This window comes from Citrus sinensis, chromosome 9 (genome assembly GCF_022201045.2).
Source record: "Citrus sinensis cultivar Valencia sweet orange chromosome 9, DVS_A1.0, whole genome shotgun sequence".
Classification (NCBI taxonomy): Eukaryota; Viridiplantae; Streptophyta; class Magnoliopsida; order Sapindales; family Rutaceae; genus Citrus; species Citrus sinensis.
In genome coordinates, this window is record NC_068564.1 from 31,114,549 (window position 1) to 31,217,491 (window position 102,943).

General features: G+C 35.2%; 15 protein-coding genes across 26 annotated transcripts; 11 read left to right on the forward strand and 4 right to left on the reverse strand.

Moving 5' to 3' along the window:
* Positions 1-1,898: 1,898 nt before the first annotated feature.
* LOC102610160 (protein S-acyltransferase 24) lies at positions 1,899-8,481 on the forward strand. The gene is made up of 13 exons (XM_006474315.4): positions 1,899-2,554; positions 2,675-2,815; positions 3,479-3,591; positions 3,846-3,925; positions 4,059-4,222; positions 5,298-5,436; positions 5,531-5,630; positions 6,032-6,089; positions 6,196-6,273; positions 6,366-6,464; positions 7,167-7,245; positions 7,347-7,495; positions 7,925-8,481. The coding sequence occupies exons 1-13, from the start codon at positions 2,279-2,281 to the stop codon at positions 8,351-8,353; spliced, it is 1,905 nt and encodes a 634-aa protein (XP_006474378.1). The 5' UTR covers positions 1,899-2,278; the 3' UTR covers positions 8,354-8,481.
* Positions 8,482-8,635: 154 nt separating this feature from the next.
* On the forward strand, positions 8,636-11,519 carry LOC102609559 (uncharacterized). Of its 3 annotated transcripts, none has more exons than XM_025097483.2 (5): positions 8,636-9,193; positions 9,859-10,166; positions 10,349-10,371; positions 10,482-10,689; positions 11,111-11,519. In XM_025097483.2, the coding sequence occupies exons 2-5, from the start codon at positions 10,160-10,162 to the stop codon at positions 11,149-11,151; spliced, it is 279 nt and encodes a 92-aa protein (XP_024953251.1). In that variant the 5' UTR covers positions 8,636-9,193; positions 9,859-10,159; the 3' UTR covers positions 11,152-11,519. The 3 variants fall into 3 exon arrangements, with proteins under 3 accessions (XP_024953251.1, XP_024953249.1, XP_024953248.1); XM_025097481.2 differs by having other exon boundaries at positions 9,859-10,104; positions 10,239-10,371; XM_025097480.2 differs by having other exon boundaries at positions 9,859-10,371.
* A 1,132-nt stretch (positions 11,520-12,651) lies between these two features.
* LOC102608895 (protein PHOX1) lies at positions 12,652-17,495 on the reverse strand. 3 transcript variants are annotated; one of them, XM_025097503.2, is made up of 4 exons: positions 14,757-17,495; positions 14,419-14,663; positions 14,206-14,316; positions 12,652-13,067 (listed from the first exon to the last, which is right to left on the reverse strand). In XM_025097503.2, exons 1-2 carry the CDS (start codon positions 16,765-16,767, stop codon positions 14,515-14,517), a joined length of 2,160 nt encoding a protein of 719 aa, XP_024953271.1. In that variant the 5' UTR covers positions 16,768-17,495; the 3' UTR covers positions 12,652-13,067; positions 14,206-14,316; positions 14,419-14,514. The 3 variants fall into 3 exon arrangements, with proteins under 3 accessions (XP_024953271.1, XP_006474374.1, XP_006474373.1); XM_006474311.4 differs by lacking the exon at positions 14,206-14,316 and having other exon boundaries at positions 14,415-14,663; XM_006474310.4 differs by lacking the exon at positions 14,206-14,316 and having other exon boundaries at positions 14,757-17,494.
* A 4,010-nt stretch (positions 17,496-21,505) lies between these two features.
* LOC102608602 (vacuolar protein sorting-associated protein 51 homolog) lies at positions 21,506-28,405 on the forward strand. Of its 2 annotated transcripts, XM_015528991.3 has the most exons (20): positions 21,506-21,861; positions 22,461-22,600; positions 22,825-22,879; positions 22,984-23,091; positions 23,528-23,626; positions 23,759-23,836; positions 24,579-24,656; positions 24,965-25,120; positions 25,243-25,343; positions 25,435-25,502; positions 25,719-25,792; positions 25,875-25,941; positions 26,169-26,284; positions 26,537-26,803; positions 26,912-27,028; positions 27,161-27,232; positions 27,322-27,372; positions 27,493-27,723; positions 27,804-27,980; positions 28,065-28,405. In XM_015528991.3, exons 1-20 carry the CDS (start codon positions 21,691-21,693, stop codon positions 28,182-28,184), a joined length of 2,346 nt encoding a protein of 781 aa, XP_015384477.1. In that variant the 5' UTR covers positions 21,506-21,690; the 3' UTR covers positions 28,185-28,405. The 2 variants fall into 2 exon arrangements, with proteins under 2 accessions (XP_015384477.1, XP_052289068.1); XM_052433108.1 differs by lacking the exons at positions 23,528-23,626; positions 23,759-23,836.
* A 590-nt stretch (positions 28,406-28,995) lies between these two features.
* LOC102608312 (protein OS-9 homolog) lies at positions 28,996-32,690 on the forward strand. The gene is made up of 8 exons (XM_006474308.4): positions 28,996-29,271; positions 29,955-30,031; positions 30,226-30,429; positions 30,630-30,701; positions 31,152-31,267; positions 31,410-31,476; positions 31,578-31,684; positions 32,238-32,690. Exons 1-8 carry the CDS (start codon positions 29,163-29,165, stop codon positions 32,398-32,400), a joined length of 915 nt encoding a protein of 304 aa, XP_006474371.1. The 5' UTR covers positions 28,996-29,162; the 3' UTR covers positions 32,401-32,690.
* Positions 32,691-33,078: 388 nt separating this feature from the next.
* LOC102608022 (uncharacterized) lies at positions 33,079-38,241 on the reverse strand. Its single transcript, XM_006474307.4, has 11 exons — positions 37,782-38,241; positions 36,618-36,740; positions 36,398-36,494; positions 35,840-35,875; positions 34,929-35,116; positions 34,723-34,825; positions 34,442-34,623; positions 34,247-34,324; positions 33,963-34,065; positions 33,803-33,896; positions 33,079-33,674 (listed from the first exon to the last, which is right to left on the reverse strand). The coding sequence occupies exons 1-11, from the start codon at positions 38,078-38,080 to the stop codon at positions 33,292-33,294; spliced, it is 1,686 nt and encodes a 561-aa protein (XP_006474370.1). The 5' UTR covers positions 38,081-38,241; the 3' UTR covers positions 33,079-33,291.
* A 2,938-nt stretch (positions 38,242-41,179) lies between these two features.
* On the forward strand, positions 41,180-42,639 carry LOC102616776 (protein ALP1-like). Its single transcript, XM_006474594.4, has one exon. The coding sequence runs from the start codon at positions 41,329-41,331 to the stop codon at positions 42,535-42,537; it is 1,209 nt and encodes a 402-aa protein (XP_006474657.2). The 5' UTR covers positions 41,180-41,328; the 3' UTR covers positions 42,538-42,639.
* Positions 42,640-44,675: 2,036 nt separating this feature from the next.
* LOC102607721 (protein REPRESSOR OF SILENCING 3) lies at positions 44,676-47,905 on the forward strand. The gene is made up of 5 exons (XM_006474306.4): positions 44,676-45,089; positions 45,177-45,404; positions 45,512-45,979; positions 46,086-46,580; positions 46,699-47,905. The coding sequence occupies exons 1-5, from the start codon at positions 44,691-44,693 to the stop codon at positions 47,692-47,694; spliced, it is 2,586 nt and encodes an 861-aa protein (XP_006474369.2). The 5' UTR covers positions 44,676-44,690; the 3' UTR covers positions 47,695-47,905.
* Positions 47,906-48,072: 167 nt separating this feature from the next.
* Positions 48,073-50,881, reverse strand: LOC102607229 (uncharacterized). Its single transcript, XM_006474305.3, has 6 exons — positions 50,475-50,881; positions 49,705-49,758; positions 49,420-49,500; positions 49,216-49,285; positions 49,039-49,127; positions 48,073-48,533 (listed from the first exon to the last, which is right to left on the reverse strand). Exons 1-6 carry the CDS (start codon positions 50,667-50,669, stop codon positions 48,399-48,401), a joined length of 624 nt encoding a protein of 207 aa, XP_006474368.1. The 5' UTR covers positions 50,670-50,881; the 3' UTR covers positions 48,073-48,398.
* Positions 50,882-53,282: 2,401 nt separating this feature from the next.
* LOC102606755 (organic cation/carnitine transporter 7-like) lies at positions 53,283-66,676 on the forward strand. Of its 3 annotated transcripts, none has more exons than XM_006474301.4 (6): positions 53,283-53,755; positions 54,576-54,844; positions 55,911-56,148; positions 56,847-57,360; positions 57,490-57,692; positions 57,830-58,228. In XM_006474301.4, the coding sequence occupies exons 2-6, from the start codon at positions 54,576-54,578 to the stop codon at positions 58,061-58,063; spliced, it is 1,458 nt and encodes a 485-aa protein (XP_006474364.1). In that variant the 5' UTR covers positions 53,283-53,755; the 3' UTR covers positions 58,064-58,228. The 3 variants fall into 3 exon arrangements, with proteins under 3 accessions (XP_006474364.1, XP_052289483.1, XP_006474365.1); XM_052433523.1 differs by lacking the exons at positions 54,576-54,844; positions 55,911-56,148; positions 56,847-57,360; positions 57,490-57,692; positions 57,830-58,228 and adding exons at positions 63,099-63,367; positions 64,411-64,648; positions 65,285-65,798; positions 65,930-66,132; positions 66,271-66,676 and having other exon boundaries at positions 53,308-53,755; XM_006474302.4 differs by lacking the exons at positions 53,283-53,755; positions 54,576-54,844; positions 55,911-56,148; ... (1 more) ...; positions 57,490-57,692; positions 57,830-58,228 and adding exons at positions 61,774-62,265; positions 63,099-63,367; positions 64,411-64,648; ... (1 more) ...; positions 65,930-66,132; positions 66,271-66,676.
* A 3,321-nt stretch (positions 66,677-69,997) lies between these two features.
* LOC102631043 (organic cation/carnitine transporter 7-like) lies at positions 69,998-74,055 on the forward strand. 3 transcript variants are annotated; one of them, XM_006474300.4, is made up of 6 exons: positions 69,998-70,150; positions 70,421-70,689; positions 71,383-71,620; positions 72,379-72,895; positions 73,002-73,204; positions 73,338-74,055. In XM_006474300.4, the coding sequence occupies exons 2-6, from the start codon at positions 70,421-70,423 to the stop codon at positions 73,569-73,571; spliced, it is 1,461 nt and encodes a 486-aa protein (XP_006474363.1). In that variant the 5' UTR covers positions 69,998-70,150; the 3' UTR covers positions 73,572-74,055. The 3 variants fall into 3 exon arrangements, with proteins under 3 accessions (XP_006474363.1, XP_024953442.1, XP_024953444.1); XM_025097674.2 differs by lacking the exon at positions 69,998-70,150 and having other exon boundaries at positions 70,224-70,689; XM_025097676.2 differs by lacking the exons at positions 69,998-70,150; positions 70,421-70,689 and adding an exon at positions 70,721-71,152.
* Positions 74,056-75,303: 1,248 nt separating this feature from the next.
* LOC102630228 (organic cation/carnitine transporter 7-like) lies at positions 75,304-79,617 on the forward strand. Of its 2 annotated transcripts, XM_015529041.3 has the most exons (8): positions 75,304-75,560; positions 75,677-75,979; positions 76,763-76,831; positions 76,945-77,182; positions 77,437-77,935; positions 78,021-78,223; positions 78,340-78,687; positions 79,520-79,617. In XM_015529041.3, exons 2-7 carry the CDS (start codon positions 75,708-75,710, stop codon positions 78,547-78,549), a joined length of 1,491 nt encoding a protein of 496 aa, XP_015384527.1. In that variant the 5' UTR covers positions 75,304-75,560; positions 75,677-75,707; the 3' UTR covers positions 78,550-78,687; positions 79,520-79,617. The 2 variants fall into 2 exon arrangements, with proteins under 2 accessions (XP_015384527.1, XP_015384528.1); XM_015529042.3 differs by lacking the exon at positions 76,763-76,831 and having other exon boundaries at positions 75,306-75,560.
* A 409-nt stretch (positions 79,618-80,026) lies between these two features.
* LOC102630531 (organic cation/carnitine transporter 7-like) lies at positions 80,027-82,288 on the forward strand. Of its 2 annotated transcripts, XM_006474299.4 has the most exons (5): positions 80,027-80,176; positions 80,255-80,492; positions 81,028-81,541; positions 81,644-81,846; positions 81,986-82,288. In XM_006474299.4, exons 1-5 carry the CDS (start codon positions 80,163-80,165, stop codon positions 82,241-82,243), a joined length of 1,227 nt encoding a protein of 408 aa, XP_006474362.1. In that variant the 5' UTR covers positions 80,027-80,162; the 3' UTR covers positions 82,244-82,288. The 2 variants fall into 2 exon arrangements, with proteins under 2 accessions (XP_006474362.1, XP_052289485.1); XM_052433525.1 differs by having other exon boundaries at positions 80,027-80,492.
* A 346-nt stretch (positions 82,289-82,634) lies between these two features.
* On the forward strand, positions 82,635-85,809 carry LOC102629938 (organic cation/carnitine transporter 7-like). The gene is made up of 6 exons (XM_015528990.3): positions 82,635-83,477; positions 83,690-83,958; positions 84,213-84,450; positions 84,547-85,060; positions 85,162-85,364; positions 85,505-85,809. Exons 2-6 carry the CDS (start codon positions 83,690-83,692, stop codon positions 85,727-85,729), a joined length of 1,449 nt encoding a protein of 482 aa, XP_015384476.1. The 5' UTR covers positions 82,635-83,477; the 3' UTR covers positions 85,730-85,809.
* A 594-nt stretch (positions 85,810-86,403) lies between these two features.
* Positions 86,404-99,830, reverse strand: LOC102629662 (uncharacterized). Its single transcript, XM_052433538.1, has 25 exons — positions 99,620-99,830; positions 98,628-98,745; positions 98,469-98,531; positions 97,350-97,451; positions 97,101-97,269; positions 96,911-97,009; positions 96,248-96,394; positions 95,235-95,274; positions 94,952-95,009; positions 94,745-94,827; positions 94,083-94,181; positions 93,869-93,984; positions 93,656-93,774; positions 93,122-93,192; positions 92,607-92,712; positions 91,865-92,004; positions 91,605-91,763; positions 91,419-91,522; positions 90,980-91,155; positions 90,177-90,366; positions 89,348-89,447; positions 88,284-88,452; positions 87,337-87,419; positions 87,139-87,215; positions 86,404-86,883 (listed from the first exon to the last, which is right to left on the reverse strand). Exons 1-25 carry the CDS (start codon positions 99,680-99,682, stop codon positions 86,712-86,714), a joined length of 2,823 nt encoding a protein of 940 aa, XP_052289498.1. The 5' UTR covers positions 99,683-99,830; the 3' UTR covers positions 86,404-86,711.
* Positions 99,831-102,943: the final 3,113 nt, after the last annotated feature.

Below are 102,943 nucleotides of genomic sequence, written 5' to 3' on the forward strand. Positions count from 1 at the left end.
ACCTGAAAATCCTTTGGAGCCACCGTCACCATCTCAAGCTCCTCAAGCCAATTTAGAACCTGAAAATCCTTTTGAGCCACCGTCACCATCTCAAGCTCCTCAAGCTCATTTAGAACCCGGACATCTTTTTGAGCCACCATCACCGTCTCAGGCTCCATCTCAGGCTCCTCAAGCTCATTTAGAACCCGGATATCTTTTTGAGCCACAGCCATCATCACCCTCACCGGCTCCTCAAATTCCTCAATACCCTAAAAACAAGCCCCCACCACCATCACCTTCTCATGACCACCATCATCACCGTGGTCATCACCATGGCCATCACCATCATCATAAAGATCAGCCTCCTCGTCAAATCCTACCACCAGGACTAGGGTCGACACCTATTTTACAGTGTTGGGCACCGACCCTGAATGTTACTGGCTGTGTTGATGATATTAAAATGGCATATCACGAAGTCAAATACGACATTGCACCAAAGTGCTGCCACGCCATTAACAAAACAAGCGACGAGTGCCTCTTCAATATGTTGTATTACCGAACCCGCAATCGCTTCTTTATTCTTTGGCTTAGAGAACATTGCTCTCATCTAGATTCAGTTTAGTGCCGTTAGGGTTTTATCTTATTTTGGTTGTTTTTGGTTAGGTTAGGTTGTCTCAAGTGGAGATTGACAATTATTATATATGAATTTTCTAATTTAGATTAGTTCTATTTTGTTTATGATATTGTGGCTACGTCGTCCCATCCTTCCAGAATTTCATCTACAAAAAGCTGCATGCAGCTCTGATACAAAAATGTAACATTTCCTTTTCAATAATAAAAGTTATCAATTACTGATCAAATTTGTTCGAGAAAATATAAAATTATATAATCGATGAAACAAGTTCATGATAATGTATGTTGATCACCGATCTAAGTTTAGTATCAGCATATAGTTCTTTGTTTAAAATATTTTCGGGCACTTGATCAATGTCATTTTTCCTATATGTTTTAATTAATCTACATATTTCATAATAGAATGAACTAAAATAACATAGAAATACAATTATAGCACACGTAAAAGAAGAGTTCTTTTTTAAATGCTTTAATGAATTTTAAAAGGGTTATCATCACCTATGGCATAAAGTTTTACGAATCATCGTATCCACCAAGTTTTGAAAACTATCTTGCACGAACCCCCTTTGCCTCATCTAAAATCTTAATTAAAAGACAAATGAAATGGTGTAATCACATTATTGAATGCAGAAACAGATATCACAAAGACAAATTAAATAAAGATTAGACATAATTTTGGGGTAATATTTTACCAATATTTAGGTTAGAGTTTTTACTTTATCAACACGTGTGTGTGTATTTTTAAAATGTTTGATTCAAAGGTAAAAAGATGTGTATTTAGACATACTAAAGTAATCGAAAATTAATGTAATCATTTACGTGGGGATTTATAAAATTGAGAGATGTAATAATGCGTAATCAATAAGCATCTCACACTTTATGAGACTTGATATAGCTAGATGATTTGACCTAAAATTTTCTCAATTTATTTTTTGTTTTAGCAATGATGTAATTATGCCCCGGTTGGCAAAACATTAGCAGCATTTTTGTTATTTTGTTGTTAAACCCACTAAATTATTGAAAATTTGTTTTGAAAAACAAACAACAATTCACAGAACAACATTATTGTTATTTCTAAACTAGACGGTGCATCGAAACTCATGTCCTCCCTAGCATAGCCCCCATTGCATGACTGGATCATTTCTAAAATACAAATTTCAAAAAATTCCAAAGGCATCCTAACGACAACTATAGAAAAAACAATCAAATTGCAATAATTTAATTTTTTTTGAAGATAGTAAATAAAGTATAAATAAAAACTTAATTACGGATATTCGTAGGCAAATTGATTGGCCCTCTCTGTCTCTCTGTCTCTCTCTCACAAAGTCTCATCTCTCTCTCACAGTCAACGCAAAACAACACAACGCGGACGGCCAAAGCCAAGCAAAACGACTCAACATCAACGACCCCCGTTACCATTTTGAATCCCCCGTCTCCTCCTCCTTCAAAAAACCCTAACTTTTTTTCAATTCTCAATAAAGTCAACCCATACCACAGCTTGAATTTAATAAAAAAAATCGAATCTTTACGATCTGGTTCTGTTATGTTGTATAATTAATAGACACCCAAATGCCGTAACAGCACTAGCGGCACGCACAGGGGGAGTTTTTGCATTGGGGATTTTGATTGATCTTTCTGATTTGAATAAATAAAGATAAAAGTCGAAATGTCTTCGGAGATCGAGGTGGTCGAAGAGGTTGGCCAGTCATCGCAGAATCATCATAACCACGATCAATCATCCCCGTCAAACGGTGTCGTTGTGGACGAGGAGAGCCTGAGGAACGACGTGTATACGGCGGCTGCGTATGGGGATTTGGAGAAGTTACAGAGGTTGGTCGAGTGCGAAGGATGCTCCGTTTCCGAGCCCGATGGGCTTGGCTACTACGCCCTGCAGTGGGCCGCGCTTAACAATCGGACCGCTGCTGCTCAATACATTATCGAGGTTCATTTTTATTTATTTATTTTAAATTGGTTGTGATGATGTGTTTTATTGCTTTGACTTGATATTATGGAATTTGCAAAGAGTTGATTTTTAAGTTAAGGGGTTGTGTTAAATGGCCAGCATGGTGGAGATGTAAATGCTGCAGATCATACAGGCCAGACTGCGTTGCATTGGAGTGCGGTACGTGGTGCAATCCAAGTTGCTGAGCTTTTACTTCGGGAGGGTGCACGGGTTAATGCTGCTGATATGTATGGCTATCAGGTTCGTCTCGATTTTTCCTTTCTACTTATATGGTCTTTCATATAGATTTTCACCAATAAGTGTTAGAACATTTTATGAATTGGGATTTACATTGTACATAGATGATGGATTTTCTTGGCTATAAAGTAGCTTGCTTACTTATAGTAGAGGAGTGAGAGAAAGACCTAAATCTATCTAAAACACGATATAGAAGTAACAAATAGTAATTAAGAATATAATTGAGGTATTTGTTTAAGTGTATATTGGGGCTGGAGGGGGCAGACTAGCCTAAACTCATCTCACAACCTCCAGGATTAAGGTTTGACCTTTAGTTCCAAAAGCTTAAGCTGACAATGAATGTGCTTACACTAATATTCCCATTATGTGCAAGGTTGGATTTAACTTGCCTTGTCATGTGGATAAAACTTAAAAAAATGAACTCTATTTTCAAACTAACTCGACTTCTCATACTTTAATAAATGTAGCGGGGGATTCTAACACAATACCTCTTGCCCAATTGTTTAACAATCTAACAATGTGAAACAAAGGTTCCATAAGTGTATCAGTTGGTCTTTCTAGTATTTGTAGCCACACAGACTTGTTGCCATGCATTTTTTTTTTGTCTTCTCACAGATACATCTGAAAATGGTTGCATGATTGTTAAAACTGGACACTTGATTGCAGACTACACATGTTGCGGCCCAATATGGTCAGACAGCTTTCCTCTATCACATAGTTTCAAAATGGAATGCTGATCCTGATGTTCCTGATAATGACGGAAGAAGCCCATTGCATTGGTATATGAGAACTTCCACTACACCTTTACTTAAATTGCTGAAAAAGATTGATCATGGTATAATACTGATTGTTCATGATACTTTGGTTGCTAATGGCATATTTAAATTTCTTTTGTCAATTTTGGTTTTATTCTTTTTTTTCCCGTTTTAAACTTTTGTTTGTTGATCTGAACATATTTTTTGAGCTTAAATTTTGTTAGCAATTCAAATGATAATATTTTGGTTTTATATATATTTCTTTTGGAGAATTTTAGGGCAGCTTACAAGGGTTTTGCTGATTGTATACGTCTACTTCTATTTCTCGATGCATATAGAGGACGGCAGGACAAAGAAGGTAAGTCGTCTGTTCAGATATAAAATATTACCTTCTTGAATTTCATCAGTTCAACTATGTAAAAGAATAAAATATCTTATGAAACATTAACTTTTACATCTCCTCATCAGATTTTGTTGTTCAAAAATTTCAGGTTGCACACCTCTTCATTGGGCTGCTATTAGGGGTAATTTAGAGGCATGCACAGTGTTAGTACAGGCTGGCAAGAAGGAGGACTTGATGGTTACTGATAATACTGGTCTTACACCGGCGCAACTTGCTTCTGATAAGAATCACAGACAAGTTGCTTTTTTCCTTGTAGGTGTTCCATAACACTTTAAATTGGTTAGTAATGTTACTTTGAGAAAAAGTATGTTGGTTTTCTCACTCAATGCCTAGATGCATGAATTGAAGTATGTACATTGTTGGCATTGACTGTGAATGCTGTCAAATGGACCAACTTCTTTTTAGGACAGGTGAAAAGAAACATAGAATCTGATTTAATACATGAACCAAAAGTAGAATTAAAGCACAATTCAACGATGTCCATGAATGCATCTCGTTCTCTGGAAAAATGCATGTAGCAAACAAAGTCAGAAGTAAAAATATGTGGAAAGAGTGCATGGTAACTTTCTATTTTGGCTTTGTTTACCTCTATGTTGATGATCATGTAGAAATGCAATCCATGGAGGTTGCTATTTTCAGATCCCTTTCATTCTCGTTGGACGCTCCCGCCGTTTCTTTCTTTTTTCATTATGTAGCATTCAAGGATGACTGCACATTTGCATAAACTACCTTCATTCTAGATTTATCAGCAATTTTTGTTAAAGTTTTTTATTTCTTTCTGTGATTTTGTTTTTCTTTTTAGTCCTTTTCTTCTATTTACCTGAACAATTTTCAATGTGTTGTTGTTGTTGGATTTCTTACACTTGCATTTGGCTTACATTACGTAGTACTGGAAGAGCTTTAAAGCTTCTTTGGTTTACGAAAAACTAATGTTGATAAAATTTTTAAGCATTCTATTAAATTGTTTACCTACTTTTACCATGGACTTGCATTTCTAAATGTGAAACCAAAAAAAAAAAAAAAAAAAAAATTGGTGAGAAAAACATTCAAAAAGTTAGGCTAAGTAAATATGTAAAAAAGAATTATAGGCTGCTTCATAGGCCATCAAAAAAGTCTTAGAAATTACCGAAAGCCACCGAAACAGTGGAAAAATAAAATGGGCAAAACTAGTTGCTTATTAGCTTGATGTAACCTGAAAATATGACTTTATGTTAGCATATTCCTAACTCCAATTAATGCCTAATTCAGGCAATATTTTTGATTTTTTCTTTTTTCTGAGCTGCTGTACGTATGTTAAAGTGTATCTCCTTGTAAATTTGATTTGCAGGGAAATGCTAGAAGGTTGCTTGACAAACGATGTGATGGGAATAGTCCCATTGGAAAAATTTCTAAACTAGGGCTTGCACCTGCACTTTGGTGTGTGATTTTGCTGATGCTTGTCACCTATGTGCATTCTGTAATCATGGGTATCTGCTCTGAGCTTTTTGGCAAAAGATTTACTCCACTCCCTTTTCTGGATGATACTAACTGTCTTCTTTTTATTGTTAAACTTGGCTGCAGCATCAAACCTGCCAAAGTTAACTGCTGGCTTTGGCCTTCTTGCATGGTCAGGTGTTTTCCTAGCAACTGGCGGACTAGTTTTGTTCTATAGGTGTAGCAGGTATGTTATATATAGAACTTTTTTTTTTGAGGTGAAAAAGTCTTGGCCGATTGAATTATTCATTTGTTTCCATTTTTCCTGGTTAGAGTTTATGAATAACTGGGTTGCAGCACCTTGTTTTATGAAATTGATGGGTGTACTCTTTAGTCTTTACTATTGGGATATGTATCTATTCTGATTTTTGTATGGCCCTAAGATAACAACATTTGCTCAAATCTCTGTTATGCATGTTTCAGAATTTAAAATGATGTGTCATTCCTTAACATTTATTTTGTTATTATCTTGTGGCCCCATGATATCAAGAATGCTTGAATCTCTTCTATGTATTTTTCGGAACTTAAAATTCTCTTTCCTTTCTTATATATTTTCTTATTTTATTTTATTTTATTTAATTTTTGCAGAAAGGATCCAGGTTATATCAGAATGAATGTGCATGATCCACAAAATATGAAAGATGATGTGGGTTTTATTCTTTTCAATCAAATTCAGTTTCTTCCATTTTATTGTGTTATTAATATTTCTTATGATTTCTGATTATTTGTAAATATGGTGTATATTTTAATAGGAGCCTTTGCTGAAGATTGAGATGAATAATCCTGCATTGCTGGCTGGCAATTGGTCTCAGCTCTGTGCGACATGCAAGGTGCTAATTTCTTTTAAGTTGGTTGCCAATGTGTGAAATGTCTAATATTAGGTTTTTGACTATTTCATTATCTGACTTTTTATTGTCATCAGATTGTCAGACCACTTCGTGCAAAGCACTGTTCCACTTGTGATCGTTGTGTTGAACAATTTGACCACCATTGTCCTTGGGTATCCAATTGCATTGGCAAGGTGATTTGACATTGAATCTTGGCTTAAACTGTTGCATGTTCGATGTCTCTTTTTACTTAAGAAGTTAATTAAAGATGAAATATTTGGAAAATGAGGGCCGCGTGAGAACTTTCATGAAAAATGGAATTCACTTGATCGTGCAAGCCATGTCTGTGTTAGGCTATGTTTAGGATTGTGGTGTCTTGGCATTGAAGCCAAAACTGCTGTGAAATGGAAGATACTGCTGTTAAGTAAGAGTTGATGGGTGTTTGGTAAATGTGGCATTAAACTTGATGAATTTTGTTATTTATAAAATAATTAGTATAATTTTAATATTTTATATTGCATAGTTGTAAGATCAGCGTAGCTTCCAAAACAAAGTTGGGAAGTATTTATCAAACAGAACAGCTTAGCTTTGGAAGCACATCTGCTAACAGCAATGCCAGAATGAGCCTTAGTATTCATGTTTCTGCAACACTTCCTTGTCTGTTTGGAAAATTTGTTGAATGGTTTAAGGATGATATAACTGGTGGATGGTTACAACTAGTTTTTTAGGTCGGCTTATTATGACTTGCGACTGACCACAGAGGTAGATTATTATTCTCTATTTGTTTGCATGATGTAACTTCAATTCTTGTGACCTTGTTGTAACTTCAATTGTGCTCATGCTGTTGTCTGCCTCTTATTTTGTTTAATTTGGTATATTGTTTATTTGTAATGCAGAAAAACAAGTGGGATTTCTTTCTGTTTCTTGTTTTAGAAGTTTCAGCAATGTTGGTAACTGGTGCAGTTACCGTCATAAGTACGCATCTATTAGTTTTGAGTTCAAGATAATTCTTGGAGTAGTTTTGGCCTTATTTTTTTGTCTTTATTTTCTTAGAAACTATGTTTTGCTGCATGCAGGAGTTTTTACTGATCCAGTGGCTCCTTCCTCTTTTGGAGCATGGATGAGTTATGCTAGTACTCATCATATTGGTGCTTTATCATTCCTAATTGCGGATTTTTCCCTCTTCTTTGGCGTGGCTGTTTTGACAGCTGTTCAAGCTTCTCAGGTATGCCTGTAGTATCTTCTATTTGTTGTAGCTTTAATAACATATATGTCTGTGTTTCCACATGGGCTACTGTGAGTGCTAGTTTTAGTTGGGACCTGGTATCACTGAAGTGGTGTTTGACTGTTACGAGTAGTTATCGTATGATTCACCTAATTGCTGAATTCCCTTTCAGTTCTTACTATTTCCCCAAATTTGGTTTCTCAAGAAAATGTTTGCATGTATGATTTTGGAAAAAATCATAACAAACCATGATTTTGAGGGGGATGCAGTTTCTGTGCCTTGAATTATTATTTTGAATTGTTGATCTTCAAATCAAATGATTTTTAATATTTAGGTTCATTTTTGTGGCTCAATATTTTTTTTTTCTTGGTCTTTGCAAATGTAGATGCCTACTTACCTAGTACTGAACCCCATTACTTCTTGCAACAGATATCTCGCAATATAACAACTAATGAAATGGCAAATGCACTACGATACAACTACCTAAGGGGTGCCGGTGGTCGCTTTAGAAATCCTTATGATCATGGGTGCAAGAGGAACTGCTCTGATTTCTTAATCAATGGCTTCAATGAAGATGTGGAGTGCGTTGAAGATTCAGCTGGTACTGAGGGGATTGGAATGATGCATATGTCAAGGAATTCAAATTTGCAAAATGGGGATGGTCATATACATCACGCCAATGGCAATGGCCATGTCGCTATCAATGTGAATTCAAACAACACAAACTCACATCATGGTCATCTCCATTCTTCTCATTGCAACCACAGTAACCATGGGAAATCCAAAACTGATAGCGTTCCACTAGGTTTGGGTCTTGGTCTTGGGCGCAGTTCTGCACGTTCTGTTGTGGCTTCATGATGTAAGCATCTGAATACATTAGAACCTGAGATTGCTGTGTATTGTATTATAATATCTGCGTTAGCTTCAATTTTTAATCGATTGTTGCTCCTTTTTGGTACCAAAGGGGAGCTCTTAATTCTTGTTCACGGTTGTTTTTGAGTGAATGATTTTAGTTGCAGGATTCAGCATAAAAGCCCTTTAGGCAACATCCATTGCAGACTGTAAATATTGAAGATCTTGATGGCTGTCCCAAACATTTTAGACACATCCACTTCATTGGTGTTACCAATTTTTTTTTTGTTCCCCCCGTTGTTAAAAGCTAATTATCAATTATATCCTCAGTTTTAATGAAATTTTCGATCAAGCTTAATGGTAGGCTCATGTATGAAAGTGGATCAGGTTCTTGATGTACGGTCACCAGTCACCACCACTTTAAAATGATGAGTCCCATCACTTTGGCACAAATGACCGGATATAATTGCTATCTCCAGGTCCATCACTGACATTAGTACGATGGCCATTCACGTTTGCATGTTTTTGTCATTTTTTTTTTTACAATTTAAATTTGAAGTACCGACATTAAATATCAAAACTCACAAGGGTACAAATGAAATTTGGAGGAGCCATAAACGCTTCATCTCCCGCCAAAAGCTAACGGCGAAAAAAGCGAAAAAATAGGACCCACAATCACGACCAAACGCAGAACCAACGCGCCACGTGGCCGCCATCAGATGGCTTTCGACTCATCCTAACCGCCCCCTGTTTTCTTGCACCTTTCCGTTTCAGTTCAGACACTCATTATCTTTCCGATCATTCTTCATTCGGTTTCAGTTGCTCATGCATACAGCATAATTTGAGGTATTTTCCCTTTAGTTCTTTTTTCCTTTTCTATTTTATTTTTGTGCATAATACTTGTTTCTTTCTATTAATTTTTTTTTTTTTATGTTGAATATTCAATTATTCTCAACCACATTGTAATGCAACAGTTAAACAAGAGTCGGCCTAGGGCGGCATCAGTGGTTTTAAGGAATTAGGAATCCATTTGTTGTGCACATCCTTAGTTTTCGTTTGAGGCTACTACTGAAAATATGTTTTTTTTTTTTTTTTGCTTTTATTTATTTATTTATTTTCCAAATTTAGTGGCTCAACATCAAGTGTATACTATGCAACTCACAGTAGATTCATTATCATGTTTGAAACGATAATAAATATATTAAATACGCTCTCGCTTGTGTGTTAGTAAGCGAATTGTTTGGTAACAAGGGAAGTTTTTGGTGGGTGCCGGTTAACATTACTGGTAAAACCTTTTGGGTGGTACAAGAGGTCTGGTGTTCTCACATAAGGAGGGATGGGATTTGGTTTCTTGTTATACTATGCTTTAAACAAAAAATTTTGAGAGTTCATGTGTTAGCAGTGCTATGTCATGTATAGATGACATGGTAGATAGTGCATTATCTGTGTTGGATTTTATGATAATTTAAGCAAGTTATTTGTTTAATCTTTGTTAGTTTACTTGCTTGCAGGGTGAATTAGAAGGGAAATTCTTGCTGTATTTTGGTTGTTCTGGAATTGGTTGCAGCATCATTTGTCTTTGGATTTTATGACGTAAATTGATGTTTTGTCCTATCACCAATCAATGGGGTGATTTTTTCAAAGAAGGGGCATCAACAGGTTGTTGAAGATAGTGTACAAAGAGGGATCTCTACAAGGTTTTTATAAAAATGGAGTTCAAGGTGGCTACACATCATTTTCTCGGTCCATGTGGGAATGTAAGCCAGGAGGAGGCAGTTGTCCTTCTCTCTTGAAGCTATGCATTGATAAAATATGTCAGGTACTTGCTTTCTCTGACATGTTTAGTTGGGATTTCTCTCATTTGTTTTTCTTCTCACATGCTGCTATCAAGGCGGGATGTTGACAAATATAAGTCCTTTTCAATGCCGTCAAGGGATATTACTCAACAGATCTTCAGTGAATTGCTTTTTTCTCATTGTCTAACTAAAGCTTCTTTGAAAGCTTTTCGAGACTGTGCTCTCCAGGTAATAGCATTGTTTGCAAATTGAATTTTTTTTATTACACTTAAACTTCTCAATCTTTTCTTATTCGACATACTGGTTGTGAGATAATGGGTTTCCATATCTGTTTGCAGGATGTTTTGTTGGGTGATTATCCTAGAGTGAAGGATAGTTGGATGGATGTCATTGCTTCACAAGGATCATCTTTACTTTCAGCTGATCTTTCTGGTTCTGCTGTCACGGATACTGGGTTAGGTTGCCTGAAAGATTGCACCAACCTCGAAGCCTTAACTTTCAACTATTGTGACCGCATTTCAGAATGTGGCCTGAAATACATTAGTGGTGATTTTTTTCTCTTTATTTCTTTGCTTCAGCTAGAATAGTGCTAAAAATCTGTTTCATTTGATTATTTTTTGATGGGCACATTGCCGCTAATACGATGTTGTTATTTATGTTGATTGTTTTATTTAGTCTGAACAAGTGTAAACTTTTTAACATGCTTTTGTTTTGTATATCATCAACATCCTTATACCCAAAATCAAGTATTCAGTTTTTGACTATACTTAGGGCTAAAGTTTGGAAAAAGTATGATATTGATGTTAAATTTTTTAAGATATCATTCTGGTTCGGTTCGGGTAAACCCAATCCGAATGCCCACCCCTACTTCTAACCATAGATCAATTTTTTTTTTCCATATACTTCTTTTCAGCTCTTACACATTATTTTCTTTCTTTACTTTTTTAACTCTTTAACTTTTTTGCAGGTTTAATGAAATTTGAGTCGCTTAATATCAGATGTTGTTAATGTGTCACGGATTTGGACATGAAGGCTGTCTCAGGCATCTGGTGACAGAGATGTCACCTTAACTTTATCCGGTGGGAATCTGTTCCTACTGTACATGACAAAGAGATTTTTACGTGGCCATTTTGTTAAGTTGTGACATGTTATTATGCTCCATGTTAAATGTTGCATAGAAGCAAACATGTGCCATTCCAGATTACCGTGGTCCTCTCTTTAAATTTGTACAGATATTTGTAGAGAAAGAAATACTCAGTGGCGTCCCCTACATGTCTAACCTGTGTTGTTGAGCGTTTGACAAATTTGATTATTGTTGAATGATGAGAACTTGGAGTCTTGATAATTTAGATAAAAAGATTCCGAATAAACGTTAAGTGTGCCATATTCATAATATCTATAAACTACTGCTTAAGCTGTATGATTGGTAAGACAACTTGTAATTGGAATGATTTTCTTAGCCAAAGGAAATGCATCTCGGGGAAAATTTCATTTGTTTCTGTCACACCCGTAATTGGCATTAGTTTGTTATCTCTTAGGTCGCTGACTGATTGTCTTAATAAACTGTTTGTTTATTTAAAACTGTGTCATTGCATACAAAATTTGGTGTGTATATTTTTTCTTCTGCTTATTCACGTTGGGCTAATTTTTTTATAGGCTATTTTCTGCTTATTTTAGGGCTAACTAGCCTTGAGGTTTATTTTCTGCATATTTCAGCGCTAACTAATCTCAAGGAGTTACAACTATCCAACTGTAGTATTACAGATTTTGGAGTTTCTTTTTTGAGATGTATTTTCCAGTTTTCTGTTTTGTCAGTTTACATATTTTGCTGCTTCTGGCCTCCATTATACTGTGTATGTGTGTAAGACACTCGTTTAGTTGTAACAATCAAATCTTATTCCACTTGATTCCACTCCACTCTAACTTACCAGTTTAAAACAGTTAATGAAGTTAATTAATCAGCAGTTCTATGTCATTTATGGAATGTCTCATGTCACATAGAGTCATTTACCTCCACTGAGGTGGCCACTTCATGTAATATAATTATGTGGGCGATCAGTATCTGCAGTAATCATGCTTTAATAACTTGTTAATTTTATTGAAGTGTTGATTTTCCTTCTCAAGAGTGTATTAACTGCACAAATGATAGCTGATAGACCAATTCGTATTAGGTACTTTAAGAATCTTGTTTTATAAAACAAAAAAAAAGAAAACAGTTATGTTTGAGCAATTTGAACAAGAGATTGTATGGATTTTGAGGACAGCCAAATAGTTTGATGGAAAGAGAGAAAAGGAACCATTTGATTGAAAATAACATCAGTTAAATATTTCAAACTTATAAATTCTGACTTATAATATGCGTATAATAATGGATTCAAGCTATTCACTTGACATTTTTGAAAGTTCTTTTTATTGATCCAACCATCTGGGTAACATGTGTTGGTAGATGTTTTTGAAAGTTCTATTTAGTGAATTAGGCAGTTAATCGAAAGGAAGAACCCATTCCTCTTTACACAAGACTTCACAGTACTTCAATAAATATGGTTCACAATTCAAAGTACAAATTTTCATAAATTTTTATTACAAAAACTCAAAAGAAACTCAAAAACTTGAGACTATAAGTTAAGAAAACTAAGAAAGCAACCAACGACGCATTATTGCAAGAACTTAACAATGAATAACAAATACAATATTCTGTGTCAGACTGAAAACAATGAAGGCAATGGTGGCGAAGACAGAAGCTAACTAAAAAAAGGGCAGCCTCTGCTACTTCGTCATGTCTCCCTCCACGTACAGAATAAAATTATCCTCTTTCTCCAGAACAGTTGCACAATACAAATCCAGAAGTGCACTTTTCCTCACTTGTGTCTAAAAGTACAATGCTGAAGCCTAAATCTGAACCTAAATTTAAGTACCAAAATGACCTGCAGACAGATAAGCAAAGGTTAAAACTGGGAAATAATGGAACAACATAATTGAATTTCAACATTTATCTGAAAATAGTGAGAGGACTGAGAAAAATAAAACAAGATAAATAAATGCAGACAGCAGAAGGCACCAACTATGGGAACTCTCCGAATAAATGCAAATATTTTGAATTGTGAAGTTGGGTCAGTAATATGAAGCTGGGAGCACAGCGAGAAAGCATGCATCTTCTGCTTTCAGCCAAATACTTTCCTCTCATAAATTTTGAGGTAAATGTGTGGACCATTACTCTCTTTACAAATGGAAATTTGCTCAAGGAAGTCTAATCTAATAATGACATGCAAATGGCCTTGCCACACCACCTTTGAACAAGCATTTTCTCCGATACCTAGACTTTCTTTTCGAAAGATCCATCAATCAAGCAATATGGATGTACCTTCACATATCGTATGTTAATGGCTCCATATACTCAGGCACTCTTATTCCCAAATACCCCATGTCCCCCCTTTTCCTTTTCCCCACCAAACAAGGTTAACATGAGTGGAAAAGAACAAACACACGAAACTGTCATCCAATTACTAGAATTTGCACATATATCGAAGCTTAAATCTCTATGATGATACAAGAGCTGACTACCAATCAAAAAGCCAACAAGCATTCATTTGTATCCACTCCCTCATCACTAATTACTTTAATAAGTCCATTTGACTGGTGCCATCATATTTGAAGTTCTTTTCTAGCTAGTTAACAACACCCAGATGTCTATACACACAGGCTTATTATTTGTCAATAGAAAGATATAAATCACCTTCCATATGGAGGGTTCTCAATCATCATAAATTTTTATCAGATTGCACGTGGTAATACAAAGCCATCACAGAACACTTCAGAAGGTCTCACTACTCTTAACAATCTCATATTTTCTATAAAATGGATAGTTTGAGTAGGACTTTCTCATGGACTTTCCTCCTAGGTTCTCCCATTCCTAACTTTTCCTGGAAAACTTTCTCAATTAATAAGTGAACTTAGTCTGTCATGTATAGAACAAATTAACCTTCATGGGAAATTTGAGCGAAAAGAATTGAAAAACCCCAACTCCAGAACATCCGCTGAACAAAGAGTATGTAGTACTTTAACCTGCTAATGTCAAAGTTTGTACAAAAAAGGAACTTCAGGTATCCTAATATAATCTACATGAACATGAGGTAGATTTTTATGACAATGCCTGATCCTCATCTTCATAATCATCTGTTGCAGACAAAAATCTACTTCAGCAGCATTTTTATTCAAATGTTTACTTTCACATAAAATAAAAATGTTAAATCAGCAAGAGCATTTAGCATTACCTACCTAAGAATGTCAAGAGTATATATTCCAGATGATAGAGTATGACAAGAGGGACTTTCCCCATTTCCCTCTTCAACAACTGTCTCAAAAACATCTGGTTTATGCATGCTCTAAAGCATGATAAAGCTTTGAAACCCGCCGTCTGAGTAATGGTTCAAGCCGCAATGATGAAACCCCACTTTCCCACTTTTTAGCCGCATACATATCATTCCATGCCAGCACTATCTCATCAATTTGAAACCCTAAACCTGCAATCATATATATAAAAACAAAAATACAGCTAAGCTTCATCTAGATAATTAGATTATAATAGAAACACTGAATTTTTAAATATGCATTACCTTCTCCGGCAGTATTGTTTGAACAGTGGTTCTTTATCATAACAGCTATGTCTGTTGGAGATGCTCCAGCAAGCTCAAACTTCTCGACTGCAACTTCTAAGCTTTCTCCCCAGACTGGTATCCCCATCTTGTATTCCATAATGGATCGCTCATAGAGTATGGTGCCCCATAAGAGGTTTATCTGGGACCTCATATTTCTAGCCTGCTCTTCAGCTTCAACTACTGATATATCTTTAAATAAACCATGCAACCCAGTTCTCTGTGGAAGATTATCGGCTTTCTTTTGTTTAGAAAGTTCACTAAGGCGTCGCCCTTCCATCTCTTCCCACATCTGCATGCCCTTCTCCATATTACTCTCAGCACTGTTATATAGTAGCGGAACATCTGTTTTAGGCCATGTATCTAAATCAACATTGCTGCTAACTGCATAATACCATGAAAGTTTTGCTTGCTCAAACTGCTGTTGACCCATAGCTAGAATCCCTTCATAGAAGTCAGGTTTAATTTTTAATGCTTCTTCATATCTCTGACCTGCTATTGTGAATTCCTTTTGTGCCCAATCATATGCACTTTTTATCTGTTCCAGTACAGATTCTGTAGAAGCCTCTTTGGTGAGGTAAACCCCCTTCCTTGCTCTGGACATGTGAATGTTTCCCCAGTTGAACAATGCTAATGCTGCCATTTCTTGAAATTTCTCTGCTGCTCTGTTAAATAGACCTTGGGCTTCTTCACTGGTAACAGCCTCCTCCATAGCCTCAGAATATACCTTCATGCCGAGTTCATGAAGATTCAAGTATGTATCGAAATCTAACCCAACATGGTTTTTGAACAGCTGAGCAAACTCAATTATCCAGTCATCTATACAACATGACCCCTTATCTGCTTCCTTACCGTTTCCCACATTCCCATTCTCAAAATATTTTTGTTCTATATCAAGTGAGTTCACCTTCTCATTCTTGAATCTCTCATACAATGGATCCTGCAGTGGATTAACTTCTACCACGAACAGCCTGACAGAACCCTGCATTTCTGCCGATGCTTCAGCCCATCTTAGTTCTTCATCAGTAGTAATTGTGACCAAATCACCTTCTTCATCCCTGTACTTAATAAGAACTGCTCTACAGCTTGGAAACCGATCACTTATAACCTCTCTAAGTTGTAGGAGGCTGGAATTAAGTGGCAATTGAGCAACTCTTATATCCTCCCCAAACACCAACTTTACAGTCTTCTTTGGCTCATTGTCCTCTGTAGAAGAAATTTTCTCCTCCACAACTACCTTATCCTCAGCCATCTTCTCCTCGATTCTGCCATCAACCCTTTTGTCTTCAATCTTTTCATCAACTTCCTTTTCCTCAACTTTGACCCCAGTCTTCTTCTGCTCAACTTTGTTGCTCTTCTTCTTCTTCTTTGTCTTCTCTTTCACTACTTTTGGAGCAATCGAAGCAACAGGAGGTTCAACATATTCTGGAGGCAGTTCGATGACAGTATCATTCACCCTTAACCCTCTCTTCTCAAGTTCTTTCTTCACTCTTTCTGCAATCTCCGCTGCCATAATATTTTTTGGCTCCTTGTTCAAAACAGTAGTGACATCTCTGAATGCCAAATCCAGCCTATTCAAAGCCTCGTAACACCTAGCCCTTTTTAAAAGTGCTTTACTGTACAAGGGTGTGACTTCTAGGGCTAAATTGCACTCATGTATTGCCCTGGGGTACTCACTCAGACCCATCTGCATATAACAGGCAGCCATGTTACTCCGAAGATATGAGACATCTATATAATTCCTTGGAAGTAATTTGAGGGCTTTCTCATATTTCAATAAAGCTCCTCCATGGTCCCTCTTTTGAAACAGCTTGTTCCCCTCCTCTTTCAATTCTTGAGACATGCCAATAAAGACCTCGGTGTCCTTATCATAAGATTTAGGACTATGTTCCCCAACTTTGATTTGCTTAGGACTACCACCTACTGATTGTCCACCTATCTGTTTCTTCGTCTTTCCACTATTCCTTCCCATTTCAACCCGAAAGAACTTTAACTATTTCAACACTACCGAAACCAAAACAGTAACTATCCAATCCAATCCAATCTAATCAAACACCACTAAAACTAAGCTGTATTTAAGCTCTCAGACAAGATAAACAATCCAATCCCAACAAACAATTTTTGGTGTAATATATCAAAAAATAAAAGCACCCAAATATAAAGCTCTTAAACCAAAGAACCCAGGAACAATATCCAGAAAAACCCTCAATCGCTTCCTAATTTCAACAAAACAACTTCAAGGCTCCAATTTTTTGCTTCCCTTCAAGCTTAAATGGCTTCTTCGATAAAAACCAAAACCCAATTTGAAAAAAGAAAAACACACACACACGCAACTAAAAAATTCCAACTTTTATCTCTCCAAATCAGGATTTGCTACTGTTTCTCCAAGAAAAAATAAAACAAACCCCAATTCAGAGAGAAACAAATAACACCTAATTCAGCTAACAAAACGACACACTTCCATTAACTTTATTTTTAGAAGAAAATAGCTGGGAAGGAAACTTATCTCAGAAATGAAACGAGCTGTGAATTTTCCGGGAAAATTTGAAGCGAGAAAGTGCAAGAAAGTTTTGTGAGAAAAATAGAATCGAACACTTTGTCTTCGTGTTTGTGTAATTTGTAAGAGTTTTCACAGCTTCACGCAAACGCCAAAAGAAGCTAAGAAAAGAAATCCAATTTAAAAAGAAAAAAATCAAGTCTGATGTAATAATATTTTCTGGGATTTTAGAAAATTAAGAAACGACGTGGGTCCGACCTAATGTCGTTGATTCCAAGTTTCTTGGGGACGTTCGATGAAAAGTGAAAGGCAAAGATCTGCCCCATCAAATTTTAGCTGCTTTTTGCCACTTGGCTTGTTAGCTTCAATATTTCGGCAATAAATTAATTAAATAAAAACAAAAAACCTAATGACCTATTTTGGTTGTTTATTTAATAAGTCCCATTTAATTTAACTATCCTAACTATCTGGACCCTTTAAATGAGTCTCATTTTCAACATGTTTTATGGTATTTGAAGATGACAATATATCTTTTTCAACACGTTTTATGTTATTTGAAAATGATGGTTTGTCTCTAATGCGTTTTCTAAGTGTTAATCCCTTCTGTGAAATTATCCCGATTTTCATTTATGTTTTTAAAAACATTCTTAATAAAAAAACTGTATAGAAAAATTTAATCAAAATATCCTTTTTATTTAAAAAAACCTAATTACTTAAAATAGTAACATTAATGAATCATCATAAATTACCTACATTGGTTACGATTTACGAGGAAGTGTAATCAATTTTTACCGAGCACATATTTTAGAAAACCACGATCATATGTAATTAATTGTAAAAAAGGAGAAAAAATTTAATGGCACAAATTCAAATGATAAAACTAATATTGATTTGGAGTTAGAATCTTATCGGATATATAAGAGCATCTCCAAAAGGCTCTATAAATTTTACTCTTTAAATATTCATTTGCTTACCTATGTGATAAATAGATGAGTGAAAAAAAATATTGTTCTCCAAAAAACTCTTCAAATAGAAATGAGTTAATATTATTTTAATTAAAAAATTATTTTTTTAAAGGAAAAGTCAATAGTAATTAAAGCACATTTCTCTTTTTCTTCAACAAAAAATAATAAAATATAAATTGAAGAGAAAGAAAATAACTCTTCAAATTTGAAGAGAGATGATCATTTCTTATTTGAAGAATCTTAATTGAAGTGTCTTTTGGAGTCTTAAATGTTGATGTAGCTCTTCAATTAAGTAATAAAATCTTATTTGAAGAGTATTTTGATGATGCTCTAATAATAATATAAAATCAAAGGGAAGAGAGCTTTGTAATTGCAGATTTTAAGAAAAATACAATTAAAAGAGGTTTTAAGAAAATATATTTATTTATCATGAAGAATCCTAGAATTTTACTATTAAAGTGTGAAAAATAATATTTAAAAAAAAAGAGAGAGAACGCGCTAAGAAATTGTAATTGAATTGAATTTAGGGTTAATTCCATCCTGCCCCCAAATGTTTCAACATATTCCACCGCATCCAAATGTTTCAACAATGCTCAATCTACACCCAAATTCGTTAATTTGACCGTTTATTCTAACGGTCAAAGGGTAATTTTGAAAGTTCATGCCCTAAATATTATTTGATAATGATAAATTAAATTTATTTGATAGGTTAATTGATGAAATTATTATTAATTATTTTTAATTAAGAATTTTTAATGTAAATGTTAATTATTGGATTAATATTTTATCTCATTTAATTCTTTTCTAATTCAAGATAAGGGATATTTCACATATTTCATTAACTTTCAAATAGTTTCGTTAAAAATAACGGTCAAATTAACGGAATTGAGTGTGTAATAGAAAATATCGAAAAGTTTAGGTGTGCAGTGAAAAATATTGAAAGATTTGGGGGTTAGATGGAAATAACCCTTGAATTTAAAATAATGGCAACTAGGGATGGCAATGGGGAGGGGAGGGGAGGGGACCAATCTCCCCGTATCCATCCCCGATGTTTTGCATATGTCCCCGTCCCCGTCAAAATTGCTTGAGAGAATCTCCATCCCCTCCCCGAATAATAACAGGGGATCCCCGAGGGTCTCCGGTCCCCGAATAATTAATAGTCTAATACATTTTTTTATTTTCGATTTTAAATTAATCATATTAAAATAAACTCATACCGCTATTGTAAGCTCGTAACCAACTTTGACAGCACATTAAGGCCTCCAATGTGCTTGGATGAAGTTTGTTATGGTATGAGCTCACAACTCTACCACTAGTGTTAAAAGCTGATTCAGAAGCAACTGTTGTAATTGGAATTGCCAAAATATCTCTAGCAATTCGAGCTAATGTAGGATACCTATTAGCATTTGTCTTCCACCAACTCAAAATATTAAAATCTTCCATCCGAGATATAACTTTCTCATCCAAATAGGAATCTAATTCATCTGCAACAACTGCACAATCTCCATTGTTTACATAATCATCAAAACCTATCATCCATTTGGTTGCTTTCTTATAAGAATCCCCTGTAGATCTAGTAGAAGAACTACTACCAGTATAATCAAAGTAATAAATAGTTGGTGAAAACTTCAATTAATACTCTTCAACTAATTCCCGGCAAAGGGTGACCACTTTCCCAACATACAACTATTTTGATATTTATTATTTTTAACAATATTTATAATTTTTTTATTTATTTATTAGTAATTTTAAAAATAAAAATAAAATTAAAAATTAAAATGAGGAAATGGGTAGGGGATGGGGATTCCACCTCATCCCCGTCCCCTCCCCGAATAAAAAGTTGGGTAAAAAATTTTCTCCGTCCCCTCCCCGAAAAAAAAATTAAGTATAAAATTATTCTCGTACCCTTCCCGAATGAGAAAAATCTCCGAAAGTACCCATCCCCGTGAAGATTTCTGCCATCCCTAATGGCAACCACAAGGCTGCTTGAAGTGGCAGCCACACACTTTTTCCCACTTTGGCGTGTGGACCCGTAGATAAAAAAATAGGCCACGAAACGGACACTACCGTCCACGGACAAAACCACGTGACTGGAAAAAAAACAAAAAAGTAACTAACTTTAATGGGTCCACCAACTGCCAAACGACAACAAAAAAGTGGAGTTTCCCCCTGTTACAAGGGAACGGGGAAATGGCTTAAACGGCAAACGGACAGCCGTTTTGTGAGAAAGCAAACAAAAAGAATTTTAAAAAAATGCTACAAGTTTGTGTCTGCTTCTTTGCTTGCGTTTTCGAGAATCTTTTGTACACGACGTGACAATCTGTTGCAAGCAACCGCCCCGTAGCCGTATGTATGTCCAATCTTTGACCGTCTGAATTTTTATGGTATTTTTAAATCTGACGGCCGTGAATTTTAAGGCACGATAGGTGAGTGGGACTGTGGGAGGCAACTTCAACGGAACTTCGTAGAAGACCACCCGGCCACGGGCCACGGGCCACCTTGATTTCCTCTTTAATACTGTCCGTCTCTCCTTTTATGCCCTTTATCATTACTTATTTTGCCTCGGTTCGCAAGCCACATGCTCAAGAGGCAGCTGGCCAGGTGCCCTGCCTCAATTGCTTCTGTTTAAGCATGGCATAAATTTATTGATTAATCCTATAAAAATTTTGGGGTGTTTTTAGTGTATGTACTTTCATTCGTCATAATTCAACAAATAAGAAAACAATAATTATATTTATTTATTTATAAACCATCGAATTTTCATCGTTTTACAAAAATGCCTATATGCTAACTTTCACAAATACGTGCTACTTATTTAAACCCAAAAAATACAAAAATATTATGGGAGGTGTTTAACAAATAGGCAAATAGCACGTGTCCCATATTTAACAGACGCTACGGTATTTATTGGCTTGAAGGCTTTTGGAACAAGATGAAAAATGCTGGTGCTAAAAACACCTGAATCCATTGCTCATTACACTCGCAGGTGTATTGAGAAATTGGACGGGTGCATTTAGTTTTCAATACTTTAAATCCGCGACCTCCATCCGAGCCAATGCCGTCCCACCCAAGCCCTCGTTACTTGTTTTGATTGAAAAAGTCAGCTAGAGCCCAAGTGTTAGTAGGACTCGGTGAACAGATATCCTCTCGTAAATCGCCACATGGCATTCTCAATTCACCACCTAAGAAACCGGAGATCCTGCCACATCATCAACCTTCGCTCCAATGAATGCAACTGTGAACGTAACAACATTGCCTAATATGTAACAGAAAACATTGATGATACGATAGCAGAGCGGATGACATGTGCGTGCATGCTTATTGCTTATTGCTTAATGCTTAAGGCTTGTGTACGTAATTACGTTAACTTTGACTGATCACACCGATCTGCGATTCAGTTACCTGCTCTCTCCACTCCATTGAAAGTTCAAAAATGAGCGGGGACGAGGTGCCGTTGGACGAGAAAGCGAGGAGAATGAGAGATCTTTTGTCGAGTTTCTACGGTCCAGATCCTTCAATGTCACCCAACCCGCCTTCCAAATTCGCACCGTTGGATGCAATCAACTCCAACTCATTCAACGCCGATCACTACTTGAATCTCCTGGTGCGCCGCTCTATATTATTTATTAATTCCATAATCATGATTATGACTAAACTATTCATATAATATTGACACCAGTGCAGTATTTACTAACAAGGATATGTTTGAGATTCAGATTCCGTGCCTTTTAATAGACAGCTAAAATCACTGACGGTCGAGTATAAATGAGAGGATAGTGTATTAATTAATTCGTTTAACCAATCTTGTTATGCCACATCAGGAGTTTCCTGATTTTATTATTATTTTATAAAGATATTAATCAATTAGAAAAAGTTGGTTTCTATTAGAAGAAGCACAACATTCACAAACATATCCAAAATTTGGCTTAAATTGCTCATGATAGTGTGTTTGATTAAGGGATTTAATTATCTATGCTAGATAATTCTTGCCGGTTTGTATCTACCTTTATTTTCACTATGCTTGTGTTACAAGGAAGAAGTGATAATGCATTCAGATTCATCCACCAAGATAGATTTGAGTGGTGGGTTTACTTGAAACTTGAATGTGGTAGTAGTAGACTAGTTGTAATACCAATTCTCTTTTAAGAAAAGGTTGAATATCAGAAAGTTTTTAATCCTCCATACATGTCTTGAATGGAGTAGATACACAAGTCAAGCTTGGAGGGGCTTCTGCAAAGGCATGTGGGAATGGCGGCCGAGATTAAAAATCTTGATACTGACTTGCAAATGTTAGTCTATGAGAATTACAACAAGTTTATAAGTGCCACTGATGCTATCAAAAGGTAGTCTTCTCCATTCTATAATATTATTTGAGAATGTATTGGCTCAACATACAGCATCTATGACTATTGGCTCATAATCTACAGCTTATCAACTACTTTGTGTTTTTCTATTAATTGTTGCATTACTTCAATGTCAGAATCTGTTCTGTTTTAGATATTTACTCACTGTTTGGAGTTTTTGAATCTCTCTCTTTAAGGAATTGTAATGTTTTTGCTTATAACAGGATGAATAGTAACATCATGGGCATGGAATCAAATATGGAACAACTCCTAGAGAAGGTTTGTAAAAGATCTTACATTAACTATATTAGACTTTAAGCATTGAGATTGAGTTATGGATTTAGTGGCGGAAAAAATTATTCGTCATCTTCATCATCTTACAGATAAAAACAGTTCAATCTAGAAGTGATGGGGTCAACACTTCTCTCTTTGAAAAGAGAGAACATATAGAGAAATTACATCTAACGCGCAACCTTCTACGGAAAGTTCAGGTATCAAAGGAATATGCAATGTTTTATTGGCTTTATCACAGTGGCTTTTATTTCATATTATAGTGTCTGTGAATATGTGTCTCTGTGTTTGGAAGAAATGGGAATTATATATATATATCCATCACGTGTGGAGAGGTTGTATCTTCCTGAATAGGTGCTGAGGTTTGATCAATTAGCAGGACTAATATCAGTTTTCATCTTGCATCTTGCACCAGTGCTACTAAATCAGTTGTTTAGTCTAATGCAGTTGACTTTCGTGAATAAAGAACTTGCTTGAACAGATCCTATAGCAGTTTTAAGAGTAACAGTTGCACGTAGAATACATTATTAATTAATTTATTGTTGATCAGCAATACAAGTTACGAATTTCTGCTTTATATACGTCTTGGATCTGGCCATCTATTAATTGACAGATATATTCTTCTGTGAAGAGCAGTTTATTTATGATTTACCTGCTAGACTTGGCAAATGCATTAAATCGGAAGCCTATGCTGATGCAGTCAGGTTCTATACTGGAGCAATGCCTATTTTTAAGGTCGTTTAGTTCATACACTGGTCCTGTGCTAGTTTGATTGATGCGTTTGCAGATTTTTTTCCCCCCATTTTGTTGTGGGGCATGTTTTTCCTCTTCAGAAAGTTTGACATTTCGTTATATTCTCCTCATTAGGCATATGGAGATTCATCATTCCAGGATTGTAAGCGAGCTTCTGAAGAAGCAATTGCCATAATAATAAAGAACTTGCAGGTTCTTACTTCTTTCTATTGTATATATAGTGATTCAGGCTGGCTTACTTTGAGCCCAAGCCAAATCAAACCTAGAAACATAGGATGGGTGAGAGGTACAACAAATTTAGGGTCCCCGCCTCATCTTATGTGGGCCACAGTTCCGACTGCCTTAAGAGTTTTTACCTTACTTTTATTTCTTTTCCTCCTTTTATTGGATAATATAATTCCCTCGGGTGTTCATGGTAGGCATTTGGCAACTCTTGCCTGTCCTTTAAACCAATCCCTTAGTTACGGTCAAGGCACAATTTGATCCTCAGTTGTTGGTAAGCCAAGGGGCTGCTTTACCGAGTCAAATACCTAGCATATTAAATAACTTGACTCTGTAGACTAATTATATCCAACATGTTCGGTAATGATTAATTATGGTATCGCACTGACTTTCGGGGAAAATATCTGGAACACTGTTGAAGCTTCATATCGGATGGTACTTCGGTTGTGATTTATGAATGTTATCTGACACACCGCAGACAAGCAGCATTGATTTAAGTCCTTATATGTCTCATGGGTGTAACATGCAAAACCATGTGTCAAATACAGAAAAATCTATCATGATGAAAGTACCGGCCACCCACCAGTAATAGAAATCTCTGTTTGTCTGAAGCATGCATATTATTCGTATAAGGCAGCCAGGAAAAATGCAGTGTAATGCCGAAGAGCCAATTTAAAATTTGTCTTCTTTCTGGTGTATATTTTATTTTCAGGGGAAGTTGTTCTCAGATTCTGAATCCATACAAGCAAGAGCAGAGGCTGCAATGCTTCTTAAGCAGTTGGATTTTCCGGTTTGTACTACTCTGTGAATATGGTCATTTGGGTGTTTTCTTCAGCTGATTTAACATATTACACTTTTAAACAGGCAAAGTAATTAGGCTACAATGGTGTGTGATAAAACACACAGAACTAGCTGTTTATTTATTTTTGTAGAAAGAAAAAAATAAAAATCTCTTCCTGCTATATCATTGTTGTTAAAGTACCAAATGTTCTGAAATCTTTATTCAAATAATTTCAACACTCTGATTTGTCACAGATTGATCTGAAATATACACATGCATGACAGATTTCATATAATTACGCATTCATGTTTCGACAGGTGGACAGCTTAAAGGAAAAACTATTTGAAAAGTTAGAACAGTCTCTAGGGGATCTTCAGCTTAAGGATGAAGATATAAGCAGATGTTTGTTAATGTCAAATGATCCTTCTAAACTAGAAAACCATCCTGAGTCAGTGGCTGCTACTGTTCATGAGGTGACTGAAACTGAGTACCACCTTTATAATTTAGATTTTTGGTATGTGTCGGGTGTCTGAGCCCATCGAGTTTGTTCCTGCTCTTAACCTGTTCGATATGTCTTCAATTTTTCTAAACTCAGGCTTCTGTTCAAGAGTTTGTGGAGGCTGTTCGAGCTTATCGAGTAATATTTCCTGATTCAGATAAGCAGCTAATTAAACTTGCACAGGAGTTGGTTACAAAGTAAGACATGCTGATGGTCATTTTTTGATTGAACTAAAAAGTCACAACAGCATTTTGCTCAATAAGTGTAATTGTCATTTTTGCCATTTAGGAACTTTGAAACTGGTGAGCAATATGGAAAGAAACGGATACGTGCAGCCGATTTATTGGCTGTTCTTCGTAAGTAATTTGTTTATTCCCTCGTGGAAGATCTTATGCTTCGTATTCTTTGCTACCTGAATTTACTCAGTATTTAAGTTAGTTTTAAGCTCTGTCCTCAAATGATGCTAGAGCTGAGCATCATTATTTTATAATCTTCATTGTATTAAATTTCTTCTATTTTCCACCTTTGATTTGATTGTTTGAAATTCTTCACCAAATTCTAGTTGCATGCAGGTATGATATGGAAAGAAGTTCTCCTGATGGATGAAGTATTGCATGAATCTGTTCTTTCTGAGTTTTCTTTGGAGGTTTCTTTTGGAACTAACATTCTATTTGTTTTCTTGCTGAAGGATAAAGTTTGGTGTACTAAAAAACCCCATATGGTTTCAGGCTGTTCAGATTACTGTCAAACATCATGTTGCCAGCAGATTTTCTCATCTTCTACATGATATATCAGGTTACTTTCATGATTATAACTTTAAGAAGTAGTTTATCTTAAGAGTTAGATCACCAGAAAATTGAGTTCAGGTTAGTACTTCTGGTACAGCTGAGTATTTAGTGATGGCAACGGATTAGACCTTAAATAAATATTAACGCTTTGGAATACTGTTACAAATTTGAATAACTTGATGGTTTTATCTAATGGCTGAAGTTCATCTATTTAAATTCTGTTCAAACTGGCAGATGCCCTCACAAAAGTTTATGTTGGACAAAAGGAGGGAATGGAAGAGTTTCCCTTGCAGGTTGCCCTGGGGGCCAGCAAAAAAGCAGTGCTTCAAGGCAGCATGGATATACTACTGGTAATATATAATATGCTACGGAGACAATGTTCTTTTAGGCATGCAAGAATCCTGAAGAATTTCATGCCCGCAAATGCTTGCTTTTTGTACATTCTAGTGTCATTGGAGTTTGTCAGTGCTTCTATATATCTGCGGCTTTAAAACTTGGATTCTGTCATTTGGTCAGTAACTTACATTTCTTATATTCTTATACTACGTATATGTGCACATTCATTTCGTTTTTCTATTTCTTATTCCATTTGTTCATTCCAGGATTTCCGCCAACTTCTCGATGACGACTTGGAGCTACTAGTTAAACTGAGAGAGTCGATTCTCAATTGGGTTCAAGAAGGATTCCAAGACTTCTTTAGGGAACTTCACGGTAGATTTCTGTTGCTTTCTGGGAGAAATAATTCATCCGGTCAAGTTCATGGTGTGGTGGAGGGAACACAGGGTGACAGAATTCTTGCTAGCCTTGTCTTGGTGCTGGCTCAATTATCTGTCTTCATTGAACAAACTGCCATCCAAAGAATTACTGAGGCAAATAAGCCACCTTTTATTTTTATGCTGGTCCTTTACTAAGAGGATAAAATAACACAGTTTCTCTCTCTTTACCCTCAATGGCTTGTTTTCATGTTTTCTTTTCAGGAAATAGCTGCTTCCTTCGCAGGTGGTGGTATTAGACTCTATGAAAATGGGCCTGCCTTTGTCCCTGGGGAAATTTGTCGAAGCTTTCGGTCTGCTGGTGAAAAGCTTCTGCATCATGTATGAGTTTATTGATAGTTATTTCACACTTCAGCAACGGATTTGAAAATGCACCACGTAGATTTCATATGCCATCCTTTGGAATACAGCGGTTGTCATGTTCTAACATTAATTTGAACTTTCTTTCATCAGTACATAAATTTGAGGAATCAGAGGATCTCAGTTCTTCTGAGGAAAAGATTTACCACACCAAATTGGGTCAAGGTCATTGCGGATATGATTATACTCCAAGCATTTAGAAAGTATATTTTGGTATTCAACTTCACTAATTAATACTTTTGAGCTCTCTGCAGCACAAGGAGCCTAGAGAAGTTCATATGTTTGTTGATTTACTTCTTCAAGAGGTTGGTGCATTATCAATATTTCTGTTTACGTATTAGGTTCTTGTCTCATTGTTTCAAATCAAAAACTGAGAGAACCGGTTCATTTACATGTGAATATCCTCTCAAATTTTCTTGCTTCAGTTGGAAGCAATAAAAAAAGAAGTGAAGCAGGTACTACCACAAGGGCTCCTCCGAAGGCATCAACGAAATGACAGCAACGGGAGCACCAACTCCTCTCGCAGCAATCCCCTACGAGAGGGCAAATTGAGCCGTACGAATACTCAAAAGGCCAGGAGCCAACTTTTGGAAACACATCTAGCAAAGTTATTCAAGCAAAAAGTTGAAATTTTTACCAAAGTTGAATGCACGCAGGTAGCACATATGAGACTGTTTTGTTTATACTCGAATCTGATGTTAACACAAGGTGAAATAATATCACTTATGAGCTGCAGGAGTCGGTTATAACAACTATAGTAAAATTTAGCCTGAAAAGTCTGCAAGAATTTGTGCGACACCAGACCTTTAACCGAAGTGGATTTCAGCAAATCCAGTTGGATATCCAGTACCTAAGAACTCCATTAAAGGAAGCCGCGGAAGATGAAGCCGCCATTGATTTTTTGCTTGATGAGGTGATGTCAGTACAAGTTTGCCCCAGCAATTTGATGAAACTCTACTTCCTCTTTAGCTTGTCTGCTAACTATGTTGCTGTGTAGGTGAGTGTTGCCGCTGCTGAACGTTGCCTTGACCCAATTCCTCTGGAGCAACCAATTTTGGACAAGCTTATACAAGCAAAGCTGACAAAAAGCTTGTCACAGAGTGCAGTTTCTTCGTAAATATTTGAAACTAGTACTGGTGAATTTCTCTCTCATTCATTAATCATTACCAGTTCGGACAGTGCTGAGTATTGCTTTGAGCTCAGCTACCTATGATTTTATCTTCTTTTTTTTAGCGGAAGAAATTTTTTGCTGAGAATAAATAAAGCGCTGCCTATGATTTATTCATTGGTTAACATGTAAATTCTCAAATATTTTAGTAGATTTGGAATCTTGAATAACATTACGCATTGTATAGGAAAGAATTAATTATCAAACAATGGGACAAGTTTTCTTTTTAAAAATTAATTTTATTGGAAGAAATTAAAATTTCATTTCAGATAAGATTCGAATTCTCCATCCCAACTTTATATTATTAATTAAAAAAATAAATGCATATAATTAGGATTATGGTTCAGTACTGAACTAAATTTTTATTGAACCAATAATTAAAATTATTTTAAATTTTTACTTTTTTTTACTTATTTAATAACCATTAATTCAAGGTTCAATAAAAACTCAACTCCGCATTAAATTCTTATCCATATAAACAAGGTAGTAATTTCAATAGCTACACAATATTCAACAAATATTCACTGTTAATCTTAATAAACGCCGATTAATATCTAAAATCAATAAGCTTTCTTTTCTTAGATATCAATTTCAAATAAAACTAATTAGTGAGATTGTCACGTGACTTTGCACATAACTCTCACATCACTCATCGTCCGTGATTGACGTGGCAGAACCTGATTGGCCAATCTGCGTGGCGGGACTGTCGTCCCAAATACCACCGGATGGCAGTCTCAAAAGGTGACTTGCTCTTTGTCTCCACACCCCCCCCCCCCAAAACCCAAAAAAAGAAAAAAAAAAAGAAAAAAAAAGAGGTGACTTTGCTCAAGAAAATTGAAAAGCAGAGCAGCTCTCGAAAATTCTGAGTTCCTGGATCCGATTCCGATTTGGTCCTTCATATTTTCAACGCATAAATATTGTATATTTATGATTACAGACACAACGAAGAACATGAGATTGCTGTTTTTGCTTCTCGTTGTTTCACAAACTCTCTGCAATTACGCTTTAGCTGATCAAATCTTCCAAGCTAATATAGGTGATAATAATGTTTGCCACTTTCATTTTTCCTATGTAATCAAATTTTTAGCTTCTGGGTCCCTTGTGATTATTCTTACATCAATACAATTTTTAAAAAGACGTTTTTTTTTTTGGTAATATTCATGGCTACTGTGATCTGTTGAGCTTAATTTTATGTCTATTTCTTTAATGTGACGTAAGAAAATCTGTAGTATTTATCTGGGTAAAATGAATTGTTAGAGGCTTTCTGAGGCTTATGTAGAGAATAATAATTCTAAATTGATATTTCTGTGTTATAAACTGGGTGTAGCTAGTGTTTGGGAGCTTATATTTTTGTGGCTAATTAATTGCCTGGAGGCATTTTCTCATCGATTTTAGTTTGAGTCTTGAAAGATATGATGGCAATGAGACAATTTCATTAGACTGGAGCATTCACCAGAAACAAAATGGGTAGTTGGAGTTTATGGAAATTAGTCAAAATAAACTCATTAGTTCTTGTAGATAAACAGTAGAGACTAATTGCTTTTCAAAGGGCCAGCTTTGGTATCTCTGAAGGCACTCCTGATTTGGCTATCATTAAGCAAGTAGTTAAATCATAGAGATAAACGGGTACCGCATACTAGTCCTTTTGCAATGATTGCTCCTTGATGATGGAAGTTGTTTGAGTTTCACTGTATTCTCTTTCGTTTTGTTGATTGACAGGGAATACATTTGGTCGAAGTTCTCGTGAACCAAAATACAAGATTGATTTCCATTCAGAAGACTCCCCTTTTCATCCTGTAAGTATGTTGAACTGTTGATTTTCATTTTTTGTTTGAACGAACTTGCCATGCTATTCCGGCAACCTACCTGCCAATGGGATAGATGATTCAACTTCTTCTAAACATATTGCAACTTTTACCATGTGAATATTAGCTATGAAAAAGGAGTATGAGGTATCACAATCTAATGCAGTGGCCTGAAAATGATGCAGGATGATGACCAGGAATCTGTGATTATGCCGGATAAAAATGGACAGAATTATATATGTTATTTGCCTAAAGTAGAAAAAACCAAGAGTGAAAGGCAAGTACCTCAGCATAATACAAGCAGCATGATTGTTGAAACTCAGAAACGGATTAAATTGAAGACACCAGACGAGCTGCTTGAAGTATTGAAGGACCGATGCTTTATGAGGGTAAACTTTATTACTCCAAAGTTAAATGTGGCATGCTGAGTCAGATGTAAAATATGTTCTATATTTATTGAGTAATTAAGTAAAGATCCTTATTTCTTCATTACTTTTGTGTTCTTCACTAGAAATTTTCAGTTTTTTTCCCACTGAATATCATTAATTTGTTTAGTAGCTAATGCATTCATCATCAATCTTTTATGCAGCAAGAAGGTTGGTGGTCATATGAATTTTGCTACCAAAATAAGTTAAGGCAACTGCATTTGGAAGATGATAAGGTAATCTCTTAAATACCCTTGAGGCAAATCTCCTGTTTTGCTTAAGGACCATCTTTTGTTGTTGATTTTGGTCTTTGATGTTTTGTCCTTGATGTTTTGTCCTTCTCAGTAGCCAAATGATTTGCTAGTTCAGGATGAAGCATGTTATTTTGGCTGAAAGTAATCAGATTAAGAGAAGATTTCATAAAACTTTGATTGCTGAATTTTGGGCTAATGTAGTATTGGAACCCAATGTTTAATGTATCCCACTTTGCCTATTGCCCTCTCCAATATTGTATAGCTATAGCCATTTTCTGACTGTTTGTTGTGCTCATAATACTAGTTGTATTAAGAATAATTGACAGAGGAACGTTCTTTTCTTTATCATTTTGTGCACTTGCATTTCTAATTGATGTTTCTAAGAGCAATAAACATCTAACAGTTCTCACTGTTATGATTCACTCATTGCAGGTGGTTCAGGAATTTATCTTGGGAGTGTATGATGCAGAGGCCACAGCTGCTTTCAACCAGAATCTCTCTGACATTTCCACACTGAAAGATCCTCGCTCCAAAGATGCATCACAAAGGTACTGTTTTGTGAATAGATGGGTGAACCAGATAAATAATAATAATAGAAGAATAAGCGGCTGCTGCAAGGATAGAAAATGGGGGGAGATACAAACAGTTTAGAAAAAAATTGGGAGTTATATTGTTTACTGTTTTATGTAGGTATCATGCTCATCAGTACACAAATGGGACACTCTGTGATCTTACAAATCAGCCCCGAGAGACTGAGGTATAAACTAATCAATTCATTAAGTCTTCTATGATTTTTGGTTTTCCTTCTCATTTCCCTTTCTTATTCTTTGAAATACAATTTTTTTTCCCTTTATGCAGGTGAGATTTGTCTGCTCAGAACCCAGAGCAATGATTAGTTCCATTACGGAGCTATCAACTTGCAAGTATGCACTTACCATCCAGTGCCCAATGCTTTGCAAGCATCCGTAAGTGCCTCTCTCTCTTCCTTCTGCAAAGATTGACTATTTACAAAAAAAGATACATAATGCGTACCCAAATACTTGCTACACCACTTTCCTAAAAATTGACTGGATACATGTATCACATTCCACATGAACATTTTATAAATAATTATTTTCACTTATTCAAACTATATCTCTGATGCGGCATGAGGTATTGAAAAGTAGAAGATTTCGGGCCTACACTGGTTTTAAGATTTTGTCAGCACTGCAACAGTCTTTACACTGAAGGATGTCTTGGTCTTCTGGCTGATGATAAAGCCAAAATAGTTAGGCAAAAAATTTATATTTTGCTGTATGTTTTTACTTGTTTGTTGTGAAAATTCACTCTCTCTATATTTCTCTGCTTCATACATGCACACACACTCTACTCCTCTGCTCTACGTACGTGAAATAGCGGGAGTTCAAGTCTGCTACAAAACGTGCTAATTTACCTGGATAATTAGATGTCCTGTCGTTTTATATTGCATGTGAAACTTTTAGCTGCATTACTTGCTCTAATGACTAGCATTGACTGCAGTTTGTTCCAAGAAGAGAGACCTGTGTGGCACACCATTGACTGTAATGTGCTTCCAAATGATTACAAGGCAACAAAAGTGGAGGAAGACAAAGTAGAATCTAAGCAGATATTAATGGTCACTGGTGACAAAGAATATCCATCAAGTTACCAGACAGAAGAATGAAGGATCTAATTGCTGATTTACTAAGTGTACCTCTGCTGAGAAGAGTTTCTTCCGTGAGTTATCAACAAAGTTAAAACATTCACTTTACAGCTGTGCCTTCTTTAACAAATCACCGGAATAGATAGATTTGAGGAACCAAGTAAATTTTCAATCTGTTGGAATATTTTTTTATCCTTATCCTTTTTCTCCCGAGACATTTGTATATATGACAAATGTATGACCTTTTCGGGCTGTTTCGAATCTCTGTTGCGCATAATTGCTCCAATGAAGCTATGAAATGTTATCCATAATATCTTATGAATAGAGTTGAAATGAAAGACACCCAAAGTCCTAGGTTTGTTCCAATGGAAACTCCCTTTTAGACTTCTGTTGCTAGTGAATTGTAATGTTGTTACCTACTACATCCCACTACTATTTTAGAAATATACGCTCAAAGCCTGCACCATTTTCATTCCGGGACCCCTTTTTTCGGAGTTTGGAAGTGTCCTTTTTTCCTAATATTTTTCTTAAGGGTATTGCTACCTAAATGTTGCAATACATGGCATTGATTAAATGGCTTGGGCTACTTTGGCTTTTACTGTAATTCTTTCACTTAGATGATCAATTCGTCTGTCTCGAATCCCTTTTATAGTAACATCACCATACACCAAAAGAGAAGAATGAGAAGGCGGCCCAAAATAAAAAAAGGAAACATAATCATTGCAGTTATGTATTCACTGCATAAAATCAATTCATTATGACCAAAAACTAATTTTGCTTTACAATGCCTGTTAGGACTGTATTGCTTCAGACTCCAAATTGTTAAATCACCACTCCAATACCATGAACATCATTATTGACAGCTGCTTGCCTAATGCAACATTATTTACAATACAATCCAAAAAACTACTTTCAATTTCTTGCTTTCTCAATGGCAATACCAGCAACTGACTCAAGCAGAGATAGATACTCGCTTATTGCTTCACCTTCTTTTGTAACCTCAATGTCATAGTCTGCAAAAACATCCCCTGTTAAATCATTAGCGAGTTCATCCTCCATCTCCACATCTCGCCCATTTACATCTTCAGTGGCTGATGTTTCTTCAAAATTACTATCTGGGTCACCCTCCACATTCTCATTGTTAATTGAACTACTAGGCTCGCCATTGTTAGGCATTGAAATGGAAGTACTTGCATTGTTGTTAGCAGCAGCCGTTGGGTTTGACCCAGGTTCTCCGAGAAGTTGGAGCATTATTTGGTGAATATCATCACCACCAGCCCGACAAGCTTCAATCACTGCACAGCAGAGAACAGATAAGACTGCTGCTTAACCAAATATTGGCTCCCACCAGGCCTAGTGCTATGTTACACACTGCACAAAGAAAAACGGAAGGATATATACGATATGCTAATTTAATAACTACCTCTCGGTCGTTCAAAGCCCATGGCAACCAGCTGTTCAATCTTAGCATCAGCTGCTTGCCGACATCTTTTCCTTTTCCTTGATTCAATGTAAAGCTGCAGGTCAAACAAATTTAGTGAATAGAAATCAAATAGAAAATTTCATGAGAAAAAGTTAGTAACCTGTATGGCAGAATTAGATTCTGGATTTGTCAAGTCATCCAATGCCTTTTGAGAGTCATTTTCATTTCTCCGAAGGGCTTCGGCAACGAGCTCCTTCTCAAATCTGTCAAAATGTGCAACTCTTTTAAATTTGTCTACAGTATGTACACATAGATGTTTTTGTTATGAACATAAATAATCTTGTTATATATTCAGTGTAAAATGTATTTTTATGCATATTTAAAATACAACTAATCAACTAAAAGAAGAAGAAACAGGGAGAAAACTGGATTGGTTTCACTCACCCAATGGAGACTAATTCTTTTATTTTTTCTATATCCACAGCTTTCTTCAAGGGTGTCAGTCCATACCTCTTTTGCTCCCTGCAAATAAGTTAGCTAATTAACAAAAATGACACAGAATATGCAACTTAAATAGAATCCTTTTTCGTGAACTAATTGTAATTGACCAGAAAAGAGAGGGGGGAGAGGGGCAACAACATGATTTCCTTTCTTCGCTGCTCATTATCCTCCCTTTCCTTAACTCTCTTTGCTTTCTCCTCAACAAGGAAATCAATGGCACTCCCGACATCCTGACTGCATATTCGCAATGCTCTCTTTGCATCTTGTTCTTTGAAGCCCATGCTCATAACCAGGGATAAACTTTCATCCGGCACTTGTAACTAGAATCAACAATAGAAGATAGATCATCAACAAAAATATAAAGAAAGATCAAGAGAAAGGAAAATTTACTTAAGGGGGAAAATTATATTCATAATCACCTGGAAGAATTTTGCTTGTGCAGAGGTCAATGCATTCCGAGCCTTATCAAACTGACCACTGTGATATGCTGCCACTCCTTCCAGCAGCTCCATTCTCAAATGTCTATAAGGATGTGATAAAAAAAATGATTACCAGATTACACAACAAGATTATTGCAACCTATGGCCAAGACACTTGGTTGGAAAATACAAAGAAAAATACTCACAATGCAAGCTCTGGATGGCGACCTGCCTGAAGCAGTCTGACACGAGAAGAATCCTTCCCATGAGCACGCTCTATTCCTTCTCTAGCTTTTCGAAGGCGTATTCCTGCCTCTGAAAGCCAGCTGATGTCTCGAAGCATGAAATAGCACCAGACCATGTCTATTTGCAGTAATGGGCCATTGTCAACAAACTGTCATGAAGAACACAATGCCAAAAGACAGAAACTGCTTGTAAGTTAAAGTTTAAGAAGGGGAAAGCATCTAATTACAACAAAATTGCAATCAACTTATAATTGTTTTCCCTAATAATTTCGAATACTATTCAGATCTATAAAGTCGCAAAGACACGTTACATTTGGATGAAAGAGAAGCAATCCACCAAAACTTGTATAATTATTAGGGTAATATCAGCAACCTCTCCTTAAGCAATTACAATATATATACACATTTAACATACATCTATATTAAAATCAACAGTAGGAGTAACATGTCAGACGTGTTCTTAAAATTCAAGGTACATTAATCTAATGGTCCTTTTTTTTTCTTAATTTAAATTCTTGTACCAGGAATGGGCTGCTGATACCTTGATTATTTGAAAGTAAATACTAAGTTCAGAAAGGAAAAGAAAATAAAAAAAGTCAGGTTTGCTCTCTTCAAAAAAAAAAATCTCTTTGAACTTGCAAATCAACTATCTCAGGAATTACCACATGCAATAATCATTACTAAATGCGCTTAATTAATAAGAGACTCAAGCAAGGAGCTTGACACAATAACTAAAGCAATTTTCAGATACCTCTATCAAATTGCTAAAGTAACCCACTACTGTGCCATGACAGAGCTCAAAGTGAATAATATTCAGTAGCGCAGATCTAATTGTTACCTTATACAACTAGAAGAAGGAATGTTTTACTCACCTCAAGGACCTTGGGATCGCAAAGAGAGAAAGCCTCCTACAAGATAAAAGACAACAAAAGCACACAAATTAATTGCCTTTTGTTGACAGGGAAGTATATAACTAAATAATAAATTGAACCTCCCGATAGACACACTTTAGAAAGTTGTACATCTCAAATCGTTTGATTAAAAAGAGAATTCTGAACCACGAAAAGAAAGAGGAGAAAATATTGAGCTAAAACTTGTCAGACAATCAGATAGCTGTATTTCTCAGATATTACATATGCTCTCCACTTTTCATCACAGATCTCCAGAGAGACATAAACTTAACACTTGACAACCATCTGGACGAGGTCAATGTCCTATTGCTCATCCCCCAACCTCCACCTCCACACCACCCATCCCCAGCTAATATAATAATAAAAAGAAAAAAGATGCCCTTCAAAGGATGTACAGGAAGGGGAAGTTTAATTGCAGAACCATATCGCACAGAAACCATAATGTAACTTACTCAAATGCGGTAATCATTTTAATTTTTCAATTCTTTTTTTTTTAAAAAAAAAAGTACTAAGACTGACCTCTCCCATGGTAAGCACTTCCAAAGCATCCTTATACATGTGCCTCTTGATAAGACTCTTTGCATTTGCATGAAGCATCAGTCCCATCATCATCGCCCTTTCAAATGATAATTCAAATCTTACTTTTAAGAGACACGGACTTTTAATTCCCAAAAATATTTCTCAACGAAAAATGCAGTCAGAAACAGTATAACAAGAAAAATATACTCATGTATCATACCGCCGATCAGTCTCTGATCCAAATCGTACTTTCTCCCCATTCTGATCTTCAAGTTCTAAATTGAAGTCCTCGACAGGTAAGGAACCATCTGCATGCCGATTAACAAGTGCTGTAGCAGCTGCCCTGTCAATAGGATGTAAATAGTAATGAGTCACTACCAGGTGAAAAAGAAAAGAAAAGAAAAGAAAAAGCAACCAACTTTCCCCTTCACGTCATCAATAACAATGAGACAAGAGAACAGAAAACATATAGATGGATTTCTGACCAACATGAATCTGAAATCTTGCCACTGTTGATGAGAGGAAAATTATCATAACTAACTACTCCATAGACCTATGAACTAAATATGACAAAAGTGCAGAATATCATTTTTGTTCTCTGTGGAGATATTTCCGGCAGATTTTTTGACTCATAAAATTCAAGTGCAGAAAACTGGAACATTGCAGAAGTTAGTGGTTTCTCAAGACACAAATCAACCTGCATATCCCTTCAGCCACTCACTGCTTTGCCAATTATGTTTCATAACAATATAGGATAATACAACATATATAAACATTAATTTGTGTCCAATTCCAAGGAAACATAAGTATTCAAGAGAAAAGAAACTTAAATAAAAAATAATAATAATAAAATATCTTCTCTCCCCAAGTCCAGACAAGAATAGTATCGGTAGTTTTTAATTTGTATAACTTGTGCTAAGTTCTATAACTTTGTTTAAAACTCATATCAATGTTGTTTTCACCAGCTCTGAGCAACACTGCAACAGCAGAGCACATATCACCGCACTAAGAAGCATGACCATTCAATGATACAGATATGATCCAACATCCAAATTCCATTGTTCATACAAAGTCCAATTCCACAAAAATGTTGCATTTCCAATCACACACCAAATACAATAAAACAATTGCACAATGAGATAGAGTCAGACAGAGTAAAGGACCCTTTTTTTTTGTTGGGGGGGGGGGGGGGGGGAAGGGGAAGAATAGAAAAATATTCAGTAAAAGAGATAGTGCAAACTTTGCCTCAGAAGGCCACAAGATTATTCAAAAACCAACAAACCCATTGTTCACTACCAAAAAAGATTAAAGTTTGATCAAAACCTATAATCCAAAACCACAAAATTCAACAAAGTAATTACACAGGAAAACAACAAAGACTCACTTGATTCGAGCAACCCTACGAGAGCGTTCTTCTTCAGCCATGAGTGACTTGCCTTCATCAACAGAGATACGGGTAGCAAGAACCTTGGAGTTATTCTTGACACCCAATTGGCTTAATTTGCTATCACAGCCACCACCATGATCATCTTTCAGAACTTTGCCAGCACATATCAAGTTGATAGTCTCAGGCAACATGTTTGATCGTTTTGCCACCTCTTCCCTCAACATGGGCACCGTCCAAGTCTCCAATTCTACCTCTAAAACGCCCGACCATGTCCCTGCAATCTTCAGTTTCGCCATCGATGATGACTTGGTTTTTCCTTTTTTCGATGAGTAAGAGGAGACTCAAGTGAGAATTTTGTTTGGATTGGAGGATACTTTTGAGCAGAAGTTATAGAGAGATCAGAAGTCTTTGTTGAGTTTAATAATAATATGGAAGGGAGTTTTGCCTTGCCAACTAAGTTTTGGTTTCAAGGAAGTCTTTATAATTTGCCAGTTGCCACGGAAATGTCTTTCTTTTTTAAAATAATATTTTTTTTCTCCTTTTGAAAAATTTCTTTAAATTGTTCAAAAGTTGTAAAGCATGCAGGGCTGGGTTGGATCATTTTTACCAGATTGAAAAATGATTTTTTAAAATTAATTTTAATATTTAATAAATTTTTTTAGAAATAATTTTTAATAAGATCATTTTATCGGATCAGGCTACGGTGCAACAGTGGCACCGTGCCACAGTTGCACCTAGCCGTTGGATGCAGTTGGATTGGTGGGATCCACTGACATCCAACTGCATCCAACGGCTAGGTGCAACAGTGGCACGGTGCCACTGTTGCACCTAAGGGGAATCCCATTTTATCTTATAATAAAATTTTTTAAAAAAAATTAGAAACATTCTAAAATTTAACTTTTGTGTCATTTATATTTTTATAACAATTTATAAAATTTATCAAATATATTATTATTTTTAAAGCTCACAATACTTATAAAAGTAGATTTTATTAAATGTTTAATTGATTTTTTTTAAAACTGATTATTTTTATAGCACAACTAACAATAATTATTTTAAAAGATACATCTTACCAAGCTAATCTGATACTAGTATAAAAAATTTGAAAGAATTAATTCTTTTCTAAACGAAAAATAAATAAATATGGCATTTTTATTATTATAGTGCTATTAATCAAAGATTTTGGATGTCTTTCCTATGATAATTTAATATTATCAAAAGAAAAATTAGGAAAATCAATTTTCGGTGGATTGATGAATACCACTTTGTATTATTTAGAAGGTTTAAATTCTCCTGCGTCCATCATAAAAAGAAAATACTTAGATTTCTAAATTAAATTCGCCAGAGAATGGAAGTGAGGAAAAAATAAGTAAAATACATTTTCACTCTCTTTTCAATAGATGGCCGAAGGGGAGAAAAGAAATAAATAAATAAAACTATTTTCAGCAAATTACGTAATTAAAAAATTAAAAGATTCGGGATCTAAATGATAATTCACCAAAACTATTGCCTGATTGATAATTAACCAAAAGCTCGTCGTTTGGATAATGCTTTAGTATGTATATTTCATCTTTCGTTCTTTTTTGGGAAAAAGACATTCAACCCCCCAACGTTTAAAAAAAAAGATAAAAAACTCTTCAACGTTTTAAAAAAAATTTATAACTCTCTTTCTGTTAATAAATATTGTTTGTTTTAACAGTAAATTTATTTTTAATTTTTAATTACTAGTATACTCTTATAATAAAAAATTAATATATTAATTTGAGATATATCACAATTAATAATTTTTTAAAAACTTAAAATTGAGATACAATTATTTTTTTACCAAAATTATTTACTATAAATTATACATTTCTAACAATAATAATATGGTTTTGATTCCTCAAAGAAAAAGGGTTTAATCAAATTTTGTTTTATTAGTAATAATCACATATGAAATGTTTGATAATTAGAAAGGTATAATTTATAGCAAATAATTTGGACAAAAATGTAATTATATCTCAATTTTTAATTTTAAAAAAATATTAATTGTGACATGTCTCAAATCAATATATTAATTTATATTTATTCTAAGGGTATAATAGTAATTAAAAATTAAAAATAAATTTACTGTTAAAACAAACGGTGTTTATTAACGGAAATGAGGTTATAAGTTCTTTTTGAAACGTTAAGGAGTTTTTTGTCCCTTTTCCTAAACGTTGGGGGGTTGAATGTCTTTTTCCCTTCTTTTTTTTTACAACAGTAAAAAGATCAAACTCTTCACTACTTTCAAGTTCGTGGTAAGTCCTATCAAAATAAGGGTAATTTTTAAAAACCTCCCCTGAGGTTTGGGTTTGTTACAAATAAATGGTGAGAATCTGTTTATTTATAAAAAATCTCATACCGTTAGTTAATTTTTACATTGACCGTTAGTTGACTGTGCAAAGACAATATTACCCTTAACAACAGTTTGTAGACTGACATAACTAAAAAAAAATTAAAATTGTTGGCTATTTTACCTTTTTTAAATTATTGATATTTTCTTAAAGTTACTACGAGAAAGATAAAATTAAAAACTTAAAAAATCATTTTTCAATATATTAATTTATATTTATTATAAGGGTATAATAGTAATTAAAAATTAAAAATAAATTTACTGTTAAAACAAACGGTGTTTATTAACGAAAAGGAGGTTATAAGTCCTTTTTGAAACGTTAAGGAGTTTTTTGTCCCTTTTCCTAAACGTTGGAGGGTTGAATGTCTTTTTCCCTTCTTTTTTTTTTACAACAGTAAAAAGATTAAACTCTTCACTACTTTCAAGTTCGTGGTACGTCCTATCAAAATAAGGGTAATTTTTAAAAACCTCCCATGAGATTTGGATTTGTTACAAATAAATGGTGAGAATCTGTTTATTTATAAAAAATCTCCTATCGTCAGTTAATTTTTACATTGACCGTTAGTTGACTGTGCAAAGACAATATTACCCTTAACAACAGTTTGTAGACTGACATAACTAAAAAAAAACTAAAATTGTTGGCTATTTTACCTTTTTTAAATTATTGATATTTCCTTAAAGTTACTACAAGAAAGATAAAATTAAAAACTTAAAAAATCCTTTTTAAATTATTGATATTTCCTTAAAGTTTTTACAAGAAAGATAAAATTAAAAACTTGAAAATGAAATAGTCATAATCATTACCTATGATATTGTAAATTTTTAAAATTGACATGGATAAAATTATCAAAAAATAAAATCTATGCTTTTCGCACCAACAATTTTAATTTTTTTTTTTTAGTTATGTCAGTCTACAAATTGTTGTTAAGAGCAATATTATCTTTGCACAATCAACTTACAATCAATGTAAAAATTAACTGATAATAGAAGATTTTTTATAAATAAATAGATTCTCGCTATCTAATTACAACAAGTCTAACAAGTCCAATCTTAGCGGAGGTTTTAAAAATTACCATCAAAATAATATGAGAAATAAATAGTAATAAATAACAGTAACAGTCCACAATGTTCACTGAAGTCTGATCAGTCAGCCGCACCACCATTCCAGCCATGGCAGCCAGCGCCAGCAAACGCTCAAAAACAACCTCCAAAAACTCCAAAACCGCCGCCGTCACCACACGGAAACAAATAAGCCCAGAGCTGCTATCTCTCATCGCCACCGCCGCCTCCGCCGCAAACACATTCCTCCTTCACAACGAACCCCACCTCCTCTCTTCCCAAGTCCTCTCCCTCAAATCCCTTATCTCCTCTCTCCCTCTTCCTCCCCCAAACACTCTCTCCGTCGCCATTCCCTCCGCCGATTGGTTCCGCTTCTTCCGCATGTCGCCCGACACCTTTTCCCACCTCCTCTCCCTCATCTCCCCTTCCCTCTCCTCCTCCCTCCCCTCCATTCCCCCCGACTCCGCCCTCGCCTCCGCCGTCTTCCGCCTCGCCCATGCCGCCTCCTACAAGTCCCTCGCCCGCCGCTTCAATTTCCCTTCCCCCGCCGACGCCTGCCGTGTCTTCTACACCGTTTGCAAAGCCATCAATGATATGTTGGGAAACTTGGTCGATCTCAGAGAGGATCTGGGCAGAATTTTAGTGGGTTTTGGCTGGATTTCGTTGCCGAATTGTTGTGGGGTTTTGGGGTTTGGGAAGTTTGATGTTGAAGGTGAGCTCTTGGGGCCAAATGGGTCGTTGTTAGTCCAGGCTTTGGTTGATTCTGAAGGGAGGTTTCTTGATATTTCAGCTGGCTGGCCTTGTACGATGAAACCCGAATCCATTTTGAATCAAAGTAAGCTGTTTTCGGGGGTTGAGGAATCTCGGGAGTTGTTGAATGGGCCTTTTTATGAGCTGAGTGATGGGAATTTGGTTCCTCAGTATGTGCTAGGGGATTCTTGTTTTCCTCTTTTGCCTTGGCTTATAACGCCTTACGTGAGGCACAATGAAGAGGACAGTTTTGGTTCCGCTGAGAAGGAGTTCAATGCCGTGCATAGTCGGGCTATGGGCTTGGTTTTTGATGCTTTTGGGAGAGTTAAGGCGCGGTGGCAGCTTTTGGCGAGGAGATACAAGGAGGAGTGTGTCGATTTCTTGCCTTTTGTGATTGTTACCGGGTGTTTGTTGCATAATTTTCTGACGAAGTTTAGTGAGCCTATGCCAGACGATAGTGATGTAGAGTGCTTGAAGGAAGAGGAGCTTCCGGTTTTTGAAGGAGATGTGGATGAGAATGGGCGGAGGGTCAGGGATATGCTTGCTGAGCATTTAATTCGGGTGAGTTGAGGAGATGAAATGCTGTAATTATGCTTGCTTTTTAATCCGTGGTTGCTGTTGGACTATTATGTGAATGCTTAATGGTATATATAATTGGCTTCAGTAATTCTAGTTATGAGTTGTTACTTTTTAGCTGCAGTAGACATATTTGTTTGTCTGGGCAATTCAGCTGTGTCTACGTGATGGTTCATCTTCATCTCGAAAAGCCTCTTGTCTCTGAAACCTCAATCTCTTCCTAGTGGCTGCTGGCATCACCCATTTGCAAATAAGTAACTATGTTCATCAGTGATGAATTAGTTAGCAGAAGAGGAAATTGTCAGCCAATTGTGTTTGACTTTTGAGTTGGCCAATGTTTGTGCCCAAAAGAGTCGATAGTTTATATTCTGAACTTCAGTTGAGCGATATACTATATTTTACGGATAGATTTGAAGTTCATGAAAATTCTTATGGAGATGAAAGGAGAACGTTGTGCAACTTACACCTACCTGAACTGAGAACCTACTGATTGATATATTTCATTTAGAAGCTGCACAAATTTTGATTGGCCCTATGGGGGGCTACGACCACCCCTAGGAGTAGAGAGAGATGAAGTTAAATGGATTAATGTCCATTATTTGAGCACTAATTGGTTTTCAGAGGAATATGGCAAACCTTTATTTAAAACTCCCTACTTAAGCATGACCTGCTGCGAGGTTGCAACGAATGCCGCAATCCAACAAATTTAAATTGAACCATTTTTTGGTCTAAGTAACAGCTCTAGTAGTCAATGTTAAGGAAAACTGTAGAACCTGCATTTGGGTCGCTTCTTTGGATATGGTGTATTCTGCATCTGGAAACTTGGAAGATGAATTTCTGTAAAAGAGGAAGTTAAATGGTTAATTTGCTTTTGTTTATGTCGGTCCAAGTAATCATTTCTAATAGGGGTCCAAGTAATCAGAGTACCTGTCTTGGTGAGCAGAGCTGCCTTAGGAAGACAACCAAAGAATTGCCTAGTTGTGGGGATATGAAATTAATAGCTCTTGGCCTCTCCCAATTGTCATAGGCTAATCTCTGCTTTGGAATTGCAGTAATATTCTTATGAGAAGATATTTGCTTGGTGATCTTTTCCTCTTTGCGTTTTGCCAGCAATGAGGCTGTATTTATTTGTCAAAAAACCCTCCATTTGCTTGATCTTTACTTTACAGATTGCCGATATATTACTCCTAGAAAGATTAAAAAAAAAAAATAGTTTCTCTATTAAACCAGGTACTTGAAAAGTAATTATATTAGTTCCCAAACTAAAACTTCATTAACACCCGAATGAAATAAAAGCATATGAATCAACCGATATCAAATTTCTCTAACTTAACTCTTTAATAATTCATCAATAAAACCCCCTCGCGTTCTTTCTTTCAATCACAAAACTAAAGCGCGTTTCACATTTTGCTGCTACAATTTTGAAAGCAAATGATGCTAATTGCTGGCCTAAAATGTTCCCATTCAATCCATCCTTTCGTCAACCGCTGAAAGCTTACCGTGCTCGCATTACAGGAGGGGCTCCACCCGGTGTCTATTTGAGATACCAGTACATTGCGGCGGGAAGTTGCGGGGTCTACTTTTGATGGAACCTTTTATTGAATACGAAGATGTTTAGGTGCTCTGGTCTTAAGGGATGTTTGTAATGATTCTTTGTAAGTTTTAATGAATAAAGGCTGATCTATTGATATAAGTAAATATTCAAAAAATTTCAGTACATTATTAGTTTTCTAACATCTTATTAATTTTTTTTTTTTTTTGGTATCATTTGAGTTAGTTATAAGCTAAAAGACATATTAATGCAGTGTATTTTTTCATGTAATACATTAAATATGTATTTAAAGGAAGAATAGTGATATTTAAATACAAAGAAAAACAGACTTAATTGTAACATTATATGGTCTAAGAGAAAAAAAAATAAAATAATCAATTAACACTGTAATAACATACAGTGTTGCAGATCATTCAATCTTCCTTTTATATATATAGAGTGAGCTTTCAATTTGATCTCCAATCATATTAAAGTTGAAGATAAATTAAAAGATAAAAAATATAAATTTCAAAATATTGTAATAGATTTTTTTTTTCTTTTTGGCTTGTCTCTAATTGAAAAATTATATATATATATATAAAGATTAAAAGGTAAAATGATGCAGAGAGAAAAGCAAGTGGGTTTGGGTTTGTTTGTTCGGTATGGGCTAAGGGTTGGGCCTACAGCCGAAGTCCAAGAAAATCGAAGCAAAGCTGAAAAGCAGTATGCAGCAAAGCGTTGTAACACAAACGCTAGCAGAGAAGTGAGAAGGAGAAAGAAACTGGGAGTAGGGAAGGGGATGGAGAAGAAAGAAGCAGAAGCAGAAGTTGAAGAGCAAACAAGAATATACGTGGGAGGGCTTGGAGAGAAGGTGACGGATGATGATCTGGCAAAGGTTTTCTCATCATTAGGAGAAGTAAAGGCGGTGGATATTGTCAGAACCAAAGGCCGTAGCTTTGGTTATGTCGATTTCTTTCCTTCTTCCCACAAATCCCTTTCCAAGCTCTTCAGCACGGTTTCTTTCCTAATTCTCTTTCATTATTAATTAATTTATTTATTTTTATCTTATGGTATGTTATTTATTTATTTTTAATTGGCGCAGTATAATGGGTGTGTGTGGAAGGGAGGAAGGCTGAGGCTTGAGAGGGCTAAAGAGCATTACCTTGCTCGATTGAAACGGGAATGGGCTGAGGACGATGCTCAGCTCGTCAATCCTCCGGTTACTGATTCCGTTGCACCTGATAATAAAGACGCGACTCGTTTGGATACGCCTAAGAAACTTCTTGACAAGGATAAGAAGCTCAACATTTTCTTCCCCAGATTGAGAAAAGTAAGAATTATAAATGTTGGATCTGATTCTTAATTCTTAATTGCACCGAAAAGATTTGTACTTGTGCTGCGGATATTGACATGGATGAACTTGTTGTGTTTGTGTAGGTGAAAACATTGCCATTTTGTGGAACTGGCAAGCACAAGTACAGCTTTCAACGTGTTGAAGCGCCTCCTTTACCTAAGTATTTCTGTGATTGTGAAGAGCATTCTGCTGCTTTTCATGCTGCCGAAGGGAAACAAATTCATCACCCCGCTGCAGGGCAGGAAGAAATTCATGATATGGAAGAACTAGGTGCTAGTGTGATCAATGAGGAAGAGCTCAATTTGATGAATTCCGTGATGAACAAGCTTTTTGAGAGGGAAAATGTTTCAAATGCTGGACTTAGTGGGACTGAACTGACCAATTATGAACGCAACTCTTACAATTTTATTGGGGATCTTCAAATTGGTGGGAATGAAGTAGATAGTGTGGCAGACGAATATAACCTTGTAATTAATGCGGTGTCAGGAGGAAACAACAGAATGGTTTTGTCACGGTGCCAGGAAAAGACAACAATCTTGCCAACAAATAAGGTATTGCTTCAATTTCTTCTATATGTTGTTTCTTTTCGTATTTTTACTCAGATCTTAGATATCTGTGTTTTTTGGCCTGTAATTGTTTTCTGTATTGGATCTTCAGAAATTAACACTCAGTGAAGCACGGACTTCTAAAGATAGATCAGCTCAAAGTTTGCCCAGAGAGCAGAAAAAGAATGATTTACTTAGGAGTAAGAAGAGGAAATCACTACACAATGATGAAATTTTGATGGCCGCTAGCCCTTTAGACGACATGAATGTGCAAACAAATATGAATAAGCCAAGCACACCCTTGGCAACTCAACATGCTGAAACTGATTCAGGTGTCAGGAAATCAACTGCCAGCCATTCGTGGTCTCAAAAGATGTCATGGAAAGCACTTGTTGGAGATAAGGACAGTCGTGCATTTAGTGTCTCCAATATATTGCCATCTGATGCTTCTACTGAAGAAGCTGACAATGGCATTAATTCATTTGAAGAACTGAATTTTGATGAAAATGAATCAGATGACCTCATGATTAATGTGGTGTCAAAGAAGAAGCCCAAAATGGCTTTGTCAAGTAGCCAGAAATGGGAAACAACCTCAACAACGTATCGGGTATTGCTTCCTGTTCTGTAGCTGCCCTCAAATTTTGATAAGGTTATGTAACTGTGTAATTATAATTTGTTATCCTTTCTGGCCTAATTTCTCCCTCTTTGATGTTGTGGTTACCCAGAAATCAGTATCCAATGAAGATAATACTACTACTAAAGATAGACCAATCCAGCAGGAAAAGAGTACTATGCCATCTACGAAGAAGAGGAAATCAGTTATCGATGATGAAAGTGATAAAAGTAAATCAGTGCATACTGTCCCCAAGACTGATGGCTGTGCCCAAACCTATACAGAGTCACAGATGCCTACTGGACCCCAACTTGTTGAACCAGAATCAGTTGTCGAACAATCCATTTCCGATCATTCAGAGTCCAAAAAACCATCACAAAGAGTAGTTATCGGCGGTAAGGGCAATGATGAATCAAGTGTTTCAAATGTATTGCCTGACAATTCTGCCAAGGAAGAACAACGTGTATCCGATTGTCCAGATGAGCCACTTGGATCCACTGACAGTAAAAACCAGAACTCGCTAGCAAGGAATGAGAACTTGGAAGGAAAATTGGCTGAGACAGAATCAGTGGAGGTTCCTGCTAAAGCTCAACCTTCCAAAAGCAACACAGCTCCAAATAAGTCGGGCAAAGGTTCTTCATGGTTTCAGAAATCCCCATGGACACAATTGGTTAATGAGGATAACAGTTCATTCAGCATCACACAAATTTCGCCAGGCATCACTTTTAAGAAGCATGACGTACCCAAAACTCAATTGGGAAAGGAAGTTGCAAACCCCAATGACAAGAAGTCCAGCAAGTCAGTAGGTCAGGCTGGAAGTAAACCTATTACATGTGCCTCTACTGCTCTGGAAGATGGAAAAAAGGGGGAGATTGTTTCACAGATTATTCCAGAGAAGAACCAACCGACTGATGTGGGCGATAATGAAGCTTCTGCTTCAATGGTTGCTGATAAGCATGACTTGACACCAAGACAAACAACTAATGTGGATGGTACCATAGGTGAAACTTGTTCATTCATGAGAAGTGCTGCTTCAATAAAAGAATGGTCCACTGCTAAAGCAGCCCTAAGTGGTTCGCAGTCACATAAGAGAAAAAGTCATAAGTAGGTGCATTTTTCAATGCTTTTAGAGCAAAATTCTTTTACTTTAGGGATAGAATCAAGTATGAGAAGTAGCTTACATTCAATTTTGCAATATTTTAGGTGAATTTAAGGCACATCCCCCATTTTCTCTTGGGTGATTTAAATTGCTGTATTGGAACATTGTTTTTATGTACTTTTGTTGTTGAAAGAAAATTTATCTTGGTTTAGCTTCCAAAGACTTTCGCATCATGCTGGAAAAATTTCGGATTCTCACTAGCTAGGGGATCGTTGGCATATTTAAGGCTTTTAAAATCAACACAAGTTTCATTCTGGAATGAATTTACCTAATGATTCTGAAAAACAATTAACATTCAGCGCGGAAAAACTTCATCGAAAAGGAACATAGGAGAGAGCACCTTCAAAAGATGAAGGTAACATAAAAATTCATCCATAGCAAAAGCAAGAAACAACCTGATTTCAAGTCCTATCTTGGTCCCTTACTAGTGGTAGTATTACACTCAAGATGATGCAAGGAAGACATCACCTTCTCAATTATCTTATGTTCCACTACAAGTATTGGAATAAATACTTAGCTAACAATCTTCCAATACTTGCTAACAATCTTAATATACTTGTAAACAAGAATTATAGAATACAGTTTTAGTTCAACAATTATAGTCAAAGTAAGGGATTCTGTTAACAATATCCCCAATGCTTCCTTCCACCCTCCTACCGATCTTTGAGTTCCTGCTCGAACAGAAGCAACTTTTCACGAACAGGCTGCAAAAACATCTTTAAATCCTGGCTGATCTGCAGCTTATCTTCTTTTGAAAGATCTTTTTCTTCACTAATCCGCACTTGCATCTACATTGTTAAATAAGTACCAAAATTAGCTTTATTATGGCAACTGGCAAGGAAAAACAAGCCTGTATACAAGCCACCTAAATACTTGATTGTATTTTAAGAGTTTTTGAAGCCAACATAAAAAAGTTCAAACCTCCAGATAAAAGAACATGGCCGTAATAACTCCTGAACGAGGAACATTACATATATCCAAGAAAAACTCCATAAAATTTGAACTACTAAGAACTTATTATAAATTCATAAAATTTGAAAACTACTCAGAACTTATTATAATTTCATAAGAGCCCCAAGCGCTTCTATTAAAAATTCAGAGCAACTGTGTTTTTTCTTTTTTTCATTTTTTTTTTTTTGAGAAAAGAACAATCATGTTAAAGTTGTTAAAGTATTAGATTTTAATCTGATCTGAAGAATCCGTCAAGAAGGTAAGGTTTTCAATGTTAAATTAACTAGATCTCTCATGTTTCTCTTTTATCCAACGCAGTAAAAATCAATAGATGCAGTTTACCTGCAAGTCATCGAGCTCTCCAAATGAGAATTCAGGGATATCTATATGGCCTTTCACCATCTTTTTCTCCTCTCTGATATTCCACTCCCCTGATTTCAATGTACATTCCATTTAAATCAACATGAAACATACACACTTGAAAAACAGGGAAAGAAACAATTATACAGGCAAGTTTACCTCTAACTTTCAATGTCAACTCATAATTGTAGCCAACCCGTTTCTTGTTTCGCACAGTCACCAAGAAAGCCTGTTCCCCCAACCAAGCACACATTCAGTAAACAGAACACACATCTAAAATATAAAGTCACCAATCATAAAAAGGGCGAAAAGCTGTGAGAATCAGAAATCTCAAATTGTCAGTTACGTGCTAGAGGAACTCACATCGCCTACACAATTTGGCACTTCTGTTATTTCGGCCTTGCCGCCAGAAAACTCCACAGAGCCCACTGATGTAAGCAGCTCCTGAAGAATAAAAAGCAACAAAGAAAAATTGCAATAACAAACAGAGACAAACACAAAATAGCCTACAGCAGTTACATCTATATAAGATAAGATTTAAGGTTAAAAAATGAGAATTGCTTTCCCCAGTGCTTGACTGAACAATATGTTCAAATGTAGCTTTAGTAGTTAGAACAGAAAATGCTTACTAGCTTGTTACACACGGACCTTAATCCTATCGCTTGCCCACTTATTAAGGCTTTTCTCCTCCCAGGTTCCAGCCTACACAAAATCCAACCATACAGCCAAAAAATAAGCAACCAATTTATATATCCTGACCAAAATCTCATTTGATAATTAGCAAATCAAAAATCGACCAACATTACTGGAAAAGTTCACCCCGATAAAGATTGAAGATAGCCTAAAAATCTCTAATTGGTAATGCATAAGAATTACCTACATAATGTCTAGCATTCATTTTTTTATTAAAAAGGTAAGTTTAAATAATAATTTATTGTTCCAATCCTCCACAAAACTAATCGGATGATTAAACATTACATAGCAAGAGTATCTATTTACTTCAACACACACATATACACACAGAATATAGTTCCAACATATATTACATAATTGCACCACAACCTTCGCCTGCAAAGATACTCTCAGTATCATACATAAAACTCACATCAATTCTTGTCTAACGTGCTACTAAGTAGTAAGCATAAGATAGGATACCACCATATATAATAATAAAAATTCATGGTTGATAATTAATATTGTATTTTCTGTTGCCAAGAACTAAGTCTCCATAGTTGCAACGCAACAAACAGACATCTACATATAATACTTGCAACAAATTATGAGCTTGTGTACGTAACTTTACAAATTTATCCCCAGAGATTAGATACTTCCACAGTGGATTCTTATCTTAATGTTGGATCTAACTGAAATAAAAGCCAATTATTCAGCGAATTAAAAGATTAAAAAAAAAAAGGTACCCGATTCCAGACGGAGCCAAGAGTGGTGGGCTGAGATTTGTTCGATAAAATGTCGTCAGGAGAAAGCTTTTTGGGAACAGGCAACGGCGCAGCGTCGGCGGTGGCTTCCCGCACCCAATACGTGTACGAAGCTCCTTGTTGTTCTTGCTTCTCCGACACCGCCGACACAACTCCTCCGCCATTCTCCATCTCCATTTAACCAATCAAATTAATTCCTTCAATCGAGTTCAAAGTTAATTAATTTATTAAAATTTGTATTGTTCTGGCGCAAACAGCAGATGCAATGTCGATATAATTATGTTGCGGCGGAGACGATGAAGGAGAGAGAGAACTGAAAGAAATTGAAATAGGGATTCAATGCTTTCTTTTTATTCTCTCCTCTCTCTCGGGAACCTTCGCGCAAATTGCAGAAAACGTGGGCAAAAACGAATTTTTAAATAGGGATCGACGATCAAGTCTCCGCTGGCATTGACCCGCTTTCTAATGTATTTCATTGGAGTCCCTGCTTTTGAATATGTTTCCAATTGAGGACGTAGTTGATATATATTTTTCATTTTGGTCTCAATCATAATATTTTTTTTCATTTAAAAATTTGTTAATAGAAATCACTAAAATTAGTTGATAAATTGTGCTGATTATGTACATATAATTGAATATACATATGCTTATCTGAGGATGTAAATTAAAAATTTGATCAATAACATAATTACACATATTACGTCCTTAAGATGCCAAGTAATTTTTAAATAATTTTATTTAGTTAGCCACCTAAATATGAATTTTGAGAAAGATAAAGAATAAAAAATTAATATGGATAAAAACCATTTCTCTATTTTTTTTAGAAGAAAACAATAAATTACACATCAAGTTATTTTATTAATAACCTAATTTATTTTTATCCTTTTATAGTTTTATGACGGTTATTTCAATGATTTTATTAATGAAATCTTTACTAAATTTGATGGCATGGAGTCATGGACTTTCATGGAAAATGTGGATTAAGCTCTTATTCGTGATTTTGCTAAAAAGTAGGAACCTAGCCAGCAGAGTAACTGATGGATCTTCCAGAACCTTCTCTCCGTCAACATTATTATTATTATTATTATTGTTTTTGTTTTTGGATTTGTGACAATTTGGTCCAAAACAAAAACGGATATGGCCGAGACAAGGGTAAGGATGGCAAATATTCAATTATGAATGTATAATATCCATCCAAACACAAATTCATAATTATCCATAGCGGATATATTTATATCCATATCCATATTCAGTATTTAATATTGGACATGGATATGGATTTTATTCATATAACTATAGAGATCCATGGATATTTTATTTTTATTAATAAAAATAATAATATAAAATAGTTAAAATTCTAATATTAAATTTGGTTATTAAACTATTTATATTACTAATATATATATATATATATATATATATATATATATATATATATATATATATAATAAAATGGCGGTCCGGTGGTCGGTGGCGGCGGTCCGGCAAATTCCGGCGGAGGTCTGGCAACATTCCCCCGGAGGTTCGGCAACATTCCGGCTATGTCTGGTGATGGTCCGGCGACCTTCCGGCGAGGTCTGACGGTAATTCCGGCGATGTCCGATGGTGGTCCGGTGGTAGTCCGGCGACATTCTGGTGGATGTCCATTTATAATATTAAATTAATAAAATAAAATAATAATTATTAATAGTATTAAATAACTTAAAAAATTAAAGGATAATTTTGAAAACTTTAGTTTTTAATATAAGAGGAATTTAAAATTTTCACTAGTTAATATAATATTTTTATAATTGTTTGTTTATTATATTTTTTATTTTATAAAATTAAAATTTTTTAAACTTGTGTTAGGTTAAACGGATATCCATTGGGTAAAAATAATTATCCATATCCATCTGGATATAATTTTAAAATATCCATTTCAAAATCTAAAAATTTTTGAATGGATATTGTAGATATCCATTATGGAGCGATCCAGTTGCCATCCCTAGACAAAGGTAACATTCTTTTGGACTGGAGCTTACGATGATGGATTTATTGTAGAGTGAATCTACTTATGCCCCTCAAATATCCTCGGAAGACCCCCAGTTTCAGTAAAATCCAATTTGATTCCAAAAATACCCTTTCAATCAACACCTAATTTATGATTTATTTAATTCATTTATGATTTTTAAGCCGTTTCCTCACTCTTAAAATTAGTCTTATTTATTTCCATTACAGCATTTTTTTTTAAAAAAAATCTCTTTCTATTGATAAACTTATGAATGAGAATCATTGATTTGGAAATTGTGATTTAAAAGTAGTTTCAAGTATAATGAAAGAAAAATACAATTAGAAGAAATTGTGTTAAATTTAGGCAAACAAATCAGATACATGAGAGTCATATCTCTCTACTCAAGTCACATAAATATAACCTATAAAAATAAAAATAAGAGAGAACTAATAAATTACTACGGATTAAACAGGTAAAAGAGTGAGTAAAAAAACACATGTATATGCACATGCAACAAAAATAACAGTAAAATTATGCAGTCCTAATTTTTTAATATAACGATCCCACTAAAAAAGGCATATGATCCGGTACGATGAGTTGGTAAATGACTGGGTTGGGACGATGAGTTAGGACTGGCGAATAAGAAGATTTGGTACACAAAACTATCGAGTTTGCTTGTAAAGTATATATACTTCACAAACGAGTTATTTGATTACTATTCCGTCAAAAAAAATTTGAGCGAAATATCATTACTAATTACCACATTGCCGATGACTTATGTCATCTCATCATGCGAACTGGTGACGAACTCCGGCGAAGTTGGTGTCATTTTCTGCACGTTTGAAAGAGGAGGAGGTGGGAACCACGGGGGTCCTAGTGGTACAGCTTTCACTAGGACAGCACTGGGTTTCACTGGGACCTACTTCTCAGCTGTGTGAGAGGGCGTAGCTTACGTGAAACGTAAGTTAGGCAAACCCTCTTAATTTTCTTTCCAACCCTCTTGATCGTAGCACGAGTGACCCAAACCTTTCCACGTGTCACTTTCTGGTTGATCGATTCATGCTCTCGCCCGCCCGCTTGCCCAACGCCTGAAGAGCATTCAATTATTCGTTGGCCGCCTTCGGACAATGATTGCGATTTGCGAGGACTCCCATTTCCACATCCACCTCTGTACGACAAGTCGGTCTAGCTTCCTACCAGTATTTTGTGATGGTTATTTGACCGCTCCGTGCTCTGTAGTCAGTGCTCACTCTTTCAGGTGAAGCCAGTAAAGGTAATTTCTTGTTTTTCGTATTTTCATTGTTCTTTTTGTGATCATATAGAGAATTTTGATCATTTGGCTTGCACCTGTTTTCTAAAGAAAGGTGATGCATTTGTGTTCCCACAATTACTGCATTTTGTTGTTAGTTGATAAGCAATTCTTGCGAAGCTACTTCAGAACTATTTAATTTAAGCTGCGCATACATGCTTTTGAATATCCAGAAACTTGCCTGAATTCACTTTGGTATGGGACATACTTGTGCAAATGTTTTATCAAACTTCCCAAAAGTGCTTTCCCTGAAGTTGTTGTTGCAGCAAACAAAAAGAAAAGCTGCTTGCTGGTGTACTGAATGAATTTTGACTTCATATTGACAATTTATTTTTCTCTGCCTCACCGTCTCCTGGAACCTAACATACACCCTCAAGTGGATTTTTTTATTTTTTTTGACTTTTTATTTTTAAACAAAGAATTATAGAATTAAAATATGTGAAGTACACATAAGGATGTTATATGTATTTTTAAAAAAAAAAAAATTGACTTCAAGTTTATGTCACTTAGAACACATTTCAACATTTGATTAGTTTACTGTGTAAACCTTCATCCAATTGAGCAGAAAACAAGTTTCTTTGACTGAAACGTATAAATTCACTGGTCCAACTATGCATAAGGATATGAAATTCTCTCTCGTTATTTGTTACGATTATTTGTGCCATTGCTGTTGTCTCTCTGTTGGCAAGAGTAGTCATTATTTATGCAAATATAGTCTGCAGTGGACTAATAATTTTGATGGATATGTTTATGGACAACAATATCTTTCAATTTGGTTCTTTAGATGGGAGATGAACGTCCTGTGTACACGCTGGATGAAGCACTTTCTGCTCTGAGGTTTGGCAAGTACCAAGCTCTAGTGCTAGCATATGCTGGACTTGGTTGGGTTTCAGAGGCAATGGAGATTATGATTCTCTCTTTTGTTGGACCAGCAGTCAAATCAAAGTGGAAACTAACCTCAAGCGAAGAGAGCCTGCTAACCACTGTCGTTTTCGCTGGGATGCTGCTTGGAGCTTATTCTTGGGGAATCATTTCTGATAATTATGGGAGGAGGTAGGTTATTGCTTGTTAATTCAGACATCGAACGTATAGTTGCTACGTTGCTAGAATAGCTTCTTCCCTTGCAGATGGCATATTATTATTCTTTTAGCCTATATCTTCATCTGCTCACAGGAGGATTTGTATTTAAAAGATTTCATTTTGATTCTTATACTTCTAGAGATCACTTGGGAGTTTCATCATGTGCTTTCTCTACAATTTGGATTTGCCTTCTGGATGTTTCTCACTATTTCAACTTAGAAATGTACATATTAAATTTCAAATATGTTTAATATCTTTCTCCCTTTTTATTGTAACCTAAACTGTTTTTGCAACTCAGCTGAGCCCTTGATGCCTGTTTTACCTTAACAGATTCAATCATTCAATTTTTAACTCGCCCACTCAAACTTCAACATGTAGGCACACAGAGGCAATTACGGCGTCACAAATATCTATGCAGAAAGAATAAAGTGTTTATTTAGTGTTACAAATTTTCTAAATTAGCAGAGGGAGGTTGGAAATTCTAAAAAAGTTTAGCACCCTTTCTAAGCCGTTGAATTTCCTTTAATTTATCAATTTCCGGTTTTTCCAACCAGTTCAGTGGTCTTCCTAAAATGTCACTACAATTAGGGCGTCACAAATATCTATAAGGAATATCTCTGTCACCACATTCTTTTCTTTCTGTTCCACTCATTGCATACTACTCGTGAATTGCCATAGGCAGAAATGTTTTTATATTTTCAAGTCATAGGCATCATGGATTATAAAGCGCAAATCATTTTTATGTTTCTTGACTGTTATATGTGCTGCAAGAAGCTTTTCGCTTGGTGCAGCTCAAATATTAGTCTGTTCAACTTTGCTTTCCACCAGGCTTTTAAGGTTCTGTTTATTTCAGTACATCAGTTCACCTTTTTTCCCTGATATGCTTAAGTAAATCACAAAGATGCACTTATCCATCAAATGTTAGGCCATTCTACTTAAGAATTTATTCATAAATATAAAGTCTTTGGTTGAAACTCGATGTTTTATAAGTACTTTTTTCTAGTTTTATTAAATGCTGACTAGTGTCTGCTCTCTCCAGAAAGAGTTTTCTCAGCATAGCTATGGTAACTAGTATGGCTGGACTATTAAGTTCTTTCTCGCCAAATTATGTATCATTGGTGATATTTCGTTGTTTCGTTGGTGTTGGTTTGGGGGGAGTACCTGTATTCTTAGCCTATTTTCTGGAGTTCGTTCCTGTTTCACATAGAGGCACGTGGATGGTAGCCCTCTCAGCTTTCTGGACAGCTGGAACAATTTTTGAGGCTTCGCTTGCCTGGGTATGTATAATTTCCTAACTTCTACTGTCATTATCCAAATAACTCTTAGATTATATTTCTTTTACTTCCTAGAAACAGTCCCGTTTTTACCTTGTGGCATGGTGATGATGTAGGAAAGGAAATAAAAGAAAAGAAAGAGAGAGTGGGAGAAAAGAATTACAAAGGGAAGAAGAAGAACAAAGAGAATTAAGAGATGAAACAAGATTTCAGTGGATTAATAATCACTAAAAACTAATCCTCTATTTATGGTAGTCCAAACCTAATCTGAAGGGAATCTACTCCTGTTGGCAGAGGAACACCAAGTTTCCAAAATGAAAATAATTCCTAAACTAATTAGTATCTAAAACTTCATAACGTGTTCGATATCACTTGAAGCTTAACAGTCTTCCAGAGAAGATTGAGGTATCTTTAGGTAATAGTTTCCTCATAAAATTTTACAAGTATTGTGCATTGGTAAGCTCTCCCAGCTGGTTTTGCCCGTTCTTCATTATTCAAAATCTTTTGGCATCGTTCCAGAAAAGATATTGTACCTTTAAAAGTTTATGATATTCGGAAAAATGGACGTTTATCTTCAACTGATGTCTGAACCAAATAACTAATCATGCTTTTCTATTTTTATTCTTCTTAAGCGATAACTGGTATGCTGGTGACAGGAGGCTCTGAGGCTCCGTAAAATTTAAAAATTCTTTCATTTGCAGGTTGTCATGACAAGACTGAATTGGAGGTGGCTACTTGCATTTTCCTCTGTACCATCATTTGCTCTGCTTCTCTTTTATGGTCTAGCACCTGAGTCACCCCGGTATTTGTGTGCGAAAGCTAGAACAGCTGATGCACATAGAATTCTCGAGAAGATGGCTTTTGTCAACCAAACAAAACTCCCACCCGGCATTCTTGTTTCTGATAAAGCAATTAAAGAGAACGAAGAATCAAATTTATTGCGAGATACACATATGCTCTCAATTACAAGAAAGATCACCGAGAAGTTAAAGTCTGGCTTCTCATCATTTTTTATGCTTTTCTCAAGAAAATTAATTCGGACAACTCTTCTCCTATGGGTGTTATTCTTTGCAAATGTTTTCTCATATTATGGCGCTGTCTTGTTGACCTCTAAGCTAAGCAGTGGAGACAGTAAATGCGGCTCAAAGGTCTTGCATGTGGACAAGTCGAAAGATAATAGCCTGTATGTCGATGTGTTTATCGCTAGTTTGGCAGGTACTGTATGACTTCCGTTGACCGTCATGTACTCTATATTTTGAAATATATTCTTCTCTTTTAACACCTTTTATTTTCTTTCATATAGTGTCATGGCTTAGTAACATTTGTGTTGATTTTATATTACAGAGCTTCCTGGGCTTATCTTGTCAGCAATAATAGTGGACAAAATTGGCCGCAAGCTTTCCATGGTTCTTATGTTTGTCTCAGCTTGCATTTTCCTTCTGCCACTGGTCTTCCATCAGTCTGCTGTAGTAACTACGTTGTTACTGTTCGGAGTTCGCATGTGTGTCACAGGAACCATAACAGTTGCCACAATTTATGCCCCTGAGGTAATCTGATGGAACTTCTCATACCTATCGAAAGAAAATTGTACTAATTAATAGCGCTTGAGTTCTTGATACGTTATAGTCTTCATTTTTATGATCGTTTACTCTTTCAAGTTTCACAAATATGTTTTTCATCTCAGATATATCCTACGCCCGCGAGGACAACTGGGTTTGGTGTTGCAAGTTCTTTGGGAAAAGTTGGAGGCATGGTATGCCCTCTTGTTGCCGTTGGACTTGTAACCAGTTGTCACCTAAGACTTGCGGTTATTCTGTTTGAGGTTGTATTTGTTCTGGCTATAGCCTCTTCTCTGCTCTTCCCATTTGAAACCATGGGACGGGAACTAAAAGATACTGTGGATGCAATTGAATCATAGTAAGCTTGTTGCTCTGTTTCTTATACTCTCTTGCCAGTGGAAAAAGTACGTCAGTGCACAATACTTCAGCAAACTTTCTTACTTTTCATTGAACGCTTATGAATTGGATGCAAATGTTATATAAATTAAGTTTCAAGTGCATTAATTAATTTTCATGTTTGGATCTCTCTCATCAGTCATCATCATCTCCTTTCATCACTTTCAAATTTTGGGCTCGCAGCCGAATTTCAATAAGGCTTTTAGGCTTCGTATGTTGCTGTTGAAATATACGATACCAAGTGCTATGTGAAAAAAGAAACTGTACGGTTGGTGAAGGTAGAAAAATGCAAAAATTAATAATAAAAATATCTCGTCTTTAGTTGCCCACAGCAACTAAAATGTTGAGTGGACAAAGTATCGTCAAATCCGACGCTTTATATTTAATTAGTTAATGTTCAATCTTGCCATCTAGAGAATACACGTGATCCCCCTGGCCCACGTTCCCATAATTCCGAACTAAAATATTCAGAATTTTACGCTGCAGGGCTGGTACCCGCGCAGTGGAATTTTCCGAACTCCAGGCACCAAAATCATTATTAACCCGTGAGATATCTTTTTAATCAGGAAGGAACGGCAAAAGGTATTATCCGCACGACAAGTCGGTTTAACTTGGCGTCTTAGGATTTATTATCATACTCCGAGTTTAAACCTTTATTTCGGGTGAACCCAATATCAAGTTAATATATATCTCTTAGAACACATTTGGTTAATTTGTCAATAATATTGTTGTCTGGACTTTTAGTCCAACTGATCAGTTAAAAGAAAAAGGTTTCTTTGACCGAAACATACAAGGATACAAATTTCTTTCCATTGATTTGTAATTTGTTAGTTGTTACAAATTATTTGTGCCATTGGCGGTGTTATTGTTGGAGGTGAGAAGTAGCCTCATCGTTTTTAATTGGGTTCAGTAGATGGGAGATGAAAGCCTTGTGTACACGTTGGATGAAGCACTTTCTGCTCTGAGATTTGGCGAACTACATAGCTGTTGTGCTCTCTCGTATGCTGGACTCGGTTGGTTTTCGGAAGCGATGGAGATGATAATTCTCTCTTTTGTAGGATCAAAATGGGGACTCACGTCAGGCGACTGTTGTTTTTTTTATTGGGATGCTGTTTGTTTCTGTTAATTTCGGGGAGGAAGTAGCCTATTTCGTCCTTCCGTTTTGCTTTGTTAATTTACTTTTGCTTCTCCCACATTGTAGGCACGCAGAAGCAATTATGCTGTCCGAACTGTCCATGCAGAATAAAGAATTTATGGATGATTTTAAGCTTTGAATATTAGCACATTCGAACTCTAATCATAGGCTTCACGAATTTAATAAAGTGAAAATCATTTTTCAGTTTCTAGATTATTGCTATATGTACTGTACTCTACAAGTGGCTTTCTAAAGAAATAGAAGCCCTTGGTGGTACAAGATATTAGTCATTTCTTTTTTTCTTTACGTCAATCCGCCTTTTTCTTTCTGATGTTATATTTAAGTAAATCGTGAAGCTGGTCTTATCTATATAATGTCAAGCCATTATGCCAAAGAAACGATTCATAAATATTATGTCTTTGGTTGAAACTAGACTTCATTTTTACAAGTCATCATGTTGTCTGGTCTGCTCTTTCCAGAAAGAGTATGCTCGGCTTAGCAGTGGTAACTTGTGTGGCTGGATTGCTGAGTGCTTTCTCACCAAATTATGCATCAATGGTGGTGTATGGTGATATGTCGTTGTTTGGGCAGAGTACACGTATTTTTATTCTATTTTTCTAGAGTTCGTTCCTGTTTCTTGTTGAGGTGCGTGGATGGTAGTGTGCTCAGCTTACTGGAGTGCTAGAACAATCTTTAAGGCTTCACTTGCCTGGGTACGCTTTCTGTCCTGACTTCAAACTCAAAAGTCACTTACATCATGAAGCTTAAGAGTCTGCTTTCTGATAACATATTTCTTTCTTGATAAATTAATACACAATTTTACCCAGTATTATGCTGGTGACTGAAGAAGGCCTTGAGGCTTCATAAAATGTCAACATGCCTTCACTTGCACAATGTCATGATAATACTGAATTGGAGGTGGTTACTTGCACTTTCTGCTGTACCATCATTCGCTCTGCTTCTCTTTTATTATCCATCTCCTGAGTCACCAAGTTATTTATTGGCGAAATGTAGTAAAATTTAATCACTTAATCGATAACATAATTACACCCCTTTAAGATGTCGAGTAATTTTTAAATAATTTTATCTAATTGATCACCCCAATATGAATTTTCAGAGAGATAAGAAATAAAAAATTAATATGGATAAAGTCCGTTCCTCTACTTTTTTAAATAAAAAATAAAAATTTACACGTCAAGTTATTTTTTTTAAAAAATAATTTTTCAATTTTATAGTATCAGGAGAAAGTATTTATTAATAACCCAATTTGTTTTATTCTTTTACGATTTTATGACGGTTATTTCAATGACTTTACTAACGAAATCTTTGCAAATTTTGATGGCATGGACCATGGAGTCATGGACTTTCATGGAAAATGTGGATTAAGTTCTTATTCGTGATTGTGCTAAAAAGTAGGAACCTAGCTAGCAGGGTAATTGATGGATCTTCCGGAACCTTCTCTCCGTCAACATTATTATTATTATTATTGTCTTTGTTTTTGGATTTGTGACAATTCAGTCCAAACAGAAACGGATATGGCCGAGACAGGGGTTAACATTCTTTTGAATCGGAGACCTTACGATGATGCATTTATTGTAGATTATATTGTAGAGTGAATCTATTTATGCCCCTCAAATATCCTCCGAAGACCCCCATTTTCAGTAAAATCCAACATGATTCCAAAAATACCCTTTTAATCAACACCTAATTTATGATTATTTAATTCATTTATGATTTTTAAGCCATTTTCTCACTCTTGAAATTAGTCTTATTTATTTTTATTGCAACATTTAAAAAAAAAAAGTTCTTTCTATCAATAAACTTATGAATGAGAATAATTGATTTGGAAATTATGGTTTAAAAGTAGTTTCAAGTATAATGAAAGAAAATACAAATAGAAGAAATTGTTTTAAATTTAGGGAAACAAATCATATACATGAGAGTCATGTCTCTCAACTCAAGTCACATAAATATAACCTACAAAAATAAAAATAAGAGAGAACTAATAAATTACTATGGATTAAAGAGGCAAAAGAGTGAAAAAAAAAACCACATGTATATGCACATGCAACAAAAATAACAGAAAAATTATGCAGTCTTAATTTTTTTTTTGATATACTAATATAATACAATCAAATCTCTACTGATATTTATAATTAGAGATCAATCGAGGACTCTCATGAATAATCCTATTATAGGACAATCTGAAAGTCAATCTTCACTTAAAATTGGAGGGAGATATATCCTCACTGTCAATATTGGAGCCTATTATACGACATTCGAGCATTTACTTAAAATTAAAAGAATATCTATTTTCACTGTAAATATTAGAAAGACATCGATTTTACCCTAATAGAAAGAGACAAATAAACCCCTATTATACAAAAAAAAATCAAATCCACCGGTGTACTAATACTGAGATTTGAACTGCCAAAGGGGTCGTAATTTTTTTAATATAACGATCCCACTAAAAAAGCGCAAGATACTAGAGTTATTTGATAACTATTCCGTCAAAAATTTTGAGTGAAATATCATTACTAATTACCACATTACCGATTACCTATGTCATCTCATGCGAACTGGTGACGAACTCCGGCGAAGTTGGTGTCATTTTCTACACACTTGTCAACTAGCGCTCGCCGCAGTGGTGGCATTCGGTAATCTTTCTTGTTCTTGACGTTATCGATCACCAACAAAACGACAGCCCCCGTGGTTCCCACCTCCTTCTCTTTCAACACAATCATAATTTTCTTTTTAATCGTATTGATCGGACCACAAATGACCCAAACCCTTCCACACGTCACTTTCTGGTTTGATCGATTCACGATCTCGCCCACTTGCACCAACACCTAAAGAACATTCAATTATTCGTTGACGACCTTCTGACAATGATTACCAGGATTCCCATTTCCATATCCACCTCTGTACGACAAGTCGGTCTAGCGTCCTACTAGTATTTGTTTGTGATAGTTACTTGACCGCTCTGTGCTCTGTAGTCAGTACTCACTCTTTCAGGTGAAACCAGTAAAGGTAATTTCTTGTTTTTCGTATTTTCATTGTTCTTTTTGTGATCATATAGAGCTTTTGATCATTTGGCTTGCACGTGTTTTCTAAAGAAAGGTGATGCATTTGTGTTCCCACAATTACTGCATTTTGTTGTTAGTTGATAAGCAATTCTTGTGAAGCTACTTCAGAACTATTTAATTTAAGCTGCGCATACATGCTTTTGAATATCCAGAAACTTGCCTGAATTTACTTTGGTATGGGACATATTTGTGCAAATGTTTTATCAAACTTCCCAAAAGTGCTTTCCCTGGAGTTGTTGTTGCAGCAAGCAAAAAGAAAAGCTGCTTTCTTCTGGTGTACTGAATGAATTTTGACTTCATATTGACAATTTATTTTTTTCTCTGTCTCACTGTCTGTCTCCTGGAACCTAACATACACCCTCAAGTGGATTTTTTTGACTTTTTATTTTTTATTTTCAAACAAAGAATTATAGAATTTAAATATGTGAAGTTGCTGAAACACATAAGGATGTTATATGTATTTTAAAAAAAAAAAACATTGACTTCAAGGTTATGTCACTTAGAACACATTTCAACATTTGATTAGTTTACTGTGTAAACTTTCATCCAATTGAGCCGAAAACAAGTTTCTTTGACTGAAACATATAAATTCAATGGTCCAACTATGCATAAGGATATGAATTTCTCTCTTGTTATTTGTTACAATTATTTGTGCCATTGCTGTTGTCTCTCTGTTGGTAAGAGTAGTCATTATTTATGCAAATATAGTCTGCAGTGGACTAATAATTTTGATGGATATGTTTATGGACAACAATATCTTTCAATTTGGGTCTTTAGATGGGAGATGAACGTCCTGTGTACATGCTGGATGAAGCACTTTCTGCTCTGAGGTTTGGGAAGTACCAAGCTCTAGTGCTGGCATATGCTGGACTTGGTTGGGTTTCAGAGGCAATGGAGATTATGATTCTCTCTTTTGTTGGACCAGCAGTCAAATCAAAGTGGAAACTAACCTCAAGCGAAGAGAGCCTGCTAACCACTGTTGTTTTCGCTGGGATGCTGCTTGGAGCTTATTCTTGGGGCATTATTTCTGATAATTATGGGAGGAGGTAGGTTATTGCTTGTTAATTCAGACATCGAACGTATATTTGCTACGTTGCTAGAATAGCTTCTTACCTTGCAGATAGCATATTATCATTCTTTTAGCCTATATCTTCATCGGCTCACAGGAGGATTTGTATATAAAAGATTTCATTTTGATTCTTATACTTCTGGAGATTACTTGGGAGTTTCATCATGTGCTTTCTCCACAATTTGGATTTGCCTTCTGGATGTTTCTCACTATTTCAACTTAGAAATGTACATATTAAATTTCAAATATGTTTAATAGCTTTGTCCCTTTTTATTGTAACCTAAACTGTTTTTGCAACTCATCTGAGCTCTTGATGCCTGTTTTACCTTAACAGATTCAATTTTTAACTCGCCCACTCAAACTTCAACATGTAGGCACACAGAAGCAATTAGGGGGTCACAAATATCCATGCAGAAAGAATAAAGTGTTTATGCAGTGTTACAAATTTTCTAAATTAGCAGACTGAGATTTGAAATTCTAAAAAAGTTTAGCACCCTTTCTAAGCCATTCATTTCCCTTTAATTTATCAATTTCCAGTTTTTTCAACCTGTTCAGTGGTCTTCCTAAAATGTTACTACAAGTATTACTAGAATCTGTAAGGAATATTTCTGTCACCACATTCTTTTCTTGCTGTTCCACTCATTGCATACTACTTGTGAATTGCCATAGGCAGAAATGTTATTGTATTTTCAAGTCATACGCATCATGGATTATAAAGCGCGATGTTTCTTGACTGTTATATGTGCTGCAAGAAGCTTTTTGCTTGGTACAGCTCAAATATGAGTCTGTTCAACTTCGTTTTCCACCAGGCTTTTAAGGTTCAGTTTATTTCAGTACATCAGTTCACCTTTTTTCCCTGATATCCTTAAGTAAATCATAAAGATGCACTTAACCATCAAATGTTAGGCCATTCTACTTAAGAATTTATTCATATATATAAAGTCTTTGGTTGAAACTTGATGTTTTATAAGTACTTTTTTCTAGTTTTATTAAATGCTGACTAGTATCTGCTCTCTCCAGAAAGAGTTTTCTCAGCATAGCTATGGTAACTAGTGTGGCTGGACTATTAAGTACTTTCTCCCCAAATTATGTATCATTGTTGATATTTCGTTGTTTCGTTGGTATTGGTTTGGGGGGAGGACCTGTATTCTTATCCTATTTTCTGGAGTTCGTTCCTGTTTCACATAGAGGCACGTGGATGGTAGCCTTCTCAGCTTTTTGGACAGCTGGAACAATTTTTGAGGCTTCACTTGCCTGGGTATGTATAATTTCCTAACTTCTACCGTCATTATCCAAATAACTCTTAGATTATATTTCTTTTACTTTCTAGAAACATTCCCCTTTTTACCTTGTGGGATGGTAATGATGTGGGAAAGGAAATAAAGAAAAGAGAGAGTGGGAGAAAAAATTACAAAGGGAAGAAGAAGAACAAAGAGAATTAAGAGACAAAACAAGATTTCAGTGAATTAATAATCACTAAAAACTAATCCTCTATGTATGGTAGTCCAAACCTAATCTGAAGGGAATCTACTCCTGTTGGCCGAGGAACACTAAGTTTCCAAAATGAAAATAATTCCTAAACTAATTAGTATCTAAAACTTCAAAATGTGTTCGATATCACTTGAAATATTACAAGTATTGTGCATTGGTAAGCTCTCCCAGCTGGTTTTGCTGGTTCTTCCTTACCCAAAATCTTTTGGCATCATTCCAGAAAAGATATTGTACCTTTAGAAGTTTATGATATTCGGAAAAAATGGACGTTTATCTTCAACTGATGTCTGAACCAAATAACTAATCATGCTTTTCTATTTTTATTCTTCTTAAGCGATAACTGGTATGCTGGTGACAGGAGGCTCTGAGGCTCCATAAAATTTAAAAATTCTTTCATTTGCAGGTTGTCATGACAAGACTGAATTGGAGGTGGCTACTTGCATTTTCCTCTGTACCATCATTTGCTCTGCTTCTCTTTTATGGTCTAGCACCTGAGTCACCCAGGTATTTGTGTGCGAAAGCTAGAACAGCTGATGCACACAGAATTCTCGAGAAGATGGCTTTTGTCAACCGAACAAAACTCCCACCCGGCATTCTTGTTTCTGATAAAGCAATTAAAGAGAACGAAGAATCAAGTTTATTGCGAGATACACATATGATCTCAATGACAAGAAAGATCACCGACAAGTTAAAGTCTGGCTTCTCATCATTTTTTACGCTTTTCTCAAGAAAATTAATTCGGACAACTCTTCTCCTATGGGTGTTATTCTTTGCAAATGCTTTCTCATATTATGGCGCTGTCTTGTTGACCTCTAAGCTAAGCAGTGGAGACAGTAAATGCGGCTCAAAAGTCTTGCATGCTGACAAGTCGAAAGATAATAGCCTGTATGTCGATGTGTTTATCACTAGTTTTGCAGGTATTGTATGACTTCCTTTGACCGTGTCATGTACTCTATATTTTGAATTATATTCTGCTCTTTTAACACCTTTTATTTTCTTTCATATAGAGTCATGGCTTAGTAACATTTGTGTTGATTTTATATTACAGAGCTTCCTGGGCTTATCTTGTCAGCAATAATAGTGGACAAAATTGGCCGCAAGCTTTCCATGGTTCTTATGTTTGTCTTAGCTTGCATTTTCCTTCTGCCACTGGTCTTCCATCAGTCTGCTGTAGTAACTACGGTGTTACTGTTCGGAGTTCGCATGTGTGCCACAGGAACCATAACAGTTGCCACAATTTATGCCCCTGAGGTAATCTGATGGAACTTCTCATACCTGTTGAAAGAAAATTATACTAATTAATAGCGCTTTGAGTTCTTGATATGTTATAGGCTTCATTTTTATGACCGTTTACTCTTTCAAGTTTCACAAATATGTTTTTCATATCAGATATATCCTACGTCCGCGAGGACAACTGGGGCTGGTGTTGCAAGTGCTGTGGGAAGAGTAGGAGGCATGGTATGCCCTCTTGTTGCCGTTGGACTTGTAACCAGTTGTCACCTAAGACTTGCGGTTATTCTGTTCGAGGTTGTATTTGTTCTGGCTATAGCCTCTTCTCTGCTCTTCCCATTTGAAACCAAGGGACGGGAACTAAAAGACGCCGTGGATGCAATTGAATCATAGTAAGCTTGTTGCTCCGTTTCTCTTACTCTCTTGCCAGTGGAAAAAGTGTGTCAATGCACAATGCTTCAGCAAACTTTCTTACTTCTCAGGGAAGTGGGAACGCTTATGCATTGGACGCAAATGTTATATAAATTAAGTTTCAAGTGCATTTATTAATTTTCATGTTTGGATCTCTCTCATTAGTCATCATCATCTCCTTTCATCACTTTCAAATTTTGGGCTCGCAGCCGAATTTCAATAAGGCTTTTAGGCTTCGTATGTTGCTGTTGAAATATAAGATACCAAGTGCTCTGTGAAAAAAGAAACTTTACGGTTGGTGAAGGTAGAAAAATGCAAAAATTATCAATGATCACGGCCCATAAAATCAAACTAATTAACATTAATTTGAGCGACGGCATTTTTGGTTATTTGATTTTGGTATTTCCCTTTTTAACCATTCATACAAGTTCATACCCTAAAAAGAGAATCAGCCACGTCATCACTGCTCCAAAATCCGAAAGACATCAACTGAAATGAAAGGATATTAACAATAATTAATAATAAAAATATCTCGTCTTTAGTTGCCTACAGCAACTAATATGGTAAGTGGACAAAGTATTCTCAAATCCGACGCTTTATATTTAATTAGTTAAGGTTCAATCTTGCCATCTAGAGAATACACGTGATCCCCCTGGCCCACATTCCCATAATTCCGAACTCAGCATCTTTGTCCGAGTACTCTTTCAGTCCAATATATACTCTTTTTCTTCTTTTTTATAAGTGATCCATATACATATATGGGTCCGTCTAATTTACGTTAACGTGACTTACGGTTTGGTTGTGAAATTTCATCCAGCCTCCCATATTCGATGTTATTTATATTATATTCATAAATATTATAAAATTTTTTAATTTAAAAAATTTTATTTAACCCCTTACACTCAATTTTATTTTATTAAAACCCTAGAGTACGAATTCGCCCCGTATAATTTTAAATTCTCAAAATAACCTCAGTTAATTAAAAATTTAATTATTATTAATTGAATTATAATTATAATTATTATTTTATTATAATAATAAATATATTTATATTTATCATTTTATGTCACACGTACTCTTATATAAGTTTCATCTAATGCCCCCAAGCAATTCTACATACATTAAAAAGTAAAATAATATATAGATAATAAGCTCTTGCACTTTTATGGTTAATTAAAAAAATGTAGTATAAATAGTTAAATACCTTAAACCACTTCCACCTCCCATCAGTACAATTTTCTGGCACATGTTCGGGTGCTCTTAGTAAGATACTTTGTAACCGTAAGACTCCTCTTAACACTGAGTTGAAGTATCTACTAACAGTTTCACCGGATCGGAAAAACCTACTATTAATTGTGCGATTCTTAACATGGTGAGATAGAATGTGCAAAAACATACAAACTTGCTCTTCAACAGTCACCAAACCATCGACCTTTACCTTTCCTTTTGATCGAAGTAACTCACATAATAAACCAAATGTTCGTCTATCCATTCTTAGTTGATGCACACATTGTAAGTCATCATTGCCTATTATGCTATCTAGGTCATGCAACCGACTAGCATGGTTTACGAATGGTCGACTACGAATCATTTTCCTTTCATTGCCTTTCTTAATCAACTCCAACAAGCACAAATACATCATTATGGATAAGAACGCTAATTGTAGGTGCCAGTTGGTCAATAATATGTAAAGGGCAAATTTTCTTCTTCTTTCTATATCTAAAAAAAAATAGATAAAAAACATCAATTACTAACAATTCCTAAAACATGAAAAAAAAAACAAAAAAAAAACTATTTACAGAATCCCAGCCTCTTTTCCCAATTGTTATATAAGAGCATTAGTGCTAGAATTCACGAGAAATAAAACATAAATATCAAATCATAACTTCCAAATATCGTAAATAGAAACAAAAACAAAAACAAGTAGATGTTGAGACTTTTGTATCTAATAATAAATTAATTACATCTTTATTACCTTAGGCATTTCCCAATAATAATTCCTTTGTACCCAAAGCCTCTTTTGCCTTAATCATCTTTCATCTTGAATATTAAAGTGCTAGAAATCTTTATCTTAATTATTCCCTTGTGATATAGCAATTAATATATCTATACTTATCATAGTCAACACTCAATATAAGCCCAGACATGCAGCAACAACATTACAACAACTCGTCACTCCTCTCTCTTTAAGCAAACTTTTTCTTAACACTTTTTTACTCACTTTTTTCATAGGCTCCTCCTCCTCCTCCTCTCTCTCTCTCTTTCTACCCATTCACTCCTTCAGAAACATAGCCAAAAAAAAAAAAAAAGCCCAGGCATAAGTCGTATGGCTTTTTTATTTTATTTTATTTTCAATTGGTCAAGTTATGACCATAACATAACGAAATCAACGAACAAATGTCAACCATTTCACTTTTTCCGAATGACTAATGCACGATATTTATTATGTATCTAAGCAAAATCTGAGCAAAACATACCTAGCAAATGAAGGAGAACCCAGAAAACTTTTGAAAGGTTTTTATAGGAACTTGGGAGTAAGACCAAATTTCCTTTGAAATTAATATAAATCTAGTTAATATTTGAATGATTAATAAAGATTTGTTAAAGTTAAGTGCTGAACTTACTTGCATCAAAAGGATTTGGTAAAAAGCTGTCCGTATTATTTTCAAAAGTGAAGAAGAAGATGATATGAGTTGTAGACTTTTGGGTTCTTTTACTTTTCCTTTTTACTTTATTGACCAATCTAATAAAGACCCAGGGGTTGGTGCCGGTCTTTATTGCATACCCAAATATGTATTAATTTTAATTTTTTATACAATACATACCAGTTGAATAATTTACCAAACGTGAGTTAAAAAAATAAGTGCAATACATGCCGGCTTAATACATGCTGCCAAACATGCCCTTAAAGTTCGATCTTGCCATCTAGAGAATGCACGTGATCCCCCTGGCCCACATTCCCATGATTCCGAACTCAGCATCTTTGTCCGAGTACTCCTTCAGTCCAATATATACTCTTTTTCTTCTTTTTTATAAGTGATCCATATATATATATATATATATATATAACAATTAGGTACAATACAATTTCTTTGAAGAAAAAAAAAAGAAAAAAGAAAACGAAAAATAAAATATTGCAAACGTTTGACACATGATAAAAGACCATCATCACTCCACATGCATGCAAATTACAAACAGACAAGATGGCAATAAATTTCTGAAGTGCTTTGTTTTTATTAAGCAGCTGCGCAAAATCGACTACCGAGATAGATTTTGACGGGACCAGTGGCCGCAACCGTAATTAATATAATATGGCTTTTGGCTTTTTTCTTTTTTTCTTTCTCGTGTTGGGTACTTGACCACAAATAGCATGTGCTCGAAGATAAAAAGCAAAAAGTAAAAGGTGAAAATGGCGGGGAGTGGCTGACCCCCGACAGAGAGTAAAAGCATGACAGTTGTCCTTTTACCCTGCAACCACGATTGGTTTCCAAAATTATGATGTCCATTTTATACACACCCACACGCAACATTAATATTATAGACAGAAGAAGATTTTTCCTTTGTTCACGTCGCAAGACTTTTATTAGAGGGAGACAATAACACCCCCTTCTTATCATCTGTTTTCATCGTACGTAAAGTTTTCTCATTCCCCTATTGAATCGTTATTATATATTTATAAGTTACAGTAATTCTGACTCTACTTGTTCTTCTTGTTAAATTTGATTAGCAAAATTTTATATTATTTGTAGTTTCAATTTATGATCATGATGACATGTTGTTAAAATTTCATTTTGTTTAATAATGTTGGATGGGGTTGATCCACGTTTTTTTTTTGTTTTAATGCTAATTTATAAATTATTATTATTATTTATTATTTTTTTTATTTGGGTTTTCACAGATGGCTGAGCAGGGGCACGTATACACGGTGGATGAAGCCCTTACTCATGTGGGTTTTGGGAAATATCAATGCTTTGTGCTCGCTTATGCTGGACTTGGTTGGGTTGCTGAAGCAATGGAGATTATGATCCTTTCCTTCGTCGGACCAACTGTTAAATCTGAGTGGAATCTCTCCTCAACTGAAGAGAGCCTTATAACAACTTCTGTTTTTGCTGGACTAGTGGTCGGAGCTTACGCTTGGGGCCTTGTGGCCGATAACTATGGAAGAAGGCATGCTTTTTCATTGGCTCTATTTATTTTTGTGTTTCCATTATTTCTGTCACATACCAAATATTATAATTATTCGGGTTGTAGTGAATTGCTTTTCTGGAAGCCGTAGAGATGCAATCTTTTTTTTTTTTCATCCCTCTGCTTCTTTGGAAGTCAATTTAATGTTCTCAACCTGTTGGGAATTATGCTGGTCGCCCAGCCTGTTATGGTTGTTTGAATTAGGAACTTTTTCATGTTAAGGTTTCAGGTTCGTTAAAGTTGTTATATCTGTCCATTCAGCTACTGCATTTTGTTTTGGAAATGCAGAAAGCTAGGAATTATTTTATTGGTCCACCTATAAATTTCGTTCCGCTTTCATGTCAGCATAGGAGATGATCTTTATCAGTTGGTGTGACGTTTTTCGACCCAATGCCGTGAATATTTTCATGTTTCGACTACCTCATCTTTGGCAAAATTTGGTGAGGTAAACACTAAATTATTGCTGTGGTCAAAGGACTTAGGTTCTGGCTAGTGCAGGCGGGATTAACTGTCATTGGTGATAAAATTTTGATTCACATGATAACCGTAAGGGCCACAGAGGGAGTGAGGCAGAGAGAAGTTTGGATGCTGAAACTGTGTCATTTAGGCAGATGAAGTTTGCAAAATTTTAGAAACCTTCTTTCCCATTAACCCTTATTTATATGTCATTTTCAGGATGGGCTTTCTGGGAGAGGCGCTGGTAACTGCTGGAGCTGGGCTATTAAGTTCTTTTTCTCCAAATTATATAACATTGATAACACTTCGTTGTTTGGTTGGTGTTGGCCTAGGCAGTGGGCATGTATTCTTGTCCTGGTTTCTGGAGTTTGTTCCTCCTTCAAATAGAGGCATGTGGATGGTTATTTTTTCATCTTTCTGGACCATCGGATCTGTTTCTGAGGCTATAGGTGCATGGGTAAGTGCTATATCATGCTACTACATTTGTCCAAGTTCATCGGATTGAACACTTGAACTTATGGGTTACAAAATGGGAGGATATATGATCACCGTCCATCATTCTGTTGATTCTGTCATTTTGAGTGATGTATTTTTTTTTTCTTTTCCCCCTTTCTCCAATTAAGTATTTAAACGTAATGCTAATTAGTGATTCACCAGAAGAAAGTAGAATGAACACGACTAGCTTTTATTTAAAAAATTTCAGAACAATGCCAAATTTATTTTGTGCCATAATAAGATAATCTAATTTACTTTTTATTGTTCAGCCTTCTCTGAAGTCAATAAATTGTTAAATCTTGAAGTTGAGTGCCTATAAGATGGCAAATTTTAATTAAAGGATGTGGGGGGGCCGCCAATGGCATATATTGAGTATTTTGCAATGGAGACTGCCTTCATTGATAAGTACAGAAGTATTTGATGCATAGTGAGGACTTTTGGGACACTAAATATACATACTGCACTGTCATTGTTGATGAGAAATTAAATATTATTTCCTGTCATAATACAGACTTGCTGTTCATGAAACAAGTTTACGCCTATCTTAGTACTCCCTCATGTAATGGCTTTTTGCTTCAAAATTATCTTAGTCATAAATATTGGCAACAGTTGATCTGAGATTATTACATTGGCAACTGAGATATGAAAGTATTTCTTCTTCCTGCCAGGAAATGCTTACGGACAACATGCCATTTGAATATTTTATCGCTTCTATTGCAGATTATCATGCCAAGATTGGATTGGAGGTGGCTACTTGGACTGTCCTCTATACCATCATTTATTTTGCTTGCTTTTCTCGGTTTTCAGCCAGAATCTCCAAGATACCTATGCCTGAAAGGCCGAACAGCCGAGGCTCATCGTGCTCTGGAGAAAATTGCTCAAGTTAACAAAACAAAGCTCCCAAATGGCAAGCTTGTCGCTCATAGATCAACTCTACCGACTGGAGAACGTGCTCCTCCAGAACTAGTTCATCTACTTTCATCCAATGGTGGAAACAAAACCACAGAGGGCAAATCAGGCTTATCGTTGTTTCTTATGCTTTTCTCTTCAAAATTAGCTAGAACAACCATTCTCCTGTGGTTGCTACTCTTTGGAAATTCATTCGCATATTATGCTGTTGTCCTGCTGATCTCCGAGCTGAGCAGCCTAGATACTAGATGTCGCTCACCTTTGATGTTTTCGCATCATCCCCAGGATGCTAATCTCTATATAGACGAATTCATCACTAGCTTGGCAGGTACTGCATGTGATTTGAGAATTTGTTTCCCGTAATGGCTACTTTGTAAAAAGATTTGCATTTCATATAGTGTTGGCTAATTAATGACTTAAAAACTGTTTTTCAGAGATTCCTGGACTTCTTTTGGCTGCAATACTTGTGGACACAGCTGGGCGCAAGCTTTCCATTACCATTATGTTCACCTTATCTTGCCTTTTTCTACTACCACTGGTTACCTATCAGTCCAATATTTTAACAACAGGCTTGCTGTTTGGGGCTCGCATGTGTGTCATGGGTGCCTTTACAGTTTCCTTAATTTATGCTGCAGAGGTAAAACTGATGACTCTCTTTACGGTATAAGACCCTTATGATTTGGCATTTGACTTTACAACTGAAATAGGCAATTAAGTGGATTCCAAGTAATGAATTTCTCTCGAGTTTTGACTTAGTTTTTCCCCTGTAGATCTATCCAACTTCAGTGAGATCAACGGGTGCTGGAGCTGCCAACGCTATGGGAAGAATCGGTGGCATGGTATGCCCTCTGGTAGCGGTTGCACTGGTGGCCAATTGCCATCAAATGACTGCTGTTGTTCTCTTGGTGGTTGTTATTGTGACTTCTATTCTTTCTGTCATGCTCATCCCATTTGAAACTAAAGGGCAGGAATTGAGTGACACTGTAGATTTTACATCAGACTAGGTTGAGTTTATGTTTACCCTTCAGCCAATTCTCAGCATCTAACTCTCTCGACACACCCCTTGCTAAAATGTTCGTTTTATGCATCTCCATGTTCCCAAAATATATTTCGGGCCAAACTCTCATATTCTTCATTCTTCTTTTTTCTTTTCTGAAGTCCAAACATAAAGCATCCTCTTATCAGCTACATCATCTAACCAAAGAACAATAGTGAACAGTTAACTGAGAAACTTCTTAGTTTAATGTTAATGGAAGTTGAACCAGCTGAAACTGGGCTTTCCTATATCTAAAACAAAGGCTTAGAAATCCTGCAACCACACCAGATTATGCCACAAGTCTACGAAGAAGAAATATTTAGACATCGCCAATCATGGAGGGAAGGGGGCATTGATATCTATGTTGAAAATTGTTATTTGTTTATAGAGATCGGAATATACTTTGTAAATAATTAATTTTTTTACCTTTTAATATATCTCCTTCTCATCTATATGCTTGGAAATGCTTTCCCATTTTCTTTTCCCATCTATACTTGGAAAGTTCATTAACAATCTTAGCATTTTAGTTGTGAATTATTGATTCTTGCAACGTAGAAGAATTATCTATATTACATTAGTTGGCATACAAGTTTATTTGAGTCAACATCCACATATGAATAGTATTAAAAAAAAAAAATTGTTCATCAATAGAGTTTAATGCAATAATTTGTTTCATCTTTACTTTTTAATCAATAATCTAAAATATTTTTTCGTTAATTTATTATTAGTTTATTAGATAATTTATTGAAGGTAAATAAAATTTTCATTTAAAAAATAAATTATTTTAAAACAAAACTCTCAACTAATAATAATAATAATAATAAGGGAAATTTGTAACCTACCCTCAAATAAATTGACATTTTGTACTGAGTCCCCAAAAAATTTGACTTGTTGCACCGCACTCCTAATTCCGTTATTTTCCCAGTTAAGTTTAACGGTGGAGAGATAAAATTAGAAGTTCATTCTTTAAATTAATTTTAATGGGAATTCTCTTTATTGCATTTGAAATAAAAATCTTTAAAAAATTAAAGGAAAAATAATAGTGGTGACAATGTGCATGTAACAAGAATTTTTTTTTATTGCAATTGAAACAAAAATCTTAAAAAATTAAGGGAAAAATAATAGTGGTGACAAATATACATGTAACAAGAAATTTTTTTATTGCAATTGAAATAAAAATCTTTAAAAAATTAAAGGAAAAATAATAGTGGTGACAATGTACATGTAACAAGGAATTTTTTTATTGCAATTGAAATAAAAACCTTAAAAAAATGAAATGAGCTAAAAATTTTCTTTTTTTTTCATATAGAGGGGCATTTTTATCATTTAATCAAAAGTTAGACAAAACTGTTAAAAATAAATGAAAAATTAATAGAATTGGGAGCGCGGCGCAACACGTTATTTTTTTTGAGTGCGTAGTATAAAATATCAATTTATTTGATAGTAGGTTAAAAATTTCTCTAATAATAATATCAGTGCTTCTTCTTCTTATTATTATTATTAAAAAAATTAGTTTACTTCGTTGCAAAATTTAATGAACGCACGCGCTTATCGTCTAACATCAAGGTCATATCATGTTGATTACAAGGTCATTACATCTTTGAAAAAGGTGGGAAAAAAAAAGTTTAATCTTCATGCAGTGTAAAAATTTGTTTTTTAATCAATGAGCACTGATATTTTCTTGTTCTTTATCATTCCCCCCCCCCCAAACCAAAAAAAAGAAAAAAAAAAAAAAAGAAATGCCAAACAAGAGAACTCATGTAAACGCGGCGATACAAACGTCGACCCAATTTGCTGCAATAAATTATTCAATCATTGCTGTGATTTATGAATAGCGAACAGCCAAAATTCACATGCATTATTGAGTAAACAACTAAAAGATATTTTAGTTGTTTGACCATTAAGAGCCGCCTCAGTTCTTCACAATTCCTTCTTAAAATTTTCATCAACTTCGATGGTTAAGTGCTGTTTTTCACATGTTTTCAATTTGCAATATATGGAAGATGTTAAATTTTCATGTTGATATCTTTGTTTCAATTGAAAGAATTTTTATTTCTTTTTTAACGGTTGCAGATTGCATATTGTTCGGATTTGTTGTTCAGAAATGGATAATGAAGTTGTGCCTGTGTACACACTGGATGAAGCACTTAATCATGTGGGGTTCGGGAAATTCCAAATTCTTGTTCTTATATATGCTGGACTGGGTTTGGTGGCTGAAGCTATGGAAATTATGATTTTGTCTTTCATTGGACCGGCAATTAAGTCTGAGTGGAACCTTTCACCAGCTCAGGAAACCCTTTTGACCTCTGTTGTTTTTGCTGGACTGCTTGTTGGTTCTTATTCTTGGGGTTTCATCTCAGATAACTACGGTAGAAGGTAGGCCTTTTCTTTTCTTTTCTTTTTTTCCCCATAATCCTTTTCATTTGCTTATGCTTTGTTGAAATTTTATCATCATTTTCTTCTTTATTATATAAAAAGGACACCATAGATATATACACCTGCATAGCATGGCCACGATTGGTGTGACCATTTAAGTTATAGAATGATTTACCCGTTCGGATATGAAAACTTTGATTGTGAAGTTGTGGACAAGGCATTTGCAGCACCGGATGCAAAGAAGTTGATTTTTTCTGCTAGCTCTTCTTGTTGAAGGAAACATTTTTCTCCCAGTTGTATGTATGTGTACACACCTTATTGAACACAAACAATTCATAATCCTCTGGACAGAGAGGCTGAGATGTGCCTTTTATTGAAAAGCAAATAGGTTTTCAGGAATTAGGAAGCTTTACACTTAGCAATTTTTTTCTAATGAAGTTTTGATGCAATCTTATAAAACTTGCAACGATTGGACCTCAGTGGCATGTGAGCCTATTGTGCAACCCCCATACTATATTTACTTACAGAAGACCTGTCCTTAGAGATAATTCTATGTTTCTTTTCGCTCTGTCATCTTAAAAAACTTTTCTAATTAGTGAGTATTTTGTGCTGCAAAGTGTTTCTTTCATTTGAATCAATGTTGTCAAACCCTTGAATGTGGTTTGGCAATTTTTGGGAAAAACTTTATTTATTGATGCATGGGAAGAATTTGTCCATCCTTTTTGCCGACTCATATAAATGTTTGCCAAATTGCCTATGTTGAACATGGGTTTGCCTTTACAGTTTATTGATCAATCGAGTGTCAAGCTGTTCTGCTGAAGAAGTTAACCATAAATGTGATTTCATTGAATGGTACTCTTCATTTTCTTTTGATATTGGACTCCCCTGGTCTCATGCTTTTTTTTTTTTGCTTCTGACATGGATCAACTTTATTTCTAAGTTTCTTCTTTACTTTGCCCTTCCAGGAAGGGTCTTCTTGGCATAGCAATGTTAGCCAGTGTTGCTGGGTTACTGAGTGCTTTCTCCCTGAATTATCTGTCATTGGTTACTCTCCGTGGTTTAGTCGGTATTGGCCTAGGCAGTGGGCCTGTATGTTTATCCTGGTTTCTAGAGTTCATTCCTGCTTCAAATAGAGGCATGTTGATGGTTGTTATATCAACCTTCTGGACGCTAGGAACAATATTTGAGGCTGCCCTTGCATGGGTTTGTTCTATTTCTCACATCACTCTCTCTTTTTCCTTTTTGGCTTAGATATAATGAGATTTTAATCTCTTTCCTAATAAAACCTAATTATAATTTTGATACAGGGCAATATCCTTCTCAATAGTAAAAACTAATCCTATATATCAGTTGGATTTCTTTTTGGTAATGACTATCTAGCTATCTGTTAAATGATATTTTAGTGACAAGGATAGGAAGACTTTGGGTATAAACTTGAGAATTATGTAATATTGCAGATGGTGATGCCCAGATTGAATTGGAGATGGCTACTTGCTTTGAGCTCTGTACCTTCATTTGCTGTGCTTCTACTTTACGGTCTTGCACCGGAAACTCCAAAGTATCTATGTACTGCAGGTAACATGGCTGATGCTGCTCACGTTCTGGAGAAAATGGCTCAAAGGAACAGGACAAATCTCCCATCAGGAATGCTTGTTTCTGATGAAACTGCTACACCGGATGAAGAAGTTATTATACCAGAACATACACCTCTCCTCTCTTCGACTGTAAATAAATCAGGATCCTCATCTTTTCTCATGCTGTTGTCATCAGAATTAATCAGAACTACCCTTCTGTTATGGTTTCTCTTCTTTGGAAATTCATTCGTATATTATGGGGTTATATTGTTGACATCAGAATTAAATAGTGAGGAAGCCAGATGTGGCTCAACTCTCTTGCTTTTGGAACATGCCCAGGATGCCAGCCTATACGTTAATGTATTTATCACTAGCTTGGCAGGTAAGAATGCCCAATGTCTACTTCCGAGTACTTGCTGGAAAAACATATTGTTCTATGCTCATAATTTTACTGCAATCTTTTCCAGAACTTCCCGGGCTTCTGTTATCAGCAGTGATTGTGGACAGAGTTGGACGCAAGATTTCCATGGCAATTATGTCCATTTTGACTTTCATATTTCTTCTTCCACTGCTTATCCATCAACCTGTTACTTTAACAACAGTATTATTATTTGGAGCTCGAATGTTTGCCAATGGGACCTTTGCCGTTGCTTGCGTGTATGCACCAGAGGTTTGTCCCAGACTTTCATCAGACTATTTTTTGAGTCAGCATAGCATTTGTTTAACTTGTCCACATTGATGATATTCCACAAACTGAAGTTTCTAAGTCGGGTTTGTTTCGAATAGGTGTATCCAACCTCACTGAGGGCAACTGGTGCCGGCATTGCAAGTGCAGTGGGACGAATTGGGGGCATGGTGTGCCCTCTAGTATCCGTTGGATTGGTGACCGGTTGCCATCAGACGGCTGCCATCTTTCTCTTGGCGGTTGTGATTGTTCTCTCAATAGTTTGCATACTTCTCTTCCCATTTGAAACCAAGGGCAAAAGGATTGACTGACACCGTTGCTGTTGTATTCAATATGGTTTCAAGGGAAAAAAAAAAAAAATCATTAATTTGCAAACAGTTGTTCGTCTTCAGTCGATGCAGCGAGTCATTGGCTACTTTAACTTAGAGCATGTGCCATTCTGTGGACAGGTGGGCAGGCGCTCTGCACATGCCCGCGATCCCGATTATTTCATTTCTATAATAAGTGATACATTGATTTTTATGAGAATGACATCATTTACGTTACGTAATCTATTAAAATTCTTTAAAAAATTTGGTATGTTGTCTGAACGAAATTGAAAACCTTCACCGACCATTGACACAAGTGATAAATCTTATCGGCTTTCTCATAAGCTGACAAGCTTATCATCGAACAGACGGGAGACACGTGTAAGTACTCAGTGTTTAAGAAAGCAAGTCCTTCTCTTACACAATCACACGTGTCACCTAAAATAAACATGTATGATGAATAATAGTAAGAATCCGGCTATATTGGAATTATTTTATAGTAAAATATTTATTTATAACAAATTTTTGACTATTTATCACTCGTTTATAAATCATATTCTACCTTGTACTACCAACCGAAAGGTGGGTTTGGTGGACCCTCAACCAATCACTTTCCAGCAGCCATAAAAATAAAATTAAAATTAATGGACCGTATGGATTCCCCATAAGCGGAGCCAACGACCCTTCCAGTCTTTGCTTCCGTGTCAATTTCCAGTTCACAATTCATTGTTGTTATACTTTTCGAATACTTCATGAAGATCAATTACACACAGTTTATGCTATAAAAGGTAACAGAAACTAAAGAAATGGCGGCAGATGGTGAGGGAGCCTCCTAATTTAGAATTTATGTTTTTCATATGTATGATTACTATGTTGCTTGTTTGTTTTTTTTTTTTTTTTGGTCTCATTAATTATTCTGGTTTATTAGCCATTTCATCAAGGTTTTGATTTGATATGGTTTATGTGGATGCAGGATTTTCTGCTGTATAGCTTTAAGAATTGAGCTAGGACGTGCCCGTGACTCTGTGAAGGCAATAATTTCAAATTAATCTGCATGATACTTGCTATTCAAAGGTACTTGTGGTTCCTTGATTTTGAGCTTTCAATTTCGGAGGGGATGATGACGAAATTCAGAATTTTTAGATTTTTAGCCCTCAAATCATTACTTGCTTGTATCATATGATATATCTGCCATTTTTTTCTGGATTCAGTGGGAAATGAATAAGAAAAAATTATTGAATTTAACTATTTCTTTGATTCATATTCAACTTTAGCCCCTCAATACTAACGATGTAATTATTTATTTATTTATTTATACATATAGTTTTTTTTCCCCCTAAAATATTTGGTTGCCCAGATGGATGATCATAGACTTGTGTACACGCTGGATGAAGCACTTACATTCATGGGGTTTGGGAAGTTCCAAGGTCTCGCGCTTGCTTATTCTGGGCTCGGTTGGTTTTCAGAAGCAATGGAGGTTATGATTCTCTCCTTTGTGGGACCTGCAGTGAAGTCTGAGTGGGGATTGTCCTCAAGTGAAGAGAGCCTTATAACAACTGTTGTTTTTGCTGGAATGTTAGTTGGCGCATATTCATGGGGCCTTATATCTGACATATATGGAAGAAGGAAGGTTTTCTTCTTTATTACATCCTGATATGTGCCCCAAATTGCTCCTTCAACCAATGTATTTTATTTTTGCATTTTCCAGGATGAGTATCCTTGGTGGAGCTTTAGTGACTTTTGTAGCTGGGTTATTAAGTGCTTTTGCCCCTAACTACATATCATTGTTGATTCTTCGTGGTTTGGCTGGTGCTGGCCTGGGCAGTGGGCATGTCTTCTTCTCCTGGTTTATGGAATTTGTTCCTCCTTCAAATCGAGGAAAGTGGATGGTCGTCTTTTCAACTTTCTGGACATTTGGGTCGGTTTCTGAGGCTGCACTTGCTTGGGTATGTTTCTATCCTTGATCATTTTGGCATGCTTGAAAATGTTGTCCGAGTGGGAGACACTTGTTGTTCAACTTACCTATGAACCAAAAGAGCCGCATAACGTCACTTATACCTTTTGTGCTTTGTCCCTTCCCAGCTAGACTTTTATAGTCCAGGTGACTTTTGCATCCATAATAGTCCCCAAATCACCAGGGTATTAAAACATATAAATATGAGCGTATAGAAGCATTGCAAGTATCAGAAAGAGAATATACATTAACATGAGGATCGTGATAATATGTGCACATTGATTTATGTGCACTCACTGAAAGATTTGGAACTTCTTACCTCGCAAATTTCTGCTTTGGTCTTTTTGGACAATAAGAAAACTGAACCCAACAAAATATTTAAATGCTTTGTATTTAAGTTTTAGGAGATTTCTATGAGAGTGGAAGGTTTCCATTTGCACTTCTATTTTATACTTTTTAACTTTATTTTTTAAGTGAAAGACTTTTTTATCGCATGGAACTTCAATATTCTGTTACTTATGTTGCAGATCGTCATGCCAATATTGACTTGGAGGTGGCTACTTGCTTTGTCTGCAATACCTGCATTTGTTCTGCTTATTTTTATTGTTTTCATGCCAGAGTCTCCAAGATATCTATGTACAAAAGGTAGAATAACTGATGCGCATAATATTCTGGATAAAATAGCTCAATTCAACCAAACAAGCCTCCCTTCTGGCAACCTTACTTCTGATGGAACAAATGATCTGGATGAAGAATTTTCTACATCAGAAGAGACTCCTCTACTCTCTTCAGCTAGAAAAAGGACCACAGTCCGCAAATCAGGCTTCTCATCCTTTCTAATGTTGTTCTCACCAAGATTTTTTAAAACAACCATTCTATTGTGGGTATTATACTTTGGCAATTCATTCGTCTATTATGGTATTGTATTGCTGGCATCTGAACTGAGCGGCAGTCAAAGTAAATGTAGCTCAAGCATCTTGCTTTCAGAAAATGTGCAGGATGCTAGTGTCTACATAAATGTATTCATCACTAGCTTTGCAGGTCTGTCGTTACGTTTCTGATACTCATTTCTGAGAATTTGTTTTGCATACATTGATTTTACATTCGATTGTCTCTAACGGTACACTTTTAATTATTTGGCAGAGCTACCTGGACTTCTTACAGCTGCATTACTTGTGGACAGAGTGGGTCGCAAGCTTTCCATGACAATTATGTTTATCTTTGTATGTATTTTCCTGCTTCCACTGGTTACACTTCAGTCCAACATTTTGCTAACAGCATTATTATCCGGAGCTCGCATGTTCTCTATGGGAACCTTTATTATCGCCAACATTTTTGCCCCCGAGGTAGGCCTATCAAACTCTTACGTGTAAGATCTAGTCGCTTAATTGTCTACACTGCTTAATGTGATATAATTAACATGCATTTAAAATGCCATTACATAGGAAACCAATTTGTTAATTATCTCTCTTCTTTTTTATGTAGATATATCCAACTTCTATGAGATCAACTGGTGCTGGAGTTGCGTATGCTGTAGGAAGGATTGGTGGTATGGTATGCCCTCTTGTAGCTGTTGGACTAGTGACTAGTTGCCATCAAACAGCTGCAATACTTCTATTAGAGGCTCTTATTGTACTTTCAGTAGTCGTTATTCTGCTTATCCCATTTGAAACCAAGGGAAAGGAATTGGTTAACACTATTGATGGTGTATCAAACTCTAAACAAGTTTTAGTTGTTGCATAACAAATGTGTACACTTTCCCATAATAAAAGAACACATTTCAATTCATTTTGCTACTGTTTCATGCTTGTTCATCAGACAGTTACTTCTTCAATTATCCGAACTTTCAAGTTATCTTTGTATTTCCGCCAGCAGAAGTTCTAATATGCGCTACATTTTTTGTCCCTTACAGTGAAAGTAGGCTAACTGATTTGTTGTGACAAAGTTGAGGTGGGGGTTCCATGAATTGAAATATAATATGGAAAAGATTATAATAATAGAGGCATCTCATCATTTTTAATTAACAAATTGTGCTCTTCTTCTCCGTAAAGCTTGGTGAGATTTGATTTAAAAGGGACGGTAGTTAGTAGTTTACTATCTCTTTTTATTCTTTATTACGTTAAAAAAAAAAGAAAAATAATAATAATAATAAAACCTGGGAACTCAAATATCATACCATTAGCCTCAAGTAATGTTGATCAAGCTAAGAAACATTCTTGAAGATTACTCACCAAAATCCCAAATCATGTTGAATATCCAATCAACAAGCATAACAGGAAGTTTTGTAGCACATCTAGTAGACAAAGGAGAAAGGTTCAAAAGTCTTAAATCATCTGACCATAGCTTGTCATTGAATGAATATTTTATACAGTACTTTAAAACCATAGGTTAGAAATAGTGAGGAAAAATATTTGATGAATTTTTGGAATAAGTCAAAACTTGGCAAGCCAGCATAGGTTATGAAGTAACGGTTGGATCACATCACATTACAATAATTGTGTTCTCAAAACCCTTGTCACGTTTTGTATCGTCAGCATTTTTTAATGTAACAAAATCTTTCCAAAATCTTTCTTTGGAATAAAGAAATCATTGCTTTGCTTTTCAACAGATAATCAAACTGTAGCCTAATGTCATCATAAACTGTTGGAAGTTGAATGAATAAGCTATTATATTCCACTGCTGTATAATATAAAATGTGTCGATGCAATCTTATAATCACAAGCGGAAAATTTTTATCTTGAATTGTATCTGCCACTGTCTCTTCGTTTTGCCATTATTATATTATGATTTGTTCATTCTTCAGCTGTGTTTTCAGGTTTGTACGACTTTAGACTATACAAGTTATGCCAATGCTCACATACAGTTAGCTGATCAGCTGAGGGAGAGAGGATTTTAATTTTGTTTCAAGCAGCCGTCAAATCTTTTTCCCGGCTCGTAGGAGGAATCTTGAGTAGAGCTGCATTCCATTTTTTAAAAGGTAAATTAACGTTTTCTTGAATTTCATGTTCTTATTTCAGTGCCTGCAATCTGAATCTTCGACTTATTAGGCAAAGAAATGAAGGTTAAGTTATGGGACTTGTTCTCATTTCTCTTCTTGTAACTTCCTAAAAAGTTTTCTTAATCAATGAAAGCATAAGAATCAAGAATGCAACTGATGGGAATTATTTTATTTTTCGCTTCATTCTCTAGATGGCTGATGAAGGCCACAGGTACACAGTGGATGAAGCACTTACCTCCGCGGGGTTTGGGAAGTTTCAATATCTTGTGTTTGCTTATGCTGGACTTGCAGTTTTCGCGGAAGCAATGGAAATCATGATCCTGTCTTTCATTGGACCAGCAGTTAAATCTGAATGGGGAGTCTCACCAAGTGCAGAAAGCCTACTATCAACCGTTGTTTTCGCGGGCAACCTAGTTGGGGTTTATTTATGGGGTCTTTTATCAGACAATTATGGAAGAAAGTGGGTATATTTTGGCTTCTTTTCATGTGAAATTGCTTCAGGACTTTTCACAAAACATGTCAAATATTTTTCACATGTAAAGTTAATTGGCAAATTTATCAGTAAGGTCTCAATTAATTCGAATCGAAATGTGAATTAATGCAGTTTTCTGAAAGTAGTGTCTTCAATGTTGGACCTCCTGAAATCAACAAGTACTTGTTTTAATCAAGCTGCTTATGAATAAACCTGGCATGTTTCAATTTTTTCTTTTCCAGGAAGGGGTTTCTTGGTATAGCAATGATAACCAGTGGAATTGGGTTATTAAGTGCATTCTCCCCCAATTACATTTCATTGGTGACTCTCCGTGGCTTAGTCGGTATTGGCATAGGCAGTGGTCCTGTATTCTCAGCATGGTTTCTAGAGTTTGTTCCTGCTGCAAAGAGAGGAATGTGGATGGTTATCTTTTCTACTTTCTGGACACTTGGATCGATCTTTGAAGCTGCACTCGCGTGGGTATGTATGTTACTAAGGCTTGAGAGTAGACAAAGAAGTTCAGAGTATTTGAAAACATTTAGGCTTATTAGTATTACATTGTTACTCCTTGTACAGATTGTTATGATAACATTGAACTGGAAGTGGCTACTCGCACTATCCTCTATACCTTCATTCGCCGTGCTTCTTTTATACAGTCTTGCACCGGAGTCTCCAAGATACTTAAATGTGAAAGGTAGAACAACTGAAGCACGCAATATCCTGGATAAGATAGCTCTACTCAATAAAGCAAAACTGCCGAATGGCATGCTTGTATCAGACGCAACTTCAAGACCTGATGAAGAACTTGCTCCTCCGGATAATACCCCTCTACTCACCTCGAGTAGAATCAGAATCACGAAGCTGAAATCGGGCTTCTCTTCGTTTCTTCTTCTTTTCTCGTCAAGATTAGTTAGAACAACTCTTCTCTTATGGATGCTGTTCTTTGGAAATTCATTCACATATTATGGGATCATTTTGATGACCTCCAAGCTGAGTAGTACGCAAAGCAAATGTGGCACAACTCTCACGGTGTCAAAAAGCATGCATGATTCCAGCCTCTACTTAAGTGTGTTTCTTGCTAGCCTGGGAGGTATTACATAACCACGTCCGGTTTCTTTACATTTTATTATTTCATTTAGCTTTCTTGTTCATGTCAGTAACAATGCATGCGGCTCAAAATTGATTTTACAGAGCTTCCCGGACTTGTTTTAGCTGGAATCATCGTGGACAGAGCTGGTCGAAAGCTGTCATTGACGATTATGCTCATCTTGGTTTTCATCTGTATTCTACCGCTGGCTATGCTACAATCCAACATTTTAATAACAGGATTACTAGTGGGAGCTCGTATGTTTGCTTTTGGAGCTTTCACAATCGCCTGTATTTTCACCCCGGAGGTATCTGAAAATTACCCACTTCACATATCTTTCCTTCATTGTAATTATGTACATCGTGGACATTTTAATTTGGTTCTAGAATGCAAGTTCTTTCTTCGTAATTTCCTTTATTATGCTCTTTTTCTTCCTTATGTGTACAGATATATCCAACTTACACGAGGACAACTGGTGCCGGAGTTGCAAACTCGATTGGAAAATTTGGTGGAATGGTATGCCCACTTGTAGCAGTTGGGCTGGTGACCGGTTGCCATCAAACAGCTGTCGTGATTCTCTTTGGTGCTGTAATTCTTTTTGCAGTAATTTGTGTTGCACTTATTCCATTTGAAACCAAGGGACAGGAGTTGAGTGACTCTGTATATGCCTAGACGGGTATCGACTTCAATCAATGTGAGCTACTGTAATAACAAATTAAGCCTTGGGAATGAATCAAATATTATTATTATTATTATTATTTCTCGTTGCGAACGGCCTCTTTTTTTAATAAAGACACCATTAAATTTTAACATTGAATACAGTTATTTTTTAATACATTATAAAATCATGCGATTTAATAGTACTAAAATTTAATTATATTAAACTACATAGTTTAAAAATATGTCCGCATAAATAAATAAATAAAGTGATCGCATTAGATAAATACTATATATACATATACATATACATTTTCAAATGAAAATGCTACCAATAAAAGGGAAAACACAATTTTTAATACACTAGTATACAATAAATATAATTTTCAACGTATGCATTTTAATGACATCTTCACTTTTAACAAAGTAAGGAGATCCTCACAAGTGAAAGACTAATATATAATTTTTTCTAGTGAAGACATTCTTATTTTATTAAAGTGAATATGTTACTAAAATATAAAAAATTGAAAACTGTGTTTTTTCTTTTTTTTACTGGCATTCTCATTTTGTTAAATTAGCGATTATATATAAACATAGATTTTGTCAGCTAGAATTACTTTAATGAAAACAAAGCCAATACAGGCGTAATGCACAATGTACCAATAACTCAATCGAAGAGGCCAAAAAGATTTCTCAGTCAACTAGTACTTTTTCCCGGATTTGTAAAATTTCAATACAAGTAGAAGATTTTGATACCTACAGGCAACTATGACTGGCTACTTTGACCTGGTGTTTGCGACTGCATTCTACTTCCTATCTCTCTTATCAACTATCATTTGAACATGTTGCTACTTCCCACAGGAGAAAAATTAATGTATCACTATATAAATATCGGGGAAAAAATTTGATATCATCATTCCCCTCAGAAGACCTCCAAAAATCATTGAGCTAATCAACACTTCACTTTGCAACTATGATCTCTGCTCAGGGTCGGGTCTCAATTGATCTTAGGCTTTGGTCGTCTTGGCTTCAACAGAACATAGAGAATGCCCAAAACAATCAAGAAAGCAGGAATTGTTGTCAAATCAAATTCCACATCTACTTTCCTATCTCTTGTGCAGTGAATTGGGTGGAGAAGGGCTATGGTTGCATTAACTTGATCAACAAACCTGCATGAGAAATGAAATTCCCATATTAGTCAAGGTCAAGTACGATCCTGTAAATTCAAGTGCTTGCCAAATTTTTCATATGCCCACAGAAGAAAAGGGGGGGCACAATAGCCATATCAAATCAATAAGCCAATTTATACAACACAATGAGCACATTTCAAATAATTGGTCTTCAGAGAACCCCAAGTAAAAAACCCGGGCATCTTTGCCAGAGTTACATCAGCCTATCTCAGGAGTGCTACTGTGTCGCCATACCCTTTCGATGCATCCTCTAAGGTATATAGCTGTCTCATGGCATCTGCATATCGCAAATCTCCAGTAACAGTTGAAATCTGAAAAGAAAAAGATAGTAAATATCACCTACTTAAAATTAAAATTTCTCTCAGAATTTTTAATAAGTGAATAAGAATGGCTTCTGATTGCTTGAGTAAAGTACAAAACAGATGTACTCACTCTTCTCCAGAGGCTAACAACATAATTATACTTGTTCACCAGCTCGCGCTCCTGAGACTGGAAGAGTTTAAATGTCTTTTCAGCTGTTTTGCATTAAGACTTCAACAACGGACACCTCAGTTCCAATACAAGAATTGCAGTGAAGTAATGTTTTTGCACAAGTCAACAAAAATAAACAACAGAGAGATTTCAGATTTCAGCTTGCAACTTTAACTTCCAATGTGTCTATGCAGATTAAATATAGGTCGAAATATATTATCTTATAATATAACACCCACGATCTCAGGCGCACTCACAGTCAGATATTCAATCACACAGCTCTATCTAGATCCAGGACAAAAAAAAAAGTTTCTAAACACGTTTTAATACATGGCACATACGAATGGCTGCCACTATAACAACATTCAAGAAAGCATATATTCGCATGTAAATGTGATAATTTATACAGATATATGGTCAATTACTACTTCGTGCTTCTTTCTCAGATGCTTTGCATTAAGTCTGAGCACGTGTGGAAACATTTGTTCTACTAGCAGCACCAAATATGTCAATGTATTTTAGAGAAAATGACACTTTAGAGCACCACAGTTTTCCCAAATTCAATTAGGTCCCTCTTTTTAGGTATCTGCCACTTCCACCCCTGCAGGTATTCACTACTGTCAGGAGGGATGCTACCTAAATTATACTACAAATGGATATGTTTATATCTCATACATTTTTCTTTTCAGGTAAACCTCAACCAAACGAGGGCCTTAACATTCATATCTCATACATGCATATATGTGTATGCATAAATTATTCCAGTTGTTTATTTGCCAACAGGTTCATACTTCCCAAAGATTGTAGGTCTGCGTGGAGCTCTTGTTTCAAATTTAAACTTTCTAAGCAAGTTTGGGGACAATATAGGTTATCCAAAAAATAAATGAAGTAATATATTAAAAGGATACTTGTACGCTCCATAAGTAGAAGATGAATGGCTGAATTGACGGTTTGTATTGACTCTTCTAGTGTTGAAATGATATAACTCCGAGCAATAGTATCAGACTGAAACTGTGATATGTGCCAGCCTTGAGAAGTGATAGAAAAAGGATTGCAACCCACAGACCATATCCAATCCTATAAAATTGAAAGCAACAGACAGCAATTCAAGATGTGAGTACAATACAGAATTCTTTTAAGCAGTATATGGGGTATCCATAAAAACCAATTCAGGCAAGCATATGAACACACCAGTCGTTCATCTATCAACAACCAAAAGCCATGTTAAAAGCATATCTAAACCAAATCCTTCACTAAAAACCTATGCGCATCAAAACCACATTAGATTCAATCGCAAGCTATATTAAATTAAATTTCATTTCGATATTCAAAGCACAGCTCAAATATCAGATGGTAACTTCGAGCAAAGATTCTAGCACAACATTACACAATTTTTTTTTTAAATTCTGAAATTATATTAATAAGAATAAAAATACAAGGTTAACTACAAATCCACACAAGCACCATGTTTCACAATTGACCCTTAAAAGAAATCCTAAGTCAGTCAAATTGGTGTTTCTAAATCAAGGAAGAAGTACAAAAATACAAAAACAATCAATTTGACTGGATGGGTAAATAAAATGTTAAGGGGTTTCTAAAGTGTGAAAGCTTGTCACAAGTCAAGTCAAAGGTTACCATCATCTAACTAAGGATGTTGATAGAACTTTAACATACTTGCCGAACTATTATGTGTTATTCTTACAAGAGTAAAATGCAAATTCAGTCCCCAATAAAGAGAAAATTATCAAAAACGAAAGATCCTGTCTTAAATTACATGGGAAAAGAGAATGGACAGTCAACAATGGCTGCAAATACCTAGACCAAATTAAGCATTTCAGTATTTGAGCAGTAAAAACAGAACACAAGTTACAGCTACATACTTTTCAAACAAGTAGCTCATGAGTCATGATGTGATCAGGTAAACTACAAATGTATCAGAGTTAAGTAATTCCATATCCTAGACAAAACATACCTCAATTGCAGTTTCATGCGCCTGACTGTAGACAAGATGAAGGGGGAGCAAACCAGCCAGATGTTCAGAAACAGAAGCCAATGCAGCTTTTATAGGACTCCTGTAAAAGAGAATTTAATAAATACAAAAGTCCCCAAGCCAGATAGTGTACCGTGAAATTTCACTCAACAGGCAACAGTGTCATTGACGGACTTTCTTGGACGACTTAAGTCTCTTCGTTTGAGTTTCAAATTCAAATGTCATATTTGAGAGAAATAGCATTACCATGATTTTAGACAAAAATTGTCTAGGATTTTGTAATTAATGACAATAACCAAAAGGCTGTTAATTAGTCTCCTCAAGTAATAGTGCAATACATTCTAAACCAAATATACAAGACATCTACAACTAGAACAATATAAATTCTAGGGCAGCTCAGAAGCTACTCTTGCGGACAATCTTCCAAGTTCCACTAGAAATTCACTCCACAGTAATCCAAAGACCAACTAGTCCAAACGAAAAGTAAGTGGACCAGCCGCTATCCAAGTGGAAATACTGTGCATTCTGAGGTGGCAAGGGAGTACCACAACAGATCATCACTTAAGCCAGCACAATTAATCTAATTTCCTTCCTCAGTTTTGATCCATAATTAAATGCTACTCCACAAAATAGTTAAATGCACACACACATGCATAAACACAAGTGGATTGAAGTAGACATTTCGTGATGCTATTCAAAGTCAGCTTAATTGAAGAATCCCAAACTCCGACAGTATCCATAAGAATGTTACCAAGACTACGCTATATAGTAACTCTGAAGAAAGAACTCAACAACAAAATTACAAACTAACCTTAAATCCCATAAAAGTGATTGCCCGTTACACTGCAGATGGCTTTCCCATGATGGCTCCTCTGACTGGACAACGATAACCATGTCAGAAAGTGCTTTCGCCTGATAATGCTTGTCAACTAATAATGGATCCCCATGGATAAACCAGAAGATTGGAACTTCCAGGGTGGATCTGCTATGTGCATGTGCCCCTGAATTATATGAAGAAAAATTGTATCGTCAACTCTAGAAGGCAAGAAAACCAAAAACCTTAAATTTATCAGTAATAAGACTTCTATGACAGGTCAGGATTTGAGGTAACAAAATTCTCCGCATACCTAACTAAAAAGAGAAAAAAAATTAACATTAAATGGAAAAGGAATGTACATTAGCATGTATATTTACTGATAAGAACAAAACAATCATGAAATTGACCAATGAACTAGTGCCATGTACATTAGAGGACAAAGAGCTTCATTGAATTCCCATGCATTCAATTAACAAAACAAAAGATCAAACCCAAAACAGTCAAGCAATGAGCCAAGTTGGAACAAATTGAATTTAAGTTGAACAAATTGAATTTAAGTTGAACAAATCTAACCGTAACCTGCCACATTGGCACATTCAGTTGGGTTAAATTTTAGGACGTCCAAACACACACCTTTCCGTCGTATTTGAGTGATTGGCTGGCCTTTATTCATTAAGATAATACATTGGGATTGTCCACCAATGCAAGAAACATGAATAGATATATTGTTTCATGTTAAATTGGGTGACGTTCAAGAAAGGGGAAAAAAGAAAAAGCAATTTAAGGAAGTAGATAACCTTTAAGAGAGTCACGATCGTTCATCCTCTGCAACTGATACTGGAGGATCACAGAATCAACATAGGAGCGGACAGTTTTTCTATACGTTCCATTCACTAGCAACATTGGAACAGCTGCTGCTCGGCGTGCCACTGAGAATGCCATTGCTAAAGCAGGATCCTCTGAAAGCGTTAACCTATAATGCTAATAAACATCAATAATACTCGGAACCATATATGTAATAGTTGAAATGAAAGACCAACTTATCACCTAGACCAAGGACCAAGAAGAAAAAATTCAATGGCAGTATCTTATTGTTAAGTTGGTCAAACATAACACCAGTGTAACCATACAGCAGATTAAATGAGACAAAAAAGACATCAGAGCGAATCAGTATCCAATGCAAAAAGTGGATATAAGGAGAGAGGGTGAAGAAAGAAGACAGTTCAGAGTGCATACATGCGTGGGCTAAATACAGGTTTCTGTGAAGGTAACAACAAAGAGGAAAGCCCATCCATTAGAGCTTTGAGATTCACAGGCAATTGCTTGACTTGTCTAACTTTCTGCATCAATAAAATTAACGGGGTAAAGATGACTGCCTGATTTTCAAAAAAGCTCCATTGAATAATCAAATAAACATCATACCTCTTGCGTGATAAAAAACAACTGAAAAGATATAGTTTCATAATAATGAAATGCACCATCAGCAATTGAAGGCGATATGATGTGTCGCATAGACCCCCACAATGTTGCACCTAAATGTGCAAGAAATGTATCCCGTGCAACTGTGTAGTTTTGAAACTCCTGCACAGATGCAATTTAGAGCCGGAGCTTCCAATGTTATACGTAAGGGCAAGACATAACTTAAAACAGTAAAAAAGTATCCAAGCCTTGCTGTGGCATACCTCATGAGTATCACTGAAAAGATTCCAGTTTTCCATTCTTCTCAAGGCCTCTATGGCCTTCCTCTTATGATTTTCGTCATATTCTTCACCTTCAAAAGACTGAAGCTCATTTTTCAAATCCTGCATTCTCTCATCGAGCTCTGAAATGATAGAGATTATGAATTGTTTCACCAACCACAATATATAAAAGAATTGCAAAAATAAACCATTTTATTGCAACAATCCTTGCATATTTCTCCAAACACGCTATTATTACTTCAAAATTTTCACTTCAATGGGACATGAATTGCCACATATCCATCTATTCTACTCAACAGATTAGAAATTCCTTAAGTCGGCAATAACAAAGGCAACATTTTAACTTCTGTTAACTTCAATTACTAGACTGTCGACTAAGTTATATAGAAGGTTAGGCATTCAAGGTTCATTTTGGGCTAAAATTTCAAGTTACAATAACCTGACCCTTTTCTAAATCATCTAGCTCTTACTTTAAAAGATTTGATGACTGAAAAAAGAGCTAAATAGACATCCGCTGCAACTGAAGGGTGATTATAAGTTAAAAGAAAACTAACAAAGTTGGCTGCTTATGCCTCCTCTCCACTAATTACCAACAGAGAACTCAAAAGAAGAAATAAATTACACACACACACGCATGCACGCACGCACATATAAAACACCTAAAAGAATATACACAAACACAGATGCTCTCAAGCAGTTGAAGTACAACCACCACAATGAGTACCTTCACAAAGAGCAAGCTTGACTTTCCTTCCTTTGCAGTGTTTGAAAGCAAAGAGCTCATAAATATCAATTTCTGCTAGAAGAATATCAATGGCCTGATGGTCTTTCTGTGACATTCAAATGAACAATCAATTACAACTGAAAATCATGCCAGAACTTAGAAACCATAAAACTAAAACATTATCTATCCACCTGGGCTCTTATAAATTTAATTTCTTTTGTATCCAATTCAACAATGTAATCCTATAAATTTCTAAGCACAGTGCCATAACTTAGAACCACAAAATACTAAAATAAACAACTCATTCAAATATGTGTAAAGCGCATTCCTACAAAGAGTAACTAGAAATCTAGGATCAAGTTATAATTATAATTCCCTTTGCAAATATTAGCAAAATACTTTCCTCAACTTCAAACACCAACAAATTTTGGACAGGTATTATGTTTATTAAAAAGGAAACTGAAATTGAAATCAGACAATTTCAGTCACTTCTTATTTCACTATATATCGCATACGTCACCAAATACTGCAAACTTCTCCTGAATGGCATCTTGCAAGCGATCTTCCGCTTCATCTTCGGAAATTTCTGGTCATAACCCAAAAAAAAAAAAAACTAAATTAATCACCAACAGAAAATCTGTGAGAACATGCACATTGAGCTCAATGATGCATGCCACCAATATCATAGAGGCTCAAAGTCTAACCAACCCAATACAAATCAACTTATTTAGCACTTCATGTATCAATTACTTGTCGTATAAATACTATGATATTATCTCAGTTTTCAAAAATGGAGAAACAAAATTCATAGAGAAAGTGAAAACAGAGCAAAGAATTCAGTACTTGGTACCGCTTTAATCATGCAAGCAATAAATATCAATATCTAATGTTGCAAACAAACATTTATGTTTTGCTGGTAATATTCCAATATCAAACCCGCATTATTTACTTTATAACTAACAAAAGATCTATCAAAGCCAAGCAAATAGCATAAGCGTGCATGCATAAAATTAGATATGTATTGGTGAACGAGAAACTATTGAAAGCACCTTCAACTGCACCAATTGTCTTCCCCACATTTGGTAAACTAAACTCTGTCCGAACACCTTCTCCACCAACAGCAGGGCCCCATGAGAAAGGACCAGCAGTTAAATCAATAAACGCCCACCTGAGACATTCCTTCAATATCAACCACTCGGTATGCTTAATTAAAGTGTGTAAGCATTTGTGTGTGATATAAGAAGAGAGAGAGAGAGAGAAACCTGTTATTTCCAATCCATGAATCAGTCAAACATTCTGCATGAAGATTGCTCAAGTCCCCAGATTTTAATTCCTTCTCAAGAAGAAGTTTCAAATCTTCATTCTTCCCTTTTAACAACTGTAAACATAAAGAGAGAAAGAATGCTTACTGAATATTAGCCACTGAAAGATTTACCAATACTTCACCAATGTGATTTTTTTACCAAGACCACACACCTGTAAAACTTTGCTCTGGATGATATCAGCAGTTTCCTTTCCTCGATAAAACTTCTCAACATTGTTAAGTGCATCTAGGCAAATATTGTACCATTCAGCCTATAAATAATAAACCAATTACAACAGCCCTTAAGATATAAAGTACAACAAAAAATGAAAATGAAGGTCAAATTTTCCTATTAAATATGCAAGACTTTTTTGCTAAGGAAACATTGATGATTTTATTTTAAACAATAAATGACAGCATGAATTATTTATAAATACACCAGGGTTTTATTATCATTCATTTTTTCTGAAAAGAAAAATAAGAGAATTCTATTAACAAAAAGAAGGCAGTTAACAGGGTTATGAACTGTAATAATTGAAGTATGATACAATAACAAGAGAATTCTCCAGATTTACAGCTCCAAGAGGGTGTGAGAGCACGCTTTCCTAAGAGTATTCTCTCTCTCTTTTGGACCTACAGAACCCTATCTCCTTCAAACATAAATATTGATTCCAGCATATCAGTTTCTTTCTATGAAAAACTATGCAATCCTCCATCACGGGAAAAAATGTTCATTTGCAGCTGAATACACAGTATTCAAGAAAACACCACTGTGAGGTAAACAAATTACTTTAAGATTATTCAACCTAACAAATTATGAAAAGAGAGTACTAACAGTATCAGTGTCCTCAGCAATCGTCCACGAAAATTTCATCATTGGATGCTTTTCATACAAAGGTCTTCTGATCTTATCAAGTGCTGCAAATGGTTTAGTATTCAAAATATGTTAAGTTTGGAAAACAATTAAAGAATCATAAATAGAACTTCAAATATCTCCCACGATAAGATGAAAATAAGAACATATTTGGATTCAGTTTCAAACCAAGAATACTCTCTGGAATATTCCCCGACTGAAGAATTTTTGTTTGCAGGTCCTTGTTCTGTTAAATAAGATAATTGTAAACAGTAGTTCTTTCAACATAAATAAGGCACGAAAAGAAAAAATAAGTGTCCTAAAATTCATAAGAGAAGCAAACGCAGCAAATTTAATAAGTGTTTAGTTTCCTGTGAAATGAACGGGCATTATGAATAACAATATGACAAATTATAAAACCTCTAAAAATGGAAACAGTAATGTAAACAGCAAAAATGATATTTAGAAGTACCTCTTTCAGAAAAGTTATTTCTGAATCAGACAAACCCCTCCTGAAAGGATTTCAAAATTAGAGATTTGCAAAAACAAAAATAAATAAACGCATACAAAATAATTTTGGAAAGAAACTGAAGGAAATCTAAAACAGTAAAACATAAAAAAAAACAGAGAATTTATGAGCAATATCATTAATCAAACTATCATGCATATAACAGCTTAAAAGAACCGCCCAGGAAGAAAAAAGATGTATAGACACACACACATTAATATTTGATTTTGGGTTGAACATATCAAACAACCTAACGAAATCATCAAACAACCCAAATGGCTCAATATCACAATAGGTTCCACATCAGCGCCATCTGGGTGTGCTATTTCTTTCAAGCTTGCAGGGTCCACATGATAAAAGGCCAACAAGGATTATAATGAACTAATTGTGGTCAAGTACAAAATCATACCAAGCTAGGAATAGGGCTTGGCATGAATTTGCAGCAAAAGTCTACCCCAATTGTCCAACTGCTGGCTTGAGGGTTTTGGCTAAGTTATTGAGGAAGCATAACAATTGAAGCCGTAGAAGAGGTAAGTAACTTCAACGAGTGATGAAAGACAACAGAGCTCTAATATCAATTGATGTAGGGCAAGAAAACTCTACTGCTAGGCAAAGAAAGAGAAAAGGAGACACTTGGGGATAAAGAAAACAACTGTGATAAGCAAGTCCCTTTTTCCTTATTCATGTCATTGCATAAGGCATATAACTGGCTGTGTAACAAATGCTTACAATAGAAACCCTTAAATTTGTATCTTGAAACTAAATGAAAATGAGGGAACAAAATCTAAATGCAATTAAAATAAAAATACACATGAAATTTAACTATATCCATAAACATAACCCTTAGTTGATTGATGAAACAATAGCCAGTAGTTCTGTTTGGACCGTGTTTTAAAAGGTGGCATACATTGTATCTTATTGGTCTCTCGTGCACTCAAAATAATTGAAAATATAAATATCATTTCAGGAGTACTTACCGATAGCCATATCTAGCTCTTTTCTCATGCTTGGGATTTAAAATGAAAATGTTATATGCATTTTCAAGCTGAAGATAGTCCACAAGGCTAGTGAAAAGAACATCCATCATACTAACATCTACTTGGCAAAGAGCATCCACATCATCCCTGTCAGCAATGAGCTAGAAGTTAATTAGTAAATTGGCAAGAGAGATAAACTTCAGAAAAACATAGCTCTGAAGAATGAAAATAATTGTTCATGCTCAGAGGAGCCATTTGATTATAAGGTTAGTTTTTTTATCCAATAGTTCAACTAGCAGCTTGAAACATATTTATCCAATCTCAGCAAAGCTCAATCTCATCACAAATCCAAGCTTATTAATGTGCAAGTGCAACTATGAGAACTTTTTATTCTTCAATTGTGTCAACCGAGTAAGGCACAAACAAAAGCCATAGGATAATAGAATTAATGTCAGAGATTAGGTGGGTGACACATTATGCATGGGCAAAACAATGAAACCAGAATGATGAAACCAAGTTATTAATGGCTGTAATAGCTTAATGATATTGTTGAAGATGAAATATAGAATAAGTTGGTCTACTCTAGTAAAGAAGTGCCCTGTTGTTTCTCTCATGGAGACAAATTATCAGCTATAGAAAAATTGCTGAAAGTCTGAAACTAACCTGTTAGTAGACACATCATCTTTGCAGGCTAAAACTTTTATGGCATGCTCAAAGACAGAAGTAACCTTTTCACCCATTTTTATGGCATGAACAGAAAAACTGCACAAGCGGTAGAAATATGCAATCATCCCAACTTGATGCATAGGAAAAATATACTATTTCATTAAGAGAAAGATAAAAGGGACGATACTTGTAATTTATGTGACTGATGGTAGGAAGGTGATGACGCTGCCCTTTATCTACACTAGTTCTGTAAAACGGGGCGAGAACTTCTCCAATTGGTGGAACTCTTGTATGTTCAAAGATGTGATCAATTTTCATGAACCAACGTTCAAGTTCGTCTGGATGAAGCTGGAAATCTGAAGAATTAAAAAGCATAAGCCATCGTTGCAACTAAAACAGGCAAATTGAAAGAAGAAAAAATACCAACATTACATACCTTGGTTACCATTTCCTTCAAATCCTATAAAAATGAAATTCACGGGAACTGGAAGATACATAGAATCTACTTCCATAAGCTTTAGGTAATTTGCAATATTACCTGAAACATGAAATAAGAGAAAATTTAAAAGGCACTGGTATTGCTCTTATCCATAGTGTGATCCTTATTTCCAAATTGATGCTGTAATAGCTTCGTTCGTGGTAGTGCATCGAACTTCAATGCAATAAAAACGTTGAGCAAGTACATCAGGCTTAATGAGCTAATGAAAGAAGCTATTCTTTCAAAAGAATTCAAATTTAAGTAACATCTCATTTTAAAATCTCAGCTGCCTATTTATAGTTAATTTACATTATAAAAGAATTGAGACAAGAAAGCACAGTTCAAAATTCACCCAAAGATTTTCATAGTTCTCATTTCAACTCAAAAAGATAAGCAGAGACTGACACAACATTCAATAGTTCCTGCATCCATCAATATGCAGCATGAACAAGAACAATACCAAAAGACATCCAATCCAAGTTTAGAGCTTTATCATAATCGATAGACATAAACGTCCAATTTTTCGAGCAAGCAACAATGTACAACAAAAGGAAAACTAGATGGATGCTTGAGTTTAAAAATAATTAATAGTAATTTGTGCACAGAGACGATAGCATTAAATCAACAATCGACAAACAACATAGAAATAACTAAAAGTATTAAGAAAATTGAGGGAAAAAGCAATCTATGGAAATGACTCAATGAACAAAGAGTTACTAGTCTTCTATATCTTCGGCGTACTTGCTCAGCAGTCTCAATACAGTTACCCCAATAATTGATCACCCAAAAGCTAGGGTGAGAATAGCAATTAGCCATTAATTCCCCAAGAATGGTCTACAAAATGGCTACCCTCAAAGATTATAAGAAAGCCCTCGAGCCCAAAGATACTTGAGAGAATTCAAAGAGAAAATATATTTAAAAAATTATTAAAAAAAAAAAAAAACTCTCTTGTTATTATCTAATTATCATGTAGACAGATATTGTTATTGTAACAGTACAAAAGACAAAAAAAGCACAACATAATTGTTGCTAACTTTAATGAAGGCCCATACAAGTTTGAGAAACTCAAATACCTACCTGCTCTGGTGTAATTGAGAACGCCCACTCTGCCAGGACTGGAAGATTGCAAATCATCAAAATCTGAAAATCATTGATCATAAAATAGCAGATAAACTATTTTCAATTAATCTCAAGAAAGGAACTTGAAAGAATCATACAAAAACGAAGGAGACATACCGCCACGTATAACAGATTCACTCCAAAATCTACTCTTCTCTCTAAGGTTAAATAAAGAGAAAACCGATGATCTGCCACTTTTGCGAGATGGAGATCCATATGAGCTGGATGCTTGGAACTAATAAAAGCATAACCCCAGAATCAGTTCTATAAGGTTCTTGGAAAAAAGATTCAGACAAAGGAAAACAATTCAAAACCATTTATCTTTAAGAATCTAGTGAATATGCCAAGAGAAGTTAAAGATTTGTTCATTAAACAAAGATAGAAGTTCAATTCAAGAAGTTCAGGAAAAACATCTGTAAAATTCATTTCCACAACATCAAAATTTATGAAATGATCTTTGATTTAAAAAGATGCACACACCTAGAACAGAAATAACTCTATCCTCACTGTTAGATATACTCTGTATCTCAAACTAGTCTTGTTTTATTCTAATTTGAACTTTGTCATGTACATGAACTGTTAGCAAGTACTCATTTAATCTACCTTCATTTTCAACTAAACAATTAAAAAATGGAATATTAATTCACAAACAAGCTTTTTTTTTTACTAGACATATGCTAGGCAATCATAATATTCTCAAACAAAAACAAGTTCTGATTTTCTAATGAAAAAAAAAAATCCAAAACAAATGCTGAAATTCAAGTTTTCAATAAAAAGTAGAAGCCAAATTAGAGAAATTCGGCATTAATTAGAGAAATACGTAAATATGGAATCAAAAACCCATATGTCATGAACCTTAAACTGGTCTAGGACAATTATATTTCAAAATCTATCCCATAAAATGAAAAAAAAAAAATCAACAGAGACATTTCAGTCTGTTGGTTTCAATATACAAGCTTAAACACATTTAGTTCTTCGATTCTGAATAATAAAATACTCGGCGAGCACATTTCGCAAACCAAAACGATGCCAGATTGTAATAGTAACGAAATTGAGATATGAACGAAGCGTAATTGACAGTAATCGAATTGGCTGATACAAATACTTACCAACAGAAGAAGGCAAATGAAAAAAGAGAAGGTGGAGATAGTATGAGATCTACGACGATCCATCTTCTTCTTCTTCTTTGACTCTCTGTTGATCAGTCCAGAGTCCACACACGCACTTCGAACAATGCTCGAATTCACTGTGCTCGCTCGCTTTGATTGTAAATTTTTACTGCGACTTGCGAGAGATGGGGATTTTGTGCGGAGGAAAAAAAAATTAAAATGTTTCAAAGTCTTTGGTATGGTTTAACAAATAGTTATAAATATTTATTTAATTTGTATCAAATTTTTTATTATTTAATTATTTTTTAATAAAATTTTTGAAGATAAAATAAATTTTTTACCTCTATTATTGAATATTTAGAAGTAGAGGTTGAAATTTTTTTTAAAATATTATTTATTTATTTAATAATTTAATTTCATTCGTTTTAAAACATAATTTTAAAAATCTTACTTGTTAAAATAATTTTATAATTTTTAATAAAAAAATTTATTAACAATCAAACAACTAAAATTTTTAGATAAAAACTCTATTTTAAAAAATTTTACTAATAAAAATTTTATTTAAAAAATTATAGTAGATGAAGCCTAAGAAAAAAAAAATATTATATCAGATCTCCCATTCAAAATTATAAATTTATAGGGTAATTTTTAAAAATCTCCCCTGAGGTTTGGGCTTGTTGCAACTTGCAAGTAGATGGCGAGAATTTGTTTATTTGTAAAAAACCTCCTACCGTCAGTTAATTTTAATATTGACCGTTAGTTGACTGTGCAAAGATAATATTACCCTTAATAACGATTTGTAGACAGAAATAACTAAAAAAAATTAAAATTGTTGGCTATTTTACCCTCTTTAAATTATTGATATTTTTTTAAAGTTCCTACAAGAGAGATAAAATTAAAAAATTAAAAAATTCTCTTTAAATTATTAATATTTTCTTAAAATTCATATAAAAAAAGATAAAATTAAAAACTTAAAAATGAAATAGTTATAATCTTTACCTATGATTGTAAATCTTTAGAATTGACAAGGATAAAATTGTCAAAAAATAGGGTTTGTACTTTTCATGCCAATAATTTTAATTTTTTTTTTAGTTATTTCCGTCTACAAATTGTTGTTAAGGGTAATATTGTCTTTGCACAGTCAACTAACGGTCAATGTTAAAATTAACTGACAGTAGGAGATTTTTTATAAATAAATAAATTCTCGTCATCTACTTGCAACAAGCTCAAACCTCAGGAGAGGTTTTTAAAAATTACCCTAAATTTATATATCATATCTATGCTGATGTGGAATTTAACTTTGCAACGTTAGGTGTTGGATTGTGCATTGTTGTTATAGGAGTTAATTGGGTGGGCTGAAGCCAGTGGCCCAAAAACCTTGGTCCAATTGAGCGATATTTATTTAATTAGATCATTATTGTTTTTGAAAGGGAGATAATAATAATTAATTGAATTATGAATAATCATTAAAAACATAAAAAACCTAAAAATGAAGTTTGCCCAAGTTATGGATGTTAACGGGAAGTAATTGAAGACTAAGTAAATAATACAATTATTATAGAAAGTATGAGAGCTGGATCTTTAGGTCACAAGAGAGAAATATCAAATTGATTTCAATTGTATTAAATACAAAGCTTCGGGATTTTATTTATAGGATATCACAACCAATTAAAATTAGCCACGCGTATAGATATATGTTTTAGCCAATTAGTTATGTTTCCACGGCTAACTTAGCTACTTGACCTAATTAGCTGTCTTCATAGATGACTTAGCAAACTAACCAAATTAGTTAAGTCAATGTGGATAAACATCTATCATAACACTTCTCTTTGGATATCCACTTATTTATGACAATTGTACTTGACATTTGTTAAGGAAAAATTAATTGGAATAAAAACCCAAGCAAAAAAATTACATTATGATAAATCATAAAGTAGTTTTGAACGTGCTTCAAGACTACCTTGTTAAATATCCTTGCCAATATAAAGTCCTAGTGGAGAAAACCCCCATCAAAGGGGAAAGAGTACAGTGCACATATATCCAGTTTAATTGTGGAAATTCTATTATTGTTAGAAAGTGCTCCGCCTGATGGGTGCTCCCCATGATGATCAACTCGATAGTCTATTTAAACGGCGCATGTCAATGCCATATACTGTCTTCTCAAATGTTTATGTAGGTTAAACTTTAGTAAATATATATGCAAAGGAGCGTATCTACTTATGAGTGTAGAAGAACTTAGGTGAGATATGTTTCATTTTGTCTCATTTAATACACCCTTCATTGAGTTGAGCTATACATGCAATATTATTTATATACATAACTATTGGGACATCCGCACATAAAGATAATTTTGAGGCACTCTAGATATAATGGATGACAGACTGAAGTCATACGCATTCTCTACTTACTTCATGCATTGCAAGAATCTTAAAGTGATTGGAGAACGTAACCAATGGAGAATGCTTTGTGGATTTCCAAGAAATCATTGTTCCATTATAAGTAAAAACATATCTTGTTTGCTAATGAGTTTTATAAAGACTAGATAAATAACTTGCATAGGCATAACCAATGAGACCTATATTTTTCGTTAGTTCATCATAATAAAATAAACCCAATTCAATAGTCTCACAAAGATAACGAAAAATATGTTTAACACCATTCCTTTGTTGTTAAGTTGGTTCAAAACTAAATTTTGCCAAGAGATTTACTGAAAAAGCTACCAATGTATTCAAATATGATACTTCTAAACTAAGTACTTGCTTATCATCCCCTTTAGGACAAAATGTATCTTTCTTATAATCAAAAGACTAGACTATTATCCTTCAAAAAAAAAAAAGACTAGACTATTATTAGGGCACTTAATAGGTAAGATTTATGTATATTAAAATAATATCTTTTTAATATAATTTGACTGATAGATAAAGATATTATTAGATCCGTGGTTTGTTTTGTAACTAAAGACAATATGTAATTTTTATAAAATCTTCTTTTGGTTCAAACTACTTTTTCAAATAATCAGTAGTTTTTTATAGATTTTTGGGAGTTGCAATCAAATTTATATCATCAACATAAACTATTACAACAATTAGGCTCCGTTTGATACAGCTTATTAAATAGAGCTTATAACAGTAGAGCTTATAGCAGTAGAACTTATACCAATAAAGCTTTTGAGCAAAAAATCATTGGGTGTTTGGTTGTTAATAAAAAAGTACTTTTGAACCATTAAAATGTGTGATATTTTTTATATTATACATTTTTTAGAAAAGCTCTCTAACCTCTACTCCCAAAAGCTCAAATTTTAGGCTTTTGCTAGTAGAGGTAAAT

Excerpts from the sequence above, each read along its gene's own strand:
- LOC102610160 (XM_006474315.4), top strand. The coding sequence starts at position 2,279 with ATGTCTTCGGAGATCGAGGTGGTCGAAGAGGTTGGCCAGTCATCGCAG. Across the intron at positions 2,816-3,478 it reads CTGATATGTATGGCTATCAG|ACTACACATGTTGCGGCCCA; the intron begins GTTCGTCTCGAT and ends ACTTGATTGCAG. Across the intron at positions 4,223-5,297 it reads GACAAGTTGCTTTTTTCCTT|GGAAATGCTAGAAGGTTGCT; the intron begins GTAGGTGTTCCA and ends TTTGATTTGCAG.
- LOC102609559 (XM_025097480.2), top strand. The coding sequence starts at position 10,225 with ATGCTGCTATCAAGGCGGGATGTTGACAAATATAAGTCCTTTTCAATG. Across the intron at positions 10,372-10,481 it reads TTCGAGACTGTGCTCTCCAG|GATGTTTTGTTGGGTGATTA; the intron begins GTAATAGCATTG and ends ATCTGTTTGCAG. Across the intron at positions 10,690-11,110 it reads TGGCCTGAAATACATTAGTG|GTTTAATGAAATTTGAGTCG; the intron begins GTGATTTTTTTC and ends ACTTTTTTGCAG.
- LOC102608895 (XM_025097503.2), bottom strand. The coding sequence starts at position 16,767 with ATGGGAAGGAATAGTGGAAAGACGAAGAAACAGATAGGTGGACAATCA. Across the intron at positions 14,664-14,756 it reads AAACAATACTGCCGGAGAAG|GTTTAGGGTTTCAAATTGAT; the intron begins GTAATGCATATT and ends ATATGATTGCAG.
- LOC102608602 (XM_015528991.3), top strand. The coding sequence starts at position 21,691 with ATGAGCGGGGACGAGGTGCCGTTGGACGAGAAAGCGAGGAGAATGAGA. Across the intron at positions 23,092-23,527 it reads ACCTTCTACGGAAAGTTCAG|TTTATTTATGATTTACCTGC; the intron begins GTATCAAAGGAA and ends TGTGAAGAGCAG. Across the intron at positions 26,804-26,911 it reads CCATCCAAAGAATTACTGAG|GAAATAGCTGCTTCCTTCGC; the intron begins GCAAATAAGCCA and ends TTTTCTTTTCAG.
- LOC102608312 (XM_006474308.4), top strand. The coding sequence starts at position 29,163 with ATGATTACAGACACAACGAAGAACATGAGATTGCTGTTTTTGCTTCTC. Across the intron at positions 31,477-31,577 it reads ATCAGCCCCGAGAGACTGAG|GTGAGATTTGTCTGCTCAGA; the intron begins GTATAAACTAAT and ends CCCTTTATGCAG. Across the intron at positions 31,685-32,237 it reads CCAATGCTTTGCAAGCATCC|TTTGTTCCAAGAAGAGAGAC; the intron begins GTAAGTGCCTCT and ends CATTGACTGCAG.
- LOC102608022 (XM_006474307.4), bottom strand. The coding sequence starts at position 38,080 with ATGGCGAAACTGAAGATTGCAGGGACATGGTCGGGCGTTTTAGAGGTA. Across the intron at positions 35,876-36,397 it reads AAGTGCTTACCATGGGAGAG|GAGGCTTTCTCTCTTTGCGA; the intron begins GTCAGTCTTAGT and ends TTTATCTTGTAG. Across the intron at positions 34,325-34,441 it reads CAGCGAAGAAAGGAAATCAT|GGAGCAAAAGAGGTATGGAC; the intron begins GTTGTTGCCCCT and ends ACTTATTTGCAG.
- LOC102616776 (XM_006474594.4), top strand. The coding sequence starts at position 41,329 with ATGGCAGCCAGCGCCAGCAAACGCTCAAAAACAACCTCCAAAAACTCC.
- LOC102607721 (XM_006474306.4), top strand. The coding sequence starts at position 44,691 with ATGATGCAGAGAGAAAAGCAAGTGGGTTTGGGTTTGTTTGTTCGGTAT. Across the intron at positions 45,405-45,511 it reads TCTTCCCCAGATTGAGAAAA|GTGAAAACATTGCCATTTTG; the intron begins GTAAGAATTATA and ends GTGTTTGTGTAG. Across the intron at positions 46,581-46,698 it reads CAACCTCAACAACGTATCGG|AAATCAGTATCCAATGAAGA; the intron begins GTATTGCTTCCT and ends GTGGTTACCCAG.
- LOC102607229 (XM_006474305.3), bottom strand. The coding sequence starts at position 50,669 with ATGGAGATGGAGAATGGCGGAGGAGTTGTGTCGGCGGTGTCGGAGAAG. Across the intron at positions 49,759-50,474 it reads TTGGCTCCGTCTGGAATCGG|GCTGGAACCTGGGAGGAGAA; the intron begins GTACCTTTTTTT and ends GATTTTGTGTAG. Across the intron at positions 49,286-49,419 it reads TGCCAAATTGTGTAGGCGAT|GCTTTCTTGGTGACTGTGCG; the intron begins GTGAGTTCCTCT and ends TTGGGGGAACAG.
- LOC102606755 (XM_006474301.4), top strand. The coding sequence starts at position 54,576 with ATGGGAGATGAACGTCCTGTGTACACGCTGGATGAAGCACTTTCTGCT. Across the intron at positions 56,149-56,846 it reads TTGAGGCTTCGCTTGCCTGG|GTTGTCATGACAAGACTGAA; the intron begins GTATGTATAATT and ends TTTCATTTGCAG. Across the intron at positions 57,361-57,489 it reads GTTTATCGCTAGTTTGGCAG|AGCTTCCTGGGCTTATCTTG; the intron begins GTACTGTATGAC and ends TTTATATTACAG.
- LOC102631043 (XM_006474300.4), top strand. The coding sequence starts at position 70,421 with ATGGCTGAGCAGGGGCACGTATACACGGTGGATGAAGCCCTTACTCAT. Across the intron at positions 70,690-71,382 it reads GCCGATAACTATGGAAGAAG|GATGGGCTTTCTGGGAGAGG; the intron begins GCATGCTTTTTC and ends TGTCATTTTCAG. Across the intron at positions 72,896-73,001 it reads ATTCATCACTAGCTTGGCAG|AGATTCCTGGACTTCTTTTG; the intron begins GTACTGCATGTG and ends ACTGTTTTTCAG.
- LOC102630228 (XM_015529041.3), top strand. The coding sequence starts at position 75,708 with ATGGATAATGAAGTTGTGCCTGTGTACACACTGGATGAAGCACTTAAT. Across the intron at positions 76,832-76,944 it reads AAATGTGATTTCATTGAATG|GAAGGGTCTTCTTGGCATAG; the intron begins GTACTCTTCATT and ends TTGCCCTTCCAG. Across the intron at positions 78,224-78,339 it reads CTTGCGTGTATGCACCAGAG|GTGTATCCAACCTCACTGAG; the intron begins GTTTGTCCCAGA and ends TGTTTCGAATAG.
- LOC102630531 (XM_052433525.1), top strand. The coding sequence starts at position 80,163 with ATGGAAGAAGGAAGGTTTTCTTCTTTATTACATCCTGATATGTGCCCC. Across the intron at positions 80,493-81,027 it reads CTGAGGCTGCACTTGCTTGG|ATCGTCATGCCAATATTGAC; the intron begins GTATGTTTCTAT and ends CTTATGTTGCAG. Across the intron at positions 81,542-81,643 it reads ATTCATCACTAGCTTTGCAG|AGCTACCTGGACTTCTTACA; the intron begins GTCTGTCGTTAC and ends ATTATTTGGCAG.
- LOC102629938 (XM_015528990.3), top strand. The coding sequence starts at position 83,690 with ATGGCTGATGAAGGCCACAGGTACACAGTGGATGAAGCACTTACCTCC. Across the intron at positions 83,959-84,212 it reads TCAGACAATTATGGAAGAAA|GAAGGGGTTTCTTGGTATAG; the intron begins GTGGGTATATTT and ends TTTCTTTTCCAG. Across the intron at positions 84,451-84,546 it reads TTGAAGCTGCACTCGCGTGG|ATTGTTATGATAACATTGAA; the intron begins GTATGTATGTTA and ends CTCCTTGTACAG.
- LOC102629662 (XM_052433538.1), bottom strand. The coding sequence starts at position 99,682 with ATGGATCGTCGTAGATCTCATACTATCTCCACCTTCTCTTTTTTCATT. Across the intron at positions 93,775-93,868 it reads TCATGGATTGGAAATAACAG|GTGGGCGTTTATTGATTTAA; the intron begins GTTTCTCTCTCT and ends GGAATGTCTCAG. Across the intron at positions 89,448-90,176 it reads TCACTTTTATGGGATTTAAG|GAGTCCTATAAAAGCTGCAT; the intron begins GTTAGTTTGTAA and ends TCTCTTTTACAG.